Genomic DNA, 144,179 nt, shown 5'->3' on the forward strand with positions numbered 1-144,179 from the left:
AATCTCGACATACACTTTTTTTTTCTTCGATGTGTTCAATTTTTCATTTTTTTTATTTCGGGGACAGATTTGTAATTTGACATAATTTTTATTGTTGTTGTTACAATGTTTATGTGTTTTTGACCTTAAAGGCCACTTTAGCTTGTGACAGTAACCAAATTTGCCTTTTTAATTTAAGAGTTCAAAATGCTTTTGTGGCACATGAGCCTTCTTGGGACGTGTTTCCTCTAAATTAAGATCCTTTTTATTTAAAATAAATGAACACAATGGATATCTTACTGTTGTTTTTGTTAGGATATACTCGGTAAAAGGAGGTTATCCAGGTAAGCTTGTCCCAGGACGAATTATTGCATGCATTTAATGTATATATATATGTATATACTGTATATATATATATATATATATATATATATATATATATATATATATATATATATATATATGTGTGTGTGTGTGTGTTAAATGCATATTTACATAATAAAAATGAATACATTTGGCAAAAAATGCAAACTTTGACAAGTTTTGGGTGTCTGTGCCACTAATTATCACACATTTTTCTTTATGTATATGTTTATATAATAAAAATTAATAAGAACAGTATTTGTAAAAAAAAAATACAAAATGTGACACGTTTTTATGGATTTTAATCACATGGCAGCTGCAACCCAACCACATGGGATGCACAAACCAGTGTGTGTTTCATTGTGCTGGTCCCAAGCCCGGATAAATGGGGAGGGTTATGTCAGGAAGGGCATCCGGTGTAATATTTTGCCAAATCAATATGCAGACAACAATACAAATTTCCAATACGGATCGGTCGAGCCCCGGGTTAACAACGACCGCCACCAGTACTGTTAGCCAACAGGGTGCTGGCGGAAATTGCGCTACTGTTGGCCGAAGAAGAAGAAGGAGGAGAAGAGGGAGGAGACGTGTCTGGAGGCAGGAGGAGAGGAGGAAAGTAAAGAGAGTGGAACTGAGGGTAGGAACTTTGAATGTTGGTAGTATGACTGGTAAGGGGAGAGAGTTAGCAGATGTGATGGAGAGAAGGAAGGTTGATATATTGTGTGTGCAAGAGCCTAAATGGAAGGGGAGTAAGGCCAGGTGGATCTGAGGTGGATTCAAATTGTTCTATCATGGTGTGGATGGGAGGAGAAATGGAGTAGGAGTTATTCTGAAGGAACAGTATGTCAAGAGTGTTTTGGAGGTGAAAAGAGTGTCAGGCAGAGTAATGATTATAAGCTGGAAACTGGAGGTGTGATGTTGAATGTTGTTAGTGCATATGCACCGCAAGTTGGGTGTGCAATGGGTGAGAAAGAAGATTTTTGGAGTGAGTTGGATGAAGTGATGAACAGTGTACCCAAGGGACAGAAAGTGATGATTGGAGCGGATTTCAATGGACATGTTGGTGAAGGGAACAGAGGAGACGAGGAGGTGATGGGTAGGTATGGTGTCACAGGGAGGAATGAAGAAGGTCAGAGGATAGTGGATTTTACCAAAAGGATGGACATAGCTGTGGTGAATACGTATGTTAAGAAGAAGAGGGAGGAACATAGGGTTACGTACAAGAGTGGAGGAAGATGCACAAAGGTAGATTACATCCTATGCAGAAGAGTTGATCTGAAGGAGATTGAAGACTGCAAAGTGGTGGCAGGGGAAAGTGTAGTTAAGCAGCATAGCATGGTGGTCTGTAAGATGACGTTGGAGATCAAGAAGAGGAAGAGAGTGAGGGCAGAGCCAAGGATCAAATGGTGGAAGATGAAAAAGGAAGACTGCAAGGTTGAGTAAAGGGAGGAGGTGAGACAGGCACTGGGTGGCAGTGAAGAATTACCAGACTGCTGGGAAACTACAGCAGATGTAGTAAGGGTGACAGCATGAAGGGTGCTTGGCGTGACATCTGGAAAGAGGAAGGAGGTAAAAGGAAACCTGGTGGTGGAATGAGGAAATACAGAAGAGTATACAGAGGAAGAGGATGGCAAAGAAGAAGTGGGATAGTCGGAGAGATGCAGAAAGTAGACAAGAGTACAAAGAGATAAGGCGCAAAGTGAAGAGAGGGGTGGCGAATGCTAAAGAAAAGGCGTATGATGAGTTGAATGAGAGGTTAGACACTAAATAGGGAGAAAAGGACCTGTACCGATTGGCTAGACAGAGGGACCGAGCTGGGAAAAATGTGCAGCAGGTTAGGGTGATAAAGGATAAAGAAGGAAACGTACTCACAAGCGAGGAGAGTGTGTTGAGTAGATGGAAAGAGTACTTTGAGAGGCTTATGAATGAAGAGAACGAGAGAAAGAAGAGGTAGAATGATGTGGAGATAGTGAGTCAGGAAGTGCAATGGATTAGCAAGGAGGAAGTAAGGACAGCTATGAAGAGGATGAAAAATGGAAAGGCCGTTGGTCCAGATGATATACCTGTGGAATTATGGAGGTGTTTAGGAGAGATGGTAGTGGAGTTTTTAACCAGATTGTTTAATGGAATCTTGGAAAGTGAGAGGATGCCTGAGGAGTGGAGAAGAAGTGTACTGGTGCCAATATTTAAGAATAAGGGGGATGTGCTGGACTGCAGTAACTACAGGGGAATAAAATTGATGAGCCACAGCATGAAGTTATGGGAAAGAGTTGTGGAAGCTAGGTTAAGAAGTGAGGTGATGATTAGTGAGCAGCAGTATGGTTTCATGCCAAGAAAGAGAACCACAGATGCAATGTTTGCTCTGAGGATGTTGATAGAGGAGTTGCATTGCGTCTTTGTGGACCTGGAGAAAGCAAATGACAGGGTGCCACGAGAGAAGCTGTGGTATTGTATGAGGAAGTCGGGAGTGGCAGAGAAGTACGTAAGAGTTGTACAGGATATGTACGAAGGAAGTGTGACAGTGGTGAGGTCTGCGGTAGGAGTAAAGGATGCATTCAAGTTGGAGTGGGATTACATCAGGGATTGACTCTGAGCCTTCTCTTATTTGCAATGGAGATGGACAGGTTGACAGATGAGATTAGACAGAAGTCCCTGTGGACTATGATGTTTGCTGATGACATTGTGATCTGTAGCTAGAGTAGGGACCGGGTTGAGGAGACCCTGGAGAGGTGGAGATATGCTCTAGAGAGTAGAGGAATGAAGGTCAGTAGGAACAAGACAGAATACATGTGTGTAAATGAGAGGGAGGTCAGTGGAATGGTGAGGATGCAGGGAGTAGAGTTGGCGAAGGTGGATGAGTTTAAATACTTGGGATCAACAGTACAGAGTAATGGGGATTGTGGAAGAGAGGTGAAGAAGAGAGTGCAGACAAGGTGGAATGGGTGGAGAAGAGTGTCAGGAGTAATTTGTGACAGACGGGTATCAGCAAGAGTGAAAGGGAAGATCTACAGGACAGTAGTGAGACCAGCTATGTTATATGGGTTGGAGACGGTGGCACTGACCAGAAAGCAGGAGGCGGAGCTGGAGGTGGCAGAGTTAAAGATGCTAAGATTTGCATTGGGTGTGACAAGGATGGACAGGATTAGAAATTAGTATATTAGAGGGTCAGCTCAAGTTGGACAGTTGGGAGACAAAGTCAGAGAGACGAGATTGTGTTGGTTTGGACATGTGCAGAGGAGAGATGCTGGGTATATTGGGAGAAGGATGCTAAGGATAGAGCTGCCAGGGAAGAGGAAAAGAGGAAGGCCTAAGAGAAGGTTTATGGATGTGGTGAGAGAGGACATGCAGGTGATGGGTGTGACAGAACAAGATGCAAAGAAGAAGATGATCCGCTGTGGCAACCCCTAACGGGTGCAGCCGAAAGAAGAAGAAGAATCACATGGCGTCTGCAGAGATTCAGTCACGAAACTCATCAAAGTTAAGTTTTGTAATTCAGTGCTTTAGCGGCTCCCTTTTGTTAATATGTGTGTGTGTGTGTGTTTTAAACCCAGCACTGTTGGCACCTTTTTGTGATTCGACGAGACAAGAACTGTTCGTTTTCGGCTCGTGTGTGTGTGTGTGTATATGTGTGTGTGTGTGTGTGTGTGTGTGTGGATGAAGTTCTGTTTGCCCACATCTCAGAAGGACTTGCTGTGAATTTGATGGGTGGTGTGTTTTATTTGCTTTGAAGTCTTGTATTCCCAGATAACCCCCCTTGTATATTTGTTCTGATGGCCACCGTGCTGATCTAAAGACCACTTCCTTGTTGTTGACCCCGAGCACACGCCACTCAAGGGTTTATTGCTCCCATGTGGACAAGTTACATATGGGGTTGTGCAATAATTAAAATCCCAAGATGCGATATTATTATGTGTTTTATTGAATATGATATTGTTGTTTGTTTTAAATATTTGTTTTAAATATATAAAGGCAACCGAACATATATTTGATGTAGTAAAATGATGGCGAGGCTGCAATATTGTTATGTGGCTGGCTTCTTATTCGCATGCTGCCAGCTACTTATTCACCCAGCTTGAGCAAAACAGTTAGTTAAACAACGTTAGCAGCAAAACAAAGTATTAAGAAAAAGGTAAATATCAATGTGTGCCATTAAAACTGATGTATTATTTGAAAAAAGTCAATATTCCACATTTTAGACCTGCAGGGTTACACATGAACTACATAATGTTGGGTCCTCTTCATTTTCTTAGTCGTGTGGTGAGGCCGATGCCATTCTTAAATTGCAGCTGAATTTTCTCCTGGCCCAGTACTTGGTTCAAATTGACTGGTGAAGTTGGCACACGCCCATATTTAATGAATGGGATTTACACTGATGTTTAATGGGCTCTGTAAATGTTTGTATAGTATTACACTGAGCAAACTCAACTGCAGCTTTACAAAGTTATCTGCCTTTTCTCCAAAACAGTCAAAATTCATTAGATTGGGAATGTGCCAGCTTTGCCAGTCATCTGACCCTGGTGCATCTTAACAATGGCATCTGTCTTTTCTCAAAAGTGTGAAAATTAGGGTGGCCCAACACCATTTAACTCTTTACAGTGCCACTAAAGTGTTGCATCTAATTCATTAGATATGGGTGGGTGCCAGCTTTGCCAGTCCATTTGACCCAGTGTCTTCATCAGACCATGCAAAGCTCAACTGCACTTCAACAAATGCATCTGTGTCATCACCAAACTTAGAAAAAGAAGCTGGCCAAAAGTGACATAACTCAGTTCTATCTGTGCAGGTCCCAATGTGGAATACTGATTTATTTCAAATAATGGATACATTTCAAAGATGCAACTTAATAAATAAGTTGCAGGATATTTTCTATTGCCACTAACTTTGAATGAGTAACTAATTTTGCACAAACTGGCTGGAAGTGACTAAGTAGCCAGCCTGAATAAGTAGCTGTGAATAAGTGGCTGACGTCAGCCTCACAGTATTCTCGTCCAAAACTGAGTCCTGTCTTCAGCCCAGTGCTTTCATAACAGGCTCCCGTTCAAAGCATTCATAAAATCTGATTCACTAAATGCATGACTGTATTCAATATGCTTGGCAAATTCCTGTAAAATTACTCAAAAGAGACTAAATTACTGTATCTGAGACGGTCTGTGCATCTTCTTTAATCAGATGGCTCGCCTCTTTTCTCTGTCTGCAGCTTTGGAAATCAAGAAATAGTGCGGCTGGCGCAGTGGGTGGTGTGCTGGGTTTGAAACCAGTTGTCCGCGTGGAGCTCGCGTGTTCACCTTGTGCAAGTGTGGCCTTTTCTCCAGATACTCTGTTTTTTTAACTCCCACATCCTAAATATGTGCCTGTTGGATTAAATTGTCCCTGTGGGTGTGTACGCGATTGGGTTCTGAGCGATTTTAGCATCCCGCTCAGGTTTGGTTACCGCTGGGCATCTTATAATTCTCACAAATCCCACAAACCTGATTGAAATAAGCAGGCTAAAGAATGCCATGGCATGAAAGGACACAGACATGAAAGGCACTACACAGTACATATCTATCTATCTATCTATCTATCTATCTATCTATCTATCTATCTATCTATCTATCTATCTATCTATCTATCTATCTATCTATCTATCTATCTATCTATCTATCATACAGTGCTCACTCTTCAGTTCTATCTATCTATCTATCTATCTATCTATCTATCTATCTATCTATCATATAGTGCCTTTTGGTACTTGTGTACTAAATGGACGGCAGTTCCATCCCATTCTAGTGTTGGGCTCTGTGGGGGAGGCGCCCAGGTTGCTTAATTTTTGGAGTTTAAATTATTAGACTGACCTACCTCAACCACAAATACTAACCTTAAAGTTAGTAGGGGTGGAGCATAGTTGCCTATAGGTCCCTAATGTTAATGTTTGGGTGCCTAATGTTAAAAACGAAAATTCAATTTGCGTTAATAGAAATGGGTACTAGTCGTCCGTGCTATCCTTTTAGTAGAAAAGTACCTGCCTTTCTATCTATCTATCTATCTATCTATCTATCTATCTATCTATCTATCTATCTATCTATCTATCTATCTATCTATCTATCTCTCTCTCATATAGTGCCTTTAACTATCTATCTGTCTATCTCGATAATGACAATCTATAGATAGATAAATAGCTATGAAAGGCGCATATATATACAGTATATATATATATATATATATATATATATATATATATATATATATATATATATATATATATATATATATATATATATATATATATATATATATATATATATATATATATATATATATATATATATATATATATATATATATGCAATATATACAGTATGTGTGTGTTTTTGTTTACACCCACAATATGGTCTGAACACACACCAGAATTACTAAAAGGGAAGAAAATTAAGAAGAAAGAAAGGTTCTGACTTGGCTGTCACAGTCCCAGTGAGGCCTTATGCGGTCATATTGCTGTTGGTATAAAGGACCCCTGTATTATCTCCAGACACACTTGTGCTGAATAATTCATTGTGTGAAAGTCCTCAGTGTTTGTGTGTAGAGAAGGGATGGGTAGCATTGTTCATAATGGCACTCAGTTTCATCTTCATTCCCTCCTTCGCCACTACCTCCTGGGTGTCCTGAGTGCATCCCATAACTGATCCTGCCCTTTTAATTAGCTTGTTGATTCAGTGGGTCCCTCTTGAAGTGACGTTACCAGCCCAGCACACCACAGCATGGTCATTACAGTGTTATAGAAGATTTGAAGAATATCACTTCCGAAATTAAAGACATGTAACCTCCTAAGGTAGAATAGCCAGCTCTGCACTTTTATATATCGCTCCTCTGTGTTACAAGTCCAGTTCTGCCTGGGATTGATGTGGACCCCCAAGTACTTGAAACAGTACACCATTTCTACATCCACTCCCTGCATAGTGACAAACGTTTCCCCCTGACTCCTCTCCTCTGTCTCATCCCCCTCATCAGCTCACCCCTTAAGTGCAGAATAATAATAATAATACATTTTATTTATATAGTGCCTTTCCCATGCTCAAGGCACTTCAATCATCTGAGAATGTCTGCAAGTGACATGACCTGCTGTTATCCTAACAGGTGGCGCAGTGGTAGTGCTGCTGCTGCTTTGCAGTAAGGAGATTGTGGGTTCGCTTCCCTGGTCCTCCCTGTATGGAGAGTGCTTTGAGTAGTGAGAAAAGTGCTATATAAATGTAAAGTATTGTTATTAAAGAATTATTATTATACAAACAACAGTTCAGCATTTCAGACAGTAAACCCCGTTTGTCCCTAGTGCCTTGATGGACAGCCCCTGACGCACACTCCCTCTAAAATTGGATATGAAGAACAAATGAATGACTCCCAACTTGCTGGTCATTCCTGAGATGGCTGATAGGACAAAGTTGAATTGACTTATTAACTAAAAGGCTCCATTTACAGCAGACATTGGTTTACAATTAAGAACTTTCTTGAAAAGGAAACCCTCCACTACTTTAGGTGCCATCCACTGTTAAAAATAACATTTCTTTAATTGCAGTTTACTGGATTATGTGGCTCCACATAGCAATGCACTTGACAAGAACCATTTCATTCTGTGTATATTAAATTGGTTTTCTGGGCTCCGAAAAGGTTCCTAATAAGTGGACAAAGCTGAAATGTTTATTGTTTGGTAAGCTAACTAGCAGTAAACTAATAGGTCAAGAAAACCTGAACTTAGCCTGCAGCAAGAGTCCTTTTAAACCAGGAAGTCACTGGTACTTCACAAACCTTTTTATTATTTGTTCATGTTATTTATGGAGCCTGTTACGGTTCTAAATAAATAAAGTTTCCTTCTGAAAACTGCATCTGGGTAGTGTCCTTGGGAAGCAAAAACTGTTCCACTGCCATCGCCATGTGCAGCTCGATGTCCGCGCTGTGCCGTATTTTCTGCCTGCGGTTGCTGTTCACCGCCGTCCATTACCACACAGGCTGATGATTACAAAACAGAGTAGAACTTTGCTGGTTTTTTTAAAGTAGCCGTTTATGAACAGTTTGAGCGATGACATTTTTTCTTCGTCTGCTTGCATTTTCAGACCAGGGCTGTAGGGGGCGGCCCAGTGTCCCACAACTTTACTGTGGCGCCGCCATGATTATTGTCGCGCCCCCCATTGTCAGCTTTTGGCACGGTCCGCGTCCCGTTGCTATGGGAATGGCGCGCGCTCCGGGTTGCCACGACTGAGAGCTCGCAGACAAGCAGGCTGCAAGGCGGCGGGGTGGATGGCGGAGGCGGCAGGGAATCGACCCGGAGTGGGTGGGGTACTAATCAAGGTAAGTCGACACGGGGGCAGAAACCGAAGTGGGGAGGGGAAAGGTACGCACTGAAGTACAGATGTAACCCCCAGAGTAGTGGACTCTCGGGTGTCCACCCTGGTCATTAGTCGGACTGGGCGAATTCAACGCAATGTGACCCAGACAGTATGAAGCAAGGGCAACTGCTTGTAACTATTAGATCGACGTCTTTTTAAGAGGTCGTGTTGCTTGTTTGGAGAGAAGTGAGCATTAGGTCTTTCCAAAAATCTCAGCAGCCATTCTGCACGCTATCCTCGACCGTAACTGCTCCGATCACCGCCACTGAGGAAAGCCTCTCTCCGTATGCTGCTCACAACTTGAGAAGCCGTGTTCGCTTTCTTCAAGTCACTGATAGAAACACCACGTTCCGAAATGTGGATGCTTTCATGCAGAAATTATTCCCTTATTTGCCAAGTCATTGATGTTTTTATACCCCGTTCCCGATTCTAAAAATCATCCATCGGTTCCTGTTTAGAGATAGACGAAGGAGCAGCAGTGAGGTCCAAGAAACAAGAAATCCGGGACGGGTAAGGCAGTCCATCGCGAGGCACACTGACGCTCGATTTTAAACGGTCAGTTAACTCAGCACGCAGGTCGATGTGCACTGAAAATCCAGGTAGATGCAAAAGACGAAAAAAAAGTGCAAAGTTCACACTGGCAGTCGCTGCTGCAACGCTAACCACTGTGCCACCGTGTTCCCCTGAATGCGTTGTTAGCATTATTTATTTTGTTCTAAACAGTCACTTTAGTCAAATAAATTCTATCCACATTTAGAATGACAAATTGCAAACGGTTTCCATAAGATATAGTATGCAAGTATACTTTATAGATCTAATAAATACGGTATTAGTTTGCTGAACAGACATGTTCAGTGCCATTAAGTCGACTGATGATTCGAAATTGGAATGACATGAATGGATACGTCGCGCCGCAGTGGATATTAACGATGCTGGCACTTCGGTTAGTTTCTCCGGGTACACTGATTTCCTCTCCCATCCTCACCGCGAGTCCTACGTTACCCACTCCTTTATAATGGCATCTAGTGTGCTTGACCAGCACCCCCAGCTACTCGGGGTTTTGCCACATACTACCCTGTTATCAGCCTCCTTGCAGCCCAGTAACTGAATGAAGGGCAGCTTAAAGACGCGAGTGTGCCCCGACATGGCGCTTTATCCCGTCCAGGGTGTGTCCCGATCTGCTCACTGCTGTTATGTAGCAATTTGTTTAGGAAACAGATGGCTGGGTATTGATAACTGCACACATTTCCTGTATTCTTAGGTACTACATTTAATAATGCGTTTTTTATTCAATAATTTGTCAGCTATTCTACTCCTGCTTGTAGCCCCAGGGTTGCTGCAGAAAATCAGATCCACTGGGAAATATGTTAGGCTTCAGAATAATCCATATTCCAAACGCTTTTTTTGTGTTAACTTAAATAGGGTATCAAACCATATTGCATATATTCTTTCTTGCCTACTCTTCCTGTTTCTTAAATTCTTAAGTTAACAATCTTTAATTCCAATATGATATTTTCTGAAACCCCCAATCCATCTATTCATTTTCTAAGTCATTTTTTTCCAGTCCAGAATTTGGCACAAGGCAGAAACAAACCCCCTGACAGGATGGCAGTATATAGCAACACACCTCCATAATAACTAACACGGGAACACTGTAAAGTCACCAGTCCACTTCACCTGAAACGTGTCTGGGATGTGAGGTGAGCTTGAAGTATCCGACAAGACCCCCACAAACTCCAGGGTTTCATAGTTGAAAAGGCCCTGTGGCGGTCAGGGTCCGCTCCACAATCTCTTGTTGCTCCTGGGACCCTTTACAACCTGAAATTGTCGATTGTTGTAGACCGACATGAGCCGAGCAAATGAGGACGCACACTTACGGCAAGGGGTAGGTGCAAAAGTGACAGGTGCTTTTATTAAAATTCAAACAAAACATCAAAGTGCAACTAGTGCAGTGCATCATCCATAATAAATAAATAATCCATAAAATCAAAGTGATTGTGGAGGTTAAAATGCAATAAATAATTCCATAAAAATTGAGGTTGATATGTCACAGCAGGAAACCGTTCCTTTAAAAACACACAAACCCCGGTGCCTCCTTCTCAAAGTCGACGTCTTCTCGGTTTACCCTGTGCAGATCCAGCAACACGAGGAGACGTCCTACCGACAGGCACAGCCAACGTTCAGAATCGAGGCTCGGGTCCCTGCTGCTGTCTGATGCCCCCGGCAAGGCGCCGCACTGAGCCTCATGTCTCCAACTCCTGCTGCTACTCCTCAGCCTTATATGGGGGTCCCTCCAGCTACCTGAAGACGCTCAGCCAGAGTGACCCTGTTCAGCCCTTTTGAGCACCTGCCATGCGCTCCTCCTCGGGGCTCTCCTCTCAGGTGCCTTTGAAGAACCTGCCATGTTGTGTCTTTCCTTCCTTCCCCTTAAAACTCCATCTCTCATTCTGTCTTGTGTTTTTCTATATTTTTTCTCCTCCTCTCTACTGTGTAGGCTCCTTTATACCACCTCATCGGGACTTGATGATTTATTTAAAACCTGCACCACGCCACAGACCACTTATCACCAGGGGTGTAGCACAGAACTCTGGGCTCTATACATAAGCAGCATCTGTGGGCCCCTTCCTCTTGATCCATGTCTGTCACATGTACTTTTCATTGCAGGCTTCGAGCCCCCCCCCCCCTCAGTGGACCCTATTTCCCCACCACTATGACTCCCATGTTTGTTACAGGCCCCCCTCACCTCACATCCTTGTCTTCACCAAAGGCACCCCAAAAGACACACAAACATACAGTGGGTATAGAAGGGATTCACCCCCTTCGAAATATTCCCATTTGTTTTGCTTTACAGCCTTCAATGAAAACACACACAAAAATATTTCTTCCCAGCTTTACTTACTCAATGCAACGTACAACATCCAAGTGAAAGATATCACAGCTACAGTTCAGAAAAAATGATAAAAAAATCAAAAACAAGACCTACTGAGATTAATAAAGGATCGCCCCCCGATGTCAATATTTTGTTGAACCACCTTTTGCTTTAATGACAGCCTCGAGTCTGTTGGGATACTTCTCTATCAGCTTTGCACCTCTAGACTGAGCCCACTCAATATTTGCCCAATATTCTTTACAGAACTGTTCAAGTTCGGTCAAATTGGATGGTGAGCGTTTTTGGAATGCTATCTTCAAATCTTTCCACAGATTTTCAATGGGATTTGGGTCTGGGCTCTGACTGGGCCACACGTGGACATTCGCTTTTTTCTCCTTCAGCCACTGTGTGGTCAATTTTGCTGTGTGCTTCGGGTCGTTGTCGTGTTGAACGGTGAACATTCTGCCCATTTTCAACTTTCTGGCAGAGGGTAGCAGGTTTTCCTCAAGACAGGATTTTGCCCCATTAATTTTTCTTTCTACCCTAATGAGAGACCCAGGCCCTGTGGCAGAGAAACACCCCCACAAAAGGATGCTGTCACCTCCATGCTTTACAGTAGGTATGATGTGTTGTGGATGGTGAGCTGCATTGGATTTCCGCCAGGAGTACCGTTTGGAATTGAGGCCAAATAGTTCAATTTTGGTCTCATCTGACCATAAGACCTTTTTCCACTTGGCATCAGAATCTTCAAGGTGCATTTTGGGCAAAGCTCAAGTGAGCCTTAATGTGGCTTTTCTTGAGAAGTGGCTTTTTCCTTGCGACCCTCCCAAGCAAGCCACAATTGTGGAGCGCTTGTGAAATTGTTGTCACATGCACACTATGACCACTCTTTACCATAAAATCCTGTAACTCCTTCAAAGTGGCCATTGGCCTCTTGGTAGCCTCTCCTACCAGTTTCCTCCTTGCTCTTCCATCCAGTTTGGAGGGACGACCGGATCCAGGGAGGGTCCTAGTAGTACCAAACACTTGCCACTTCTTTATTATGGACTTTACTGTGTTCCTTGGGATTGTTAAAGCCTTTGAGATTTTTTTGTATCCATCTCCTGCCTTATGTCTGTCCACGACTCTATCCCTGAGATCTTTCGAAAGTGACTTGCTACCCATAGTCAGTGGTTTGCTGTCAGTTGCACTACCAAGCAAGGGAATGCTCCAGGAACAACTGTGTTTATGCTTCACTAATCACACGGATTACAATTGATCACAGGTGGAAGGATGCCAGTAACCATGGTCTGCAATGGAAATGGTGCTTACTTACACCTGATTGAGTTTAGGAGGGGGGTGATCCTTTATTAATCTCAGTATTTCTTGTTTTTGATTTTGTTTATAATTTTTCTGAACTGTAGCTGTGATATCTTTCACTTGGATGTTATAGATTGCATTGAGTAAGTAAAGCGAAAAAAATATTGGTTTGTGTGTTTTCATTTAAGGCTGTAAAGCGAAGAAATGGGAATATTTTGAAGGGGAGGATTCTTTTCTGTACCCACTGTATACTCACACATTATGAACATCATATGTCAAAAATGAATCAGGTATAAGGATTGAAGTAGAAAAAAGTCCCACATTTTTTTTGTCAGATCAATTTCATCCTTCTTTCTTTTGTTCATTTTTGCAATACACCAATGGCTTCGCCTCCAGTGACCCAACTGATAAACTGCTGAAGTTTGGCCTGATCACAAACAGGGATGAGGTACCATTTGGGTGGCCAATCGTTTCACCCACAGCAATCTTCACTTGAATTCCCTGGACACAGTGGAAATGATAATGGACTTTAGAGGAATCTCCTCCCCTCCTGCACTCTTAGTTATAAGTGGTGGTGTTAGTGTCACAAGGGTGGAATCATTTCAGTTTGCTGGCACCACTGTCACTCCTGTGATAGAAATCAACATTTTAATTAAAGAAAGAAACTTACCCTCAAACAAGACAAGTCTGATCAAACCTTTTTTGAGTCAGTAAGCAGGCAGGAGAAAAGCTGTTCATTGCATCTTTTATTACTCCTCAGCTAATGCCTCAGAGGGAGCGTCCTTCACAGCAGTCTGTTACAACATGATGAGAATGGTCCAAAAAACAAAGAGAATAGGTCAGGGGTCCCCAACTCCGGTGCTGGAGGGCCACACTGGCTGCAGGTTTTCATTCTCACCCTTTTTTTAATTAGTGACCTGTTTTTACTGCTAATTAACTCCTTTTCCTTTCATTTTAATTGACTTGTTTTTTAAGATTTGTTCCTCTGAATTTCTTCACTGTTCCTTTGAATTGCTTCATTTCTTAACTTAAACGGCACCCAAACAGAAATGAGATGTGAAAAGTGAGGGAGCCAACCGAAGACCAGCTAAGTCAGGGCCTCAAACTCCAACCAATTTTAATTAGATGCCAAGTCTTTTAATTAATTAAACTTGTTCTTTAATTCCATGACTTGTTGCTGCTCTCACTGTGCGATAGCATACATTTCTGAAATTGTTGATTTTCTCCTTTCTAAGAGCTCTGTTCAAATGTTTGGGGGACCTGAGCAGATCAACATTCCTGAGACCTTAATCTTTCTTTCAGAGATTGTATGATGGACACCAGTTGTTTTGGCTCATTCTGTATCTCATTATTGTTTGGCTGCTAATTAAGGAAAAAGAAACAATTAAGAGGTCTGAGTCTTCAAAATCAAGTCAATTAAAATTAGTTCAAAAGGAGTTAATTAGCAGCAAAAACGGGTCACTAATTAAGAAAAGGGTTAGAATGAAAACCTGCAGCCACTGCGACCCTCCGGGACCGGATCTGCGGACCCCTGGTGTAGGTCTATTTTATAAACAACTGAATTCACATAACAGTGTCAATCAACGCATACATTTACTCTGGTTGGTTTACACCCAAATTAACTATATAAAATAAAAGTCCATTTTAACATATTCTTATCATCCTAATACCGTTTGGGTTGAGCCACCACCATTGAAATTTCTATGTATGTGACAAGTGTCCAATCTTGTTGTTTACAGGATATCTGCTGATCTCTTAATCATACATTTGGTGTATTACATCAACCTTCTTCTGGTACATTCTTGTCTTTGTTGTTCACTTGACCTTTGTCGTGTTTCCTGATATGCCTGAACAGGTTTCTGACATTTTTTAACCCTTTAATACTTCTAAGATGGATATTATATTTTAATGTGGAAAGCATATCAAAACATTTTATCCTTAATGACTATGTGACTCCAAAGTCTAATGTTTCTTCCACACTCGCAGTCTGTACTGAGATCAAACAAGCTCAGCTGTCACCTTAGTAAGTTTAGCTTGTCCCAGTCAGAGCCGTCATTGAAAGCATCCTCGCTTTCTCCATAACAGTCCAGTATGGCAATGCAGCTACTCATGCCAAACATACGCTTGAGCGTGTTATTCAGACAGTACAAAAGATTGCAGGTGTGAAACTGGACTCCACTGAGGTCCTGAGTACACCATGGGTCAGGAAACAAGATGGAAGTATAAGCAAAGACTGCACTCACCCAGGCAACCATCTCTTTACTACCATTGAGGAAACATTAGCGGCCACTAAAGGCAAGAACTTCCGGCCACAGTTTCAGTCTTGCTGCAGTCATGCTGGCTCAACACGGACTGATTCATCTCAGTGTTTTCCTGGCTTCTAAACTCCTCCTTCCAATCTAAATTATGTTTATTTACTGTATTTATTATTCTGTTTTCTTATGCTTGTATTATGAGGACTGATTTATTAATGCATATACTGCATATATTACATGCATTTCTACTTTACTGTATTGATTCATATATTTGTGTTTTGTGCAGTATATTTTTCACTACAACTGTATGCAATATTGGGATGGTGTCATGCATTGTATTTTGTGTTGTTTAATTCTATGTAAATGTAAATGATGAGTGCAACCTCACATTAGAACATTAGAAAGATTTAGATGACAACAAACAACAAAGCTCGCCAGTCCTATCCACTTAAATCCTCCAAAATAACATCAAGTCAGGTTTTGAAGGTCCCTAAAGTCCTCCTGGCTACCACACTAATTGGTCACTAAGCCACAAAGTGTCTATGGTTCTCTGTGCGAAGACAACCTTCCTAATGCTTGTGTGAAATTTACCCTTAACAAGTTTCCAATTGTGTCCCCTTGTTCTTGATGAACTCATTTTAAAGTCACAGTCTCCATCCACTGGACTAATTCCTTTCATAAGTTTGAACACTTCAATTATGTCTCCTACTAATCTTTTGCATAATCTGTAAAGCCTCAGATCTTTTAATCGTTCCTTATAACTCATCTCCTGTAGCCCTGGAATCAGCCAAGTTGCTCATCTCTGGACATTTTCTAGTGCTGCTTTGTCCTTTTTGTAGCTTGGAGACTAAAACTGCACACAGTACTCCAGATGAGGCCTCACCAGTGTGTTATAAAGCTTGAGCATAATCTCCTTGGACTTGTACTCTACACATCAGGGCGCTATATAACCTGACATTCTGTTACGTTCCAAGCTTAGTATCACCTGCAGACTTAAACAGCTTGATACTTATATTATTATAAGTATTATTATATATTATTATTACTAGGAGGCTCTGCCCCTACACCCCTGGGTTTGGTTAACTGGATATACAATTTAAAGAGATGTTATTTTCATGGGAATTGTTACATATGCATTATTTTCACTTTTACTTTAAAACAATATTTGGAATTATCTTTTCTTCAAGATCACATTAAATTTTGATTCTGTGTTTGGACTTACATCGGGACAACACAATGTATAACTGCCTGTGAGTGACTATTGTTTCTTTCTCTCTAATAATTAAAACGACTTTTTCGAAAGTTTGTCCCCACTCTTTCTTCTTCGCTTTGTCGTTGACGTGTCATCTAGAACGTATAAGATTATTGTCCTGATAAAATTAATAAGAGCTGAGAGTGCAGGAAGTGTGTCTGACAAAAGCATTCACACGACTGAGGTTAGATGACTGTGGTCTTGTTTGAAAATAGTTGTAAGTAAGACTTGAAAGAATCTCATGTTAAAAGTCTCTTTCTCATATGACTTCATACCGCGCCAGCATTTTTGAAATCTTTTAATTCTCGCTGGCAACACGAATTAGATGATCTACAAGTCTCCGACTTAAAGTTTTATTCCGAACAATATATTCGATCTCTTTTCGCTGTTCCTTTATTTCACCAAGTAATAATTTCTGTTTGTTTGCGCTAATGCGATCTTTCCTATCGTTTTTTTGAGACTTTCGGATTTTCATACTTTCATTATCTCTAACCTGCTCTGCATGTATATCGCGCCAACATTTTTGAATTCTTTACGACGTTCTACTTTGTCATCTACTCTTTGTCTTTTATTTCCGGCCCCAGGCGTGGACTAGTCTCGCAGGACGTATAAGTGTCTCTCCTGAGAAAATCACGTTTCGCCTCCTTCCAAGATTGTTTTTTATAATAGAGAGATATTTATATTTATTAATGTTATTATATTATTATTATCCAAATCATTTATATACATTAAAAATAGTGGCAGCCCTAGCACTGCCCTCTGTGGCCCACCACTCTTAACATCACCCGATTATGATAATGTGCCTCACACCATCACTCTCTGCTTCCTGGATTTTTGCCATTTTTGCACCCATCAACACACCACAGCCTGAACTCCCACTCCTTTTAGTTTGATGCCCAACCACTTAGGTGGCACCTTATCAAATGCCTTCTGAAAGTCAAGACAAATAACTTCATATGCTCAGTTCTGGTTGTATTCTTTTGACGCTTCTTCATACAATTCCAGCATGTTAGCAAAACATGACCTCCCTTGTCTGAACCCATGCTGATAATTCACTGAAACTCCTGTGCTTTCCATGTGTTGCTTAGTCTTATCATTTAATAATTCCTTCCATTAATTTACCTGTGATGCACGTTTAGGCTTACTGGCCTGTAGTTGGTTGGAACTGTCCAATAACCCTTTTTATATAATGAGATATCTTCCATTTTCTAGTCCTCCAGAATTTCCCCAGTACGCAGTGACTTCTTAAAAATATGCGTCAAGTGTTTATATATGTAGTCACTAGCATCCTAAAGAACTAGAGAGTAAATATTATCTGGTCCTGGTGATTTGTTTGATTTCAGCTTGTTTAATCTTAGCAGCACGTCTCTCTCTACAATTTCCAAATCAGTCGGTACCTCCTTAATAGTCCCTGTTACCACTGGGAGGTTATCCACTTCCTCACATGTAAAGACCTCAGAAAAATGTGAGTTTAGAGCATCCGCTATTTTACTGTCTGTTCTTTTACTACTAAAAGAATCTCTTTGGGTCATCTTTGGCGATATTTGCTATATTCCTCTCTGCCTTTCATCTTCTCCAATTTAACTCTTGATTGTTGCCGTTGTGCTCCCATGTGCCTTATGGTTAGCATCAGAGTTATTAGTCTTATACACCACATTCAGCTGTTTTTTTTCCTTTGCAGCTTCTTTTTTACTAGGGGGCTCAGCCCCCTGCTCGCTTCGCTCACCAACCCCTGGCGTTGGGGCATGACAAAGAGTGAGATGTATGAATTAGATATAGAATAGTGTGCAGGTTTGGATGATGCCTATAGAAATAAAAATAGAGTGTTTGGCATAGAGTAATGTTTTATTGGAATATTTCTTTGTATACAACATTAGTAGTAAAGATGGTGTCTTGTCCTTGAATGAGTCTTCCTTGGCATGGATCATTTATAACTTTAACTTTAACGTCAGATGAACGTCGAACACGTGAGAAGGCAACATAAAGTTGTCCATGTCCAAAAACGGGTTCAGAGAGGTAGATGCCAACCTTGTCCATGGTTTGTCCTTGTGATTTGTTGATGGTCATGGCAAATGCAGGTTTAATGGGGAACTGTCGGCGTTTCAATGTAAAAGGTAATTCTAGGTCAGAACTTGTAAGGTCAATTCTAGGAATGAGAACAGTATTGTTAGCATGTGATCCTGTAAGAACTGTTGCTTGAATAACATTGTGTGTCATGGTGTTGACGACTAACCGTGTGCCATTGCATAAACCCTGTTTAGTGTTAAGGTTTCTTAATAGCATGATTATTGTTCCGTTTTTAAGGGTAAGGTTGTGTTGTGGTCATCCGGCCGGGTTAATAGTGTTCAAATATTGTAAGGGGAAATTCAGATGTTCATTGTCGTCATCAGAGTCAACTTTGTCAGAGCTTAGATCACATTAATATTTTTTGGACATAATATAGTGCGTTGTGTTAACCACATATGCAAAAGCAGTATGGGCCATTGCCTTTTGGTGGCCTGATATGTACTCCGGTAGATGCAAAAGCAAATGAACTATTGTAGGATGTAATGCAGTTCATAAAGTTTTTTACTTTCAGGCACATCGTTAGTTAGAAGCTTCTGTAGATATTCAGGATATGAATGTAAAGGAGGCAGTCTAATCTGACCCTTTTGACAACAACGTGTAAATTCATTACTTGTATTGCCAGTTGTTTCTTCTGGGAAGTTAAGTGAATGACAATGATTGCAAATGACATTCATTAATCCCAATGAATTTTCCTCAATAGTGGACTCATTATTGAAGGCGTTGTCAGCCAACTGGCGTAAGCGTTTAGCAGGTGTCTGGCGTTGATGTCCGCGACGGGCATGTTTTGCTTGTGGCATTTGAGTGCCGCGTTGTTGCATGTCCATTATTTGTGACGCGCTATTTTGGAGTTTTAATTGATTCGCCTCCGCTTTGTGAAAAGTCCGTTTCAGTCTACGTCGTGCATTGTTTGTATCGAGCCTTGTCCGTTTTTGTATGTCGGTCAGTTGAGCTTTCTGCTTTTGGAGTCTTGCTTGCTTGTTTTCTGGCAGTTCATATGCGCGTTGTTCACGTCTCCGTTCATTTATTCTGTCTCTTCGCTCCCTTTTTTGTATGTCTGAGACGCGAGCTCTTTCGGTTTGAAATCGTGCTTGTTTCGATGCAGCACTTTGAGACGCGCGCTGTATGCGTCTACGTTCATTGTCTGTCCATTTGGGCACGTCTCTGTAACGGGGTTACTTGAGCTTTGCGTTTTTTGATCCAAGACATTTTTTCTCCCGGAGTTTCCAAAGCGCGTTGTATGCGCCGCCGTGTATTTTGTTGTTTCATTCGTGTTCGTGTGTTTGGTCCCGTTATCCGATCCGAATCGTTTTGTACCCGTGACCGTGTATTCATGACTTGTTTGTTCTTCAGCATGCGAAATATGGATAAGTAATAAGGAGGATCACACTCACTGTTAATATGTAGCCTTTTCTGCAGTTGAACGGTTAATAGTGCTTTATTGTAAGGAGATCCACCTATGCTGACACCTATGCTGCCTAGTGTGAAGGTGTTGAGATGACGTATGTTTAATATGGACGTTTCCTTTAGAAATGTGGCTTTGGGTGTCACTTCTTATTGATGTGTGTGGGGGGGGGTGGGGGTGGGTGAGGATTGTTGTTGCGTTTGCGTCTTCTTTCTTTTTGTGTTCCAGGGGCTTGTTGAATCCCCCTCTTTGTGTGTGTCCCGTCCGTTGCTTGTAGGGTGTGTGGGGTGGTTTTGTGTTCTTTTTTTTTTGTGTTCCAGGGGCTTGTTGAATCCCCCTCTTGGTGTGTGTCCCGTCCGGTGCCTGTAGGGGGGGGGGGGGTGCCTTGCTGTTGTGCGCGAGCGTCTTCTTTTTTTTTTGTGTGCTAGTTTCGTGTGCAATGGGTTTCGTGCGGCGCCTGCGTTTGACTACTTTTTTCTGTGCCTTTTCCTTTTTTCTGTGCTCGCGGCGCCTCATTTCTTTGACTCCTTTTTTCTGTGCTCACTCCTTTTTTCTGTGGTCTTGTCCGCCTCTCGCGGCCCCTCATTTCTTGGGGCGCCTGCGCAGTACGTCTTTTTGCGGCTACGGCTCATGGCCGGATGTCCCTGCGTCCATCCGGTTTAGCATTCTCGGTTAGTAATATGGATCTTCGGAAAATCAAATTTCTTCCATTTTCACAGTTAAGAAACATCCATTAAACATTTTTAAAAGACCTATACCACTTTGTGACAAACAAAGTGATACTTAAATTTATTTGGGACCTAATAAAACAAAACACCAGAATGGAGATCATTTGTTCCGGTTTGCCATTGTTTGCTGTATCATATCGCATGCAGTGGCCATTTTGTCTGCCATCCTGTGACTTACATCTATGTTGGTAACTCCGCAGAATTGGGGTGCATGTTGATGTTAAGGGCAATGTCACATTACATGACTTTTTATCAGATTTGCAGATTGCAGTAGCTGATCTCATCGCTGCACCAATTCAAATTACATGACTGAAAATCGCACCCCTGGTCACAATTATCAACTGAGTACTCCTCTTCCAGCACAATCATGCATGATGCCTGACAGAGCAGTGCTTCACAAAGGGTTAACAGCTTCAGCAAGCTCAGCAGCAACTTTTTCCATTCTGTTATGGCATGTAAAATACAAGGCATCAGACAGACAAGCGTCTCTTTTGTTTATGAGGTTTACAACACAGGTGTTGCTTACGCCTCGTCACTGCATTCTATGCATTGTACTTCCGCATGAGCAGCCATTGGTTCATTTGCACACACAGTCCACCCCTCTGACTAACAAGAAAACTAAACTTGTTTGAGTTTATCTTAGCCACTTGCAGAATAGCAGGTCTCAGTTGTTAGTCATGTCATATTCCATCAGACGATTGACTTCTTGGGAGTGCACTGCCAATTGGCTCCGATGGGAAGATTACATAAATGAAGGCTACAGATGAAAATTGCTGGAAAAGTCGTCTAATGTGACAGGCTTAAAGCTGTATGTGGCTGCTGTCCTCACTATCTGTATGATCCCTCTCTTTAGTCTCACTTGCAATGTTTACGGCTTGTTTATAGTACTTATTCTTTTTTTTTTGAAAATGTCACACATACTGTAGTTTTCAGCAAAACGGCAGCTTTTGACTCTCACTCTTTTAAGGTGCATTCAGATATAATCCAGAAAGCACCTACTACGAGAGCCATGTCTGTCTGTCTGTCCACACGAAACAACTTGAGTCCCATTGGACCGACTTTGTTGAAATTTGCCACAATTATTTCTCAGTTCTTCAGTTTTTTGTTGAGATATCTCAACTAGAGCAAGCTGTACAGATTTTTGAAATTTCAAAATCTCCCTTTGAAGAGCATTTGCAAATTTGCAAAATTATCAATCTTAACACAGAGAAGCATTCTGTGCAACTTTAACTACAAGTTAGTTAACTGCTTCCATTTTACCCTGAGAGCGATTACTTCCAACTTGTGTATTTGTTTTATTATTTTTTCTTTTACTCATTCGACAGCCACTCCCAACAGCAAAGCAGTGACACTCCTACAGTCATGCAGGCTGAAGCAGGGCAGGTGATGGGGCGGGGCCAAATGTAGGCGGAGTTGAATGGCTGAGTGTGATCATAAAAGAAAAGTACAACTTAGATGTGCCTTACTTATTCAGTTAACTAATAATGAATGAGTGATGGTGTTTATTTATGTATCACTATACAAGGTGCGGCCTGTAGGGGGTTCCACTGGGTCCCAAACCCCAGAAATAATTGCACAACACCAAGTCCTGGATGCAAATAATGATTTATTTGTAAGGAAATACTTCTCAACAGGCTTCTTTACAAAAGTCGCACATCACCACAGTCCACTGTTTCTCTTTCCTCTGTTTTTTTTCTCCTCCTTCCACACTACTCAGCAAGCCTTGTCTGTCTCTTCCCTAAATCAACTCCTCAGCAGATATGGAGCAGCTCTTTTTATGTTGATCCCAGGGGTATTTCCAGTGCCCATACATCACACCTGGGAAGCATTTCCGGGTCTAATGTGATGTCCTTGACCTCCCTCTGTAGCTCCGCCTGGTCTTCCCCAAGTACACCAGCAGGGCTGCTTACCAGGACTTCAGCTCCCAAGTGCATCAGGGCAGTTTATCTGACCCACAGAGGACAGCCCTTTTTGTCTTTCCAACCCAGCTAGGCAACCCATTCACCCCTGACCTTCCATTATAAAGACATCTTGGCTGGTTAAGGAGCCACCGATATTTTGTCTTCTGGGACAAAGGCAAGTACTGTCCCTAACTGTACTAATAGAGTAATGGGTCTCATTATAAACGAACAGACCTCTTCTGCCTCTACCCCGTTCTTCACTCGTCTCTGTGGCTGAGCAGCATCTTGTGCAAACCTCAGTCACAGCACCTCACTTCTCCTTCTTCTTGAAATCAAAGCAGGGAGGTGACATGATGTCCATAAAAGTAAAAAATTAAAGCAGCCTAAATTGCGTAGAAATGTTTGAAAGATGGCTCAGTGACAATTTGTTACAGTGACTAAACCTGTACTCAGTATTTCCACTACACTAAAAACAATCTGACGACCGCCTAATCTAAAGATTATAAGGATTCAGTGAGTCTCTGATACTGAAATGCCACAATAATCTGCTCTCTATCATGTTTGGAGGTAGCCAGCAACTTTAATATGGGACTTCAGCAAAAGATTTAAATCTCCATTAGGCATTTCTTCAAAAAATTGTATGTTTAAGAAATTTGAACTACAATTAGCCACAGACTCTCCCCATTCAACAACTAACAAGAGCACAGGAATCTTTACATCACCTGAAGTGGGATATTCTGTCTATAAAAGCGATTTACAACATGTACACTATTAGCGCAGGTAGATGAATCAAAATATCAGGTAAAGTGATTTGCGAGGGTTTGGTCCAATCTTGGATACAAGTGACTGTTTAGGGGGAGTATTTATACTGTTTCACAGATAACATCACAACCGGTGTTTCCCCAAGTGCATCATGGAAGAATCTCAACAGAAATGGACAAAGCTAAAGTCACAAAATGGTGGCACCCATTGTCAAATTAAAATGGTGCCAAAAAAGATGGTAAAAAAAATAATCAAAATGGAGAGTCTGAATAACATTTTGACTGCAGAACGGGATTCACTGGCTATTAAAACCCCCAAAACCAGAATACGGAAAACCTAAGAAAATTTAAAAAGAAACTAAAATCATAACACTTTCAGATCAGTTAACCAAGTCTCCAAACACACCTGAATGTTACACCATGCGGACATATTATTACTTGTTTATTTGCAATGCACCACTGGCCTCTCGTTTTGAATCACCATTGATTTACACTTTTTCTGTTTTCCAACAGGGTAACACAACAAATGTTCAAAGTCATAAAAGTGACCTATTAGACACCTGCTGTGATTGTGTTTCACCCATACCAACCAACCAGGAGTCATATTTTTGTTATTTAAATCCGATTGGATAGCTAATAATTGTGAGGATCGAAGTGGGGTAGTGTGTGTGTGATGAATAGCAGATTACTGTAAGTGCCTGTACTGTCGGCGAAAACTTGGATTGTTCCTGTTATTAAGCATCTTTTCTCTTGCATTTATTGTCTTCTTTTTGTGGGCCGGAGGTTTTTGTAGTTTCCCCTCTCTGTACTTGTGGATATTTTTGACTGTAAAACCTTTGCCCCATTACTGAGGCTTTCCAGGCCACAAGACTGCAACTGGAGTTTGGGGATAGGCTGCTTTGAGGTTGGTGAGGCCTACACTTTCGGATCAGATCCATGTGGCAGTGTAGATCTGACTTTAGTTTTGAGCGCCTTTCACTTTATTTTTTTTATTTATAAGTAGGCAGATTCATAACATCAGGCAATTACTTGTAAACAGGGTGACCACAAAGGGGCACCACTGAGCCTCAAACCCAAGACACAGTAATACAACATACATTTTTAGAAAAAAATAAAAGACCACTGCCACCTGACATATGGGGGAATGGAACAGCTCCTGATTCTCAGCCTTTATCATCTGTCCATTAAACCATACTGCCTGAGCACAGATTTATTTGCCCCAATGACTAATTTGCTTGTGTCATCGGACTGGCCTCCCCGTCCAGGTAATGACTCATCCTTTGTCCTGGCCAGGATGCCCATTCTCCTCCTACAACATTTTTATGCCTAAAAGATCTTTAATGAAAGGAATACACACATCTTTAGGCTTCAGTGTGTTTCACCTTGGTTTTAATGCATGCCTTTTTCATTCTGGAAATGAAAATATACGAGACAATGCATAATGGGAGATGCTCTGTTACATTAACAGAATTCAGACTGCTTCCTACAGCCCATCAGGTGGCATAATGGGTGCCGACGTAAAACGCAGTGTATTGTCAATGGCAGACAGTGTAGGTGGCCCACTGAGTGCCAGCTTCCAGCTCTCTATGAAGGCTTAGCCGTCTGAAAACATGAGGGACTGCACAGGAAGGCTGTGGCCTGACACTACAAGACTTTATGTGGATGCCTTAAACATTGAATGGACATTTTTTGGAAAGTCTAAATGGCATTACTTTAAAAAATAAGCTACCTAGGAGCATCTGTTATTCAATTCCTGCAGTACAGTAAAACTAGACCTTGTCGACACTTCACAACAGGGGCTGGCATGTATTAGTCACATACCAATGTGTAACAAGACCTTAACAAAGGCTTTGTTTGGTCCTAGTAAGACAAAGCACAAATAACAACACTTTAAAACAGGGGCTACAAATAGTCCATCAGTGATGGAAAATTAGGAGGGGGGCTACTTTAAAATGTCATTTACTGCTACATTGTCATGGCTTTGTTTGTGTTTCACAGCAGTAAGTGACCATAGTGAGCCCCCGCTCTATAAATGTGTGCCCCCTGCCACTGAATAAATGGGAAGAGAAGAAAAAGATGAGTGGAGCAAAATTTGGGAGGAAAAGAAACTGGGGAATGTGAGGGTAAGCAGGACATCTGCTCATCTAAAGAAAGGGATCACCCCTTGGGATTAGGAGAGCGTTTGCAAAGTGTTTAACTACTTCTTTGCAGTCACTCCTCCGTTATCTATCTTTATTGTTACAATCATAAATAAAAATTGTACAGGGACTGGCATTCGTCAGGGACCAAACATGGATCCTTACCTGGCCTGAAGGTCATTATAATGGCAGGAGAGGGGAAGACCATTCATTTGGGCTTGTTTCTTCCCCAAAACACTGGCTGGCAGGCTATTCAGTGTAGGATTCCCACAAGGGGAGTGCTGTAGTCTGGTGGGGCAGCCCTGTTGGGTTTCGGGGGATCAGTAATCTCTACTTTGTGGGGCTTCAGTTTGACGACACCAGAAGCACTCCCAGGTATGGTATAAAAGAAGAAGCCCTGCTCCAGTCCAGCGAGCCAGAGTCGGGAGGAAGCAGACAAAGCTTGCCTGGAGGAGTAGAGGAGAGGAGAAAGAGTTTGAAGAAGTGTTTTTTGTGCTTACTTATACCATGTGAAATCGTTTCTGTCTGGAATTTGGGGTGCTGCAACACCCCCTGGTGGTCACAAAGTGTATTCAGTGCTTAGAGAACACTGGTATCTCTGTGCGAGTGTCATCTCAGGGGCAAACCCACAGCAAATTAAAATACTCTAGAAGAATGTGTTAAATTCTATATAACAAAATAATGAATATGAATAGTAGCAAAAACATACTGGAGTTACAGGCCTTTGCTAAAACCAAAATCCTTTTGTAAACTGTGCAAATTGCATTTTATAAAGAGAAATTTGAATGGTATTAAATGTTCATTTTTTAACACCAAGGATGAGAGAGATTTAAGGGTAATGTCCAAAGCCTGTGTCGAGTCCCACTGTGCAACATGACATGTTTGTATTCTTTTCAGCTTACCATGGGGGTGCTTTTCTTGTGGGAAAATCCCATCTCTTAGGTCTCAGGTCAGTTCTAATATGGCATTCCTTCAGTTTGTACTTTGCGTGCCGTTTGTATGTTGTGTGTGCAGTCCTTCCAGATGCTGCAAAACATGCAGTCCATGCAAGTGTCACCTCTTACTTTGCCCGGGTTGTGAGTCTGCACTTGATACTGACCCACAATAAATGGAATAAAACAGGCAATGATGCAGGTTAGGTGCATTGGCGATTCTAAATTGTCCCTAGTGTGTGCTTGGTGTGTGTGTGTGTGTGCCCTGCGGTGGGCTGGCGCCCTGCCTGGGGTTTGTTTCCTGCCTTGCGCCCTGTGTTGCCTGGGATTGGATCCAGCAGACCCCCCATGACCCTGTAGTTAGGATATAGCAGGTTGGATAATGGATGGGTGGATGAAAACAAAACAGATGGATATCTTAGTTTTGACAAATGCCTTTCAGGATGGGACACAATTGGTCAGATTTCCTTTTTTATGTTGTATGTCTAGAACAAATCTGATGCTTTCATTTTATATACTTGTCTTTCTAAGGCTCCATCCACACTACTGTGTTTTCATTTCTGTATAATGTACGCACTCTCCAATGAGCTTCTCTATTTAACATTTACCCTCTTTCTTAAGCTACATCCACACTACTACATTTTCGTTTAAAAACACAGCCAATTAGTTCCCATTTTGCCTTTCATCCACACTGCTTCAGCAATTTTAATCCCCAAAAATGGGAACTTTTGAAAACTCAAAAAAACACCAGCTCAGCATTGCAATGGGTGAAAACAGAGAGCTTTGAAAACATAGAATCTTAACTGCACTCTGATTGATTTGTGTTTATTATGTGGCTCTGCACATTGCATCGTCTCATTCCCTGATTGTGTCTACTCTGTTGGAATACGGTTTTCTTCCATGAAAGGTGACCAGAGGGGTTCCTATATGGATGGATGGGTATTTATTCTGATTCTAATTCAGAACACCTCGAGCATTTACAGAGTTAACTGTAGTGAATGATTTCAAGTTCTAAGGCTTTTGGGAATCACTTTAGAGTTGTGGCTACCTAGGTGTATCTATTAGTCAGTTGCTGCTATGGAGCATGACCTTAACAAACACATTCTTTGACGTTAATAAGATAACAAAGCACCGATGACGTCATGTTAGCATAAGGGTGTCTACGGTGCCTGTGTTAGTCACCTACTGCAATATAAGAAGACTTCAACAAAGGCCGCCTTTGTGTTGCATACTGCAGCACACTAAGTGACTAACAGATGCAGTCCAGTGAGCCTTTAAAGCCATTATTCTGAAGTGTTAGCAGCTTCTGTTTCATGTGCTTTAGTAGCGACACACCTACAAAATCCAGCAGCCACTTACATAAATGCCTGTAGTCGCCACTCCTGTTTCAAAGTAATTACCGATGTGTAATCTGACCTGTGCTGTACACCAGCCTAAAGCTGCCACGTCGAGCCTCTCTCTTACTCTTTCTTCAAGTCCAGTGTAACTTTGTATTCCTATTGATATTTTGTACACATAAGAAATCACACAAAAGTTAAAAAATGGCATGAATGATTGCACACACGTTATATTAAGAAGGGTCTTTGCCTGCCCACCCCAGACTCGGTACTCAGTTGGATGTTCCTTGTTCTTTGTGTATGCCAGCAGCGAGTTAACGTGGTGAGTGTATCTTGCACGATGAAGATTCAGTTTTTGTGTATGGGTTAAAGAGATCATAAAGAGTTGGGGCACCAATTGGCAAATCACATGTAATTATTGACAAAAACAACAAACACAAATTCACAATAATTGTGAGAAAGTCACGATTATGAGCTGGCATTACATCGCCAGTGGCAGGGGCGCCTATAAAAATAGCAAGCATGCAAAGTTGTGTGCTTTTTGAACTACAGCAGCAAAAGGTGAGCAGTCCTGTTAAGGACAGCAAGCCACCTCAAAGAGCCGTATAAAGAGCTGAGAAATCCATCCATTGAGGACGCTACAATACTGTGAAATGAATGTAGTTAGTAGCCAGTAATTTACTGTAAATTGACAGCCTTATTTTTGCAGAGTTTGGCTATTGTGACATCAGTGACATAACTGCATTGTTATATTTGAGTATTATGTGGATATTCGTATTAGCAAACCCCCTAGGTCTTATAGCCATGTTATTTGCTCTTAAATATTCATAACCACCACTAACTCAATAATTTAAGTTACTAAATAATTATTGTTTTTCTGCCCAATCAGGATGGAGTGGTGGCTCTGAGGCTAAGGGATCTGCAGCACCAATCGGAAGGTTGCTGCTTCAGACACCCCTAAATGCCAGAAGTGACTCCACTCCATTGGGCCCTCAGGGCCCTTAGACCGTAATTGGACCATCCTGGGTATGACGTTAACCTGCATCCAGCCCCGCAAGCAGGTCCTCTAACTTACAGGGAAAACTTGGGGGTCGGTGGAAGGATTGGCACTCCAGCTACTGTAAAACAAACTCACTGTTTCAGTCCATTCAACTTAGTGTGGTGCAGAGGTGTCACCCATGGCACGGCTGTGATTGGGTGGTTCTTCGTGTGGTGGGTGCAGCAATGCAGTGTATCAGTCTATGCTCTCAACCTCTGTCCGATCTGATTCTCCACGCAGATTATTAGCAGCTGGCATTATCACTTTATATTTATCACTGGCTCATCACCATCTGTTTATCTGTCACTCATTCTCATAACCACTGAATCCAATTTGAGGCCGCCTGTCCATGGGTACAACAAGCTGTTTTGAAGTGTGTATGCATGATTTTTTGTGATGTACTTCAGTCAGCGGTTATAAGAGGCAGGGTTGTCCCCCTTTAGTAAACAGCTTTGTATTTGAGTCCCCTGTGGACAGAGTGGAGGGTGGGGTATCAGGGGTTTGGGCGTACAGCCCCCCTTCAAGACAATTTAGTCCAGGGATACAGCCGGAGGAGTTTAGATTTCTGGCGGGACAGCTGCGGAGCCCATACGACACAACCCCCCTCAAGGCACCCCCTGATTTGTGCCCCTGTGCCTATCCCCGCAACTTTGCACAGGGCGGCAGGCTGAGCTTGGAGTGGATACAAATTACTGCCAGTGCTCTGTTTATGACGATACAGTGACATTCGATCAAATAGATTCTGGTAGAGGTGACGATACTCAGTGGTACACTAATGATCGTTGCGATACAATGACAGTCGATCAAAATGCGAATGGGGTCCCCCATCAAGATTCCTGAAGGAAAAGGAAAAGGTACTGGGACGGTGAAACTTATCGTTTCATCGTTGCAATACAATGGCACTTGATTGAATTGGGATGTTTGGTTGGGGGCACGGAGGAGGGGGTAGTCTGTGGTCCCTCATGAAAATTAACAATGAGATGGCACTAAAAAAAGATGGCAGTATTCTATGTTATTGCGTGCCCACGTCAAGCACTGGCACCAGGTTATTGCAGAGTCCCACACAACGTAACGGGTCTCCACTGCGCGTGCCATACTGCTGCGCCCAGGCCTTGAAGCTTCTGCGTTGTCATTTGTAACGTGCCATACAAACTGCCACGAAGGACTAATGCAACGCAATGGATTCCTTTAATTTTTATTTATTGACAGGCTTAAGTGAAATGTTAAAACAGAGAAAATAAAAATGACTGTTCAAGCTGTACTGATACAATTCCTCCTCCTCTCACAGTAACACAACGAACACTGGGATGCGATGCTCAATTACAACATGCATATATCCATGCACCACTCAGTATACAAATACAAAGTAATCACCTGAAAGGTTAAAACAGAGAAAATTAAAAATTACTATTCAAGCTATACTGATACAATGCCTTTTATTAACAAAAAAAAAAAATGGAAAGGCCGTTGAACCTCACATTAACACAAGACAAATATTAATAGAAAAGCATTCAAAACAACAAGTTTACACAACGAAGATCGTACTACCATTACTATCAAACACGAAAAATAAACTCAAGCAATTTAAAATAATGTTATTTACACAACGAAGATCATACTACCATTTCTATCACACACAAAAAAATAAACTCAAGCAATTTAAAATAATTAATTGTAGTATACAGAGAATATGAGCGTGCTTACCTCCTCTCGCAGTAACACAACGAACACTGGGAGGGGCTAACGCTGATGACGTAACATGACCACAATAAACGGAGTAGGGAACTATAACAGGGAAACACACAGCATAATGAATGTTATCAGGATTTGGTGAAGCTCCAGATAACTAAACGTAGCATTTTAGACACCACTTATAGCAGCAAACGCCATTTTACAGTCGTCACTTAATTTGACCTGCACGTCATTGGAAGGCTAGAGAGCAAAACTGCAAATAGACACTGGGAGAACACGCCCACTCCACAAAGTCGAACCCAGGACACTGGATCCTTGAAGCGGCTGCAGTAACCATCGCGCCACCATTTCGCACATGTTTTAAGTGTCATCTTGTTTGTTTTGTATGACCAGTTTGAAGAAACATAACAGTCTCAACCCGGCTTTATCAAATCGAGTCAAAAGGGAGGAGAATATCATGGCAGCATCCCATACGAGCATTACCCATCCATGAGGAGGACGGAAACTGACGCACACAGAAACGCACGCAATCTTACATTGGAGGAAAAGCGGAGCACCGAGAGACAGACCCAAAGGGACACGGCGGGCACGTGCACACCCACCAAAGTGACGTCAGTTATTTCAGCAATTCAGAATTAAGTGCGCCTTTCCAAAAGTCAGTTTGAACACGATGGAGTGCCGCTATATCGATGCGAGGCGTCAGCGCTAACCACTACGCCACTATACCCCCAATTTAAGTCATCGTCACTTAAAGGTTTCCCATTGTGAGTCTCACCTGAATATAATGAAAAAAATTCAATAGACAGTTAAACAATTACATTTATATTATACTTCTACCTCAAGGGCGCTGCTGCTTCTTAACGGGCTCGGCGGCTTGAGTTTGAATTCCGCGCTCGATCGTCATCTTTGAGCTTGCATGTTACCCCCGAGTGTGTGTGTGCTGGGGTTTCTTTAGGCTCCAACGATTTTCCACCCACACCCCCAATCACGTGCATAGTGCATATTATGGTTAATTGGTGACGCCAAACTGGCCGCAGTGTTATAAATAAAGACGCCAGAGGGGAAACAATTATTAGTTCCCAAAAGAACCGTCCACATGAAAGTTCCAGAGAGAACCTTTATCTATTTACATCAGTGACAGGTTGCATACAGTGATGATAAGATGGTAACAGATTTATGAAATACCAGTGGGTTCCTGATTTTAAAAGGACTCCTGCTGCATATAATAATACAGCAGGCTGTTTTTGTTTACTTGATCTCTTGTGTCCCGCTAGGTAGCCTACTATGCATGAAAGATGTCTGTTTTGTCCACACGTTAGGAACTTTTCCAAAAGCCCAAAGTGTCAATTTCATATGCAAAGAACTCTTCTTTGTCAAGCTGCGGTACGACGTGGAGCCACACAATCCAGTAACCCACGTTGCATATTTTAATCATATAATAAAATGTTATGAGTCGCCTATTAATGTCTACTTTTAATCGTGTATACGCATTTGTTTTGTTTAATGTATTCGTCCACTATGACTTAATTAACAGACACGATAATGATAATTCAATGCAGTTAGTGTGGAAGCGGTACAGTGGACAGTTTAATCCATTAATCATATACGAAGAGGTACATTTTGTACATTCGAAAATACTTTTGTTTCTTTGCTTTTGCTCATTTAAGGCAGCTCTAGTCTATACATGAACGTTTACATGCGTTAGAAAAGTGTGCAAATTGGGCCAACAGTAATAAAATACAACAAAATTAAATGAAAAGACTGAGACTGACATTGACGGTGAACACCAATATCGGCAGTGTAAAGCCGAGGGTCTTATGCCCCTCAATTCTCTCAGTAAAAGGTGTAAGGAGTGCACAGACCCTTCACTCGGAGTGCTACAACACTTTACTGCCACCTTCGCACCTTCATTGCGACGGACACAATCCTGCAAAGCCAAAAACGGCGATCCCGGGTCCGCTACTCCAATCAGGTGACGTTGAAAATGTCAGCAATAAAAGGTTCCATTCCAAGTCAGAAAAATGCGGATTTATTAAATCAACTAACACAACCACCGTGCTCTCTAACCAAGTGGAATGATAACATAATTGCCATCGTAGCTTTCTGCATTTGAGATCGTGTGGACATGCGGCTTTGTTTTTTTATTCTTTGACTCCCAATTGTTTTAAAGTCTCTGTTCATTTTCCGAGCATTCCTATTATAATATGGGGTCGCAGTCTGGGGTTAGATGCTTAGATGTTAGAATCGGCGTAGAATGATTAACAGACAAACCTGGTCGGCTGATGCTGCGCACACTCACGCGGAATCCGAAGAAAACGCATCCATGGATTTATGGTCATTGTGTTCACTCCCCTAAAAGTAAGGTGTCACCGTGGTCCTTCAGAGCGGCGCCATAGGGCAACCGTTTTTGGTTCCCAAAAGACCCATCCACATGAAGGCTCAAGAAAGAACGTTTATTTATTTAGATCTGTAATCGGCTGCACGCAGTACATAATCATGAATAGAAAGAGATTTGTGAAATACCAATGGGCCATGATTTAAAACGATTCTCGTATCATCACATGTTCCCAACCTCATCCTGCTTATAAATCTAATCAAAATTATAAACAATAACAACCGTAAACTAAAATTTTACTTACCGTAACCTGGAATTCATGTTTACTTTTGCACACTTCCACTATATTTAGGCCTATATTTGAAGAGTTTTCTGTAGCTTTTTCTAATTGAAAAGTCTTGGATCGGATCCTCAAAACTAATCTTACGTAACACATCTAGATCTATACTTAGTAGAAATAAGGCACCCCGCCTCTATTATTACTATTCTATTATTGTATATATTTTTCATTTAATGTGGTAGCCCCTTTTCGTTCATTCCGGTTCAGCTGCACTGTTTTCAGTTTTGCACCATTTAAGGTAAATAATGGAAAATTTCTGTGGTGCCCCCATTGATGCCCTTAGCACGTTATTCCAGCCCTGACTAAATTTTAAAGCAAATGAAAATCGCTGTTAATATTTCTGTAAATAATAATTTTTTATTTGTAATTTTTGTGGCCACATAGTGTAGCGCGCTGTATTACTAACACTTTGCTGGGTCGTTTGGTTCCTCGTAGCTCCATTGCTTGACAAAGAACCGTTTCATTCTGGGAAGGGTTCTTTGAGTTTTGAAACGGTTTCTAATACACGGACAAAACAGAAAACAATAACAGGATTAAAGATCAAGAAAACCTGAACCCAGCCTGTGTTATTGTATGCAGCTAGATTCTTTTTTTTTTTAAACATAACCCCTTTGCTGTTTCGATCATATGATATCCTTTATTTATGTTTGTTTATGGAACCTTTTACCGATCTAAACATTCAAAGGTTCTTTGGATGGTTCTTTTGGGAACCAAATGGTTCCCCAATGGCATCGCATCGAAGATCCGTACTGGCATCTTTATTTGTAAGAGCGTACAGCCGAGCAGGATACTAACAGATCAAGAAAGTCAAATCAGCCTGCATGTGTTCGAGTCCTTTTAGAGTCATGAAGCCATTGGCATTTCACAAATCTGTTGTCGTCTTTCCGCGGCTATTTTTGGGAGCAGTTCCGGATCTAAACAAAACCTTCATGTGGAGAGTTCGCTCTGAAGACCCACTTTGGCATCTTTATTTTTAATAGTGTAGCTGCGAAATCACATTTAAGCGATCGCTTAGGTCCCTGACATTATTTTGCAATCTCGACATTTTAACTTGAAGAATTTGGCTTTTTTAAGTGCAAACACTAATCACATTGAGAGCGTGTTAATTATTAACGCAGTTCGTATATTTATCGGCGTTATCGATCCCTCAATACATTAATCTTACCTAAAGTTTAGCCTCCTTGGTGGATTGAAGTCTTTTTTTTTTTTTTTTTTTTTTTTTAGAAAATGCACATTGTTTGCATTTAATGGACAGGAAATAAGTCGTCGACCTCCCGGCGTTCTTGCACAGTACAGTGACACAGAGTCAACCTTGGCAGGAATTGCCAAATTTAAAAAGATCCGCTGGTGGCATAGCGGCGCAGTGCTTAGCGCTACTGCCTCATAGGTCTGGCGGGATTGATACTATTGTGTGTGAGTTTTCCTCTTTTTACTGCCCATTATCTTCTAATGCTGCAAAGACGTGCTGGTTTTGTCGAGCGGTGTCCCCAGTGGGTGTGTGCATAAAAGGGCTCTGCGGTGGTCCAGTGGCTTGCTTGTTCTATAGGCAGTTTAATACTCTGCCAGTTAGTGCTCTTTGGATAGGCACCCCCCATCCACCAATGCGACTCTAAATTGTATTAAGCGGGTTTTTGAAGATAATTTTATGGTAAGAAGCATCCCTGCCGGGATGCCAGTTAAAACGCTGTCATACTTAATATAATCGTAGTAGGATTACATCTTGCCTCAAGAAGGGGCCTGGATTGACTCGAAAGCTTGCATATTGTAATCTTTCAAGTTAGCCAATAAAATGTGTCATTTTGCTTGACTTCTAACTACATTCATATAATCAGAAAGCTTTCGTGTTAGTTGCATTCTTATTATCTGAAGATTCTTTATGACACGTTGGGTGGCGCAGTGGTAACACAGCTGCCTTGCAGTGAGGAGACCGGGGTTGGTAGCCCAGGTCCGTCGTGCGTGGAGTTTTCATGTTCTCCCTGTGTCCTTGTGGGTTTCATTGAACAATCCAAAGGCGTGCAGATTAGAAGGATTTGTGATACTAAATTGGCCTGAGTGTTTGTGTGTTCGCCCTGCGATGGACTGGTGCCTTGACCAGGGTTTGTTTCTGCCTTCTGCCCTTTACGCTACAGCATGGTTAGTTAGAAAATGACACGGCATCTCTATGATACTTGTTAGAAAGGTTATTGGTGATTCCTCTTATAGGATAATGGGAGGCAGAGCGGAGAATGAGGACCTGGTCACAGTGAGTTTGTGTGTGTGACATTTCTAATCGGAGTCTAACGTCTGGGTACCCCCTGCAGGCTACACACGCCATCTTATTCAATGTTCGACGACCACTGATTTCTGTGCGCCTCCTCTGCCACTCAGTTGTGTCCGTCGTTATGGCGCCACCTGGTGGCCGCACTAACGTCTGCTTTTGCTGTTTATACTTCAGGTTCAAGAAGACCTTCAGCGTTTGAGAGACAGCGTCACCCACATCACGGTGTTGGACCTCCAGACTCTGCAGACAGCGATCGCTAATACAGAGCAGGCAGTCAAGGTGGGCTTCCAGTTGATGTGCATGCACACCTGTGTGGTATCTCTTCCTACGAGTCTTTTTGTTAGGGCGTTTTAGTTTTATTTTGTCCATCAGATCTTTTGCAAGTGTAGGAATGTGGAAGTGTCGTTTCTTGTGTGCTTGGCAGACAGTGCGGTGTGATGGTTAAGGCCTTGGATTTCAAACTTTGCGGTTGAGGGTTCAGATCCCACTGCAGACCCTGTGTGATAATGAGCAAATCACGTCATCTGCCTCCTGTGATCAATTGTTTCTCTGAAATGTTGAAAGCTTCTTTGGGCAAAGGCGTGAACCAAATGATAACAATGTGAGTCCTTCCTTGTATCTGTGTTTGGGGTCTGCACACCTCAGTCTTTTGCTAACGGTGCCATTTTGCTCTCATTGGCAGGAGCACGTGGACGAATATCTAAACTCCATAAACAATCACATTGCGACTCTGCCCCTCATCGCAGACACCGAGGAGCCGAGTGAACAACTAGCCACATGGTGAGTGACACACGTGAGTTAGGGACTTGATCCTTGTCTATCTACAGTGCTGTAAAAAGTATTTGCTCCATTCCTGATCCCCTATATTATTGCACGATTTGGACACTGCACTTTCTGGCTTTTAACCCAAAGATTACTGGCACCTGAAGGAACAAATCTGATTTTATTTTTTTTTACTTATTTCATTAATTGAATGAACAAAGTTATTCAACACAAAGCACGAAAGGGGCAAATACTTTCTCACAGCACTTTTGGTTAGTTTGTGGGTCTGATAGGACACAAATCCTTTCATGGGAAATAAATAGGAACTTTGAAGTGCTTTGAATTTTGTGTCCTCAGGAAGCCACAGTTGGACCTATTGCCCCTTCGGAGGCTGCCTGCTGCTCGGACATCAGTGGGTCCAACATACCCCCCTTCTGGACAACAGGTATATACCCCACCTTAATAGATTTCATTATGCCCCTGCTTGGCCAATAATAAGATTCAGCACACAATCCTCTTCCATTAACTAAAGCAAACTATTGTAGATTTGCCATGCCAATCTTCTGGGTTCTGATGGGTTCTTACATGTATGAACACTCATGGCACCCACCTTCTAAGACTTCTTTGCCTTTTGGCTGCTCCAGTTTTGGGGTCACCACAGCAGATCGTCTGTTTTCATATCTTCCTGTCACACCCATCACCTGCATGTCCTCTCTCACCACATCCATAAACCTTCGCTTAGGTCTTCCTCTTTTCGTCTTCCCTGGCAGCTCTATCCTTAGAATCCTTCTCCCAATATACCCAGCATCTCTCCTCTGCACATGTCCAAATCAACACAATCTCGGCTCTGACTTTGTCTACCCACTGTCCAACCTGAGCTGACCCTCTAATGTACTCATTTCTAATCCAATCCATCCTTGTCACACTCAGTGCAATCTTAACATCTTTAACTCTGCTACCTCCAGCTCTGTCTCCTGTCACGGTGACACCATCTCCAGCCCATATGTGGACAACTTTCTTACACATCCTTTCTAATCATGTTTATATTTTGCAGCACAAGCTAGCAGCTAATCTGAAAATAATGTGCAACCCTGCCAACCCTTCTGCCCGTGATGTCCTCAGTCAGAAGTATGGTGTGCAGCTGCCTGTGCTAAGTAAGCGAAGGCCAGCCCTGGTGAGTCCTCCAACATGTCTGCCAGCTTGTGTTCAGCACCAGCCTTGCCTCTTAACCAGAAATAGCTTTGTCACCTTCTTTGCTTTTCTAACTTTGTCCAATTAACCTCACTCCATCTTCTGGGTGCATATCCATATTCTTCTTCTAATTAGTCCTAAATTCTTTTACATTTTTCCATGGGTTATCTCATGCTCTCTTGTAGACATTATTAACCTTCCCCAGTGGTCTCACCTCTTCTCCTGGATAGCATTTAGCCTTCACTTTGTATCATTCCCTCTCCAGTGCCATCTCTGTAGCTCCCCCCACCCTCGTTCTTGGATAAAATGTAAATCTGCAGCAATCCTGTCCCAGGTATCTTTACTTTTGTCACTAATTTCTATCCACCCTCCTAACTAACATATGCCACCACTCTTGAACAACCCATTAACATTCTCTTAACTTCCTCAAAATTAAAACTCTCCATCATTTAGCTCTTCCTCTACCCTGGACTACTGGGTATAACTCCCCTTATCCTGGAAAACATTATTCTTCTCTACCAGGTCCATTCCTTCTTCAAGTCAACTTCTTCACTTGGCTCAGTCCACTGTGTTCCACCACTTGCTCAGGTAAATACTGTCCTATAAACACTGACCTTTAATCCTCTACTTGACACCACCTCCTTTCCTGGACAACATGTACCAGATCCACAGGCTTCCCCCTCGCCATCTCTGACAACCTTCATTGCTTGCCCCTGCCCTCTGCACTATATAACTTAAATCCCTCAACTGAGGTCCTCCTGCTTCTTATCTGGTCCCACCCTCTGGCTTAAGCAACTTGTCTCAGTTGGCCCACTTGCCATTTCCTCTATAACTCAAACACCAATCAGCCACAACGTTAAAACCACTGACAGGTAAAGTGACTGACACTGATGGTATCATTACAATGGCACCTGTCAAGGGGTGGGATATATTTAGGCAGCAAGTGAGCAGTCAGTTCTTGAAGGTGACATGTTGGAAGCAGGAAAAATGGACAAACTTCAGGAGATAAGTGACTTTGACAAGAGCCAAATTGTGATAGTTAGACCATCTCCAAAATGGCAGGTCTTGTTGGGTGTTCCTGGTATGCACTGGTTAGTACCTACCAAAAGTCATCCAAGGAAGGACAACCAGTGAACCAATGACAGGGTCATGGGTACCCAAGGCTCATTGATACACATGGCAAGCAAAGGATAGCCCTTCTAGTCCGATCATAGGGAAGATCTCCTGTAGCATGAATTGCTTTAAAACTTGTGGTATATGGGGATTTGTTGGCACAGACCAGCCAGAATAGCCATGCTGTCCCTGTCCACTGCTAAAACTGCTTACAATTTACTGGGGAAGAGATAGCACTATGGGAAAAAGGCAAGCCAGCGGTGGCAGTTTGTTGCTCTGTGCAATGTTGTTCTGACAAGTACCAACTACCAAAAGATTGTTGCTGACCACGTACATCCCCTTCATGGCAATGGCATTTTCTGGTGGCAAGTGGCCTCTTTCAGCAGGATAATGCGCCCTAACACCTTGCAAAAATTGTTCAGGAATGGTTTGAGGAACATGACAAAGACTTCAGGATGTTGACTTGTCCTCCAAATTCCAAAATGTGCTGGAAAACGAGTCCAAGCATCGAGGTACCTCAAGTTACAGGATTTAAAAGATCTGCTGCTAACATCTTGGTACCAGTTTCCACAGGACACCTTCTAAGGTCTGATGAAGGACAAGCCTTGATGGGTCACAGCTGTTTTGTCAGCACCAGAGGGACCTACACAATATTAGGCAGGTGGTTTTAATGTTGTGACTGATCGGTATACATCTTCCACTGAGCTCCATGTCCTTTCTTGGACATTTACCTTGTCTACTAACTCAGTCCTCTCTCTTTTAGACAATCTTTATATGTCCTGTGCTGTCTCCAGCATAACATTCACATCCTCCAGTGAGCTCCTCCTCTTCTCTCTGACAACATTTATCTTCTGTGCTCTTCATAAGACAACTTTATTCTTCCTGTTCACATGGCCCTGACCCCTCTCATATACGCTGTCTGCTGTGCTCCAGCATTTGATCTGAACAATATTAACCTTTGTCTCCTCTCTTAGACATCTGCTCTCCTACACACCTTGAGCTTTAATCCTCCACTCGGTGCTTCCTCCTGTCTGTCATGATATATATTCATAATACATTTATTCATGTATATGGGGGTTTTCTTAAAAGCAGAATTTGTCTCCATAGTTCTTATTTTTTTAATGATGTCTAAGTATGTTGATTTTGTTGTGTGTCTTTTCCATGGATATCATCATCTTGAGATTCCAGTCCCTGGAAACAAAGCATGAAACTTCAAATAGCAAAACTATTTGAGTTTGTGGATAAGTTATGAAAAAATCCTGAGAGTCAGTATGTGTTTTATGGGATTCTAGTTAAAGATCTTTGCTGTGCATTTTCAACTCTTGATTATTGACTTATCTTTTTTGGGTTTAAACGAGAGATAGGATGGATTCTCTGGCTTTCATTATTCATTAGATGTGACAGCACAACGCAATCCAGGGCAATATTTATCTTCTTCACTAGCGTAGTGATAAATATCACACAAAATTGCAAAAAGGAGTGAAGCAGGCCTCAAAATTAACAAAAACTTGACCAGGACCTGACTGGTATTCTGCTAGAGGCAGACAGCTAGAAGTTTAGAAAGGTATTGAACCAGGAGCTTAAACATAATTAATAAAACAACAAGTAATGACCAGGAAGATAAAGTTACTGTCATCATAACTAAAATGTGAATCGAAAATTGTAGTGAAAATTTTAGAGCCAATAGATCTGTAACCAGAGAAACTTTAAAAAAAAGTGATGCTTACAAAAGGTTGTTTCTATTCACAAAGCTCAGATGGGAAATGGATGCCAGAGCTGACCTTTTAACCTGTCGCATAAACAACGTCATAAGTCACAGCCTCTAATGCTATATCCCTGGCAACCAGGAGTCGTATCCTAATGATGGGACTCACAAAACGGCTGCATCCTAGAGAAAACAAAATTGCTTAGATAATTGGGCAAAATCATTTCCACCACTTTAAATACTTAATAAATTCAAAGTCTAGTACCAAATTCATCTTCCTTTTACTAAAAACCCTTAAGAGTACATAAGATGGCAAAACCTTGTAAAAAATGAGTAACAAAATCACTTTATCACAATTGGTCACCTTCAGAGGCAGGCCTCACCCTAAGAAGCCTGACCCCAAACATAAAAGGCAGGCACAAAATGGGATTAGGGTTTTAAAAGTGTGAAACGCTCCATGTGCTTAAAATGCACAAAATACACCCTCTAAGGAGAGAATAACTGTAAACCACTGGCTTGAGTTGACAATGGGCAATGAACAATCTTTACAAATAAATAAATTCTTGATTTGGTACTGAATCTTGATTTTGCTTTCTTTTCTTTGTAGTTCTCTTCATTTTTTGGTATCTCTGCTTTGATTTTGAAGTAACTGGTTGTATCTGTTATGTTATTATTTGTTTTTGGTTTATTACTATGACATTTAATGTTGTTCTTTTTGAAAACAAAATAAACCTCTATTATAATAAAAAAATGATTTTCTCGGAGACACTTTAACGTCCCGTGAGACAAGCAAGTGAGACAAAAGGACAGCTGCTGTACAGGCTTTAAAATGATCGATGCATAGCGCGACATGCAGATCATGCAGCACGGCATAAGCAGCAGCTGCAGCAAGCCAGCTGATCAAGCATAGAGGTGGTAAAAAAATGTATTTGTTTCCCATTGTATCACCATTTAAGAGGGGGTTTCTGAGGAGCGACCGCATCTCCTTAGCGTGCGTTCAGCCCCTCTCTTCACAATGTGCCCCAGGAGAGGGGGAATAACTCATTCACTACAGCCTTATTACTGACAAATATCAAGAAATAAAAAATGAATGAAAATGAATGAAATGAAAATAACAATCTCTTTAAATTGTATATCTGGTTAACCAAACCCAGGGGTGGGCGAGTGAAGCGAGCAGGGGGCAGAGCCCCCTAGTTTATATAAAAAATAATCTTAATAAATAATGGATTTATTTACAATAATGATGACAAAATGGCAAGGAAAGGTAAAAAATACAAAAAAAGGCAAAAAGTCTTACAAGTCAAAATCTGTGAACCAAACAGAAAATCCAATACAAATTTGCAAAACAAAGAAATTGCAATAAAATACATCTGAAATTAATGTTTTAAATAATTCTTCACTCCACAGACCACAGTGATTCTCTGAGAGACCTACGCCTCCACATGAAATAAACAGGGAGAAGGCGGGCTCTCGGCAGTGATGTAATGATGGGCCCACCCTTTGTGATTCCACCAACAGAACAGAAGAAACATAAGTAAACAGCATAAAAACATAATACATAAATACTACACAATAAATAAAGATAACAATATCAATTAAAAAAAACCTGAAAAATGCTAATTCAAAAACAACAGAAGTCACCACAAAGACAAAAACAAATACAAACCAAGGAAGAAATCCTGACTGAATGTAACAACAAGCCCCACCCCTTGTCTTTTTGCTTGGCCCCGCCCCTCTCCAGTATAACATGTACATCCTCCAATAAGTTCCTCCTCATCTTCTTTATCAACATTTAAACTCTGCACTGACCTCACCCTCTCCCTTAGACACCCTCTATCCTCCTTCATTTGGCTCTGTCTGTGTTTAAAGGTTGGCCGGGTGTGCTTACCTCACTCAATGGATGCCTTATGTTAAGTCTCAAATAATGGGTGGTTTTTCACTCCGTTTTTTTTAAAGCACAGTTGAAATGAATATGTTAATAGTAATGAATATGCTGCATGATGACATAGTGGTGGCACTGCTACCCCATAGTCAGGAGTCTGGGGAGTTTGCACCTCCAGGTGCTCCCTGCATTGAACTTGCATGTGGGTTGTTGGACAAAATCATTTTAATAGCATCTTGGACACTTAGGTTCACAAGGCTTTTTTAACATTGTTAAATAATCAAATATTGTTCTAAGTCATGCAGCTGTGTTAAACGTATTCTTGAAAGGATACCATAAGATTACAAATATAACAAAGACATTTTATACTGAATTGTGTCTGTCTGGAATTATGCAGATGCCTCTCCAGGAAACAGGCTCTGACCTTCAGTCTCAACACCATGAATATATTTCATTATTCAGTTTAGATCATTCAATAAATGTGTTCACCTCCAGACTTGCATTCTATCAGCTATATGCTAAAGATGCTCTTGTATATTTATAGCCATAAAAGTGTGGTTAAGAGAGGTACGACACAAATCCAAAGAATAAATGTTGGGGTGTCAGCCGGTTTGTCCCATTTAATAATGGTGCCAATAACAAAAGAACTAGCACTTGATGGTGCAAAAAAAACAAAATCTAGCAAGCTGCATTGCCTTCTCATAAAGCCTCTGCTGCCCAGTCAGTCTGAGGTAGAGCTCTGTCCTGTGCTGGGTCTGCACACAAAATAAGACGCCATCTTCCAACAAGAGGAGGAGTCAGTTGCCCACGTTGAGTATCTTCTCAGAGCTGTTGATAGAAAAAGAGACAACACCATTAACAACAGTGCCCCCTCTTGTCCCGGGGTGGTACTGCTTATGTCAGATGAGCCCAGACGGTGACCCTCTGACACGCATGTGTTACAAAAGCTTTGTTTCAACAAAGAACTGTTAGCATATCTGTGACTACAATGCAAGAATAACATCTTGCGTATTATGATCCTGAGATGTCTTCAGCACTTCTTATACACTTGCTGGAGTCCTGACCACCTTTGTATTCTATTTACAAAGTGAATCAGGGTTAAGGGATGTTTCCCGAACAGGGTCCATGTGAGTTTGCTCCAGTGTCCTTACACAGTTCAAAGACATGCAGGTTAGGGGAATTGATGAAGTTAAATAGGCCCGTGTGTGCATTTACCCTGCGATGGGCTGGGATAGACTTGTGTCTGTTGCTTGCTGGGATAGGCTCTAGTTGCTTCCACTTTGGATAAGCAGGTTTAGAGGGTGGATAGATCAACAAATACTAGACAGTCATGAGATGAGTTAAGGCATTTATACTTATGGCTAATGTTCCATCTATTTTTTTAACTGACAAGCAGGTATGATGTAACAGATGAGCTGGTACTTTCCTTTTACAGCCAGTGTCTTCAATCCAGTTACGCTAAAAAAGCTTTCATCCATGAAGAATTGATTGATTACTGTGAAGCGCCAATAAGTGTGTTGGGGTGGTGGGTGGTTCTCCATGAAGTATCAATTGATTGCCACATAACGCTAACACATGAAAGACAACAGTGCAGCACTTCCAAACTTATTTGCAGGAAAAAAGTGAGCAGAATAATAACAACTGACCTGGAAAAAGGCCGCCGAGACTCAAATATCGATTTGTGCTACTCCATACCGGCACTTAAAGTACGTGCATCAGTCACCGACATCAGACCAACAATGGCCCGTACACTTTGTGACCGACATACAGTCAAATGGCTGGTCCCAAATGGAGCCGTAAGCCAACGCGTAACTGTAGTCTGTCCTGTCCACAGTAACTCTTTCTAGCAAGTCACCTATCCTTTTAAAAGACAGAAATATTCCATTTCAATTACACATTTGTTTACTGTTTCAGATTTGGCTTGAGAGAAGTTATATAAACTTGTAGACTTTGTAGATGGTTTTTTTTTCCTCTTTTACACGTCTGATGGTGACTCCTGTCAGCAAATCAGATCCTCAAGTAGTCAGCATGAGCGATCAAAGTGACAGCAGAGCTTCTGCCTGCATGTGTCTCCTGTGCAAAGAGTGGCATGGCGTTCTGAGCCTGTCTCTGTCACACGTGTTACAGAATACTCAGTGAACAAAAATGAGATATCTGTCTCTTTGATAGAGCAAATAAATAACGGAAAACACTCCAACTTCCAAGGCAGTTAACGAAGTCCCCAAATGCACCCAATGTTACGCGATGCATATATTTTCTAACCTTCTAAATAAGAACGGCCTTTGCCACGATTAGATTAAATTAGATTAGGTTAGATTAGGTAAATTTTATTAAACACAAAGGGAAATTCACATGCATACTACAGCAGAAACATAAAAACAAGGACAAAGACTCACAGGACAAATAATACAACCAATCTATAAATCGATATGTTAATAAAAATAAATGCATAAGTATTGTTATATTGTGATATTTAAAAAAAACTTAGGAAGCATTGAAATGCCTGATAGCACTGGGCAGAAAAGACCCTCAGAGGCGCTTCTTAACACACCCTGGTGCAATGAGTCTGTGTCTACAAAGTGCTCCAAGAGAGTGCCACCTGGAGGGGAAGGAGGAGATTTTTCATGATGGCTTCCAATTTTGCCACCATCCTCTTTTCTTCAATAGCTTCCGGTGTGTCCAGAGTTGGCCCTGCGATGGAGTGGGCTTTCCTGATAAGTTTGTTCAGGTATTGCGCCTCTTTCAGGCTCAAGTTGCTTCCCCAGGTGATCACATGTAGAACACCACACTGGCTACTATGGACTGGTAGAACATTTCCAGTAGCTTGCTGCACACATCAAAAGACCTGAGTCTCCTTAGCAAGTCCAGTCTGCTCTGGCCCTTCTTTTACAGCACCACTGTGATATCAGACTAGTCCAGTTTATTGATTATTTGGACCCCCCAGCTACTGGTAGCTCTGCTTCACCTCCACGTCCTCCCCCTGATGGTTATGGATGGTTACAGCTCTCAGGAGCCTCTTTGGCATGCCTAAATTACAACATGTAGACAAAGAAACTTAAAAAAAGAAATGTTTTCTGTCATTTAAATATTGTTAATGGTATATGTGCACAATTTTGTAATTTTGTAGTTTTAAATATGTTAATGTAAGTGAGACTTCATATTGGAAACTTATATTATGAATACTTTACCATACTTGAAATGGGAGGTTATGTAAATAGCAGCAGTTCCGTCTTCACGGTTCGCCTACACTCCCCCGCCCACAGCCCTGCCCCATTTTATGGATAACACATACACCTTACACTGCATGCTGACTCCTCTCACTTGTAACACTTACCTTTTGCGCTTGCCCTGTCCCTTCTTCATTTGTCTTTGCTCTCTCCCTTCCATGTAACACGTATTTCTTGACATTGGCTCCTCCTCCTCATCTGCAGTGGCCCCGCCTCATCTCTTAAATAGCCTTTCTCACTTTACTGTATCTCACTTACATCCTTCACTGCAGGACATTAACCTTCTCCTCTGAGCCTCTCCTCCATCTTTGTCTGTCTATGTCTTTCTCTTTAACCACCTACTGTGTATCCTTCTTCACCAGCCCCATATTGTCTCTGGCAGCTCTGCCTTCTCTCCTATAAACGAAATAAATTAAAATAAGAAATACATTAGAAAAGTACCAATATGAAAATAACATACTAAATAACAGTAAGCATGGATTCATAAGAGGACGATCTTGATAACAAACTCATCTTTTAGATTTTTTTTGAACAGGCAATTGCAATAGTTGACAAATGCAATGTGTACAACATAATTTATTTAGACTTTCATAAAGCCTTTGGGATGGTCCCACACCAAATATTCTAAAACTAGAAGTTGTAGGCATCAGAGGTAAACTATAAAATAAAATCTCAAGTTGGTAAACTGGTAGAAAACAAGGAGCAAAGATAAAAGAATGGAGTGAGGTCATCTGTGAGTCCTCAGGTGTCTTGCAGTAAGGAGACTGTGGAATATTGCGGGTTCGCTTCCCGTTCCTCCCTGTGTGGATAGCACTTTGAGTACTGAGAATAGCACTATATAAATGTAATGAATTATTATTATTATTATTATTATTTCCTTGGACCTCTGCTTTTGCTGATTTTATATTAATGACATTGCTTCTGGTGTAGTTAGTAAACGTGTGAAATGTGCAAATGATACTGAAATTGTGAGAATGGCAGACACTAAGGAGGCAGCAGAAACAATTCAGAAAGGCTTGGAGAAGTTTCAGATCTGGGCGACCACTTGGAAAATGCAGTTTCATGGATACATGTGCAAAGTACCACACGTGGGCAAAAGGAACATCAACCATAAATACAAGATGGGAGACACTGAGCTACACGAAACAACCTCTGAAAAGGATTTTGGGCTTTATGTTAACACAACGTTTTCATTATCTATGCAATGTGCAGAAGCGATTAAAAAGGCAAATAAAACATTAGGTTAGATCATAAAAAGTGTTATGGATAAATCAAGGGGCATTACATTCAAATTTTATAACACACTCGTGACACTGCATCTCCTCTGGTCACCATGCTACAAGAAAGACACAGCAGCACCTGAACTCACTCAGAGAAGAGCAACTGAGTGCATGCCAAGACTTGAGGACATGGCCTACAGTGACAGACACTGAGAATTAAATCCATTTAGTCTCGAGCAGTGGAAACCACGTGTGTTATGTTTCAGCCAGACCCCCCTCCCCACCCCGTCTCCTTTATGTCTGCTTTGCTCATTTTTTATGTTAACATCGTTGATCATTTAGTTTCTTTGTCTTTTTCTACATCCCGTGTGTTTAGTGGGTGGTCACCCGCCCATCACCGTCAAGCCCTCAACCCAACTGAAATCCCACAGTACCTTGGGTTCATTGAATATGCTGGCATTGGTGACTTTCTACTGTGATTATTCTGTGCTTTAGTGAATTTACTGGATTCTTGGCCTTATGCTCTGTTTTTGACTTTGTATTCTGGATATGTGTATTGGGACATATTTTCCTTGGACTGCCTCTTCACTATTCAGGCATCCTGCTGTGCCACTTATGCTCTTCACTGTGTTATGATTAGAAGTCTCAAGGCACATAAACCCCAAAAAATTGCAAAAGCATTTCTAATAGTGTCCACTAGAGGGGGGATATACTGCCAGACCCCGGCTAGACAAACAGGCAAACACATAAACGTCATAAAAACAGAAAGGTTTTATTCTGCACAAAAATGCTTTTTCACACAGTGAAGCTCCATAGAGCGCAAAGGCAAAAACATGTTACCTAAAAACACAAGGCAATCCAAAGCAAATACAGTCTGAATACAGAAATCCCAAGGCAAAATCAAAAAACAGTGTAAAAAGATACAAAATCCAATGATATCAAAAGGCAAATCACAGAAAAAACAAAACAAACTCACCAAAACTCCCCAGCATATATCAAATGAACTGTCAGGAACTACGTAAGACCCTCTGGATTGACAGGGCAGAGGGCACTTCCTGGCAGTGATTGGCAGGTGGCAACACCCATAAAACACACAGAACGTAACTCAGGCAACTTACATAATCAACAAAAGTAACATTACTGTGAAAAAAAAGATTAAAAAATTAACAAAACAAATTTAAAACATGAAGTTGAACCCCAGCCCGGGGACAAACAAAACATACTGTTTTCAGAGCTTTTTTTGTTGATAATAAGTCTTATATTTATAAAGATTCTATGTTTGCCCTTTCATGACAAGCCAGGGTTTGGTGGTTTTCCCCCTCTAGTGGGCGTTTTTGAGATATTTTGGAACTTTTGTGCTCAGGAACCCCAAGCTCACAACAACATGAGGTCCTATTACAGTCTGGTCATCTGAGGGAATGACAGGCTCCTACATAGATAAATGTTGGGGCACCAACCCGGCCGTCCCAAATTACTCAAATGATTAAACAAAACTGACACTTGATGGTGTGAAAATGAAACAGAAATGACTGCAAACAAAATAACGTGGCTATCAGAATAAAGACTGCTTTGTCTGCCGTCCAGTAAGAGTGGAGCTCTTTTGTTCTGATCATTTGGGTAAGAAGTTAAGTCTCTTTCCTGGTGATCACCCTGTTATGGCCCAGGGTACCAGAAGGGGCGGAGTCAGTTGCCTTCATTAGGCGGTTTCTCTGCAGTTTGGAGGAAGAAGAAGAAAACAATACAGTTAGTGGCAGGGTGGTATCACATACCTGGGAGGAACTCAGAGGGTGACCCTTTGACAAACAGGTATGGCACCAGGTTTTGAAAATTCTCAAAGATCTTGACAAAGTAGATCCAGCACAATTCTTTCAACTAAACAGTTAATGGAATACTTGAGGCCAACAGTGGACATTAAGAGGAAGTGCATTTAGGATTGAAGCTAGGATGCACTTCTTTATGCGAAGAGTTGTGGGAATCTGGAACAAATTACCGTGTCACGTGGTTGAAGCAGAAACCTTGACAACCTTTAAGAAGTATCTGAATAAGATTTTGGGACATCTTAGTGTTAGCTAAGCAAATGAGCCTGATGAACTCAGTTGTCTCCTCTCGTTTGTCATACTCCTTATGTATTCATCCTATACTGAGCTCCTCCTCATTCTCTCTTTGACGATATTTACCCTCTTTCTTAGACATCCTTTATTCTTCTTCATTTGGCCCGGTCCCATCTTGTGCATAACGTATACATCCAACAGTGAATGGTGACTTCTTTCACTGATGTCAGTTATCTTTTGCACTCACCCTGTCCCTTCCTAGACAGTCTTCTTCATCTGCCCCTGTTCTTCTTTATTTTGGCTCCTCCTCCTCTCCTGCATTGACCCCGCCCCTGTCACTTAAACAGCCTTTCTCAGTTGGCCCGCCCCTTTTGTTGTATAGCACATTCATCTTTGACTGAGCTCCACCTCCTCTCCTGGCCATTTAGTGTCTCCACTGACCTCATCCTCCCTCTTAGACAACCTCATCTTTTTTCATTTTGCCCTGCACTGTTTCTCAGTAACACACCCACCCCCAAATGGGGCCTGCCTTTTGTCCTGTTTACCAGCCCTGACCAGCCTGATGGTCTTTCTGATGTATAGGGGTATTTCAGATTCTTATTTGGAAGAGCATCAATAACTGATATGTGGCTGGACTTTGTGGCTCTTTAGAGCCTGACTTTGAGCTCTGCTTGTAGCGTTTGCCCATCCCACTCTCTATCACGCAGGGCCCAGCATTGTGCCAGGCTGGAGCTGAAGTTAACAGATGAGTCCAGTCAGCATCCTCTCAACCTGGAAATGGGAAAGTGAAGGTCACCACGGTTTCCGATGACAGAGAGAACATTTGTTGGTAAACAAATTAATCTTTGCAAAGGTCACCATTTGTTTTAAGATTTTTCCCTCTATCCAGCGCTTGTCATGTGGAGGCGGGCGCGCCTGTCACTCTCTGAGGTGGGGTGCAGCGCCAGCCGGCTGTCTGACTGCGTATCAGCATTCTCCACAGAAAGCAGCACCTGATTGCGATGCTATGGGCTGCTGCTTTACAGCTGTCTCTGGACAAGAGGACGCCCAGCCCTGAATGACAATAAGATGGCTCCCCACTTTCCCAACTGGCGAGGCTGGCCCTATGCCTGCACACTCTGCGCCAGCACATGTCTCACCGCTTCCTCCGGTGCCATTTCTCAGGGGTTTTGCTTTTTCAAACAGATGTGCATTTCTGCTTCCCTTCTGCTGACAGAGGAATGTTAGCATCCAGAGCGGTGGTTTGAGAGCTCTTCTTCTGCCTACACTTGTGGCCGGCCACGAGACACAGAAGCGAGCGTTAGTTCATCTTGTCAGTTCCATCTATGTGCCCACTGCAGAAAACTGTGTAAACACAAAACAGGTTTGTTTCTATTGTAGTTTAAAATGTAGCCAATTGATGCATGAGGATGCAAAAGTTTTTCTGGTTGGCATGGCCCTCTGATTGTGGTTACTGGGGGCTGGGGAGGTTTATTTTTAACTTGGTTTCCATTATGAGCCTCTTGCTTTGTTACCTTTGCCCCTTACACTGGGCATGTGGGATGGCAGATATCTCTTTCACGTATTTTTGGCTTTTTGATACAAATTCTGAGAATAGGCACCAAGCTGGTTAACTGTCTCAAGCAGCAACATTGGTCAACTTGATGCTCTCCTCTTTTTTGATCGACCTGTTTTTGCAGACCACAGGTCATCTCTTCTGTATTTCTTCATTTTCACAGGCACAGCCTCTGAGAACCTCACCTGGATCCCCTGGGAGCTGCCCTCCAGTAGTGTTTGACAGAGACCGTTACCGAGGTTGGTACACAAGTCAAAGCAGAAAATGTTACTCTAGGGGTCAGTCAAGTCTTTCCCTGAGCTCCAGCTATGTCAACTGTCTCTTATTCCAATGTCTGTGCCTTATTTTTCTTTATATTGGGGTCATTGCCTATGTGAAGACTCCAAATCCACATGTAAATCTAGTCCTACACATTTGTCACTGTACTTCACTAGATAATCAATTGTAAAAAAAAAAACAAAAAAAAGCACAAGTACCAAGCCTGTCATTAGCCACCAGGGGGCACCACCAGACAAACATAGTGACTAACACCGCTCTACAGTAAACTAAACAGCAGAAGGCAGTTGGGCACATTCATTAAAATGTTACAAGTTGTCCCAGCCACTAGAGGGCAGTGTGGTTGGGCACCTCTGGGTTGCTGGAGAATATAACCTATCTTGTCTCCACATATGCTTATTTACGGCGCATCTGGGAGCCCAGACCTGAATCCCAATATGTTCCTGGAAGTATTTCCTGACTGGGGTTAAAAGCTCTTTCCAGCCAAATGGCCTTTGAGCTTGGGCTGAGCTGGTGAGTGTGTTAAGTGTTATGTTTCAGCCGGAGTTTTTCCCTGAACTATGCTTATTTGCCTTTAAGTTGCCTTTTTGTTTATGTTAAAGTATTTTTTTCATTTGTCTATTTTACGTATGTATTTATTATTAATATTACTTAGTATTCATATGTTGTGCTTCTGTTTCCTCTTATGCTGCTTGTGATTTGTGGGTGGAACCCAAAAAGATGGGACCATGTCAGTGTCACTGCTGAAGGACCATCCTCAGCATTTATATTCTAAAGCTGGGGGAAGATCCTTCAGTTAGTGATGGGTATTTCAATTCAGTTCATTGATTTGGGTCTTTTGAAGTGAATCGATTAATTTGTTTCATTTGATTCATCTGTAATAAGAAAAAAACAAACATTTTTGGAGGGGGTTCCCTCTTGAATGAATTGCAAAACAATTCTTTATTTAATTATAATATAGTACTATTATTTATTAAATTATATATTAAACATGCTTTTAGTTCATATTGTATAATATTAAACAATTTGAAAACATAAAGGATGACAATATAGAGAAAATGTATAATTAAAATAAGACACTAAGTTCGATAATCATAAGTGAACAAGAACTGTGCTACTTGTTCTCGGGTAATGATTCAGTGATTTACTTTGTGAATGAAGTGAATTAGATTTGAATGACTCACTTCATGAATCAAATGAACAAGAATCACAGGACTCGTTCTCAGGTATTGTAATGATTCAAATGAAATCAAATGAATCAGAATTGTGTGACATCTTTTCAGATAATGATTCAGTTCATGAATCAAATTAAACGGAATCATGTGACTTGTTCGCAAACCAAATGAATGATAATCATGTGACTTGCTCTCAGGTAATGATTCGGTTCACAAAACAAATAAACAAGAATCATGTGACTTGCTCTTAGGTAAGGATTCAATTCACAAATCAAATGAACGAGAATCATGTGACTTGTTCGCAAACCAAATGAATGATGATCATGTGACTTGCTCTCAGATAATGATTCAGTTCGCAAAACAAATGAACGAGAATCATGTGGCTCATTTTCAGGTAATGATTTAGTGCATGAATCAAATGAATGAGAATTGTGTGACTTGTCCTCGGGTAATGATTCAGTTCTCAGGTAATGATTTAGCTCATGGATCAAATGAATAAGACTTTGTCCGGCTTGTTTGTGACTCAAATAAGTGAGAATCATGTGACTCTTTCGCAAATTAAGTGAATGAGAATTGTGTGACTTGTTTTCAGGTAATAATTCAGTTGAAAGCAAATAATTGTCAGAAATTAGAAGAATATTTTTAAATGACTCAGTTTTGTGTGACTAATTTGTTGACATGACAGGAACATGAACGTATTAGTTTAATATTATATCTATATATTCTGTATAAAACAATTCCAATAACAAATTGTGCAAAATATACAATTAAAACATCTTAATATAATCTATTATTACTGTATTGTACTTATATAATGAATGAGAGAATGATCAATGACAGACTCCTCACTCTCCGATAATGATCTACTTTTAACTAGAAAGAATGATCGAACGAGAAGCATGAATCAGACAGATTCACTTAACTTCACTTGCACATGCACTTTAAACTCCTAAATGAAAGAGACTGACGGCATCACACATGTTTTTTCGCACTCCAGTTGAAATTTACTGAACTGGTTTGTTCAGGCTCATGATTCAATTCCCATGATTCTCTGGAAAGAGTCATTCAAAAAGAATAAATTGTTTGTGAATTGCCCATCATCACCTTCTGTGGTTCATCGAAGTTGGGAGAGTTCTGTTCTATTCTGAGTTCTGTGTTTTTTTGGATTCTGGATTTTTGCTTCTGTCTTGTGGATTTAGCTTAGGATTTTGTATTGGAGTTGTTTACCTTGGATTGCCTTTTTAGGCGAGTTCTTTTTGCCTTATTTTACCATTTTTTGTTCTTCTTTGGCATGCACATTTTGATACATTTTGGAACATTTAAAGTTATTTGAAGTATACTTCACACCATTTTTCTATTTTGTGTGTTGCTCCATCATAACAGGAATGAGAGGAGGAGTATTTGAGGAGTTATTAGGAGGGAGATGAGCAGGAAATACTGGTAGATAAATGGACCAGCAACCTTACGCACTAGTCAGGGACAACTACTTTTACAGACTCACAATCTGAACATTAAATCTTTTGTTGTTTTTCCATATTTGTACTTTGTGTTTTCACTATTGTGTTAACATTCCCTCATATTACAAGCCCTTCTCATTTTACATGTTTGCCTGACTTTGACTCAAGAGCACATCCTATAGGTCACATAATCAGTCAATCAATAAATAAATCAATGTTTATTATAGACTCTTTCCCAGGGAGAGCTACCCCTACATGAATTCATAATCTGCTACTTCTTGACCGGTGGCTAACACAGTAAGAGGCTTTCTGCTTTTCAGTATCATCTGCTGTTACTTAGAGTTTGCTGTCTTTTACGATTCAGTCAGTTTTATATTTTTCAATGCTCTTTGGTGACATTCCCTCAGTAGACATACAATGAGGTCCACTACTGTTTCATTTCTCATTAGGGTCTTCTACGTCCAGATCATGTTGCCTCTTCCGCCTCTTTCTAGAGTCTTCTACTTTTTTAACTTCTGTCTATGACCTTCTGGCTTTCAATGGGATTGTTCAGTTAAAGAAGACAGAGGTTTTGAGATATAGCAGTAGTACTCACTGGTCATGGTGTCAGAGAGTGGCAACAAGGTCCATGTTGATTAACACATGCAAAGAGCTCTGTACATGTGACAATAATGACCCTACAACAAGTCCTCCTCTTTCCAGATTTCCATACCCCTCACTAAGGTCAGCCTAGTGAGTCTCTCCCATTCCCCACTTCTCATCACCACTTTTCAGTTTCCGTTGATTCCCACAATGGTCCAGCTATTTTTGAAGTGCTGACTGTTGTCCAGATTCTCCTTCTTGTCACTAGTATCCCCCACTATCTAAGGTCTTCTTATCCAGTTTCTCATTTGTGGATTGCACATTTCCAGCCTATAAAGCCCATTGTTGATAGTGGTAGAACATCACTTGTGTTTTATGTCTTTGTGCAGGTGTACCAGGCTCTCTAGAACGAGAGCTCAACCCTCCTACAGTTCAGATAAGCGTCGATCAGCTGCCTGTCAGCTCCAGGCCAGCTCTTCTGTATGACAGAGACAAGAAGCTTCTGGCCACCCCCAAAAGTAAGTCTGGTCACTGCATGTTAAAATACAGCAACAGTTAGCATATACTGTGATACTAAAGAATACCTTGCATGGTCGTTTCAAGAGGACATGCAGTGTTAGCCCCTAACAGTTTGTGTTGCATCCTTAACAGCTGATGTTGTAATACGGGCAGACCCCATCAGTGGTGGAGAACCAGGATCTGTGGTGGCACACAAAGGGATTCCTGCCCCACCACCATCACTTGCTTCCATAAAATCGGCTCAGAGGCAGCGCCTAAGGCAGTCGGAGCAAAACCGTCCTGTGACAACGTGTGAACCAAAGGTACCTCAATGGTGGCTCTTGATTGTGGACATTCTAGGATGTTGAAGGAAGCATTAGTTATGTGACCCTGCCATTAACCAAGCTAGAAGAAATGGTGATGCTTTTTGACCTCAAGTGGAGACTCACTGACTCAATTTCTGTGTAGAGATTATTTAAAATAGTAATCACTCCTAAAAAATGTACTCAGATGAAAATGATGGCTTATGGACTTTGTCCACTTTTACACTTCAGAATTGTCCTCTTACCTGTTCATGCATGTGCTATTCTACATAATTATCAAAACAAAAATCTCCATAACTACATAGTGATTCCTTTCACCAGTTAATGTCCTCCATAAACTCCTCCACTGGATCGTGAGCTTCTCAAAAAGTCAGTAAGCTCTACTCCTGCTGTTCCCTGGAAAAGTAAGATGCACATCAGTGAGCTGTCATGGGTTAAGAGATCTTCCACTGGCAAGTAAGTGAAAGTGGGCCGTTGAGGAGCTCCACTGCCCAGTGAACTGCAAGGCTGATTAATGAGTGGCCTCACTACTCTTTGTGCTTCAACAATGGCCATTAACACCCTTCATTAGCCTTTGAGTTTTACGACTGCTCGGTGAACTCTTCCATTATGGTAAGAATATTGTCACTGTTCAGCAAGATCCACCATTCTTCTAAGAGTTCTAATGCCAGGCATTGGGCTCCATTATTATGCAATGAGTTCCATCACTGATCAATAAGATCCTCCACTCGATTATGAGTTCTAATGCCAGTCATTGGGCTCCTCTGTGATACCATGAGTGGAATCATTGGTCAGTAAGTTCCTGATGTGCTCTTTGAGATTAACTACTGGCCAAAAATATGCTATAAGGGTTATTACTGATCAGTAAGATCCATCATTGGTCTGGGAGTTCTGATGCTAGTCAGTTAGATCTTCCATTATCACATGAGTGTTCACATTGGTCGGTAAAATGCTCCAATGCCCTGTCATCTTTCTTGATGAACTTTATCACTGGTCAGTATTTTCTTCATCTGTGTTCTGAGCTCTATCTGTTTTGGTATATTCATTTTAACTCAGCACCAGTCCAAGAGATCTACCCACAGTTGCTCTATGAGCTGTGATGCTATTAAATGAGCTCCTCCATTTTCTGTGAGTATGAACATAGGTCAGTAAAATCCTCCATTGTCCTATCAGCTTTTTATCATCTTTTTGCATTTTCCCACCACAGGAACTTTTTTGAGGAATCAGAGACTTTTTAGAAACTCAAGAACTTTTGTATCTTTTCCACCGCAGCAACTCGGGGTATTTATAGATTCTATTTGTTAGTTCCTGGTCCTACTCCAGGTTGTCATGATCTACAGAAGTCTCAAAAGCACTTTTCAAAAATTGCCCACTAGAGGGGAGAAAACACCATCAAAAAACCTGACTAGAATCCCAAAGGCCCAAGAGAAATCTCTCTATTATATAAAAAAAATCCTGAGACGAGATGAGAATTTTTTGAAGAGATTTTTTCAAGTCCCGGAAGACGAGACTTTGGCCATGAGATTTTTTCAAGTCACGCCCTCCTCTCAACCACATTCAACCACGCACACGGCCCTCTCACCTCTCATTCGTGTGAATGCTTTTGCCAGGCACAGTTCCTGCACTCTCAGCTCTTATACATTTTAACATTTTCCTCACTTTAAGTTCCCAATTAAAGAAGACATATTATGTCCAAATCTTATTGAAGAATTTCATCACGAAGGGTTATCAACAGAAGAAATGAGTACACAGGCAATCCTAGCACTGAGAAACGATGAAGTTGAATGTATTATCACCAAAAATGTTGTGATCGTGCGGAAGATGAAGACATCAACTTACAATATCCAAAAAAATATCTACAACCGTTAACACCATCCGGTCTCCCACCGCATGAATTACTGTATAAAGGATGTATCAAAGAAAAGTAATGTAGTACATCTTCTGCGGATAACATTAGACAACAAAGGAGATCTTGCTATGCCATTCATATTAAAACGTTAGCAGTTTCCTGTTAGAATATCTTTTGCAAAGACAATTAACAAATCACAGGGACAAACATTCCATCCATCCATCCATTATCCAACCCACTATATCCTAACTACAGGGTCACGGGGGTCTGCTGGAGCCAATCCCAGCCAACACAGGACGCAAGGCAGGAAACAAACCCCAGGCAGGGCGCCAGCCCACCGCAGGGTACACACACACCAAGCACACACTAGGGACAATTTAGGATCGCCAATGCACCTAATCTGCATGTCTTTGGACTGTGGTTAACTGAGGACTGAGGAAACCGGAGCGCCCGGAGGAAACCCACGTAGACACGGGGAGAACATGCAAACTCCACACAGGGAGGACCCGGGAGGCGAACCCAGTTCCCCAGGTCTCTCAACTGCGAGGCAGCAGTGCTACCCACTGTGCCACCGTGCCGCCGACAAACATTCGAAAAAGTCATTTTATTTTATAGAGAGAAAGAAATGAAATTCAATCACAGGCAGTTATACCTTGCGTTGTCACAATGAAAGTCCAAACGCAGAATCCAAATTCAATGCGATATTGACAAAAATTTAATTAAAAAAATTGTTTTTACTGAAGTTTTACAGTAAAAATATGAGTTTAAAAAGTTTTTGCGTGTTAATTTTAAAGCCAAACAGAATGAAATCGTATTACGCAACAAACACCTGTAATGCAACATGAAACATAATTTACTTTCAAATTATTATGATTTACTATTTTTATTATGGTCAATTACTCGTTGTAATGATAGATAGATAGATAGATAGATAGATAGATAGATAGATAGATAGATAGATAGATACTTTATTAATCCCAAGGGGAAATTCACATACTCCAGCAGCAGCATACTAATACAAAAACAATATTAAATTAAAGACTAATAAAAATGCAGGTAAAAACAGACAATAACTTTGAATAATTTTAACATTTACCCCCCCAGATGGAATTGAAGAGTCGCATAGTTTGGGGGAGGAACGATCTCCTCAGTCTGTCAGTGGAGCAGGACAGTGACAGCAGTCTGTCGCTGAAGCTGCTCCTCTGTCTGGAGATGATACTGTTCAGTGGATGCAGTGGATTCTCCATGATTGACAGGAGCCTGCTCAGCGCCCGTCGCTCTGCCACAGATGTTAAACTGTCCATCTCCGTGCCTACAATAGAGCCTGCTTTCCTCACCAGTTTGTCCAGGCGTGAGGTGTCTTTTTTCTTAATGCTGCCTCCCCAGCACACCATGGCATAGAAGAGGGCGCTTGGCCACAACCGTCTGATAGAACATCTGCAGCATCTTATTGCAGATGTTGAAAGACGCCAGTCTTCTAAGGAAGTATAGCCGGCTCTGTCCTCTCTTACACAGAGCATCAGTATTGGCAGTCCAGTCCAATTTATCATCCAGCTGCACTCCCAGGTATTTATAGGTCTGCACCTTCTGCACACAGTCACCTCTGATGATCACGGGGTCTATGAGGGGTCTGGGCCTCCTAAAATCCACCACCAGCTCCTTGGTTTTGCTGGTGTTCAGGTGTAGGTGGTTTGAGTCGCACCATTTAACAAAGTCCTTGATTAGGTCCCTATACTCCTCCTCCTGCCCACTCCTGATGCAGCCCACGATAGCAGTGTCGTCAGCGAACCTTTGCACGTGGCAGGACTCCGAGTTGTATTGGAAGTCCGATGTATATAGGCTGAACAGGACCGGAGAAAGTACAGTCCCCTGCGGCGCTCCTGTGTTGCTGACCTCAATATCAGACCTGCAGTTCTCGAGACGCACATACTGAGGTCTGTCTGTAAGATAGTCCATGAGTTCTATTATGAGTTCTATTATGAGTTCTATTATTAGTTCTATTATGCATATGTAACAATTTCCATGAAAATAACAATCTGTTTAAATTGTACCTCCGCATCCCCATACGTGAGTGACAGAACAGCAAAGAGGCTAGAGCATAGCACACGCCCGCGGGTTGGCAAGCGAGCAGGGGGCAAAGCCCCCTAGTCTTTATAAACTAATAGGTTTATTTTCACAACAGGCTGTGCAAGCACAAAGCTCCAAAGAGCACCAAGAATTGTCTGAAAAGGCAACAAAATTCAAAGTGAACAAAGTCCCACTACAGACTCCACAATGCATGGTCAAACACAGAGCAGTGGTTCCAAAAAATCAATAAACACAGTCCCAATTCAAAATCTAAAGGCGAGGTCAAAAACAGAGCAGGGTCAGGTCAGGTGGGAAGCATGCACTGGTATGGCACGTTGCTGCACCCATCACATGAAAAAACAGCTCAGGATCCTGGTTGGTAACACCCCAGGAAAACATGCCGTCCAGTCCCACCCTCCAAAAACGACCATCTATCTGCCGCAGCCAAATGATATGTGGGTGTCCCATTCGCCTGGTCCAGCCTTTCAGGCCCTCTGCGAGCCAGATCACTCTTGGGCAGTTGTGCCACATGGCCGTAGTGCTGTAACTGACGCTCCATCACAATGCAGGTAATGTGCCTCATTTGGGACTCTATGAGCAACTGCTCATTTGACACAAAGTCAAACTAGCGGTACCCAAGCATTCTCCGAAGAGAATCATTTGTCTTTGAATGTTTGGAAAAACAGAGCAGTGGTTCAAAAATCCCGAAAAATCAAGAAGCCATGGCAAAGGCACAGATACTCACAAAGCTCTCCAGTCCCTAGTGTATTCGAATGAACCGCAAGGAATCATAGAAGGTCCTCCCATAAACAGGGTGGAGGACCATTCCCTACAGTGATTGTCAGGTGGCCCCCACCTCTTGGGGAGTCACCCAAAAAGCACATGGCACATAACAAAGGCCATTCCACCATTACCAACCCACACATAGAAAAGCATATACTGTATAATAAATAAATTAAACATTAATACAAATAAATGGTATAAAATTAAACAAAACAAACAAGAGACATAACCTGAACACCAGCCAGGGGAACAATGCTGGCTGAACCATGACGCGGGGTGTGTAGTTTTTGCTCAACCAGGAAGAATTGCGGGTGGGGCTCGGGTGATGAAATGTGCTGATTGGTTGACCAGAAACACTGGAGCCATCTTACATATCTGTTAGTAGTTTGGAGTTTGAAGAGTTAAAATTGAAGATGGAGTACCGCACTCTTCGTAGTTGCCTCCCTAGTGCGCCGCATCATTACATTGCAATGAAAGTTTGCTATTGTCCCCCATGAACTCTCAAACACACTTCACACCACATCAGTCTTCACATATTTTGCATGAAGGCTGCAGTTCCTATTCTGCAGTGGGAACTCAACACACAAAAGTGGCGAGGGACCACAAGGGGCCATTAACCTACGTCATAGAGGAGCTCATAGGTTCCTGAAAACAAAGTTGCTGCAGTGGGTACTGTAAGTGCCAATGGTCATTGGTCAGTGTTACCTTCATCTGGGCTCTGCGCTCTATCTGTTTATAAACACTACTTTGTGCTACAGGTTTGACAGGGTTAGTGGCCGTTCCTTAAAGGACAAAATAGGGCCTTGAAATACCGGCTGTGGTCTACTGCAGACTGGAACAAAGTCTCCTCTTCACAGTATGCACTGGGATTTTGCTTTTTTCGACCTGCGCTGTTAAGCTGTGCTTGAAGCTGTTGTGCTGTGAGGCGCCTGTGATCACACAAGCTGGTGACCCTCAGAAACTTGTCTTCTGATTGGGTTGTGACTTTCAGTCCCCCAGATCACTTCCTATCCGAGTTTCTTCCAGTTTCCAATTGCCTTTGGATTGTGTAGGACACCACTGGACTCACTGACACTTTGATTTGGTTTTTTTTTTCCCAATTTCTCTAGTCTAAATGAAAGGCCTACACTTGGTGTTTTTTTGCCATTGTCACTAGAATATTGTCCAAGTAAGCACTTCAGAGGGTGTAGTAACACAGTCTGATCAACTCTGCTTTAAGACACACAGAGGGCTTTTAAGTAATCAACAGAAGTCGGGACACCTGTGCAAATTGTTTGCTTCAACTTGCAAGGCTTCATTTACTTTAATTGCTGCAGAACATCCGTTGGTTATAACCTATTAGCTGTTCCCTGATGAAGGCCCATTTGTAATATTCTGAAATTTCCTTTTTTATCAGGTTTTGCTAACCTAAAGTTTAAACTTAAACCTCTGGCAGTTTACTGTTTGCCTTTTCACCATTTTAGGTCATTCATTGCATTTCAGCTGATTAAAATTTGAAGAAAAACTGGGGTGTTCTAAAACCTTTGACCGGTAGTGTAAATATATTTTCTTTTTTAACCTGAAACCATTCCATGAGATCTTCAGTTAATCTGTGAGGGTCAATGAGTTCCTCCATTATTCCGTGAGTGCTATCATTGGTCAGTAATATCCTCCATTCCCCTGCCAGCTTTTTGATTATGTTTGTCATTGGTCAGAGTTTCCTATGCCTGGGTTCTGACCTCTGACTGTTTATATATATAAAAGTTTTACTGTCAAATAATGCAAAGAGTACGCGACACGTGTTTCGCCCTAATTCTGGGCTCATCAGGCGTACACACTCACTGCACTCCCTCTCAGGGAATCGAACCTTGGACGTCAGCGTTACCTGGTAGGTAACCACCCATACAATCAGACTGTGATTCAGACTACGAATGTCATGAATGTAATTACCCCGATCTACATGCTGTCATATAAACGAACCACACGCCGTGGCGCAAAGTAAGAGGCTTTGCCGCTGACATCCGAGGTTCGATTCCCCGAGAGGGGGTGCAGTGAGTGTGTACGCCTGATGAGCCCAGAATTAGAGTGAAACATGTGTCGCGTACTCTTTGCATTATTTGACAGTAAAACTTTGCAACATTCTATGATCTGCTTCTCGCAACTGAAAGAGGGCACCGTGGCAGATGTTTGCCGGCTTGCAGACCAACCACAAGCGTTACCTGGTAGGTAACCACCCATACAATCAGATTGTGATTCAGACTACGAATGCCATGAATATAATTATATATATATTGTGACAGATAGAGGCACTGTCGTTCCCTTGAACCCTCAGATTTGACTCCAGACACCTGGTAAAAGTCCAATAATAATATTTATTTGGACAAACACATGCACAAAGCACCCCCCTCTCCACAATACTCATACAATAATAATAAACTACGATAATTCACAATCCTCCACACTCCCAGACACTTAGCCACCCTACCACCCAGCTCAGCTTGCCGTCTGGGATTTCCCACAATCCTTTTATAGTCCTTGACCCGGAAGTGTTTCGCCCTCTCTGTCCATGTGACCTGGAACACTTCCGTGTCAGATAAAAATCTTTCTTTCTTCACCCCGGAAGCACATCGTTCCCCTTGTCCATGTGACTCAGACGTACTTCCGGGGCGTAAGGCAAATAGTCTTTATTCCTCCCTGCAGCGCCTTCTAGCGGGCCCCAAGGTATCCAACAGGGCTGGGGATAAAAACTACATTGTCCAGGATTCCCTGCTGGCATTTGGGGCACCTCCATGCTGCAGGGAGGGCTCCACCTGGTGGCCTGGGGGTATTGGCCGGGATGAAAAGCCGGCCACATATCACAATATATATAATATTTTAATCAGGCGCCAGTCCATGAAATGTTCGGCTAGTCTGGGAGCTGGCTTCTTCAGTAAGTAATGAGATGTTGCATCCGATGCTCTGTTTTTCCAAACTATTCTCTCCCATTCCATTTTTCTAACATGTACTTCTTCATGTCTCTTACAGTCCCCCTATGTGACACCAGTGCAAATGAGCATTGCACGCTCCTCAGATTTTTGCTTTATGATTTGCAACGGCATTCTGGATGACACAGCCTCAGACTTCCTGGCCTTCAAGCAACGCTTCTTCCTGTCCTGGGGAAGCATCTTGTCCTTTTTAGAGCACCTTTTAAAGCTCCTAAAGGATTATGCTGTTCCCATGGCAGTAGTTAACAGCCAAAAAGCTGCAGAACTGGCAGTTGCCTTGGAATTGGAGGGTCTGCCAACACTGGAGAGCCTGCTGTCTGTTTTGGAGAATGAGGAGTCTGTCCGGGATCTTGTACAACGGCCTGGTCAGCGCTACAAAGGTCAAAATGGCACCGAGATGGCAGCCATAAAGATTCAGTCTTGCTGGAGAAGGTTCAGAACTCGGGGCGACTATGTCAAGTATCGTCGGCAGAGGTGGGCAGCAGGTGTGATTGCCATCTCGTGGCTCCTCCATGCTCAGATGACGCGGATGAAGAAGGCCCTGAAGGAATCACGGAAGAGACACTTGGAGATGTTCCACACCAGGGCCAAGGTATGCAGAACTGGCAGCTGTTTCAAACAGGCCTGCCTACCTACACCACCGCCACCCAAACATCCAACATCACTGCCCCCGTCTTACCTGCAAGAGATTTAGCTCTTCATCAGCCTGTTCTCATCACCCCACCTCCTAAAAAGAAAACCACAAACCTGTCAGTAGAGGCGATAAAGAATAGCCTGAGCATTGTGTGTTTTCTGGAGCTGTCAGAAAATCAATTCTCCCATTGATACCAGGAGCTGCATAACCCCCCCAGTCCCTCCCGGCATTTTCAATTTGTTCCAACGTTGCCTCCTTCTCTTGTCATCCTGCCTATATGCAGGCGGCCTTTTAATTAGTGCTCACAACTTCATTTCTGTTTGCTTTCACTCCTCTTTTTTTTGTGCTTTAAACATTCATATTCCGTTAATTAAGCGAGCCTCCTCTAATCTCCCCCTGCCAGTGGCGTCATGTAGCCGCCTAATTGAATTAATTGGGGAAGATGTTCTAAGTATGTAATTAAATTAATTCATATAATTTATGCCTGGCTTGTTTCTCTTAGAGCAAGTAAAGGCAAGCTGATTTCTTTTTGCCGTTGACTTGATGAATCTTCCCGCGCTCCTGTCACTGATCAATGTTTGTCTTGATTTCTAGCATCTGGCGGCCAACTGGAATCACATCAGGACTTCCAGGAGGACTATCATCCACATCCCATCATTAGGTACCTCTGCTCTCCGCTCACAGATCCATCAGGCACCTCTATTAGCCGCCACATTAGGACTCCGTTATTGAGTTCAGGAAGGGCCCCTTGTCTTATTCAAATTGGTCTCGGCAGGAAAATCTTCTTGAGATGATGAGAGTAATAATACGGAGGGGCCTTCGCCTGAAACACCATTTCATTTAGAGATTAAGCAAATAAAAGTCATTACACGGGGCTGCTAGTGATTTGGTGTAATTCACTTTCATTTCTAGGAAATGGGCCAAAGAGATATATGCGTGTGCGTGTGTGTGTGTGTGTCGCAGAGAGAGTGTGTGAGCGGCTGGCTCGCTTTGCATGTCTGTGTGTGTGCGTGTGTGCACCTTCACTGCGCAGCTCAGTGTAGGTCATGGCCTGTTTCATTGCAAGCCCACCTCCATATCTGGACTTGTGTGTGTGGGTGCGTGGCTGTCCCAGAATCCATCTGCTCATCCCTTATTCTGTATTCCTTGGTGTGCTCGAGTTTCTGGTGTCCCTGTCTGTGCATGGGCATCTGTGGGGCTGCATGACAGTGTCACCCTGTGTATGCGTGGCTCTGTGTCTGTGACACACATACATGTTGTATTTTTGTGCATCTCTGTCTCTGCTCTGTGTGTGTGCGTGTGTGTGTGTGTGTGTGTACATGTGGGAGTGAGCACCTCTGTGTGTATGCCTGTTTGTGTGTCCTCTTTTGCTTTGTACGAGTCCATGATGCTTTGTGTGCAAGTGTGTGTGTTCGTGTGGACAAAAGGCACCTTTTCTTCCTTTTCCACCGTGGTGTGAGCACCGCTTTTAATCAGACGCACTCGCAGAACGATGAGCTACATTGTCTGAAATGATTTCCTTCTAATTACGAGCAGATGGGCGCTTTATTTGCACTTAGGGTGCCTTAGTGAGAGGGAACGCTGTGTGAGCAAGAATAATTAAGAAGTCGGGTAGAGCTGCTCTTTGTGCTTAAATAACCCGCACTTTCATGCTAATTAGCCCTAATGTAATTAAATCATCACTTTTATGAATTCCAAAGAGCCAAGCAAGGTGGTGACAGCACACAGCCGGACCACGACATGGCCAGAAAGGATTCTGCAGCCAGCTCTTCTCGGAGGAGGCCCTGGCCAGCTGTTCTGCAGCGCAGGCCCATCCAGAACGGAGCCGCTGGAGAGTCTTGAGGCCCGAGTCGGTTGTTCTAAGTCAGCTGAATGTTGCCAGTCCATATCCCCATGAAATTGGAATCCCAGCCAGCAGGTGGCACTGTGACACAAGCTGGCCTCTTGTCCAGCCTGCGCTGCCTCCTCTGATCAAAGGGTTGAAGTAATCGCTGTCTGACAGATGACCACCTGAGGACCACCCCCCCAACTTGCTTTCGACTGCATTGGTACCCGTAATTGTCTTTAAAAGGTTCCAAGCCTGGACACCCCATGCTAGCTTATTTTCCTTCTGCTCATTCCATCAGGGTTCTCTTTGCCGCAGCGGCTCTGCGTGACAGACCTTGACATCGAACAGAATCTCCAGATGGGACGCCTGTGTGATATCCAAGGTATGGACCCCGTGCTGAGCTCACATCTCCTGTGTGTTTCTTTGTCAATCTCTGCCTGTAAGAAAGATTGCTTTCTATACATTTCAGAATAATAAAGTTAATACAATTAAGGAAGGAGGCAGTGGCTTCCAACATTTACTCTAGCAAAATGGATAATAGAGATACTATTTCGAAAATTTGTCTTATTGAATTGAGGTGGGACTGTGACAGAATGACAAGTTGGCTTCTTTATGCCTTTTGGACACTGACATCTCTATTCTGGATGTGTTATGGGGCCATGAAGCGGAGGCCAGTCTGTAAATCCAGTGAAGGTTCAAGCACAGACTGGCCAGAGTAAATCTCACAAGCACAGAATGCCAATGAGTCCTTCTGCCCCCTGTGTGTTGCCGTGCCGGTTAAGTTAAAGAAACAAAAGAGCTGCTGTCCCAGCTGTCCAGTCTCTTATCCGTGTCCTTCTCCTTGAGTGTGTTAACAGATCCCGATGTTGATGTAATCTACGTGAGCCCAGTGCAACTGGGGGACGACTTGCTGCAGTATTACCACAGACTCCTGAGACTCACGTCAGATGTCTCGGATGAGAGGGTTAAGATCATCACTCCAGAAGCCATTGATCACTTCCGGGTGAGTTTTTGATTTAAGTTTGGATTTCTAGGTCAGTAACTCTTTGATGTGGTCACTGTCAGAGGTTTATACTAGCGTGACACGCCAACTCTTTCTGGGGCTATACTAAAGTGACCCATTGTCACACTTTGGGGGCTAAAGGGGATAGAAGCGCTGTCTCCATCTAAGGTTTAACTAGTGTGACACACTGTGGCTGCCTGAGGGACATACTAATGTGACACACTGATACACTCTGGGGCCTATATAAACATAACACACTGTCACTGTCTACAGTTTAACCTCATGTGACAACCTATGGTTTGTATGATGTCACTCCCAGAGGTCTATACTGGTGTAAACACTCTGTCACTCTCTGGGATGTCACACTTTGGGGTCTAAAGGGGTGTGACACACTATCTCAGTCTAAAGTTTAACTAGTGTAACACACTGCAGGGGTCTGTACCTGTGATACACACTGTCACACTCTGGAGCTGACAGCATGACACTCTGTCACATCTTGGAGGCTAAATGAGCATGAAACACAATCAATTTATGGGGTTTATAATAGTGTGGCACACAGTACCAACAATACAATAATTAATTTGTCAATTACGTTAATAAAGCGAAAGCGCTTTAAACAGAACGTGAGGCTACGTCGGCCATTCTTGTGCCAGTCTGATCACCACATGTTAGTTATTAGGTGGTGATGTAGTGACAGAGATGGCCTATTAAGAGAATGGAGGTGAGTAGGGGACCAGAATGAAGGAGGCCATGATGGACAATTTAGCCAGGACATCAGGGTATACTCTACTCTTTTCAAAACATACCCAAGGATCCTTTGTAAACTCAAAGTGTCAAGACTTTGGTTTTATGTCTCATCGGAAGGATGGTGCCAGTTTTTACAGTACAGTGTCCCCACCACTGCCCTGGGATCCACATTCAGACTACTTGGCAGGCGCCCCCTGCTGGCCTCACCAACACATCTTCCAGCAGCAACCCAAGCTTTTCCCAAATGGTCTCCCATCCAAGTAATGGCTGGGCCTGAACATGCGTAGCTTCAGGTGGATGACCCTTTCTGAAGTTCATATGGTATGGCTGCTGTCTGTGTCACAATGCCACTAACTTGGATCTAATTCAGAATAACACAATGTCACAGTAACACTCTTGAATGTTATGGATCTCTACCAGGTGTCATATATTGTAACAACCTTCAATCTAAAGCAGCATGTTACGCTGTCATGGTCTGAAGCTTATATGTGATGATTATCTATCTTGTGTGCCCCACTGTGCCTATCACCGTCTTAGGTCTGTGCTGTTGTGATAGTGTGAGGAATTTATACCATGTGACAAGACGTCAGAGTGAGGAATTTATACCATGTGACATGATGTCAGAGGATGGGGTCTAAACTGCATGGTGCAGCATCAGTTTCTGGGGTTGTGTCAAAATGTCGCTTTTCTGGCCTTTATATGAGTGTGATTGTCTGCATTAGTGTGATGCAGTGTCACTGCTGTCACCTCTGTCTGATGTTCCCTTCCAGTCAAACTTGTCAGTATCACATTAGTGTCCAGTAGGGAGCGCTAGCTCTTCGGATAGACCTGATTCAAAGCTGAAAACTGCACTGTGGAAAGGTTATTCCACTTACAGTGCAACCTCAGTGCCACCATAACCACATCAACAACACAAATCGATCACAACACAAATATTACATTTATACTTAGCTTGTATAAAGAATCTTTCAGCATTCAAATCCACAGTCAGGGAGATCCAAGATAAAAGTCAACAGAGATGAATGTGGCACTCAGCTGAGTTGCCCTTGGAGCTCCTGATGTAGTCCTCCCCAGATGTTTTAGGAGTGTGCAGAGTTTTGAAGTGTGAACAGTTACAGAGGGCAGCAATTCTAAAGTCCCAGGGATGTCTGGGATCCAGTGGTCGTGGGGTCTCACCTGCTGGGGAATGGTAACACTTTTTGTCATTTTAGCATAATGTTGTTTCGATACAATAAACCAATCAGCATCTTACTAGGAATTTTGCCCCTCCTCTTCTAGAAGTCTGTGTAAAACTTAAGAAACTTTCTCTGCCTTTCTCCTAGCAGAGCCCAAGAAATGCTTTCTCATGCAGCTTAAGAATGAAAACAAAGGCATAACTAAATGAAAAAGTGAGCACTGTAACATAGTCATGATGATATTCATAATTAATAATAATAATATATATATATATATATACATACATATATATATATATATATATTAATGGCATTCATAGTCTGAATCACAATCTGATTGTATGGGTGGTTACCTACCTTGTAATGCTTGTGGTTGGTCAGCAATTCGGCTACCATCCGCCACGGTGCTCTCTTTCAGTTGCAAGAAGCAGATCATAGAATGGTTGAAATAGTTTTACTGTCAAATAATACAAAGAGTACGCGACACGTGTTTCGCCCTAATTCTGGGCTCATCAGGTGTACACACTCACTGCACTCCCTCTCGGGAATCGAACCTTGGATGTCAGCGCTAGAGGCGATACCCCTAACGTTGTGCCACGGCGTGTGGTTCGTTCATTTGACAGCATGTAGATCGGGGTAATTGCATTCATGGCATTCGTAGTCTGAATCACATGATTGTATGGGTGGGTAAAACTATTTCAACCATACTCTATGACATTACTCTATATATATATATAAAATCCTAAGCCTAAAAGTGTAACGTTTTTATGTGTCATTTTTTGTCACGCTTTAAATCGGGCTTATTTTAAAACCTACATATATTTGTTTGGTATCATTCTTTTCAGAATTTATCGAACTTTAATGTGATGTTGTTAGATTTTCAGATTCTTATTCTGTTAGTAAATTATAAACTAAAATATCAAGAAAGTCGTGGTTTTAATGAGATCGTCTGATGTTGAACACGCAAACTGACTATTAGACGTCAGCAACAGCATTATCAAGACTTTAGAAATTTCAGATAGTTGGAAAGCTTCAAACATAGATATTTACAATGAATCTATTTCATCCAAGGTGCAACCGAAGCGGCCTACCAGGGCCTACCAGGCTGCAACTAGGGGTTGGTCACCGAAGGCGCCAGGGGGGCTTGTCCCCCCTAGTATATACATATATATACTGTGACAGATGGCTGGGGCCCATGCCTGGCCGGGACGCCCCTGCAGCATATGTACCAGGGGAGCAAGCATGGGAAATACAACATCTTCCCCTGGACGCTAGATGGCAGCTTCCCTGGGTTGCAGCGGTGCCTCAGACTCCCCCAGGGCTTCATGGGGGTTGGAGTTTTGTGCAGCCCTGTTGGGTTCCGCAGGCGCCGCCAGGGGGTGCTGCAGCAGGAGCTGCTGGACCCTTCTGGGCACTAGTTTCGCCACACCCGGAATTACCACCCGGTTATCAGCAATCAAGCTCTTGGAGCACTTCTGGGTACCCAATAAAAGGGGCCACCAACCACCACTCAGCGGCCAGAGTTGGGTGGAGGAGGACGAGGTTTCCTGGGAGGAGTGGTGGTGCCAGAGAGAAGAGTGATTTGCTTGTGGTGTGTTGGTCTTTTGGGACTGTGTTGTGGCTGGGGGACACGGGGAAGACGTGCCCTCCAGCTGAAGAAAATAAGTGGTTTTTTTTTATACGTGCCTCCGTGTCCATCTGTGTCGGGTCAGGCGCCTTTTGTTACAATATATGTATATACATATATATATTGTGCAAAGCAGCCACAGACACAGACAGGCGGACAGAGATGGTTCACCCAACACACGTTTATTATACTGTACATTGCTCCTATTTACAACAGTGCACACACAACTCCAATCACTCCCAAAGTTCAGGCCTTTACAAACTGCCTCTTCCTCTTCAGGCCGTCTCCTTGCCTCTCCTCCCGACCTCCGTCCTTCTCCACTCCCGACTCAAGCCAGCGAACAGAGGGAGGCGGCCCCTTGTATGATCACCCGGATGTGCTCCAGGTGTCTTCCGATAAGCTTCCGCCGGCACTCCCCAGTGTGGCGGAAGTACCGGCTCTGCACCTGGAAGCATTCCGGGTGTCCCTGGTCCTCTTCCCCCCAGCACTTCCGGGTGTGGCAGAAGTGCTGAGGGCCAGGGCTCTACAGGCATCGGGGCACCCCCTGGCAGTGACCACAGGCCCCTACAGGGCTGAGCTTCAAAGCTCTGTACCCATGGTCCCCAAAGCCACCAAGGTGGTCGCCCCCTCGTGGTCTGGAGGAGACGTAAGCCCTCCTCCAGTCCTCTTGGGCATCCCGGCTGGGTATATATATATATTGTGAGACTTGCCCAGACACCACCAGTCGGAAGCCACTTCTTTATAAAATCCACACGTTTATTAATCATAATAAATACAGTCCCAAACACACCACACAATGCACCACACAATGCACACACAGCAATAATCACCACTATATCTCTCTGTCTCAGTCCTTGGCCGCCTTTCCTCTCCTCCTGGGAGCTTTGTCCTACTCCCACTCCCGACTCTGGCTCCCAGACTGTAGGAAGGCGGCACCTTTTATCCCTGCCCGGATGTGCTCCAGGTGTCTGATGACATCCATCCGGCAGCACTTCCTGGTGTGGCGGAAGTGTTGCCCTTTGCACCGGAAGCACTCCGGGCGTCCCTGGCAGGTTCCTCCACCATCTTGCCAAGTGTGGTGGAAGTAACTATTTTCGAGTCCTACGAGGCTTGAGGCGCCCCCTGGCGGTGGCCACGGGTCCCAACAGGCCAGAAGCTTTTTGTTGTTCTCCCGTGGTCCTCTCCTGCTCCAGGGCAGTTGCCCCTTCGTGGCCCGGAAGCTATTCCTGCCACCTTCTGGTCCTTTTAGGCATCCTGACCCTGGCAATCTGCCACAATATATATATATATATATATATATATATATATATATATATATATATATATATATATATATATATATATATATATATATATATATATATATATATGTATGTATGTATATTTATATATATATATATATTTATATATATATATATATATATATATATATATATATATATATATATATATATATATATATATATATACTGTATATATATATATATATAAAAGCAGGCTATTTACAGTATATGAGAGCAAATCGTATTAAATACACAAACCACCATGACGCACTGAAAATCATTAATCTTCACCACTGCCTATGACATTCTAACTGGACCGATCATTTTAAACTCAGATAATATATTTGTTGGAAGTTGTAATTTATTTAGATGTTTTGGTATCATGTTGGTTTGTCACTTGCATTGGTGGTGACAAATTTGTTCTGAGGTTTCACAAGTAAGGGTGGCAGAGGTTTTGAGGTAAGCTAGTTCTATTCACTGAGCGTGACGCTGGAGAGTGGTGACATGTTGCAAGTAAAAATTTTTCTGTATGTTTAACAATAGTGCTTCTATAAACCTATATCATTGGGACCTAATGTCAGAGACAGGGTGGTTTCACACTTTAACTATGGTGGCGTATGGGGTGAATACCAGTTAGACGCACAGACACTGTCTAAAGTCCACTTCTGTGTGACAACCTGTGCTGAAAACTAATATGACACACCCTGTCTGGCATCTAACCATTGTGACAAGTACTAAGTGTCAGGGTTCTGTCTACTTCAGGGTGACACACTGCCACTGTCATTCATTTATACCTTTCTGATAGAGTGTGCACTGCCAAAATGAGAAAGGCAGCAACGGTTTTAGAAAATAATCCAGAGATAAATCTCGAGCCAAGTGACTAATGTGACCGTTAAAACCAAATCAAAACCTGAAATCGAACTCATAACACAAAATTTGTTAACTCCTACAAACTAAACAAATGGTAGATTGTTTTTTTCCTTTTCTCTCCTCAAACTCAGATAAAAAGAAAGTGCTTGTCGTGACCTTTATATCTATAATTATGATGTCGCTGCCATGACGTTTGGGTCATTTTGCTAACAACGCAGCAACAAACCACTCCTTCAGTAAACAAAACAGTGTTGTGGAAAAGAATCAACTTTTAAATAACACTTTCGGGGTGCAAACTTTGGTCACATCTAAGACTCTTTGGGTTAAGAAACCTATAACTATGTGTAGATTTTTTGTAAACACCTCAGTAAAGTCACAAAAAATAAATAAAGAATGCAAATCATGACAGTGTGCCACTATGTGGGTTCTATGCCAGTGTAGCACACCATCTTGTTCTGTGGTCTACACCATTATGGCACATTGTAACACACTGTCCCAGTCTGGGGTCTTCGTCAGTGTGATACACTGTCACAATCAGTATGTGATACCAGTGTGGCACATTCTGTCTGGTCATTGTGACCCCCAGCTCCTGTCAGGATCAGTGTCTCTGTCTGGGTCGCAGTCAGATGTTGCAGTCTGTGGCCCATCTCTGTGACACATTCTTGCTCTTTAGCGACCTTTCCTTTAGAGGAGTTAACCAAAGCTACATCCATAGTGTTATTATTATTATTATTATTAAGCAAAAAACGATCTCCTTCCACACTAACACTTTCATGTAGTTTCCGAAAGTATCTCCATCTACACCAAAATGACTGAAAACAAGTAATGTACTAAACGTTCGCCTACATTTATGGTAGGCAGCGCCAGCCACAGGATTTATCGCAAAACTGTGGAATTATTTGCCTTTTCCACAAGTATGCAGAATTCAAACTATGCAAAACGCAATTTAGATGAATATGGGTAAGCAACACAGCATGTGCCATGGAGAGAGCAGCTCCTCTTTTTCCTCTACATTGGGATATGATTTGTCTTCTGTGAAGGGTGACACGTTGTAATGCGCAGAATCCAATTAGGGAAGAATGATGCAGTAAACGTGAACAAAAAACAGCGCAATTAAAGTCTGTGTTTTCAAAAATCGACCTCTCCGCCGAAGAGGATACAATTTCTGAAGTTTACAACTCTGGAGAGCATTTTCAAAAATGTGCTTTTCAGGGTCTGAAAACACCAGAGTAGAGTGGACGAAACTTGAGAAAGGAAAGTAATATCTGCATTTTTAAATGAAAACCTAGTAGTGTGTTGACAAGGCCTAAAATTCATTTTTTATAGACCTTCCCCAGAGTCACAGCAACAGGGAAATCCCGATGTGAATCATTTATTGTTATGTGTCTTTAAGTTCACTTCTGTTCCTTTAGACGGTGTGCAGTATCCTTTAACTTTGTATAATTATAGAAGGGCCGTAGAGAGTTCACAATTATGAAACACAGAATAAAGGAGAGGGAGGGAAATGGAAATAAAAGAAACAACAGAAATTTAACAAAAACACACATACACACACAAATAATTCAAAACCAGAAACGTTAAACAAAAACGCTTGGACTCAGAAGCCAAGGCAGCCTTTTCTACTTCTGGGTTGTCTGGTCTCATGTAATGGAAGACACAAAGCTGCTGGTCCAAGCCACCAAGTTCAAAAGGCTTCTACGTTCACTCCATAAAGGACAGGCTGTGTCAGCCAACTAAAGTTAGACTGCAAAGGGGAAGCTCCATACATCCGGCCTGGATCCCAGAACAAAGGCTTCAAGACATCTTAGACCAGGGTTTCTCATCCACTGAGTTGGTTGCAGGCAGCCGCTGGTGGGTCATGAGTTGCTATTGTTTATAATGCTGGTGAGTTGCAATGGGCTGTGAAGTGGTTAACACTGGGTCACACTGGGGGCCTCACTTGGTGGGTTGTGAAAACACTTCACGTGCGCAAAATTGGGTCACAGCACCAAAAAGGTTGAGAAATACAGTCCTAGACCATAAACCCAGAGAATGCCCTGAGAACCCTGTATGAGGTGAAACCAACATATCCCTGATACGCTGCAGCATCCTTGATGCTCCCAGAGCATTGCTGAGAAGAAGGCCTACACCATGGAGCACATCCAGAACAGACACCCTGAAGAAAACTAGACTTATAGATAGCTCGGTTGAGCAGACAGTGAAGGATGATGATGCCAGAACCTTCATTAGGTATCTAGGAGGCAGAGAAGAAAGGCTCTCACTCACTACCAGTCTGTACTCCACCCATCTACAAGGCTGGAGTGGTGGCAATCCTGACTGGTGCAACTAATGTCAAGAACATGCCCTGATTTCTCCAGTATTGTCGCCATCATTTTAGATGCCCTGTCTGTCTTACACTCGCTGAAATCTGTCAAAAATAAAGAACTGAAGCCCCCTGTCCGCCCATTTCACCTCCCTATGCAGAGTTCACACAGTCGACATGTGGTGGATTCCTTCCCACAGCAATGCACAAGGCAACAAAGCTGCTGAGACTCTAACAAAGAAAGGTCAGGACAGGTCAGGTTGGGGAGCATGCACTGATACAGCACGTTGCCGCACCCACCACAGGAAGAAACAGCTTGGGATCTCGGTTGGTAACCCCCCAAACAGACGTGCCATCCAGTCGCTCCCACTCCAGTCCAGCCACTCGGGTCCTCAGCAATGAGTATTCTGAAAGATAGATCACCCTCTGGGAATTGCGCCAGATGACCGAAGTGCCATAACTGATGTTCCCTCGCAATGCAGGTAATGTGTCTCATTCAGGACTCTGTGACACAAAGTCAAACCAATGGTACCCAAGGATTCTTCGAAGAGACACAGTACCAAAGAAGTGCAGTCTTCGTTTCAGGTCACTGGATAGCGTCCATGTCCCGCAACCATAGAGCAAGACAGGAAGAATCATGACTCTAAAAACTTGGACCTTTGTCCTTTTGCAGAGGTATCAGGAGCACCACACACCCCTTTCCAGCGACCTCATGACCCCCCATGCTCTCCCAATCTTTCTACTGACTTCATAGGAAGAGTCACCAGAGATATGAATGTCCCTGCTGAGGTAAGCAAACCTCTCGATGATGTTGACACTCTCTCCACACACAGACACACTGCTGATGGCTGTGCCTAAGAGGTCATTAAGGTCCTGGGTCTTGGTTTTTATCAGGACACTTGCAAGCCCAGACATTCAGACTCCTCGCTCAGTCTCTCGAGAGCCCTGATCAGAGCCTCCATTGACTCTGTGAGCATCACAGCATCGTCCTCAAAGTCAAGATCAGTGAATCTTTCTTCACCAACAGATGCCCCACAGCCGGTAGACCCCAAGACCTTGCCCAGCACCCAGTCCATGCAAGCATTGAACAGAGTAGGAGCAAAAACACACCCCTGATGAACCCCAGAATCAACTGGGAAAAACACAAAGGTCCTGCCTCCACTCTGCACAGCACTCAAGGATCTACAAAAAAAGAAGGAAGACCAACCTATCACCCTCAAAGAAACCAAGACCATCATCAAGGTGAAATAACAGAGCAAGTGGTTGCATGAGCACCCATATTTCAAGAGAAACATCTCATACCAACTGCTGACAAGGTCAGGGGAGGTAGCCATCTTCAGGTGGCAGACAGGCCATAACTGCCTGAATATCCATTTGCACATCACATATCGGATTGGTCATTTAGGCCAGTAACCATTCCAGACAACAGTACTTCTTCTTTAAGACTGTCCATTGGACAATGCCCTGAGGTGCAAGATCTAGACGCAGGGGATTCCAGTGACACCAAAGATGAATGGCAGCTTGGAGGATCTGCAGCGCAAAGAAGTACTCATCAGAGAGACCTGTGCATCCATCCGAGTGAACGACAAGATCTAAAGAAGGAAGGCCCCATCATTCCACACTGAGGGAGGCCAGCTATCTTTATCACTAACTGTCTACCAGGGTCTCTCGCCTATACTGGTGCTTCTGGTTGCACACCTTCCGTACTGTGCCTTCCTTTGCCCAATGTTCATTTTTGTGGCTGCCTTTGTGAGCCCTGTGCCATCTGTGTTCCCTTTCTCTCCCTGGCAACCCCCTGTAGCAAGTAAGTGTTTTGGCAACGATTTCCCATATTCTGGTAATGTCCAGTATTTAAAACTTTATTGAAAAGTCAGCATTACGGCACTGCAGCAAATGGATGTCTGAATAATCTGGTAACCTGTTCAAATATTTTGTTATTGACAGCAATCATAATCCATCAATATCAGAAGACAAAGGCTCGCATTTATAAATGTACTGTAGAACATTGGGTTTCCAGAATGGTTGGTGAGACAACAGAAAGTATTTTGGGTTGGAAGTACATAGTGGATGGCCTACAAGTGGTGTAGGAGATACACACTTAAGACTGAGATACCATTTACAATGGCTAATGTAAGGTGGACTTGATTGAATTGGGACTTTTATTTACTTGTCCCTGTCCCCGATGGTGCATCTGATCATTCATTATGTCAGCAAAACTGCCTTGGAGTAAAATTTGAATTGCCTCAGATGGGTGTGTATAAAGGCGTGAGTGCCTCCGTCTGCTCCTCGGTGGTCTTCACTTGTTTGCTGTCTGTGTTATTTATTTCCAGGGGAGTTAGCTCTGGCATTTCCTCACAAGCGTTGCTTGCTGCGGCCATTTTTATTCCTCATTTTTTTCTATTGATTTTCGAGACGCTTTAGCGGTAAACTATGCCAGAAATGTCACTTAGATGAATCACTGTTATCCAAGGCTGCCAGCATCTTTTGCCAGTGACAGAAGGATAATTCCACGTGGATCAAATAAATACAGATGTGAAGTAATTAGTCGTATTCCCAAGGAGCCCATTGCCGACATGCTAAAGATGTGAAAGATTGTGTGGCATCACAGCAGCAGCTTTTATCAATTTAAACTGCTAAAGTAAAGCATAGGTCACAACCTGGCGGGCTATTAATAATGGATCTGGTGTGTACAACATGGTGCAGGGGCCCCTCCAGCCAGTGAGGACATGTCCTCAGCAGTGTGACGGCTTCTTTTTTTCTTCTCTTTTCCCCAGACTCACAGCATGTGTCTGTCCACATTGCTCAAGTACAGCCCTCGGACCCTGAAGCGCATCAGGAACCTCATCAGGGGCAGGAGTGCATACATAGTGGGTGGTGTCCTGCACAGTGATGACCTGGACGTTGCAGATGCCTTGGGTGTGCCCATCTTGGGTTCAGCTCCCCAAGTTGCCCAGCTATATGGCAGCAAGTCTGGCAGTAAGAGGCTCTTCAGTGGTGCTGGGGTCCCAGTGCCCCCTGGGGCATATTGCATTTATAATCAGCAGCAGGTGAGTACTTCTGGAGATATTATGTGTTCCAGGGTCACTTCTATGGATCTCTGTGGCCAGAGTGCCCTGTGGTGACAAAGCATTGCATTAAAGGAAGGTGTTGTGCCAGTGCAATCTGGCCAATTGTCTTACTTGAGTCAGTGGTCGTTAAGTAGCTAGCACCAACCCTCTTATGTTTCAGCCAGGGTTTGCTCCCTGGCTTATGTTTATTTTCATGTCTTTTGTAATTTGTGCTATACTTTTTATGTATTTTCCTTAACTACATAAATGATGTCAGTATTGTTCTGTTTATTTATTATTTAGTTTCTATGTATTTTGGGTTGTTCTCCTATGTTGCTTGTGATTCACACCCTGGGACCACCCAGATGTTAACCATGAAGGACCTCCCTCAGCCTATATATTTGAGGCTGGAGAGCAGGTCCTTCGGTGGATCATTAACATTTGGTGTGTGTCATTCTTATGAGTATTGACTTTCTGGCTTCTGTTTTCGGATTTGGATTACTGGATTGCAGATTTACATTTGTTACTGTGGTTTACCATGTTGGGCAAACCCTTTTTGCCTTTGCATTTTTGAATTTATATTATTTGTTTTAATAAACATAATTATTCACAATGATTTTGAATTGAACTTGTCTCTCAAGCCAGGGGTTTTAACAGTTCCTCTCCCTTCTGGGGCATTTATGTGTATTATGTGAATTTTTGAACTTTTAAAGAAAATTTTTGAACCTTTGAATCCAGATTCTCTTTTTGGGCCTGTGTAGGCGGAAGCCTGTCTATACAGGTTTAGGTCAGGCTGCCTTGGGCGAGGCCTTTTCTGGTCAAGCTAGAGAGGACCCCAGCCTGTTTTATGTGTCTTCTAGAGGCCTTGAATTATTTTGTCATTTTGTTTGCTGTTCATTATAACAAGTGCAACCTGCCCAAACACATGGCACTGATTTCTTCTTGAAACTGCAACCTTCCAAGTATTATAAGTGGAACCTGTTCTCTTGAAGATAGATTACCTTGTCATTAGCCACTTTAAATAACCAGGTAGAATAAGTGCTGCCTACCTTCTTGGTACTGGATTAGTCTGACATTAAATAATAGCATCTCTCCTTCTCTCACCTGACCCAACCGAATAACACCAGTCACTGTAGTCAATGTAGATAGCCAGCTAGATCAAGTGGTACTTTGAATGTACAGCCATTGAATGTACCCAGATGGCACAAGTGGTGCCTATTTTCTTGGTGTTGCATTAATCTACATTAGCCACTGCAGATATCTGGATTGTACAGGGAGAGCTTGTTTTGTCAGTCCTGGATTACAGTGGCATTCGCCTCTATAGATACCCAGGTAAAACAAGTGGTACCTACCTAAGGTGACATTAGATCAGTCTGACATGTAGATACCATGTGAGTCAAGTGGTACCCAGCTTCTTTGTGCTGTATTAGTCTACATTAGCCACTGCAGATATCCATGTGGTAAAAGTTGTGCCCATTTCATTTATGCTGGATTAGAATGGAATTGACCATTATAGATATCCAGGTGAATCAAGTGGTATCTATATTTTTATAGCCGTGTTAGCCTGGCATTAGTCACAACAGGTACCCAGATGACGCAAGTGGTACCCATTTTCCTAGTGTTTGATTAGCCTGCCTTAACCATCGTACATAATCAGGTGGGAGTAGTGGTACCTATTTGGTTGGTGCTGGATTAGTCTGACAATACCCACTATAGATACCCATATGAGTCAAGTGGTACCTACTTTCTTGGTTCTGGATTTGTTCGGCATTAGCCACTATAGACATCCAAGTGGCAAAAGTGATGCCAATTTTATTGCTGACATTGACCACTATACAGATACACATGTTAATCAAGCATTGCCTATCTTTATGGTGCTGGACTAGCCTGGTATTAGCCGATGCAGATACCCCGAAGGGACAAATGGTATACTTCTTCATAGAGGTGGTACCTTACTTGTTCTATATTTATACTATCTATTATTCATTCAGTCTTGCCTGGTAGTGGAGCTACATGTTCAAGAAATTTGTAGATGGAGCCAGTCATCTGATATACCAGCTTTATTAGAACTAAAACTATGAGACAATTGGTGTCTGTTTCCTTGTACATAAAGCTATCTGTGGGAGGCATGTGCCAGTTCTCCTCCTACCCACTCATAATATGTAAGGGTCTGCATATGGAAATCCATTAGGTCTGGTGACAGTAGCATTTGGTAGCTCCCTTGGCATGATGTCGATCACATCACAGCAGTTCAGTGAGGCAGTCCAGTGAAGGAGTCTGATTGAAAATACTGAGTCACTGATATCTGTCCTGTTTCTTTTTGCAGATGTATGAAGTGCTGGCACAATTAGTTACTAGTAACCTGGAGGTCAAATGCTGGCTCTTTAAAATGGACAATGAATGTGGAGGATGGGGCACCGCATACTGCGATGTGACCCTCATGAAGAGCTACAAGTGGGCGCTAAAAGAATTCAGAAGATATGGATTTGAGAAGTGGAGCAACTTGTGGGCTCAGGTGAGTCTGGAGAACCATGGGTCTGTTTTGGGTGTACTCCTTAGAGGGTGGGAGCGTGATAGTGGTAGGACAAAAGACTGTGGTGTGGTTAGAGTATCACTTACAGGGGGAGAGCTACGGGGATCTGACCAAAGATAAGGATTTTTGCAGAATCTGTGCTGTGTCCAGGGTGTTTTGTGAGTCTGAAGACCTTGCATGTTTTTCTTTGGATCTGTGTGGAGAGGTCAGACTAGTGGTTTAGGGTCTCTTACAGAATCAGAGGTGGTGTCTTGGGGTTCAGGTGAAAGTAGATATCATTAGGAGTCTTCTGAGGACTCTGATCAGATATAAGGCTATCAGACAAAGTCCTGCAGTATAGTCAGGAGTCTTTAAGTTAGAATGGAGAGCCATGGTATTATGATTAGTATTTGTCATCAATTTGTATGTGTTGTCCTAAATTTATTCTGACTGTCTATGTATCTTTTCTAGTGGTATGAAACTCAAGGATTCTGGTTTTGAAGTTATACTTGATGTATAACTCATTTTTAAAGACCGTATTTTGCTGTAATGCTGTTTTGTTTTTTCAATTCCCATTTCGTCCCTTCATCATGACTCTGGTCCCAGTTTCTGGAGAGTATGTCCATTAGGTGAAGGCTTAAAAGATCATCTTGGCAGCCATTTTGAATCAGAGTTTGTGGGTATCAAACATGTTTGCTGTTATATAAAACCTTAATTTTAGATTTCCGGACACACATACATCATTTGTCTGTTTTTAGCTTTCAATTTATTCTGTAATTTTGGCTTTGAAGAAGAGTGGTTTGATTTTTTAGTTTGGTCAGAATGTATTCTGACACCCTTCAACCCATTTTGTTGTGCTGCAGCCTTAAGCTATAATAGTTTACATTTGTTTTTTCCCTCATCAAGCAACAAAAATCCATCCATCCATCCATCCATCCATCCATCCATCCATCCATCCATCCATCCATGCATCCATCCATCCATCCATCCATCCATCCATCCATCCATCCATTCTCTTCCGCTTATCCGAGGTCGGGTCGTGGGGGCAGCAGCTTGAGCAGAGATACCCAGACTTCCCTCTCCCCGGCCACTTCTTCTAGCTCTCCCGGGGGAATTCAGAGGCGTTCCCAGGCCATCCGAGAGACATAGTCCCTCCAGCGTGTCCTGGGTCTTCCCCAGGGCCTCCTCCCGGTTAGACGTGCCTGGAACACCTCACCAGGGAGGCGTCCAGGAGGCATCCTGACCAGATGCCCGAGCCACCTCATCTGACTCCTCTCGATGCGGAGGAGCAGCGGCTGTACTCTGAGCCCCTCCCGGATGACCGAGCTTCTTACCCTATCTTTAAGGGAAAGCCCAGACACCCTGCGGAGGAAACTCATTTCGGCCGCTTGTATTCGCGATCTCGTTCTTTCGGTCACTACCCATAGCTCATGACCATAGGTGAGGGTAGGAACATAGATCGACTGGTAAATTGAGAGCTTCGCCTTGTGGCTCAGCTCCTTTTTCACCACGACAGACCGATGCAGAGCCCACATTACTGCAGATGCTGCACCGATCCACCTGTCAATCTCACGCTCCATTCTTCCCTCACTCGTGAACAAGGTCCCGAGATACTTGAACTCCTCCACTTGGGGCAGGATCTCGCTCCCAACCCTGAGAGGGCACTCCACCCTTTTCCGGCTGAGGACCATGGTCTCGGATTTGGAGGTGCTGGTTCCCATCCCAGCCGCTTCACACTCAGCTGCGAACCGATCCGGAGAGAGCTGAAGATCACGGCCTGATGAAGCAAACAGGACAACATCATCTGCAAAAAGCAGTGACCCAATCCTGAGTCCACCAAACCGGACCCCCTCAATGCCCTGGCTGCGCCTAGAAATTCTGTCCATAAATGTTATGAACAGAATTGGTGACAAAGGGCAGCCCTGGCAGAGTCCAACTCTCACTGGAAACGGGTTCGACTTACTGCCGGCAATGCGGACCAAGCTCTGGCGCTGATCGTACAGGGACTGAACAGCCCTTATCAGGGGGTCCGGTACCCCATACTCTCAAAGTACCCCCCACAGGATTCCCCTAGGGACATGGTCGAATGCCTTTTCCAAGTCCACAAAACACATGTAGATTGGTTGGGCGAACTCCCATGCACCCTCCAGGACTCTGCTAAGGGTGTAGAGCTGGTGCACTGTTCCGCGACCAGGACGAAAACCACACTGTTCCTCCTGAATCCGAGGCTCAACTATCCGACGGACCCTCCTCTCCAGGACCCCCGAATAGACTTTTCCAGGGAGGCTGAGGAGTGTGATCTCTCTGTAGTTGGAACACACCCTCCGGTCCCCTTTCTTAAAGAGGGGAACCACCACCCCAGTCTGCCAATCCAGAGGCACCATCCCTGATGTCTATGCGATGTGAATTTCCCATTGGGATTAATAAAGTATCTATCTATCTATCTATGTTGCAGAGACGTGTCGACCAAGACAGCCCTACAACATGCAGAGCCTTGAGGAACTCCGGGAGTATCTCATCCACCCCTGGGGCCCTGCCACCAAGGAGTTTTTTGACCACCTCGGTGACCTCAGTCCCAGAGATGGGGGAGCCCACCTCCGAGTTCCCAGGCTCTGCTTCCTCATTGGAAGGCATGTTAGTGGGATTGAGGAGGTCTTCGAAGTACTCCCCTCACTGACCCACAACGTCCCGAGTCGAGGTCAGCAGTGCACCATCCCCACCATATACAGTGTTGACACTTCACTGTTTCCCCCTCCTGAGACGCCAGACGGCGGACCAGAATTTCCTCGAAGCCGTCCGAAAGTTGTTCTCCATGGCTTCCCCAAACTCCTCCCACGCCCGAGTTTTTGCCTCAGCAACCACCAAAGCCGCATTCTGCTTGGCCTGCCGGTACCTATCAGCTGCCTCCAGAGTCCCACAGGACAAAAAGGTCCTGTAGGACTCCTTCTTCAGCTTGATGGCATCCCTCACCGCCGGTGTCCACCAACGGGTTCGGGGATTGCCGCCACGACAGGCACCGACCACCTTACGGCCACAGCTCCGGTCAGCCTCCTCAACAATAGAGGCACGGAACATGGTCCATTCAGACTCAATGTCCCCCACCTCCCTCGGGATGTGGTCGAAGTTCTGCCGGAGGTGGGAGCAACAAAAATAAATAACTGAAATATTCCATTGACATAAGTATTCAGATCCTTTAATTCAGTACTTAGTTGAAGCCCCTTTGGTGGCAATTCCAGCCAGGAGTCTTCTTGTATCTGATGCGTCAAGCATTGCATGCCATGATTTGGGGATTTTCTGCCATTCTTCTGTGCAGATCCTCTCAAGCTCTGTCAGGTTGGACTGAGACCATTGGTGGACAGCTATTTTCAGGTTTTTCCAGAGTTGTTCAGTTGGGTTCAAGTCTGGCTTTTGGCTGGGATACTCAAAGTAATTCACAGAGTTGTCCCTAAGCCACTCCTGTGCTGTCCTTGCTTTGTTCTTAGGGTCATTGTCCTGTTGAAAGTTGAATCTTCAGCCCAGTCAGAGGTCCAGAGCACACAGGAGCAGGTTTTCATTAGGGATATCTCTGTACTTTGTTCTGTTCAACTTCAACCCTGTCTAGTCTTCCTTTCCGAACCCCACAGCTTGATGCTGCCATCACCATTTTTCACTGTTGGAATGGTATTGCACGGCTGATGAGTGGTGCCTGGTTTCCTCCAGTCATGATGCTTAGAATTGAGGCCACAAAGTTCAATTATGGTTTCATCAGACCAGAGAATCTTGTTTCTCCCAGTCTGAGAGTCCTTTAGGTGTTTTTTGGCAAGCACCCAGTGGTCTTTCTACTATAAAACCCCGATTAGTTAAGTGTTGCAGTGGTGGTTGTCTTTCTGCAAGTTTTTCCCATCTCCAAACAGTTTATTCAGAGCTCAGCCAGAGTGACCATTGAGGTCTTGGCCACCTCTCTTACCAATAAGATCTGAGAATATGAGGTCTGGGGAATTTGGAGGCCAGGGCAACACCAACTCTTCATCATGTTCGTCATATTATTCCCAAACTTTTCATGTAGTAAGGGAGGATGCATTATCCTGCTGAAAGATGACACTTCCATTGGGAACTACTATTGCACAAAGGGGTTTAAAGTTTACCTGGTCTGCAGCAATAGATAGATAGATAGAACTTTATTTGTCCCACGCAGAAATTTGGCTTTTTACAGAAGCTCTTTAAATAAATAAATCATTTAGAACACATCAAATTACTATCTGTATGAAGTTTGGACCCAGGGTTTACCAGCAGAACATTAACATCTTGGACCCATCAGGAATGGTGCCCACTGTACAAGCTTCTGGAGGCACTGTTATGATCTGGGATTGCCTCAATTCGTCTGCTCTAGGCTCCTCAATGTTATGAAGAAATAAAATGAAGCCTGCTGAAAACCTGAATCTACTGAATGACCAGGATATGATGGATTTTTTCTTTCCTGTAGGCACAGAATATCAATGCCAAGATTCATTAGGCTCAGACTGTGAAAGAGTGGTTCAAGGAGCATGAAGAATCATTTTTGCTCATGAATTGGCCACCACAGATTCCTGACCTTAAAGTGGTGGAAAAGACTTTACCGAGTGATTAGACCCTCTATTGTCAATAGAAGATCTCAACAAATAATGAATGCAAATCTGGACGAAAACAAATATTAAGACGTTCCATAAGCTTGTTGAGGCAATGCTATGACAAATGTGTGTCGTAATCAATGCTATAGGTGGTCCAATGAAATATTAAAGTGTCCAGCTTTTTTTTTTTTGGCCAGGCAGTGTGAATGAGGCACATTACCTGCATTGTGAAGGGGAGCATCAGTTACGCCACTATGGCCATGTGGCTCGATTCCCCGAGGGAGATCCAGCTCACAGGATCCTTATTGTTGAGGACCCAAGTGGCTGGACCAGGTCAAAGGGACACCCATGTAACACCTGGCTGTAGCAGGTAGAGGGTCATTTCCTGAGGGTAGGACTGGACTGCATGTCTGTCTAGGGGGTTGTCAACCAGGATCCAGAGCTATTTCGTCATGTGGTGAGTGTGGCGACACCCCGAACTGACCTGACCTGACCTAACACTGTATATCCCTGACCTTGACATGTGTCATTGTCATGAGATAGCTGATGTTGTTTGTTTTATATGGGACTGCTCAGAATGTTTTGTCACATCAGTGTACAGTATAGAAATCTGCATGTGTTTGAACCTGGTTCATTTTGTCTGTGAGGGCTTCTGTGTATATTTGCAAGCATGTTAAGGGCTTGAGTATTTTTATCATTATTATTATTATTATTATTATTATTATTATTATTATTAATTATATTTTATTGGTCCCCAAGGGAAATTTAGCACATCTGTTTTTTGAAGCTTTCCATTTGTGCTTGCCTTGAGTATTTGACAGCTTATAAATATTGTGAAAAAGTACAGGGCCGTTTCCTGATTTCCCGTACTACGCACATTTCTGACAATGAATATTGTTAGATTTTCAAACCAAAAAGTCACACCTTTTCCTTTTTTTATTGTTGTCATTTATTGAATGGACAAGCTATTCCAGCACCAACTGGCAGTGTGTGAAAAAGCAATTTTGGTCGAAGGCCTGCAAACTTCCCGTGTCAGAAATTTGCATAAATTAAGGAAATCAAAATCATGCAAATCCATTTTCACGTCATGTATGTGCTGTATGCAGATTTACATTGCTTTCTCCACTTGGGAGTATAAATTAGTTTACATCATTCTGGTGCTTGTTTGGAGCTTTGCGTCTCCATATCTGCTTGTTTGTACACATTTTTGGCTAGTATTTGTGTATACATACGAGAGTTTATACGTGTGCAGCGTACATTTATGTTTGTTTGCTTGCCTGTCTGACTCTTGCGAGTGTTTGTCTGGTCACCACAATGGTGTGTGGTTGTTTTGTTGGCTGACAATTGTCTTTGGATGGTTCTGAGTGAGGATGCCACAATGCCTCCTCACAGGTGATAATTACTGGATTGCACGTCTGCTCTCACCATCTGAGGACAGAGATGGAGACAAACTTGAAATGCAAGCTGTAGCATAGCGTGGAGTGGAGCCTGAGGGTCATGGGAGACACGGTGTGGGAGACAGCGGGCAGCCTTGACCCACCACTATCATTGCGAGCTGCTCTTTTCAAACCATCACTTAATTATTCGAGAAAATCCCATCTGGACTTCCTTTCTGAGTGTGGAGACTGTGAATAAAGCCAATTGCTCAACAACCCGAGGCTGGTGCTCTGTACAAATGCTGCCCCATTATTCAGCCGTCTGCATGCCTCGCTCCATTATCTGCAGCAGTCAGAATGAGAGGCCGGGCTGTCAGCAGCACCACCTAAGGGGTGAGGATCTACGCAGTCGTATTGTCCTGAATCAAAACATCAGTGGACTATTTGGGTCACATTTGCACTGTCAGTGGCACTCTGCCAGGCTCATCAGGGTTTAGACATAGCCCAAAATGTTGTGTCCCAAGTATCATAGCATTTATAGAGCGAATGGTGCCATTACAGCATCTACATTCAATATTACAGCTGAACAACAGACGATCCAAAAGGAGATCCAAGTTTATTTTATCACTGATGAAGAGAACTACCAAGATAACTAATAGACACACAACTGTGTACAACAACCTCTGAGGACCATGTTGTAACTCATACATACACACACACAACACATTAAAATAAAAACTGTCTTCTGTAATGCTCTACTCTTTATAAGGACGTGAAACAGTTAATTACATTTATATAACGCTTTTCCTCACTACTCAAAGTGCTTCACATTGATAATGGAGAGCCACTTCAACTAACTCCAATGTGTAGCATCTTCTTGGATGATGCGATGGCAGCCATTTTAGCACCAGTGCACTCACCACACATTAGCTATTAGGTGGTGAAGGAGTGAGAGAGATAATTAGCCAATTAGACAATGAGGATGATTAGGGGGCCAGAATGGACAAGCTGTAGGTGACAACTTAGCCAGGACATTAGGAAACATCTTACTCTTTTTAAAAAATGCCCAGCAATCTCTTGTGACCACAGAGTGTCAGGGATCTCATCTGAAAGATGGGACCATTTTTTACAACACAGCAACCCCAGTCACTGCAACATCTCTTTCAACAGTAACCCAATTATATTTATAAAAACATCTGTACGCACAAATAAACATTCCTGAATCCTTCCTGTGCCTTGTTTGTTTATTACAGGAACCTTGAACCACTAGGGGGCCTCTGATCTCGTACACACAAGAAATTATTTTGTACATATGAGAAATTATGTTGTATGTATGAGATTGGAAGCCTACATGTTTTTTCACCATACATTCAGGAATTCCATAGGTTTATTAATAACAAATATTTTATAATTGTGCACTCGTCGCTGCCCAAAGAACGCTCTTCAATGTCCTTATATTGTAGGGTATAAAAGCACATAAATGGCACAAAATCACATTATAACAGGGACAGCACGTGATGTAAATGTCTATTGAACATTATAATACTATATATGTATATATATATATATATGGTTGAAATAGTTTTACTGTCAAATAATGCAAAAAGTATGCGACACGTGTTTCGCCCTAATTCTAGGCTCATCAGGCGTACATACTCACTGCACCCCTCTCTTGGGGAACCGAACCTCGGACATCAGCACCAGATATATATATAAAACAGTGTTTCCTATTCCTGCTTATTCTTTGAAGGTGCTCATATGGCTAATATGATTTGTTACGTACAAGGAGAAATGTTACGTATAATTTAGAATTTATCTATCTTTTATTTTCTATTGTTGTTTTTGTTCATTTTGAGTTGTTTATTTTTTTTAAAGGTGGAATTATTTTGTTATAAATTGTACTTTTCACAAAGGTAGAATGGGTGTGAGGCCCCCAAAAAGCTCAACAAAAGGCTGCTGAGCAGGGTTTTCACCAGCCAGCCCATCAAAGGTCCACCCAAACTCAGCCTGGCCCCTAATACTACCTGCTGGCTTCAGTCAGGGGCCAGTCCAAAAAATGGCTAGCTGGCAAAACAACAGGAAATATGCAAATACGGATGTATTTTTTTGAGACAGAGTGAGATTAATCAGAAAAAATAGAAAATCCAATAACAATATCAATACTCATGAACTCCACAGTAAATGAATGATGGGTTCCCGTAGCCTTCTTAGCTCACTTTTATAGGTATGGCGAGAGCTCAGAAGCAATGACATCAAGGTGGCCCCACCTCCTGAGGCTCCATCCACAAAGAACAAGGAAGAGCAGAACATAATTATAGATTTACAAATGAAACCAATAGAAATAATATAAAGACATGAAACATAACTTCAAATTAACAAAAATTACAGGTCAGGTAAGGTCGGGGAGCATGCACTGATACAGTGTGTTGCTTGCACCCAAAACGTGACGAAACAGCTTGGGATCCTGGTTTGGCAACCCCGCAGGCAGACATGTGGTCCAGTCCCACCCTCCAGAAATGACCTTCTATCTGCCACAGCCAGGTGTTACGTGGGCGACCCCTTGGTCTAGTCCAGCCACTCGGGTCCCCAACAATGAGGATCTTACGAGCTGGATCACCCTCTGGAGAATCGTGCCACATGGCCGTAGTGCCGTAACTGACACTTCCTCACAATGCAGGTAATGTGCCTCATTTGGGACTCCATGAACAACCGCTCATTCGACACAAAGTCAAACTAACGGTACCCAAAGATTCTCCGAAGAGACACAGTACCAAAGGAGTCCAGGTCTTCATCTCAGGTCACTGGATGGTGTCCTTGTCTCGCAACCATAGAGCAAGACAGGAAACACCAGGACTCTATAGACTTGGACCTTCATCCTTTTGCAAAGATATCAGGAGCGCCACACACCCCTTTCCAGCGACCTCATGACCCCCCATGCTCTCCCAATCCATCTACTGACTTCATAGGAAGAGTCACCAGAGACATGAATGTAAATGCCAAGGTAAGTAAAACCCTCAATGAGGTTGACACTATATCTGCAGACAGACACACTGCTGATGGCTGAGCCATCTTGGTTTTCATCCAGCACAGTCGCCAAGCCCAGACACTCAGACACACCTCACTCTGTCTCTCGAGAGCCCCAATCAGAGCCTCCATTTGACGCTTGTGGAGTTAAAAATAACAGTGAAATATAAAATGCACAAAGGGGTATTAAAATCCAGAAACCTCCCCAAGTAGGCCCAGACCTTCAAATACCTGCCCAGGAAATGGCCAGAGCACAACTAGCACCTGCAGGCCAAATTTGGTCTGCCCATGCCCATAATGGGAGGCTGGCTTTAAAGTTAACAAAAAAGAAAAGAAAAGATCAGAAAAATACAAAAATTGCTTACAAGGGAGAGGGTAACTGTAAACCTCTGGTTTGTTGACACAACCCAAAACAAAATATTTTTATAAAATGAGAATTTATTTTTAAAAAAAGAACAAAAATACTGAAATATGATTCACCTTAAAAGTAATTCAAAGCAAATATGTCCCAAAATGCAATCCAAATAGCAGAATTCTAGAACACAAGTAATAATCCAAATAAAACCATAATTATCAGAAGAGAAAAATGCTCACAATAATTTTCAATCCACTATTAATACTTAAATGCTGGGACCCCCTCTGTGACATGAATATAAAGTGCACACTTTGTGACTGACATACGGCCCAATGGCAAATGGAGTCGTAAGTCAGCACATGACAGTAACTGTACTCTGTAATGGTGATTCACGTCTCAAAAAGTCATTGAAACAAATGGATGCTGGTGCCTCATGTTTATTGATTGGCATCAGGTTGTTGTGATACTCTTTGACACAATCATCTGACAAAATACAGCCATAAAGATTTAAACACTAAGAGCCTCACAACCACCCAATGCTCAGGAAAGTCTATTGAACTATTCAACTAGAATCTGCAGTGCCGTCACTGACCACACAACACATCACTTTTTTCTTGATGTGTTTTCCATTCTGACATATTCAGCTTTCTTGCTGTCACTAATGCTGTCCAGCCGCCACCCTCCATCACTGCAAGCAGTTTACTACAAACAAGTAAACTCAGAGATGATGGTGTGTGTATGACTAGTGGTGGACAAGTTATCTCAGAGATAGGAGTACTAGATTAGAGATTAGATAAGAGATTATATAAGAGTATATTAGATTAAATAACAATAATAATAATAATAATAATAATAATAAACTCATACACACCCAAGGGCATGGAGAACACTGCAGGGCCAATTGTTCCAGACCCTCAGCTGGAAACAGATTGGCAGCCCCCAACACAAAGACAATTTCACATTCTACAAGAAGCATTATTTTTCTATATATAAGTAATTACATTAAATATGTAGTAGATAATTGAAATAAAAATGCTTAAGAAGACAAAGTTAAGGGTTTTTATTAACATTTCAATAATATGTTCAATTTCTGAGGAAGATTATTAACTTGTTTTACAAAATATCTGGCATTTAAAATGCAGGAACATTCACAGGTTTTCCCCACCAGGTATCTGGGAAATGAATTCCAGTCCACACACATCATACATAACGTGTATAGCAACCATCCTAGCCAGTTGAGCCCAAACCTGGATTAAGACCCCCGCAGGCCCTTGGTTGACGTAATGAATAGATCTCCTTAATGAAAGTCAATCATACGTTTAATAATGCAGTGTGTGGATACCCAGACATTAATTACAACCTGTGCTCCTGGCGTGTGGACACTCATTTCATTTCCCCTGGTTGAGCTAAAGGAGAACTCAAGTGACTAATTGGGCTTTTTGGCTGTGAGGAAGTCTCTTCTTCACCCCAGGGTCATTCCATTTAGGCTCTGCTGCTCACTCCTTATTCCTTGTTCGGGTCCCATTGACACTCAGATACTCCAACTAGCTCCTCATGATTTAAGATGTTATTTGCTACCCAAAAACACTGGTGATATTCATTGAATTTGGGCTCAAAAAAACATCTGTGCACACTAAAAGGCTTGTCAGCAGTCAGGGTCAATGTAATGTGAACCCCAGAAACACTGTAGTCTATACAGAAGATATACAGTACGTATCTTCCTTTGGCACTAGACACACCATTAGACTTTTCTGCTCTCCTGTACCCACCTGAACCCAGGCAGTCCCATATAAGGAGAGATGTCCCCTCAGGGTTTGTCACTGCCATAGTACCTGGGCCCATCAATGCAGTCCAGTGAGTGTGTGGTCACAAGGATACACAGAAACACCAATGGGTCTAGGGGCTAGTATGGGGACTTGGCTGTACCACAGGCCCATTTAGAGTACTGAGCCATGTTGACACCCTGTAACACCAGCAGGCCTATGACATGGCAGAAGTGCCTTCAGGGATGCACTCATATGGGCCATCTGGGAGGCTCATATCTATTTTTTTTCTTTTCCAGGAGCCAGCATTACTACATATCTTAGAGGAGCTGCCTGGATTTCTAGAGCAGCATGTCCAGCTGGTCACTAAAGTAAGATTCTCATCTTGGGATGTGTTCCTGGAAGCCTTTCTGAGCCAAGGTTTGAATCTTGCTTATATCCATATACTGTAGTTTTGATTTTTATAGTATTTTTCATGGGTGGGTGTGGACCAGTGAAAGCCATCATATTGGCATCAGTCCTAACCAAGTCTAGTGGCGGTTGTACCCCCCTCCTCAAACCGTCCCTTTTGCTCTTATCTGCTTCTATTAGGGGGTGTAGTCGAAGCCGTGCCACCATCTGACAGCATCACCAATCTAACTGTGGACATGCTAGTGGAGCCCAACGGTGAGGTGTCCATGATGTCTTGTGGAGACCAGATCCATGCTGGCAGCCCATTTCAGTTCAGCGGTTCTACTGTTCCCCAGTCCTCCATGGAGCCGACTGACCTCCACACACTCTGCATGAGAATCGGTGAGACCTGCAAAGCTAGAGGTGTGCTTGGCTATTTCTCCATTGATTTTGTGACCTTCCTACACCCTAGGACCATGCAGCAGCAGGTGAGTGGACAGGGGGCAATCTGTCTGGATATTGGTAATGTCACAGTGGTTTGGGGCCTGGTTGTGGGGTGGTGGAAAATTGGGATTCCTGGAGGCTGTTATAGTACACTTAGTACTGGAGTCCTACAGTTTCCAAGAGCAGCAGTCACCAGACAGTAAAAGGATGAAGCCAGAGCTTCATCCACCTGGATTGTGCATAAAACGTCCACTAGGGGGGCAGCAAAATAAGTGAGATGTGATCATATGGCAGCATCCTTAAAAAGAAAGCAAGTAAATTCGGGTAAAGGCCTTTCAGGACATCCTGCCCTGCGGAATTTTTGTCATCTGCACTCTAGTAAGTATTCTCCTTTCCTCAATTTGTCAACATTTGCATGGATTCTAGGCATGATGACTTACTGTAGACGCCTACCCATGTTTTTTTTTCTAAACTTTACTGGCCCCTAAAGATGCTATTCATTTCTGAAGAGGGGAATTTCAAGCTTAACGTAACTGTGAGATCTAATTTAGCTCCACTTACAGCAAATGTCCTTGTCATCAGGCCTGCATCCCCTTAATTCAAACACACACCCAAACATCCCTCTTCTTTATTCCCCAGCGTGGGTGGAAAGTCATGCATTCTATAATAATGAGCTCCGCTAATCTCTACCATAAAAAAAATAAATAAAAGGCACGCTTGTTTACTGACTTAACACTGACTTGACCCACAGTTGTGCCCTCAAGTGTGGCACTGGGTGCTCTCAGCTTGCATTAGAGACCATTAAGAGGTACGCAACGGGTGTGAAGTACAAATGCGTCTGCGTCTCAGCATCCATTTGCATTGAAACCTGTTGCTGGAAGGCGCCGTGCGGGTCACATGTTTGCCCCCCCAAGCCCTGAAGCTCTTTGTGGAGTAATGGAGCCTCAGCTGCAGGGCTGCCGGCGCTAATGAAAAGCACACAATGCCCGCAGGTCCAGTCCGGGCTCGTATTTCCGTGTGCTTTGTTATGCCTGACAATGAGGCGGAGAGGAGTATTAACTGCAAGACATGTGAAAACACAGCTGCTATTTCCCACAGTAAAAAGGTGCCCTTCGTTCCTGTTGCTATACTGAAAGTGTCTGGGACACACTTACAGCCTGGCATCACTGGCAAAGTGGCAGGAGAGATAATTAACAAGAGTAACTGAATACCAGTTTGTAAGCAGTATTCAAGCAGTGGTTAGTGAGGGTACAGATCTACCCCTGAAAAGAATGAGGTAGGAGAACACGTGTCAGCCAGGCTCAGTTGACCGCCAGTCAGTAAAGGGCAGGCGGGTCAGTCAGTAAGTGTTGGCAGGTATTAGGAAGGGAGGAAAAAGTGAAATATGGTGGAGTGAAAATGAAGGTAAGCAGTGCTCAAAACAGGGCAAGGTGAAATGGGGTCAGTGTGGGGCAGATTGTCTCATTTGGCCTAGCAAATTGTCACTGGCTCCTCCCACTTCTATCTGTTGCCAAGCAGCGGACACTGATAGGAGGGGCAAAAATCAATTTCTAGGGAAAACAAGTGGCGCAGTTAAATCCTGACACGTGTGAGCACCAAGGTGGTGGAAGTGATGGCAGGATGGCACTGGCCAGTGAATGCAGGGCAGCAACCTTTGAGTTGAATGGTCAGTAATAGCCAAGTACTGGTCATTTAGCAAGTGTCAATCAAAGAGGAGCATATGGCTATGGAAAGGAAGACCAGGCATAAAGCTTTGGTTGGCACTGGTGTGTGCAGGAACCCTTCAGTAAGAGGCAGGTGTTCCCAACCAAGACATGGAAAAGATATGTTTGCTATCTTTGTTTTCTTGTAATCAAATATTTATTGACAATGAACAATAGGAATAGAAAGAACAGAACAGTGTTAGGATTAGTAGTCCTAATAAGTAAGTGGAAAACAGAAAAATTACAACAGACCTGTTTCAAATGTCATTAACAACAACTAAAAACAACACAGAAAATGTATTTGTGGTGACTAAGTTAACTGTGCTCCCAGAAACCCCTTGTAATATCAAAACATCATGAAAACAAGTTACTCAAGGTAAGAAAAAGAATCCATTTATAACAGTGTTGACCATTGTGGCCTTTACGGGGTGGCACTGAGCCCCAAACCCTTGACACAATTACTCCACAACAGTCCTGGGTTAAAAGAACTTCTTTTTTATAAAACAAAAGTACCCTTTCCACAGGCTCTTCATACTCCATAAATCTTCTTTTCTTTCCTCCACTCCTATCCAGGCAAGCTTTGTCCTCCTCCTGTCTCAGCTTCGACTCACTACTGTGGAAAGATAATGCAGACACGGGTTTGAGTGTGCCTTCTATTCTATAACAGAAAGTCAAATTAAAGATAACAAAACAAAGGCATATGGATATTGGTGTCACTCGCTGGGTCTTAGCGCTTAATATAAAGCGTGGAGTTCCTTCTCCTGTGGTCATCTGGGTTCAAGTGAATGGCACTTCCTCTGTGAGGTCAGAATATATGGGTGACTGCCCAGAAGGGGAAGGGTGGAAGTCGGGTCAGGGTTCGTCAGCTCTGAATGACGGGGATAAAGAAGAGACAGGTAGTGACAGAGCCCCCCTCTATCCCTGGGGTAGTAGTAATCACCATGGCAGAGTCCTCTGTCAGTGTGCATGCATGACACCCTATAATTCTCAACTCTTAGCTCCTAAGAATTGAGGGCTGTTAAAAGTAGTCCTGGTGTCATTTCTGGATCAAAACCCCTTCTGAGCTAAGGGGTGTCTGTTCTTCCAGAGTGGAACACAGAAATGATGGTGAGAGGCAACACCCTGGGACTGGCACCCCAGCCAAAGTCGTACCAGGATTCTTACCCAGCTGGATTGCCAGTATAAATGAAGTACAAGGAAGACAGTTTGTTCTGGGCATTGTCTTACCCAGCACACCAGATGTCAGTCCCCCTGGGTTCCAGCACCGCTACAGATTCCCACAGGGCATATTGGGAACTGTACTTCTTTGCACGGCCCTGTTGGGTTCCATGGTTGCCGCCAGGGAGTGCTGAAGGGACTAGCGAGCCCTACATTGTTCAGCTCCAACCTCACTCGGAAGTGCTTCCGAGCCACAGTTTCTGGACATTGGAAGTACTCCTGGGTGTTACATAAAAGAAGCAGCCTGCTACAGTTCAGGGAGCCAGAGTCGAGAAAAGGAAGACGAAGCTTGCTGGAGGAGTAGAGGAGAGAAGGAAAGCGAGACAACAAAGTTGCAGAATGCTGAATTAAAGTATGGTTGTGGTGTGGTAAACGATTCATTGTGGAAGAGTCTCACACAATAAAAACCCTTTATTCATCGGCAATCTGTGTCCAAGCCTTTTGTGTGGGAAGTTTGGGGAGCTACCATGCCCCCTGATGACCACAAATCTTGTAGAAGCCCAACAGTATAACATAGGAGGCTGTGCACAATTTAAAAAGCCTGTCTGCTGCTGTACGCCATCACTTTAACAGATATTTCTGGGGGCCATTTCTGTTAACTAACAAAGTGGCATCCTTGGCAGAACATACAGATGTTGGTGTCCCTTCTGGGTAATTTCCCAAAAGTTGTAATCATATGGTTCTGAGTCTATCTACCATTACACATTGTAGTAATGGTCTGTAGTGATACTGTGTAAAGAACAGATGAATATTTTTGAGAAGGTGGGTGAACGCCTGTCAGATGTAAAGGGTTATCATTAATAACCGAGGGGAAAATAAGCCATGAAAATCAAGTGATTAGTAAGGGACAGACAAATACTAGTAACACCAATCAATGAAGGTCCAGAAAGGACCTTTCAGTAAAAACAGGCTGGCTTTGGCTAATAAATGTTGCGGGGTAAAAAGAGAAGAACACGTGAGCTTCAGTCAGTTAGGGCCAAACAAACTGTGAATAGAGAGCTGCAACTAACTGAGGGGCAGATAAGCCAAGTTGGTCCTGATCAATGATGGAACATGAAATTCATAATTATATAAGGATGGGAGTAAACAAAAAGTGGAAGGGAAGTGGCTGCCTAGCACAGGCTAATGAGAGATAATCAGCCTTGGTTAGAGAGGGGCTTGTCTGCTCTGGTTCCAAAGGGTCAACCATGCATGGATCAGAGAAGGTCAAGCGGTTATTGGTGTGTGTGGATTAGTTAAGCAAACTTTATCCCTCCACACTTATTACCCACATATTCAGTTCAGGAGCCCATACTGCCTTCGACAAGGTCAACCATCAGATCCTCATTGCCAACTTCTCTGATCTTGGGATCACTGGGACTGTCTACAGTTGGTTTGAATCTTAGTAGATCCTACCGTTTGTGCTAGCAAGTAGAGATGTCAAGGGTCCACCTGGCAGGTGCGGGGGTGCCCCATGGATCAGTGCTGGGACCTCTCCTCTTCTCTCTGTACACCTCCTCAAGATTACCCATCATCCTGTCTCTCAATTTCTCTTATCAGTACTATATCGATGATATGCACGTGAACCCGTCATTCCATCCAGAGGGCCACACTCTATCAGCTAGTGTCTCGGCTTGTCTCAGTGATATTTCAACTTAGATGAAGGAGCACCATTTCCAGGTCAACCTGGCAAAGATGGACTTTCTTGTTATTCCAGCCATTCCATCTATTCAGCACCCCATTGCTGTTCAGCTTGGCTCATTCTTGCTAATGCCTGCCAGCGTTAGTGATCAATGACCAGCTCTCCTTCACTGACCTTGATGCTACAGTCTCTCATTCTTACTGATTTGCTCTGTACAACATCTCTTCAAGATCAGACCTTATCTGACAAATTATGCACCACGACTGCTGGTCCAAGCTTTAGCCTTGTCACATCTGGACTACTGCAACTCTCTGCTGACAGAAGTACCAGCATGTGTTACCAACCCACTGCAGATGATTCAAAATGCAACAGCACATCTGGAGTTCAACCAGCTGTGGCAGGCAAATTTCACTCCTCTTTTGGCGCCCAGTATCAGCACACCTCAAGTTCAAGTCATTAGTCATCAAGTTACTAGTTATTAGGTCAACACCTATGTAAATCAGGAGACTCATGACCTACTATGCTCTTCTCACCTATTCACGTATGCTGATGGATGATTTCTGGCCATACCATTTCTGCGTGGCGTTAAATCTCAATCCAGACTCTTTTCATGTGTATCTCCTAGCTGGTGGAACGAGCTGCCCACCTCCATCTGAACTGCTGACTCCCTCAATGTGTTTAAGAAACATTTGAAGTCTCTCGGTTTCTGTGAATATCTGTCTGGTATTAGCTGTTAGATTTTTGTATCCAAGAAATTGCATTTTCTTCTGAGGTCTTCACTTGTGATGATCAATTTTGTATCCTTGACCTGTAACAATTGTTCCCGAACAGATCCCCCGGACTGGTGTTTATTCTATTATGTTAACCTCTTTTGTAAGTTACTTTGGATAAAAGCACCTGCTAAGCATATACATTTATCTTAATAAATTGTTAAGAAGACACCCCTTTTAGTTCTCAGTACTACTTGTTGAGGATTTGTTCAGTAACATAAAGTTATACCTTTGGTCCCATTGTCAAGGACCAATGGTTAAGTCTTCACTTATTGGTTAGTAATAATTTTGCCAACGATTGCACGCCATCTCTGAAATGATGCTTGATTGCTAAAAGAAGGGCCTTCTGCAATTGAAGAGCTCAGTTCCAAAATCAGCTAAGTACAAAAGATACATTTTGGAGATCAATAGGAAAATCTGGGTCCATAAGCAGATTTTGAAACTAAATCCCTAAAACTATAGCGCTACACTGTTGCAATTGGCAGGTTTTGAAGCTCAAACATATTTTTCGGCGCGCATGACCAACTGCATGAAAAGTCACAATCACATGTTCACTAAATTTTACCAAAAGTGTAATTAGCAGATTTTGGAACTCACATCTTCAATTGGATTAATATCTTCATTACACCATCCATACCAGAATATTCATGACTATACTGACAACCTGACTTATTTCTAGAGAGTGGGAGATGTCAGCTTGTTCATTTACTCATGTAGGTTTGGGCTACAGACCTGGATCTGCGGTACAGTGACCAGCTGTCCATGACCCAACTGATGCTAATGATGTCTGGTGGAACCTTGGACTGTAGGAGCAGCAGCCTGGAGGTACCACTGCCAATGAGTGAAGTCGAAGGGCAAGACACTCAGGAGGTAGGTGCATATTGAGGTTTACTAGTACTGCAGTGTCACTATTCACCCCACTCTAATCCCAGTCATGCATACTGGGTGCCAACTGTAACTGGTGTGATGACTCAGCATCTCAACTCAATGCCCCCAAGAGAAGCTAAAAAAAAATTTGAAAGGGCTGTCAGGCAGGTGGATCACCCAGACTCTTTGGAAGGTGTCAGTCAAGACGCCTTATGATGACCGTTCAAGGTGCTCCAATTCTCTTCTCAAATGCCGGGACACATACTAATGAATGAACCTTTTCAAGCCCACCCACTGTCTCTGGTGCATACTGCAGAAATCGTCTCATTTACTTGCCTCATGCTGTCTAGCTCTTGAAAAATACCCCACAATAAAGGTTGGTTGTGGTTAAATAGTATTAGTGCTGCAATTATGTGCAGAAGCAATTGTGTGAGAATGCCAAATACATTATTGTTCTGATAAATGAGTCTAAATAATCAGCACATTAATAATTCATATGGCAATTCATTACCAAAGGGTTCCTGTTTGTGTGTGTGCTTGTGCACGTGATGCTATAGCACAGTTTGTCCTTGTGCTCGTCTGCGGATTTGTTGCATCTGTCCGCGTCTGTGCTTGAATATTTGTGTGCGCTGTTGGTGTTCTGCTCCTTTAGGTACTGAACTTGCATCTGTGTCTTTATGTGTGCAATATCCTTACATGTTGATAATTGTCTGTGTATGAAGACATGCATGAATTTATTCTGCTTTTATTAGTGTGGATATACATGCAGATCTGCGTCTCAGTGTACATAAGATTTTTATGTACATTGTGTATTGTATGCATATAAACATATGGAACACCACCCCAGCTAGGAGGCCCTTATAATACACAATCCTAATGGATGAATGGATGGGCCTCTTGCCCGGGATTGATCATTCTTTACCCAGTTGGTGTGCTTTTATAATGCATGGTCCTAATAGAAGAGTGGACATCCTGCACAGGATAAATTCCTTTCCTGGCCGCTAGGAAAAATGAATGGATTGAAGGAGACTGCCTCCAGGGGCCATGTACACCCCCAACACGATGGCAGTATCTGTCTGGTGGATTGCCCATAAATTTACTTTCTTGCAAGATGTGGCCTGTAGGGGGGTGCAGCTGAGTCCCAAACCCTCAGACACAATTGTACCACAACAGTCCCAGTTCAACTAAAGTGCTTTTAATTTAAACAGTGCCTATATACTGACTTCTTTTATTCAAAATACAGCACAACACTTTCTTTTCATTTTTTCTTCCTTTGCTTTTTCTTCACCTCCCCTTCTCCCAGATGAATTTTGTCCTTCCTCCTCACTTAACGCTAACTCCTCTGAGTTAAGTGGAGGGCTATCCACTCCAGTGCTTACTCGATTGCCCCCGGAAAGCACTTCCGAGTCAGGAAGGACCACCACAGTCCTTGTATAGTTACTGTCCAAGAACTGCTCCTGGCAGCTCTCACAGAACCCAACACGGTAGGCTTCTTGAGACCACAACCCCATTGCTGCCCTGCAGGTGTTCATACTGGGGCTTGCCAGATGGGATGCCACCATCCAGTGTATGGGGCGGGGGGGCAGGTGCTCTGTCCATAGCAGGCAGTCAGCCCCTGTGCTGACCTTCCCAGTTCCCAAGTCCATCCCGGGTGTCACTCAGTGGTTGTTTGGACGCCACTCCCCCTTTAGCAGCTGTAACCTCCATCTACCTCCAGGTCCTGTAATAGAAAGGAGATATAATTGGTCCCTCCCTGACCTTCCGTTATCAAGACCTCCTGGCCCTGTAAGGAAGCAGTGTCTACACCAGCTGGGACGCCGGTTTGTCTTTCACAAGAGTAACATGGGAGTTGTTGTCCCACTGGACAGCCCTACTTGTTTTCATGGGAGCCGTCAGTGGGAGCTGCAGGCAGGATGATCCCTTACATTACATTACGGTTGTGCCTCACCCTGAAGTGCTTCCTGGCAGTGAAGCCTTTGGCACCAGACATACTCCCAGGTCCAGAATAAAGGAGACCACTCCACTTTATATTGGAGGAAGGACAAAACTCACCCGGAGTGGAGGAGAAGAAAACACGTGATTTTAGTTGGTATTCGATCAAGAAACCTGTTACTGAAGCAACAAATACATAAGTTTAATTGAATGCAGGACTTTGGGGCCCTGAGATGCCCCCTAGTGGCCAAAAGTTATATTTACATACAGTATATCTGAATGCCTCATCACGTTCATGTTGAGTTTGTAAATATTTATAAGTACGTACACACATATGCATCAGCGTACAAATGCCTGTTAGTCTGTGTGTACTTGTACTGGGATGTATCAAACCAATGTCTGAGCGTGTGGAATTTGATGTGCACGTGTGCATCAGCTTGTATTTATCATTGTCACTGAGTGTGGGAAACAGCCCGGACACAGACAGATGGACATCGTTGGATTACCCAACACATGTTTATTTTATACAAATATTTACAGTAAGCATAACCCAGTGCCGCAGCACCAATCACCCCACAAGTCCAGGCCTCTTTCCACTATGCCTTTCCTTTCCCAGACCTCATCCTCTTCCACCCAACTCCAGCCCTGAATGAAGGGAGGCGGCCCCTTTTATTGTCCCCCGGATGTGCTCCAGGTGTGCTCCGGCAATCTTCCACCGACAGGCCCCAGTGTGGCAGAAGCGCCGGCTGCATCCCCGGAAGCACTCCAGGTGTCCCTGCTCCTCTTCCCCCCAGCACTTCCTGGTGTGGCGGAAGTGCTGAGGTCCAGGGCTCTCCAGGGAATGGTGGAGCCCCCTGGCGGTGACCACAGGTCCCTACAGGGTTGAGCTTCAAAGCTCTGTACCCATGGCCCCCACAGCAACCAGGGCGGTCGCCCCCTCGTGGTCTGGAGGAGGCGTGAGCCCTCCTCCGGTCCTCTTGGGCGTCCCGGCTGGGTACTACCCCCAGCCGCGTGCCACATGAGTAATGAGCAAAACAAGCAAGTTTCGATTTGAACACAATTTCTTATTGGCAGCCTCCGACTGGCTAACTGCCTCTCTCACAGCTTCACCGGCTAATAGCTAAAGTGTGGTGCACAACTGGTGGAGGCTGAAGTAGCTTCCCTCAGATTACGTTAGGTGCATTGATTAGTGAGGAGAGTGCTACATGAATTAATTATTAATAATTTTGAGAAACTGACCTTAAAACTTGTTTCAAGATGTGATTTAGCAATTGTAAAATGCAAAACTAATTGAAAAAAGAGTTTTTTTATTGGAGGTTTGAAAGTTTTTTTGTAGCAGAAAACGAGTGTGGTGGACTGATTTATAGCATGAAAGTTGATGAATATTTTGTGTTTATTTGTAAACTAGACAAAGCAAATGAAATATTAGATGGTGTTCAGGAGACATGTTTTACTTCATTGATAAGGACAGCGGTGCTTTGCTTTGATGTCTATCTATCCAACCTCCCGTGTCTTTAGGACTGACTCAGGATGTGACATCGGACCAGGATCGCAATATTTGGACTTAGAGCCTATAAGCCATTGCCTGAAGGACGGCCATAAACTGACTAAACAAAGCAACTGGGGGATTAGCTGTGTCAGATTTCTGTTGGTCTACAGTATGGCTGTTTATGATTGGTTATGAATCAGAGGCCATTCTGTGCCACAGTGCCCCTTTGGTTTGTGTTTTATGGTTTAGGAATGGTATGAAGTTGGTCACCTTGCCTTTACCTGTCTCTCTCATCATCTGGCCATGATGAAGACAAGTCAGTCTCGGCAGCCATAATGAGACAGGCTTGTGGCCATGTGGTAGCAAAGCAAACTAGACTGAAGATAAGCCGAGAGCCGCCTATGGACGCAAGATGCACAGCTATTTAGACTGTAAGCGTATGTTGCCAATATTCACATAGAATTCTGCTTCCTTAATACATTTGTATCAATAATACACAATTAAATATGTAACTTAACTCTTGTCTGTTTCTTTACCTCTTTTATGGGTTAAATATTTTTTCCAAAAAACACACTTTTCTGAGAAGCACACAAAGCAATGGTTTCACACAGAAATTAACACAAAATCTCTGTTGCTGCGTGCTTTGGGTACGCTGGCTCCCAGGCTGTATTCACGTGGCGGGGAATGGGGGCAGCAGTGGTGGTCGTAGTGCACTGTTATCTGGTTTGTACCCTGTGTCACTGTAACTGGCGGTCCTCCCAGGCGAATGTTGCCATAGGCACGTCAGCTACACAAACCTGCTCAGCACCACGATCAGCTGATGTCGTTACCTCATTTTCAATCACTTGAATCAAAATCAGAGTCTGAAAAGTCAGAGTCCAATTCAGCGATAATGTGCAAAACATTGTCCACGGAGTATTTTGCTTTACACATTTGCTTCAATCTCCCGTCAGATGTCAATGCCATTTTTGCCATTGGTCGCCCCTTTCTACTCGCGTGAGCGCAGGGAATCTCGGTCAAACCAATGAATTTAACATTCCTTCTAGCAAAGAGAGTCCAACTAAGACATAACGGTGGGTTTTGCCACCATTTACAGTTGATTATCCCTCCTTTTGACAAAAGTCAACATCCACCCCAAAAGAGTTACTTTATCTAATTGTCTGCGGTTACAGATGTAGAGAGGAAGAAGTGCTAAAGTACCTGACCACTGAATGATAAGTGACATTTTATTAAGGTGTACACAATAAAAAGTATAAAAGGCGAAAATAAGGAAACACCATGATAAAACAATGAGGAATCCTGCTTCCACTTCTGTGTTTACCTGTATGCTTTTCTGAAGCTGCGTAATGCAGGTGATCTGTCACACACTAATAGAAATCTATTATGTTTATGCCTCTCGTTCAGAGCAGAGGAGCATAGCGCACTTTTTAAAACGTGACATGCTGATATCAAGTTTATGCTTTAAAAAGCAGATGGGCTTTGCCTATAGCCTGACCCAGCTGAACTGCTAACGCTTCTCTCTGGTATTTATTCATTTTTTCTTCCTTTTTTTTTCCTTTGTGGCGGTACACCAACCCTTTCGTGCTTCTTGATTCTTGCAGAAGACGTTGAGGATATGCACTCTCTAAGCGCCATGGAGCTTTTCTGTCTGTTACTGTGTTTTCTCCTCAAGAAAATCTCACTACATGAGAAGCCGCCCCTTCTTGCCAGCTGTTATGATTCAAACAGAAATCATTTTTGGTGCATTTTATAAACTTTGTTTCAAGGTCATTTTGACATGTTGGAATGATTTGGACATCAGAGAGTCTCCTTGTGTGGTTGTTTGTATAAGTTACTAGCCAAAGTATCTGGCACTGCTCGGGTATATTTGTAGAATGGGTTGCAGAGAAAAGAATGCAAAGGGTGCGTTTTTTCAAAGGGTGACGCTGTTGTTATTGCTAGCTGTCCCATCCATCATCCACACTGCCTCTCTGTCCATGTATCTGCTGTTGTGAGTTGAGAATGTGTTCGTTTTGGGTCTTGAATTGTGGTAACTCTTTGCCTGGTTGTAAGCATAAATGCTGTCATGTCTGACTCATCCTCTTATTTCACGCTGGGCAGTTCATAGTTTGAGGTTTCAGTTGCTCTGAACCAGCAGGTGGCACTGGTGTGCAAACTGTAACACATAGAAAAAAAGAAAACACTGGGATGCCCAGGGTCAACATCTGGGGTTTTATCCGTGTGGTCCTAGAAAGCAATTATGCAAAATTTGCTCCATATTGGTCAAAGGGTGTCGGATGGTACAGGGAACAGACAGACAGACATTCTGTTTTATTATGTTGTCACACGTGTTGCCACAGGGTCACCTTTCAGTCTAACTTAAGGTAAGGGCGGAGTGGTGGCTCTGAGGCTAAGGATCTGCGCTGGTATCCCGAAGGTTGCCGGTTCAAATCCCCGTCACTGCCAAAGGAGATCCTACTCTGCTGGGCCCTTGAGCAAGGCCCTTAACCTTCAATTGCTCCAGGGGCGCTGTACAATGGCTGACCCTGCGCTCTGACCCCATGGGGTATGTGAAAACTAACAAATTCCTAATACAAGAAATTGTATAAGGCGAAATAAAGAACAAAGGTATATGGTACCACCCCGGGATTAGAGGTCTTGTCTCCTTTTTCAGCCTTGAGAAACTGCCCCTATGAGGGCAATGAAGCCCTGACCTTTATTATAAAAGGGAAACGCTTCCAGAAAGGTGGCATCTCATTTTCGACCTGACCGCCATAAAGAGTAAGAGAGAGATAGAGAAAGTGCATCCGTTAAAAGAGCACTGTTTCCAGGGCTATGGTCCCAGTCAGAGGGCGCTATTGAGGGCACCGTGTTTTATTTACAATTTTTGGTTTTTTTTTGTTGGAATTAAATGGGGTTTTGCCCAGTTGGCATCCCAAGAATTTGGCTTTTACCTTATCTCATCTTTTGCCCCTGCTACAGAACAATGTATAGGATTCTAATCAGCTGATGTTTGACTTACTGCAACCCCATTTTGTTTATGCATTGGGATTGCTACTTGGAGTAGCTGTTGCTAGGAAAAGGGTCCCAGTTGCTAGGTCACTCCCCCCCAGCCCCCAGAAGTCACATAACATGACATGATCATGCTTTAAAAGTCGACACCACATGCTCAGTGACGTCTGAGATTGTTGTTAATCATTTCCAGTGGATTTGCCTCTTCTAGTGGTCTTCAGTTTATGAATCACAGCAAGGCTTTTGACTACAAGTGTTTGGTATTGGTGTCCGGTTCTCTTAATCTTCTGGTTTTGACTTCTACTATGTTTAAGGTAACAATCCTTCTCCGGATCCTTTTTTGTCAGCTTATTTTTGTAGCAGTGGAGTTTTTAGGTTTTAAAAAGCAGGTGGGCTTTGCCTATGCCCTGACGCAGCTGAACTGCTAGCTCCTCTCTCTCTGCTATTTGTTCATTTTTTCTTCCTTTTTTTCCTTCGTGGCGGTGCACCCATTACTTGGCAACTACACTTATCTGTTTTTTGATTCTTGCAGAACAGGTTAAGGATATGCAGTCTCTAAGCGCCTTGGAGCTTCAGGTTTCTTTTCTGTCTCCGATGCGTCTTTAGGATTGCGATCACCAAGACTGTCATCATAATTGGTCAAGTGGGGATCGTATCAACTAGAATGCTTCAGGCACCTCATCAAAATATTTGCACGTGACAGGACATTGATCTATTAGAGACCTTCATTAAAATGCTGAATTAATGAATGAAAATGTTTCCAGAAGGGACTAAACATCTTTCTTCTTCATCAATGGCACACATTTTGCTGAAAACAGAATGCCAATTTGTTTCATTAATTTTTTTGTGAAGTGAAACACCGGGTTTCACTGCAAAGTCAAATTCACACATCACCACTATAACTATCCTCGAGTATGTGCAGTATATTTAAAGTGATGTCTGATTACATATGCGTTTATGTGTTCATATTTATAGATGTACTACTTTGTGCATAGGCATTTTTTTCCAAGTCTATATATATGGTTGCACATTAGTAGATGTTCATACATATGAAAGTTTATGAATGTGTGTTAGTGTGGATTTATCTGTGTGTGCAGCTTTGCATACATGGCCAATCGTGCAAACCCAGTAGAAGGATGTAAGTGAGCACTGGCTATCTGTGCACTGTACTGGAAAGGCTGCCTTTCATTAATACGTGGAATATTACAGATTATAATTTTGCTTTGTAAATAATTCCACTTAATTAAAATGTTAAAATTAATGGGCATGCACCCACATACAGTATGTGCCCTTGTGCCACTTGTATTGGTGAAGGTGCCCTCACACTACTGGTCATTCAGCCTCTACAGATCAAGATGTGTGTGACAAACATTTGATGATCTTCCTCAGGGTCTTGGAAGCTCCTGCCGCTATGCTGTGATGTGCCCCCACCTCAGGCACACTAACCTGTCCATGGTGCAGTACAAAGTATTCCTTCATATGTGCCAGGCACTTGGAGTTGGATTTGACATCAAGGTAAGACAGACTATTAATGCGGTAAGAATATCTTTGTTCAGTAATTTAAGGCTATGGCAATGGCCACAGTAGGTGTCCTTCATTATAGGCCAATTGGTGTGTCAGCCTCAAGCACTCATCTCTAGGGAAATTTCAAAGGATTATTTAATCAACTAAAGTTGGTTGGTTTTAGATGTTCCACTAGTTAATCTAACATATTGCCCACACTAAAAGTTTAAGTGTGTTACAGTGAATTCAGAAAGTACTCGCCATCCTTCACTTTTTTGACATTTTGTTGTTACAGCATTGTGCTAAAATCATTTCAATTATTTTTTGCCCAAAAAAGCAACACTTTATACCCCAGAATAAAAAAGCAAAAACAACATTTTAGAATTTTTTGTAAATTTGTCACAAATAAAAAAGAGAAATATCACATTGACACAAGTATTCAGACCTTTTGCTATGACGCTCTTCATATCTGGCTCAGGTGCCTGCCAGTCTGTTGATCATCATTAAGATGTTTCTACACCTTGTTTGCAGTGCAGCCGTGGTCGGTTCAGTTGATTGCACATGATTACGAAAGGCACACCCCTGTCTATAGAAGGTCCCAACAGCTGACAAGTTTAATCAGAGCAAAAACCAAGTTAGGGGGTTGAAAGAATTCCCTGCATAGCTTACAGACAGGATTGTGTAAAAGCATAGATCTGGGGAAGGCCACAAAAGCTATCTGTAGCATTGAAGGTGCACAAGAGCAAAGTGGCCTCCATAATTCTTAAATGGAATACATTTGAAATGACCATGACACTTCCTGGAGCTGGCCAACAGGACAAACTGAGAAACAATGTGAAAGGTGACCAAGAACCTAATGGTCACTCAGGTTGAGCTCCAGAGGAGCTTTGTGGAGATGAGAGAAACATCCAGAAGAACTACCATCATTAAGACACTCCACCAATAAGGACTTTGTGACAGAGTGGCCAGACAGAAGCCTCTCCTAAGACACAAGGTAGTCCACAGCATCATGTCTGGAGAAAACCAGACCCTGCTCATCACCTGTGCAAGACCATTCCAATGGTGAAGCATAATGTTGGCTGGTTGTTTTTCAGTGGCAGGAACTGGGAAACCAGACAGATATCCTTAATGAAAACCTGTTCCAGAGTATTCTGGACCTCAGACTGGACAGTGACCCTAACCACAAAGCAAAGACAACACAGGAGTGGCTTAGGGACAACTGTGGGAATGTCCTTTAATGGTCCAGAATCTGGATTTGATCCCAATCGAACATCTCAGTAGAAATCTGAGAATAGTCGTCCGTTGATATTCTCCATCTGACCTAACAAGAGATTAAGAGGATCTGCAGAGATGAAGGGCACAAGATACTCAAATGCAGGTGTGTGAAGCTTGTTGTGTCAAACCCAAGAAGTCAAAGTCAAACGTCAAAGGTGATTCATTCACGTACTGAGTAAAGGGTCTGAATACTTGTGTTAACAGGATACTTTAGTCTTTTAATTTTTATTAAATTGATTAAAAATTCTAAAATCCTTTTTACTTTCTTGTATACAAAGTATAGGGAAAGTATTGGAATCCTCCAAAAATTCCATTTCGAGATTTTGATGAATCTCGATGTTTTAGACCTCCCTGAGTCTGAAAATACCATTTTTGGAATTATGTCTGTGTGTTTGTGTGTGTGTGTGCATGTGTGTGTGTGTGTGTGTGTGTGTGTGTGTAAACACAATAACATGAGTACTCTTTCACTTATGTCAACCAAATTTTGCATACAAGCATTAGGTGCAAAACGTAGATTTCTATCAACTTTTTGGCTATTTCCGCTTACCGGAAGTGGTACTTTACCTTTTATTTATGCAGCTGCAGAGTTTATTCAACTTTACTTTTGTAATAATTGTTCAATATATTATTGATTTGATTTGCTGTTGATGGTTCTTTAATGTACATAATATAAAAATATAATCATTGTCTTGCGGTTTACTCCTCAAATATCCATCCCCATATCTGAGTATACGAGAAAGTCGAGGGGAGACCACTCCCAATTTTTGGCTTTGTCATCCTGGAGTATTGACTGTTGTTTGATGAGGGGAAAAATAAATTTAATAGAATTTAGCACAAAGTTGCAACATAGCAAAATGTGAAAAAGTGAAGGGGTCTGAATACCTAGTTAGCTGTCCCTATACTTGTTACATTGGCACATAACTCCTCACACCTCATGGTTTGTACAGCTCATACCCACATCATCATACAAGGAGATTCTAACGGACAGGGCCCCGAGTTATGTTGTGTTACTCACATAATAATGAAGCAATAGAAATAAAATAAATACAGTGCATACCTTGACAGATATGTAAATGTCTAATCACATTCGGTGATGGAAATGGTCGCCTTCTTCTTGCAAACACAGATCAACATGGCACTCCATATTGGCAAAGGTATCTGCAAGCGTTGTAGTGGTGATGGCAGCAATTTCCCATTCAATGTTTCTCTGTAATTGCTCCAGTGTACGAGGCTTGTTCTTTTCCTTTCAGCACTCTCCAAAGGAAGAAATCCGGAGGTGACAGGTCCGAAGAACGAGGTGGTCTTAGTCCCTTTGAAATGACCCGATTGCCAAAAAAACAATTCAATTAGTGCCATGTTGTGAGCTGCCGTGTGACAGGTTGCCCCATCTTGCTGGAAATAACTTACACTGATCTCACTGTCATCCAGTTCATACACAAATAAGTCAACAAGAGCTTCCTGCCTCAATCATTCGTACATTTATCCAGGAATACTGTGATCTTAATTTTGTTAGGATTGCTTCATTATTAAGACAGTAATGCATTATATCTTGGGGCTTCGCCCATGGGAATCACCCTGTACTTGACCCCCTTTGTGCTTATTTGTTTCGTTGAAGTCACAGGTGTCCCTATAACTTAATCACTCAGTGAATCAGCAGTTTCAGTGCAGCATAGCTACACCTTAGATCTCCATGATGGGTGTGTGTCTCTGTACTGATTGGTCCACAGTCCTTATGAGAAGGATTTAAGAATCGTAATGTACTCTATGCTATCAACTGCCAGACAGTGCTCAGAAGCTGTTAAGAAGGCCAACAGCATGTTAGGTTATATAGCGCCTTGATGTGTGGAGTACAAGTCCAAGCAAGTTCTGCTCAAGCTTTATAACGTACTTTTGGAGCCTCATCTGGAGTACTGAGTACAGTTTTGGTCTCCAGGCTACAAAAAGGACATAGCAGCACTAGTAAAGAGCGACTAGGCTGATTACAGGGCTACAGGGGATGAATTATGAGGAAAGATTAAAAGAGCTGAGTCTTTACAGTTTAAGCGAAAGAAGATTAAGAGGTGACATAATTGAAGTGTTTAAAAGGGAATTAGTCCAATGGGTCGAGATTTTGAGTTTAAAATGAGTTCATTAAGAACACAGGGATACAGTTGGAATCTTGTTACGAGTAAATTTCACACAAACATTAGGAAGTTTTTCTTCACACAGAGTACCACAAGCATATGGAATAAGCTACCAACAAGTGTGGTAGACAGTAAGACTTCAAAACTTGACTTGATGTTATTTTGGAAGAAACAATTTGATTAGGACTGGCAAGTTTTGTTGGGCTGAATGGTCTCTTCTCGTCTAGATTGTTCTATATGACAGTCTTGCTCATTTGTCCATCTGTCTAGCCCCTGTGAACCTAACCTGACATTTTAAAGAGTGTCGGTCATCTCTACCTTCATCTTGTCCCCTGTGTCCCTTGTTTCATAACTGGCCGAGAATGAAATTCCCTAGTTCCAGCTCAACTTGCTGTCTAACATCTCCTACATGAATTGTATGTTTCAGCTATCAAAATGGCCAGACTGTAGCCTGGCACGATTGTCCCTATGACTTGTCCAACATGTAATTCACACTGCTTCCATGGAATCATTTGGCGTATGGTTCAACTAACTCATTGAGTTGTCCTCTTCCATTTAGCACCCTTGTCTCCCTGATGAAGTTAAGTTCACCTTTCACCGATTTTTCCAGTTTGTAGTCCACTTACTGCTAAACTGACACTTTAGTCCCATGGAATTCCATAGTGCTGGGCATCGGAGTCTCTGACTTGCCCTCGATTTTGTTAATTTGTTCCTTTTACTAATGAAGCGAGTTCCTTGGCTGTAATATTGTGGCACTGCTGGCTCTCTTTCATGCCTAGTGTTTTACTTTCTTGCTCCTTCTGATTTTCTTTCTTAGTATATCTTAACGATTTTGTTTTCAAACTATTTGCAGTGGGCCTTCACTGGAACTCCGATTTGTTCACCCTGCTTGCCCATGCTTGGCTTACTTGAACCTCTGCCTTGCTCAGCATGTGGCTTAGCTGTTTCTTAGATTTGTTCCCTTTTATGTTTTTTTACATCTCCTGAACGTTCAGCTCGAAGTCAATATTTTTATCTTTATGTTTGCAGGAATGCCAGGGGACACTACTGATTCTGCATGACAACCACAGGAGACAGACTCTGGGGATGCTGTGAGTATGAATTTACAAACCCCACCCCACTTAGTTTAGCATGCATACGTATGCTTACACACCCAGCATGCTGTGAGGCAGTGCTGGGTTGATTAATAAAAGATATTTATTACACAAATCGTTTCGTTGACAAGTTAAACCAGCACCTCATCTTTCATTTGTCCCAGTAGAGCGCTGCCTGGGAAGGTTGCAAATACTCATTAAATGAGGGGGGATTGTTTTTAAGGAGTCATTAGTAAAGCCATTTGTTTGGATATCATTACCAGAACAATCGCCGACCATCTCCAGGGGGCCCTCATGACCTTTGCTCGCAATCTCTCTGCCATCCATCAGGAAATCTCGGCACCCAGCATGCAGGGCGAAAGCAACTTCCAGGTACTTCAAATTAATAAGAACCAAGCACGCAAGTGGACCGTGTGAGGTGGGCCTTCTCTATCTGGTTATGCCAGTGTCTGTCCTGCTGTACCAACTCTTCACCACTGTGCAGTTTATTTGTGCCCAATCAATTGTTTCCTGAATGATTTGGTGATGTTTTTGAAATGCCAATCATAGGTGAAGTACAACAGGAAAAGATACTGACTTAGCCTACTCAAATAGGATTAATGTGATTGTGATCTGCTTTATAGGGCCTGATCAAGGACATTGAAGGGATCTTGGGAATTGCAGTGAAAAACCAGGCTTCTGCTGAGATGCCCACAGAGAATCTGGGAACAGAGACAACTTCTGCACATTCATAATTCAGCTAAAGTGGAAATAGATGTTCATAGGAAAGAACATATGTGTGTCATCTGTTTGCTAGAGATGGTATCTTATCTTGGCACAGACTGGGCATTCTGCCCATAAACAGCCAAAAATATGTTTTGGGAATCTGAAATAGGAGGTCATTTAATAATGCCATCATGATGAAGACATGGTGAGAGGGTCAGCCTATGAGGTTAACGACTGTAAGTGGCCCGTATTAAGGGAAATGCATACCAACACAGTCTATTTTATGAAATTATCACCTCTGTTTATGTACAGTATCCATAATAATTATAGCATTAGAAGAAGCTGAAGGAGTTAGACTCAAAGTAAAATGTTTCGAAATGTTTCTGAGCCGGTCACTTATCTTGCCAGGAATCTGTTAACAATTCTGCTATACCTGTGTAAAACGCCTTTATATGGATGGTTCTATATAAAATTAAACTTGTGTATTTTTGTATATCATCTCAGTGTCCATTCATTTTATGTGTGTATCACCCAAGCACTTATAATGTGTGTGGACATCATGTTAGTATACGTTATATGTTGTGCAACCCTGTCACCAAATACCAAAATCTAGGCCCAGGCTTTAGGTCTACTGTTCAAAATGACTTCCCCCTAAAAAAGTTGGTTTTGTCCTACACAGGCATAACAGGATAATGGCAACAAACAATCAATCCTTAGCAATCCTCGAAACCAAAAAATGAACAAAGAGGGAACAAAAATACATAAAACTCTGGTCCTTTGAAAATAAGATTTATTACTGAAAAGAAAATCAAGACTGAAAAAAGAAGGCAACACACAGGGTTTGCTAAAGAGGCAACTCAAGCAATAAAATCCAGTCTAAAAAAATAATGTCAAAAAACAAAAAGTTCATAAAGATATGCAAAAAAAGATGCTTTTACTACAATTCTTAATGCTAGCCAGGGAGACCTGTATACATTCCTATATAATTTCTGTATATATAGAAATTAAATATAAAAAGTTAATAAAAAACACAGAATAAAGCAAATAAAAACATATTTAGTAATATTAACATAAACATGCAGACATAAAAAATAAATTTGAACACAAGCCAGTAGTGAAATCCTGGCTGAACCATAACACCTAAGGTGACCCTGTTTCCCTGTATAATGTTTATTATGTGGACCAGGGGCAGATCTACCATTAGGGGTCCTTTGGCAGGGTCCCTGGTCAGCTAGGGGCCTTTTCTTATCACACATTATGATCCTAACCACCACCCCCCTCCCCCCCCATTTGATGGAATATACGGTTAGCACAGAGGCAGAATCACCTAGCGGAACACCCCCACTTTAATGTACGCAAGCAGAAATCACCAAAGTGGGGGGGGGGGGGTGAGTTGATATTCCACTCAAATCTTCATGCGTGGGATCTCATTTCATTGAGTCACCCTGGAGTATGTGGGAGGTCTTAATTCTGCCATGATGTAGACCATACCCTTTCAACACTGCCAGGATTGACTGCTATTATATTATAGTTCAATATTTTCCTCCTTTCCTTTACATCTTTAACCCCAGGCAATTAGACAAAGTAATAAAACAGGAGAAAAAGTTACATATTTATTCCTGTATTATCTTTATATATATATATATATATATATATATATATATATATATATATATATATATATATATATATATATATATATATATATACACAGTGGAGCCTCGGTTTGCGAGCATAATTCGTTCTGGAAACGTGCTCGTAGTCCAAAGCACTCGTATATCAAAGTGAATTTCCCCATAAGAAATAATGGAAACTCAGATGATTTGTTCCACAACCCAAAACTATTCATATAAAAATGATTAATACAAAATATAAAGTAAAAATACATAAAACAAATTAACTTGCACTTTACCTTTGAAAAGAATCATGGTTGGTGTGAGTGAGTTTCTAAACTCTTGTGGGATTGCACCCAACGGGACGACACACGGAAGAGCGTCCCAAAGCAATCGCAGTCTCCCAGCGCTGTAGCAGTTCGCTGTAAAAGCGAATCCGAAAAGATCGCGGACATGCTATAAGCGCCTGCCATCAATGGGTGATACAAGGAACAAGGAACATTATAAATGTGCAGGGCCCTGCCTGACTGCTGTGTCTGTGTATAAATAACCGCGCTGTTGCTGTTTCAAGCTGATTAAAGCTTGTGTTGCTAAAGTACTGAGACTCAGCTTCGTGTTTTAGGGTGCAAGACGGGGACTCGCACGTCACAGCACACACACGCACGCGAGCACACACACACACACACACACGAGCGCGCGCACACAGTCACAATGCTAATGCTGTAGTAAACACTATACGCTCGTACGGATGTTGACTATATGAGTGAGGCACGCTGACTCAGATGGAGAATAGGAGACGATTGCCCACAATCCCGCAGTGAGAGTGAGAGAGAGAGAAGAACCATCAGCTCAGTTGTGATCACATGACGCTCAGCAGACAAACTATTCGTACTGCAAGACCTTGCTCTTTTATCAAGTGAAAATTTTTAAAACATTTTTGCTCGTCTTGCAAAACACTCTTAAACCAAGTTACTCGCAAACCGAGGTTCCACTGTATATATATAATATATATATATATATATATATATATATATATATATATATATATGGTTGAAATAGTTTACTGTCAAATAAATGCAAAGAGTATGCGACACGTGTTTCGCCCTCATTCTGGGCTCATCAGGCGTACACACTCCACTGCACTCCCTCTCGGGAATCGAACCTCGGACGTCAGCGCCAGAGGCGATGCCTCTAACGTTACACCAACCACACGCCGTGGCGAATCATAGTTCGCTTGCAAGAGCGAAAAATTCGCACTAATCTGAGACAGAGGCTGCGGGCCGAGGGGAGGGGGAAGCGTGACATCAGGAGTTTATTCCCCCAGGAAGCTAGATGGCAACAGCCCTGGATATCAATGTCCATTTGGACACCAATAGGGAATGCCAAGAATTGTAGTCCAGTCGTACAGCCCTGCTGAGTTCCACGGGTGCCACAAGAGGGTGCTGCAGGGAGTTACACTCCCTTCTATTTGGGACCTTCATACGACTTGGAAGTGCTTTCAACGGGCAAAGCCCTGGCACCGGAGGTACTCCCTGATCCTCAATAAAAGGGACCACACTGTCTTGTTCAGGTGCGTCGGAGCTGGAAGGCAACACTTGAATGGAGGAGAGCAGTGTGGTGGTGAGAGGAGAGAAAAAGGAGACGAGACAATTTGTTTTTGTGCTTGCATACTCTTTATTTCAACCTGCAACTGTCTTGTGTTTTCATGTTTGGGGTTCACTGGCACCCCCTAGTCTTCACTACATCATCTCTGTTATCTAGTAAGCATATATACATTAAGTACATACACTTTACACGTGTTGTCACCTTAATTCATATTCAGTGTACTTTGAGTATAATGAACAGTTCTAAATATTATAGTCCATTTACAATCCAAGACACACTTTAAGGTTTGGTCAATTTATTGTGAGCTGTAGCATTAATGTATAGTAATTATTCAAATCTGACTTGCCAATATACCAGGAGTATCAAATTCAAATCCTTTAGGGCCACAGTGACTCTACTGTAGGCTTTCATTTCAGCCACTTTCTTATTTGGTAATTAATTATTGCTGCTAGCGGAACATCCTTCTTTAGCCTTAATTTTATGGGACTATCATTTAAGATTTAGAACTCTTAATTTATGAAGGTTAGGTTGCAAAGCACTGCCTTAATTGTTTCTTTTTCTTTAACTAGCAGCCAAACAATAATGAGATGCAAAGCAAACCAGTATATTGTAACAGATGTCATGTGTATTGTGTAGGCCATTTTTACCTTTCATTGTTTCTATAAATAATGAAGAGAGTCTGAATAGGTAAAAGAAGCCTGTGGACTGTCTGGTAAGGAGCACCTTCCCAGAGGCCCAATGTGACCTAAAAGGTGATGGGGCTTACCATACCTCAATGGGCTAAAGAAAAAAAAAAAGTACCAGAGTGAGGGCTGATGGGAAAAACTACACCACCTGCAGGAAGCCATCAGGTGAACAAACCCGGGTCATTTCTACAGAAGGAAAGAGAAATTGAAGAAACAGAGGATTCTTTTTATTTCTGAGGGTGAATTTGGAAGAGTGCCTGATGGGCCTGTATGAGGAGATGGTGGAAATTTCCTTGAGTTTTGGCTGGGTGAAACCCTCTTCTTATTAAGGAACAGTAATGTATAAAAACATTCATACTTCAGATGGACATTTAGATAGATAGATAGATAGATAGATAGATAGATAGATAGATAGATAGATAGATAGATAGATAGATAGATAGATAGATAGATAGATAGATAGATAGATAGATAGATAGATAGATAGATAGATAGACACACAAGCACATGTGCCAGGGTTGGGGTACAAAGTGTTACCCGCATTTACTCCAATTTTTCAATCAAAAAAGTAGAACGTTTAACAAAAGCAATGGGAATAACCACAAACAATAAACCAAAGTAAAAGGCAGACATATGACACTTTAAATCAGACAGTGTTTCCCTCTTGGGTCTCAAAGACAACCTTTTCCGGTGTGGGGATCATTCATATAGCACCTTTCCCAGAAAGGGCAGTGCTTGTGAAAAGTAATGTGACTTCCTCAGGTAACTTCCTGGTCGAGCTACAGGGGAAACGAGAAGGTTGTTTTTACCCCTATGCAAATGTGTGTGATAGTGAGCCATTATAAAGTCACATTGCTGTCGGTATGAAGGAGCCCTCATAGTGTTTCCTGACACACTTGTGTTGAATGATTTGTTGACTGAAAGTCCTCAGTGTTAGTGTGTAAGAGAGACGATGTGCAGCATTGTTCACAATGGCACTCGGTTTTGGTTTCATCCTCTCCTCCACTACAACCTCCAGGGAGTCCAGAGAGTGTCCTATAACTGAGCTTGTCATTTTAACTAACCTGTTGATTCGGGGGCCTCTCTTGAAGTGATGTCACCAGCCCAGCACACTACAGCATAGTAACATCGCAGAGTTGTAGAACATGTCAAGGATGGTACTAGCCACATTAAAAGAGTGCAGTCCCCTAAGAAATAGAGTCTGCTCTGCCCTTTCTTCTATTGTTCCAAGACCAGTCCTGCCTGTGATTGATAAGGACCCCAAAGTACCCCACCTCCAATAGTGTCCAGGCATGGAGGATCTTGATAGAATGTCCATCATCCAGGACACCACAGGCGGAAAATCTTTGTATATCTCTTAGATTTTCTTACTGAAAATGTATTTTGTATAATTGCTGTTAATGTAAAGTGGCTTATTTGTTGAGTGTTTTGTGTTGTAATTAATTTTTTGTGTGTTGCGGTGCAGGATTTTGTGACTATTTGAATATATTGTTGTTTTATTTTCTATATAATAATTTTCAATTCATTCTTATATTTACTTCTGTTGCTGTGCCCTGCATTTGTTATTGCGGCTGATAGAAAAGTTGATCACTTGTGTTTCAGGATTATTTATTTATTTTTGCTGCCACTCTGGGGATTGGTAGCATATAATACAAATGTGCCAGCTCGGGGGCAGGAAAAGGACTCAAGAAGTGGTACAAGATGACCAGCTAACTTGATCCCTAACTTGAGTTTAACATGTTATGATACAGGTATGACAAACTCAAAAAGGTCTGTACACTTCTAAAAAGTGGTGAGGCCTACACTTTCTAAAAGATCTATAAAAAAGGGAGAGGGGAACTGCCAAAACTGTAGCCTCAATAAACAAGGCTTAATTTATGAAAGAAATTTCAAAAACAAACTAAGAGCTCACAAAATCTAAAATACCAAGAAAACAAAAAGGAAATAACCAAAACAGGTCCACAAAAAAGAGAAAACCTAGAACAAATGCCAAAAGCCAAAAAAATGGCCATCCTCTCATTGAAAAGCATTGATGAATTTACAAACTCATCTAACTTAAAACAGAGAAACTTTCTCTGCGACATCACATACAAATTAGTTTACCGTTCCAGATTTACCTTGAGACCACCTGCTTCAACTTGGATATTTTTACTTTCAGTCAACAGCCGCTCCTGACAGCACCTCAGGATGTGGTAGGGTCAAATGAAGCCAGGTTTGGATCACCACATATTATCATAGAGGAAAGGTACAATGTTAGATGTGTAATAATTTATTCAATCTACTAATAATGATATTCTTTATTCATTTTACAATTAATGATATTATTTATTAATCACCTTAAAAGCTAAATACTGTCCCTTCGGGTATCAGCAAGGTGTGAAAGGGAAGATCTACAGGACGGTAGTGAGACCAGCTATGTTATATGGGTTGGAGACGGTGGCACTGACCAGAAAGCAGGAGACAGAGCTGGAGGTGGCAGAGTTAAAGATGCTAAGATTTGCACTGGGTGTGATGAGAATGGATAGGATTAGAAATGAGAGGGTCAGCTCAAGGTGGACGGTTGGGAGACAAAGTCAGAGAGGCGCGATTGCATTGGTTTGGACATGTGCAGAGGAGAGATGCTGAGTATATTGGGAATGGATGTTAAGGATAGAGCTGCCAGGGAAGAGAAAAAGATGAAGGCTTAAAAGAAGGTTTATGGATGTGATGAATGAGGACATGAAATGTGATGGGTGTGACAGAGCAAGATGCAGAGGACAGGAAGATATGGAAGAAGATGATCCGCTGTGGCAACCCCTAATGGGCGCAGCCAAAAGAAGAAGAAATACTGTCCCTTACTATACAAATGCAGCAGTTGGTCTTGGTATAAGGTAATGGTGTGGCTTTGTGTCTGCCCCATCCCATTTTGTCTCTGTGGCTGCGTGGCATCTGTGCAACCCTCTGTCACAGCAGTTCGGTCCTCCTGCTCCTTGAAATCGAAGCGGGTAAAAGACATGATGTTCATGTTCATAAAAGTAGAGTGCTACAACGTAACTTAAGTAGAGTATGAAAGACGACCCGGTGACTCCAACTGTACTCAGTATTTCTGTTACACTAAAAACAATCCCACATCTAAACATTCTAACGACTCAGTATTTCTATGACATTCTCATTTATCGGCAAAGTGCCACAATGATCCACACTATCTATCACAATCAGATGCAGCCAAAAATTTTAGCTTAAGACATCAGCACAGATTTTACATTTCCATTAGGTACTTTGAAAAATGTAATGTTTAAGAAATTTGAACTACAGTTAGCCACAGACTCTCCACATTCAACAACTATCAAGAGCACAGGAAACATTTCCTCAGTCACCTGATATTGTAAGATTGCTTTAAAAACATTGTATACACTCTACTAGTACATGTAGTTATATTCTACTGTCACTGTTATTTTTGAATATGACTCACTGTTACAAAAATATTTTAATAAGCAAAATTGTGAAGTGAAGTGACTAGAAAGTTTAAACATGCTTCAGCTTTCAAAGCAGCGTACCAGGTCTGCGAATGCATCTGAATGTTACACCAGGCATACATTTTCTTACTTGTTCTTTTCCTTATTGTTGCTTGTCTGACTAAAGCTTAAAGATCCACTGGCCAGCACTGCCAGCATTTTGTTTCCTCCCCTACTGATGTGGAAAGAGACCTGTTGTAAATTACAAAAACAACGCTGGCAGCTACAGATTTCTTACAGAGACTGTGGAATAGCAGGAAAAAAAATTTGTTCTTATGAGATGTGCAGTGCATCTTCACACATTTTATCTCTATTTTATTTCTTTGCCCTGGCACCTAGTTCAAGCATTTTTCCTGCCTTGTGCCCAGTGATACCTGGGAGAGGCACCTGCTGCCCCTGGATAAATGGGTTAGGAAAATGGATGGATGTAGTTTGTATGCGGTAGACCTTTTATTACTAAAAATCAATAAATAATGTGCACAACAATTATTAAAATATAATTTTTATTAGTCTTCAATGTACTGTAGGACATAAATTGCGACAAACATTGAATTTTTCCCTGAAATGGGTTGGCACCTCATCCTAGGTTATGTCCTGGCATATGCATGATATTGCAACACTGTAGTGAAATTAAGACATTCGGAAAATGTGTGAATTGGTAATGAGCTTTGTTTGGTGGGGGTGACTGAGAGTGAAGGAGAACCAGCAGTTGTCAAATTAAAAGTGGCAAGTTGTTTATCTTAACTAATTACGGCATACACAGACTTTGGTGGGAAATAGCATCAGTGAACATGGGAATCCTCTTTCTGTTGAGAAATAATTAGATCCCACACAGAATAATCCATTAGTGGGCAAAGATGTTGGATTTTTGGCTCTTGTTTGGTCCAATGCAAAGCAACTAAGGAATGCGTTTAGATGACTCCAGCACACCAAAAAAAAAGAAGTTAAGTAAAAAAAGGTAAAACTCCACACAAGGAAGAATGCAGTTTTCACTAATGGAGGAAAACAAGTTACTGTTGGGTTAATTTGTGGTCCCTACCCAAGATTTTGCCCCAGCAAGAAGTTATAATGCAAATCATAAAGATGTATATTGTGGCCACCAGAGGGCACTCCAGCCACCCGTCCCTTTCACAGACATATGCAGACACAAGTCTTATCACGCAGCACACCTTTATTTACACGGGGAAGCTCTTTTTGCTCACTACCCACAATACAGCACAGTACAAGCACCAACTTCTTTCTTTCTTTCTTTCTTTCTTTCTTTCTTTCTTTCTTTCTTTCTTTCTTTCTTTCTCTACCTCATTCCACTTCCACTACTCCTCTGGCAAGCTTCCTCCCGACTCTGGCTCCCCATAGGTGAAGTGAGGCATCTCCTTTTATGTTGCTCCTGGGAGTGCTCCAAGTGGCATGTTAGCCAGATCTGGAATCACTCCCATGTGGGCTCTGCAGCTCACTGTGGCAGCCCCCATGGAACCCAACAGGGCTGTCCCAAACTCCAACGCCCATGAAGCCACAGCAACCCAGAGGGGCTGCCCTCTAGTGCTCCGGGGGAGGCGGTGTCCTATGCATATCTGCTCCCCCTGTCTTTCCAATATATTGGCCTCACGGCTGGGCAAGAGACACAGCTGTCTGTCACAATGTGTTATGGTAATGTGCTTATTTAACAAAATCTTGGCCATATGTAAAAACAAATTCTCATACTCGTGATCACTCATATCCAGTAAGCCTGTTCATTATGCTTCTGTCAGCAATAGCACTCTCTCAAGTACTTCTCAGCAACATACTATACAAATAGTTAGGTCAGGTCAGGTTGGGCAGCATGCACTGGTGTAGCACGTTGCTGCACCCACCACACAAACGAAACAGCTCAGGATCCTGGTTGGCAACCCTCCAGGCAGACACACAGTCCAGTCCCACCATCTGGAAATGACCATCTATCTGCCACAGCCAGGTGTTACATGGGCATACTGTTGGCCTGGTCCAACTGCTCAGGTCCCCAACAATGAGCATCCTGTGAGCAGACCACCCTCGGGGAATCGCGCCACATGGCCATAGTGCTGCATCTGATGCTCCCTCACAATGCAGGTAATGTGCCTCATTCGGGACTCCGTGAGCAACCGTTCATTCGACACAAAGTCAAACCAGTGGTACCCAAGGATTCTCCGAAGAGACACAGTACCAAAGGTCTTCGTCTCAGGTCACTGGATAGCATCCATGTCTCGCAACCAAATAGTATAAACAAAAAAAGATCTGGCTTAACATTGACTTGAAGTATTTTTTCCTGGCAATATGGCTCACTTGAAGATGACTTAACTGTTTTTAGATTAGCTGGAGAAATAAAAGTCCATTAGTATCTGTAATGCTTTACTGTCACTTAAGTGCTTATTTATTTATTTGTTCATTTATTTATTTATTGGGGGGGGGGGCAGATGTCTTGTTACAAACATATTGATTTACTTAGAAATAACACTTACACTAATATGTCACTCCATATGTAAAACTGCATTTCATAAGATCCTTGCAGCATAATAGGTTAATCATTGTTCTTTTAAACTGTAATTACTGCTACATCTACTTTCAACAAAGAGCAGGAAAAATTGTTACTGTGGTAACTGACTAGGGGGCTTCGCTCGCCAAAACCACCAGCCTGTGCTATGCGCCAGCCACGTCACGTTTCTGCCACTCACATATGTGGATTTCACTTTCACCAAACAACAAATCTTTTAATTCTCACAGATAGGCCTCTTCATTGGGAAGAAACACTACTTTTCCCTGATGACAACACAAATTAGATGATCTACAAGTCTCCAAGTTAAAGTTTAAATCTGAACAATATATTCGATCTCTTTTCGCTGTTCCGTTTTTTCACCAAGTAATAATTTCCGTTTATTTGCACTAATGCGATCTTTACTATCATTTTTTTTAGAGACTTTTGAATTTTAGTACTTTCATTATCTCTAACCTGCTCTGCATGTGTATCGCACCAACGTTTTTGAATTCTTTACGACGTTCTGCTTTGTCATCTACTCTTTGTCTTTTATTTCCAGTGGTTAAATCTTTTGACACAAAGTCTCGTCTCCCAGCACATGAAAGTATCTCTCTGAAAAAGTTACGTCTCGTTGCAGGATTTATTTTATTATAATAATAATAAGAAGAAGAAGAATTCATTAATAGAGAGATAACTTCATGGCTAAGAAGGAAGGTCTACAAACAGGAAAATGTTATCTGAATACACCGAATTCTCTGCACCCTAAAACCCATATGGCAGCTGAACGGCTCCAAACAGATTCCTAAACACCTCATCAGTTTTAAGCACTCCCTGCAACACAAACTTTTAGACTGTGATTTGTTCACCAGCTCCCCACAAGCTACATCTGCACACCGCTTGTCAGTTTTTAATTTCAAAGGTATTGTCTGTCTGGCAGCAAACAGAAAGGTGGGAGTTTCAAAGGACCTTCCTGTGCAATAAATCTTTCATTTAGTGTTCAGAATTTGAAGCAGACACCAATGATGGATTTATTGATAATTCACATTATTATTTAATTTAAAAAAAATATAAATTCATGCAGTTTGTTAACTTATTTTATACTCGTATTTAGCATATGAAATGAACGTTTTAGCAAAGTAAAAAATCATGTTAACTTTAAACAGTTTATTTAAATACATGAATATTTTCATTGTCTCATGAACAAGTAGTTGGTGTTAAAATAATTTCTCAGTTTAATACATTAAGGGAAAAAGAGCTCATCAAAAGAAGGCAGAGGTAAGCTGAACAGCACTCAGTTAACAGCTATGAAGATTAAATTCAAATCAATTTTGGTCAAACTGACACAAGCATTTTTAATTACACTTGATGGCTGATGTTGGTACATAAGATAATTTGTTCCCAAATTACAAACTGGATAAATCATTAAGTAAAAAAATACAATTTGAAATAAAATAAATCAATAGTTAAATCAATAATAAAATACAATGGGGAAAAATATAAATTAATCAGTAATTAAACAAAACTGAGAAAAATAATTGAAGGAAAAAATTGAAAGTGAAATAATAACTGAGCAATTAGAAATGATTCGTATAATTTTTATGTTTTCTATTCAATTCATTCTTGTTCTTTTCACTTAAAAGCCAAGTGTGATGCATACTAATTATGGAGACAGTATTGTTAAAAAATAACAATTACTGACATGCAACTATAATATTGAAGCACCAAGAGGAAAACACAACGCTCTACATACGTACATTTTATAAATAACGTATAACATTGCCAAACAGATTTAATCCAATTCAGATCCATTGGAAACTACAGCCTATCCTGTCAGCACTGGGCACAAATACAGGAACCAACCCAGGACAGGGTTCAAGCCCACCCATGCACATCCACTCATAGGGGACCATTTTAACCCTTAACTACTCACGCTGGTGTTTTTGGAGCACCAATCTCTGTTATTTTTGTCCAGCGTCCTTTTACTTGAACATACCGGCAGCGTCCACCATTTCTCCTCAGCTTGATTCACTACAAGTACAGTGTCACAATGGTTTCACTCCAGTATGCCCCCAGCTAGTTTGAGGAGTGGATGAACAGTTCCATATGGTGCATTTGGCACACTGCTCAGGTACTTATGTATGTATGACAACGATGAGATGTTCTTCATGCAATGACTTTGTCTGCAATGAACATTAAACTGCCGAAGTGAAATGTGATACGTGTGCAAATCCTGCAGTGTAGGAAAGTGTGATGAATGAGCACTGGAGAAGTGGATCAGGTTTATTTTCACATAGTTCTAGACTGTGTCATACTATTAAGTAATATGGTATTTAAATTACTGTACATTAAAAATATGTACAATTTAAAATTATTGTAATATTTTATATTACAACCTCACAGCATGCATATAAATAGCCATTTTAACATTGGTGCATAAAATACACCACGCGAGTACTTATGAGATGAAAAATAGTGCGAGTAGTTACCAGTTAAACTAACACCCACAAATTTGTGGATGAGGTAGGAAAAACTCAGAGAACATTCTCATACCACATAGAAAATGACCATATACTGTATGTATTGCGATGGATCATGGATGGCATGACATCGTGATGGACAGCATGAATGGATGGATGTTCATCCCAGCTGGGGATGGCTCCTATTCACTTTCCTGATCAGGAGGTGGACATAACAGATGGATGGGGGATGATTATTTCCCAGGGCCATTTGTTCCCCCAGCCCACTGGGTGTCAGCGTCCCTCTGCTATAGTTCCCACTTGGACAGGGCCACATGAGAGTTGTAGTTCTGGAGGGCTCCTTGGGTTGTAATATCATTACACCAGAAGTACTGCCAGGTCCAGCCTAAAAGAAGCTCCTTCACCTCTGCCAGGTGAAAGGGATGAAGAAAAGAAAAGGACTGTATATTAGATTGTGCAAATGGATACCTTAGTGAGGGTACCCTGTCAAAAAGCAACATTTATTTGAACCACAATTGTGCTTTAAGATGCCCTCTACAGGTCACTATATATATATATATACCTGTATATAGTGAAATAAGGCACTATTTAGGTGCCCGACCTGGCACAGCTTCATACTGAGCCACATGTAAAAGCAGAAAGACTTTTTATTTTTCTTCACCTGTGGGGCACGTCTTCCCCGTGAACCCCACAGGCAATCCACAGTCCCAAAGCAGTTCAAATAATGCACAACTAATCACCACAAATACGCCCTTCTGGCACCACCACTCCTCCCAGGCAACCTCGTCCTCTTCCTCCCGATTCTGGCCCTGAGTAGTGGCTGCAGGCTCTTTTTGTAGCCCTCCCGGAAGTGCTCCAGGTGGTAATTGGCCTAATTAGGCTGCACTTCCAGGTGTGGCTGCCTTCCAGACCACAGAGGTTCATTAAGCCATGCAGCTCCTCTGGGTGGTGGCCACGGAGCCCAACAGGTCTGAGTCCTGAAGTCCCACCTCTATGGACCCGATGTAACCCAGGAGGGCTGCCACCAAGTGTTCTGGGGGACGTAGAGTGCATCCCATGGCTGCTCCCCCGGATCCATTGTTGAAGGGGCGTCCCGGCCGGGCATGGGACCCGGCCACCCGTCACAATATATATATATATATGCTGTGTAAGCCTGTACTGTAAAAAGCCTGGGCTCCAAGAAACCATGGATTCTGGCACTCAATCAATCAATCGCATCGGTTGTGCATTAGCAACTAAGCAAAGTTCTCTTTCCTCTGCAGTTTCGTTTTGCCGACGTGTTCAACTCCATTGCGTGTCAGCGGCTAAGCGAGTTTCTCTCTCCTCAGAGGTTTCATTTTGCCGATGTGATCACCTTGCTTGTGTATTAGCAGCTAAGTGAGTTTCTCTTTTTTCATCGGTTTCACTTTGGCGACAGAGTCGCTTTCTTTGAGCATCATGCTGTAGCCTCGTACATTCGGGCCGCCTTGCACTTCTGGGCCGGGCCGACAGACACACACAATGTGTAGATGTTTATATATAAGATATATATATTTTAAGGGTGGACATCATTTTCCTGCAGGTACTCCACCCTTCTTCTCTCATGTCAAGAGTGAATGCTAGGTTAAATGTAAATTCTTAATTGGGTCTGTGGTCATGTGGGTGAGGTGGCCCTGTGGTGGACTGGTGTTCTGTTCAGGATTTTTCTTGTTTTGTTCCAAATGCTGTCAAGGTAGGCTTCAGTATCTCTGAAAGCTGAATTGGATTAAGCACATTTGAGAATGTCAAAAAAAGATCAAAATATCTCTTTTCATTGCAACCAGCAAGACAAAATGTCAGGGGAAAAATCCTATGTGCAGCCATTCAATTTTTTTAAAACCTGCTTATTACATTACTCCATGGTTATGAGGAGTTAGAATCTATAGGTAGCAGCACTGTAAATATAATAAAAAATCAAAACATCACTATGCTTTATGCTTTAAATAGTTATGAATATATTTATGTTCTATTTTGCTATATCTAGTTATTTATATATTAATCTTGCATTTATACACATAAAATGTTTTAGCTTGTACACCGAATATTTTGGCACTATTTTAGAATTAGTTTTAAGCTGTAAGACAAATTAGAAAACAAGAATGGTGTTTAGAAAATGGTATGGTATGGCATTACACAACCCCAAATCAAGAAAAGTTGGGACGGTATAGAAAATGCAAATAAAAAGAAAACACAGTAATTGTTACATTTATTTAGACTTATTTCATTGCAGACAGTATGATCCCAAGATATTTTACATTTTATCTGGTCCTCTTCATTTCATTTGTTAATATATATTCATTCCTCAACTTCAGTCCTTCAACACATTCCAAAAAAGGATGGGACGGAGACAATTAAGGGTCAGTAATGAGGTAAAATAATTAAATAATGATATGATTGTAAAGAGGTGATTATAATTGTAATTTGGTACAAAAGCAGTATGAAGGAAGGGCGAGTCTTTGAGAAGCAAAAATGGGCAGAGGATCTCCTCTTTGTCAACAAACGGGAAAATGACCGAAGTGTTTAAAAACAATGTTCCTCAAAGAAAGATTGGGGTTTGCATATTTCTCTCTGTACAGTGCACACCATCATTAAACAATTCAAGGAATCTGGAGGAATTTCAGTGTGTAAAGGGCAATGGCGCAAGCCTAAGCTGAACATCCGTTATCTCCAATCCCTCAGACAGCACTGCATCAAGAACTGTCACTCTTCAATAGCTGATATGACAGCATGGGCAAGTGATTACTATGGCAAACCTTTGTCAAGCACCACAATATGGAGTTATATTCACAAATGGCACTTAAAACTTTACCGTGCAAAAAAGAAGCCTTATGTTAACCATGTCCAGAAGATGCTTCAACTTCTCTGGGCTTGGAGACATCTCGGATGGATCTTCACACAGTAGAAATGTGTATACTGGCCAGACTAATCAGTAATGGACACTATGTGCTCCAGACCAGAGACAAAGAGGACAATCCAGACTGTTATCAGTAACAAATCCAAAAGCCAGGGTCTGTAATAGTATGGGGTTGTGTCAGTGCCCTTGGTAGAAGTAATTTATTTCTGTGATGGCAGCAATAATGCAGAAAAAGTCCATTGAGATTTTAGTGCAAACTATGCTGCCTTGAAGACGACGTCTTTTCCAAGGACATCCATGCATGTTTCAACAAGACAATGCAAAACCACATTCTACACACATTCCAAAGGCATGGCTGAAGAAGAAGAGGAGGGTATGGGTACTGGACTGGCCCGACTACAGTCCTGACCTGTCCCCAGAAGAGAATGTGTGGAGAATTTTGAAAGGAAAAATGTGGCAATAACCCCATACTATTGAATACCTTAAGAAGTGTTTGCAGGAAGAATGAGACAAAACACTTGAAACTCTTCATCGCTTGGTATCCGTGGTGCCAAAGCGTCTTAAGTGTTGTGAGAAAGAATGGCGACATTACAAAGTGGTGAATGCTTTACCATCCCAGCTTTTTTTGGACTGTGTTACAGGCCTGAAATGAGGAATCAATGTACAGTATATTAACAAACTAGCAAAATACCCGCGCTTCGCAGCGGAGAAGTAGTGTGTTAAAGAGGTTATGAAAAAAAAAGGAAACATTTTAAAAATAACATAACATGATTGTCAATGTAATTGTGTTGTCATTGTTATGAGTGTTGCTGTGTTTTATATATATAAAATACACACACACACATATAAACATATATATACATATACACATATATATACATATCTACATATATATATATATATATATATATCTACATATATATATATATATATATATATATATATATATATATATATATACATATACACATCCACATATCAACATATATATATACACATATATACACACACACACGGTTTATGGGTGATGATTGTTTTACTCTTTTTATGTTTATTTTATTTTATTGTAGAATCAACTCCTATCTGCGCACAGCAGGGCAGCCGTGGGCGGATGCGTATGGTGTATTCACTCCATGTTATCGTGCATTGCGCTGTCAGTGGTATTTTGATAAAAGAATTTGAACAACATATAAGAAGCGTATAAATTATTAAACAGTAAAACATTAACATTTAAGAAGTAAAGTTACATTAAGTACTACTGCAGTGCCTTCGGGTATACCTCATTTTTTGTTTGCCCATTACATGCTTAAATGTATACATTTTTTGGTGCACCTACCTGAGAACACGCGACATATAACCGAGCGTGGGAGAAGCATGGATTTTAAACACGCGTTGAGTTCATCTGCTGGTCTCCCTCGTGGAATAACTGGTAATGTTTGACTAAAATCTACAGCGAGTAGAACGACATTACCTCCTATTTTTTTTTTTACGATCTCTGAGATGTTGCTTTTTTCGGTTCAAGGCTTCATAAGCTGTTTTATGTTGTATGGTGTACTTATCCCAAACCATCATCTTTGAATGTTGCAAGACTTTCGCCTTGTATGTAGATCGGGGTAATTACATTCATTGCATTCCTAGTCTGAATCACAATCTGATTGTATGGGTGGTTACCTGGCACTGTAGGGTTGCCACCCGTCCTTTAAAATACGGAATCGTGCCGCGTTTGAGAATGAAATTGCGCGTCCCGTTTTGAATCAATACGGGACGGGATTTATCCCGTATTTTTTTATCTTTTTTTTTTTTAAAGCAGCGTCTCATGCAAATCATCCCACACGCATTTTATGAAGATGCCTCCTTTCCTACTTTTGATTGGGTAATACTTGATGTCATCGTTAGTTTGATTGGTGTTTTTAACTGTCCACTGAGGAGGGCGTGTCTTTTAAGTAGAGTCTGCAAAGTGTTGGCACTGAGATGTGGCGTCAGCGCCATAGTTGAAGCCCCTAACGTTGCGGTCAGCAAGTCGGCTAACATCCGCCATGTGCCGTCTTTCAGTTGCGAGAAGCAGATCATAGAATGGTTGAAACTGTTGCCCCTAACGTTGCGCCACGGCGTGTGCTTCGTTTATACCTCGTGTCTTCTCATTAAACTTTTATCTCGCGAATATGTTATTGCAATCCGCAGCGGGAGCGTTTCTATAAACTTAATTTAAACTTACGTTTTACACCGTGCTTTGTTTCCCTTATGAACATGCTTGTATGCTTAACTCGCTCCGTTCTCAATTGTTTAATGAATTTTTTGCTCTTCGCTGTTTGCGGGTCTTCCTCCATTTCCCCCTACTTCGTTCTTTTATCTCGCGAATATGTTATTGCAATCCTTAACGGGAGCGTTTCAATAAACTGATTGAAAATAGTTTTGCATTTACCTTTTTAGTAAAAGGCAAGCTTTTAAGCCTGAGAAATCACCCCGTAAATGCACACGTTTAATTGGACATGTGTTAATATGTATGGTTACACAGTATTAAAAGACAGTGAACAACGTCAGTTACCTTTGTTCCCGCGTTTGATAAAAGGTGAGCTTTTAAGCCTGAGAAATCACCCCGTAAATGCACACGTTTAATTGCACATGTGTTAATATGTATGCTTACACAGTATTAAAAGACAGTCAAAAATTAACGTCATTTACCTTCGTTCCCGCGTGTGACTCGTGCTGTAAATGTCTTCCTTGTTTTTAGTTCACGTGATTACGTAGGAGGCGTGATGACGCGATACGTGACTCCGCCTCCTCCATTACAGTGTATGGACAAAAAATATGTTCCAGTTATGACCATTACGCTTTGAATTTCGAAATGAAACCTGCCTAACTTTTGTAAGTAAGCTGTAAGGAATGAGCCTGCCAAATTTCAGCCTTCCACCTACACGGGAAGTTGGAGAATTAGTGATGAGTCAGTCAGTCAGTGAGTGAGTGAGTCAGTCAGTCAGTCAGTGAGGGCTTTGCCTTTTATTATTATAGATGAAATGACGCTGCCCAGACAAAACATGAAATATCTTGGTTTCATACTGTGTGCAATGAAATAAAAGCCAAAGTAAATTTAAATATCACTGTGTATTCTTTTTATTTGCATTTTCCACACCATCCCAACTTTTTCTGATTTGGAATTGTAGATCTTAAGGTCAAGCACAAGGTCCTTTCTACATATGAGAACTTGCTGGAATTTTCTGATCACAGAGAGTAGCAGTGATAAGAAATGTGCGTATGTGGCAGCTAACCTTAACCCGAATCAGAGTCAACACATCCATTCATCCATTTTACTATCCTTTTTATCCAGGGCAGAGTCATGGGGAAGATAAAACCTGTTCCAATAAGTACAGAGTACAAAGCAGAAACAATCCATAGACAGGGTGCCAATCCGTCGCATGGTGAACACATGAACCCATCCAACTAGAGACAATTTAGAAAAATGCTTCACAAACAGTTTTCTTCCAAGGCCCCCCTAAGCCAAAATAAATATTCTCCCAGCCCCCCTCCCTCCCAACACATTAAACTTAAAGGGAAAACAAAATTAGAAAAAAATTATTTTCATGTGGCAGTCAACCATTGGTACTTCCTGCAGTAAAACTAATCCTGGACGATTATGGCTTTAACTCTTTTAGGGAAGATGTCAACTTCTGTCGACAATGGGGTTGAGGGCGGATGTTGACTAAAGTAAACATCAATGGGTAGAGAGTGATAATCAAATGTAAAAGTAGACAAAACTTACCATTACTTTATAGGTAGACCCTCTTTGCTAGGAGGAATGATAGACTCGATGACTTGACGTCAAATCCCTGAATGAGTGTGAGTAGTGTAGAGTAAACATTGTCTAGAATGGAATCGACATCTAGCGAGAGAGCAAAGCAAATGTGCAAAGCAAAATACTCAGTGGACGATGTTTTACATATATGTTATTATTTTGAATTGGACTCTGACTTGTTGGATTCCAAATTTGGTGTAAGTGATCTGGAGATCGAGATCTAAAACAAAAGGGTGGTACCAGCATCAGCTGACCTGTCCCCAGCTGATCCTCCACCAATGCTGCCGCAGCAGCCAAAGATGGCTAACTTGTCACTACAGCGCACTGCACACAGCTACAGAAGTTTTATGTTGATCTACTGTATGTGAGAAACTATTGCTTTACAGTATGTGCTTTTCAGAAAACTGAGTTTTTTGGAAAAATTTTCAGCCCTCTGAGAAAAGGAAAAAAATCAGCCCTAAAAGAGTTAAACACATTGATTCACTTTTGTACTGAGACTAAGCTCTGCTTTTAGTGAACTAAAAAACTAAAAAGAGTATTTTCCTCCATGAAAAAGCAAGTGAACCACTGAGAGGAAAGGTTGGGATGCTACTAGGTAAGACAATTAAAGGGTAATTTGTTCTAGCCTTCTAGGAACTTGAGGTCCTCCTATCCCTCAAAACTATCACTTTCAGCTCCTAGAATTTTCAAATCGAACTTATTTCAAGACTCCGAGCCCACAGTTTGAAAAGCACAAATTCACCTAAGCAGCTTGTCTTTGGATTGGTTGGAGAGGGAAAATAGAGGACCCAGAGGAAACCCATGCAGAAATAAAGAGAACATGCAAACTCATGCAGACAGCACCCAGGACGTGAACCTCAGTCTCCTTGTCGTAAGGCAGGAGCGATACCGCAGCACCACCATGAGCCAACACAAAAACCAAAAATGTCTTCTTATTTCAAGACTTCTGAGCAGCTTTTGCAATCAATGTTTTACACGGAGGTGGTGTGCACTGCCAAACTGGCAATTTGTATTTTTAGGTAATAACTTTGACCTTTACAGTACATTAAAGGTCTAGTTTTAAAAATTCCATTCACTATCAGGAACGTGGGAAAAAAACGTATAGAAAGGTGTACAGCATACAAGCTGGATGTTCACATAAGTTATGAAAGAAAGAAGAATACTGAATACAGGTCAAGGAACGGCTTTCCAAAATTGCATGCCTCAAAATTCTTCTGCATTGCCAGCAGTTCTATTCAGTTAAAAAATGTACTTAATTGACGATTAAATACATTGAAGGAGTACCAGCGCACTTTGCTCTGTCAATTGCCGGAGAACACGCCGCATCGTGTCCCTTTCACTCCAATGCACTAGCCAGAAAGCGCGCCACCGTCCTACTCAATGACTCAATGTGCGCGCACTCGCCCATAATGCTGTTCGCACCGCAGAGGTCGTCCTATCACACAGAACGCGGCGCGATTGTTTCTATAAAGGTAACTACGAAATACGCGTCAAGAGGTAACAGGTGTACTGTAGTATGTTTGGAGGATGAATATACAACGTGTCGTAAATTGCCTACTGGAGCACTGGGTTTATGCTCCAAAGAAATTAGGTAAATCCCGACAAAGGCCATTTGTCGGCGCGGCGCCGAAAATAATAAATACAAGACGTAATGCGTGCGCGCACACATTTACGCCGCTGCGAACGAATGTTAGCGCGGACACACAAACAGGACAGGGACTGTTTATATCCGTAAAATGCGTTTAGTCGGGGTCCAAAAGATTACAAAGGTGGGTTAGTTCACTCAAATTGAAGAAAATGGACAGTGATGCGGCGCGGTACTTCCCGTTTAGTCCGCCGAATAGTTGAAACTTCAGTTTACTTTTTTTTTGTTTAATAGAGAAAGGGACAGTACATTTATTGCCATTTTGTAAACAGCAAATTACTAACACGACACGACCAGGCAGCCACAATCGCTCTTGTCGGTTAAGTTTAGCTTGTAGATAATTAAATATAGCGCTATTTACTAAAGCGCCATAGTGCACCACTGCCTCTTGCGCAGGATTGTCAGGAAATACTGATACAAAACGATCCCCTCCCCAACCGTGCCTTCATTTTAATCACGTTTAGGAAGAGTGGTTCGTTTCTCCAGCTGTGCTATGGCTGATACATTTCCTTAAATCAGTGGTTTCCAAACTTGGTCCTTGGGACCCACTGGTTGTTCCAACCAGATTCACAATCAGTGATAATAATCGAAAACAACTGATCTAATTTAATTAACTGGTCTTTTTCATTCTTCTCTTATTCTGCATTCATAAAACAGTATTGTTTATGAGTACAGTTATAAAACATTTAGAAATATTTCTATTTTTTTCTAAAGCTATAAATGCTTAATTCTCTTTTGTTGTTTTCCCATTTTCCCCTTTTCCTGTGTAGTTTGCGCCCTTCATTAAACCCTAATCGTGACTATTAACAACCAGCATAGCAGGCACCCAGGATGATGAAAGCTGCAACAACGCCAGTGTCAGACCCGTTAATTAGTAAATAATCAATTAAATAACCAGAACACCTGGAAAAGCTAAATACAAATTAGGTTGAAAATACTGTTAATGGCTTAAAAAAGACATATTCCCCATGTAACTGCTTATTACATTTTAATAAAAATCTACCAAACTTCGTTTGTAATTTCTGCATTGACTCCAAAACACAGAAATTGGGAAGTAATGACTCACTTAATTAGGCTAAGAGTCCAATGAAAAACGGAAGTTGGTTGGAAGAAAAACCTGCAGCCAAAATGGATCTCCAGGACCAAGTTTCAGAACCACTGCCCTAAATAAAAAACTAAATATCCAGCGCACAACTTTAAAACTTATTTTGTGTCACAATATTTTCCCAAGATGTTTACCTTTGGAATGTGTGATTATCTCTAGAGCAAAATCTATTGGAGCAGTTTTTCTCAGAATCAGTAGACATTTGGCATTTTACAGTGCTTTGTCAAGTTCAATTAAGATTTAGTGATTTTATTTTTGAGTTATCATGTCAGGGTATTCACATCCTGAGATGCAGACATTACTACAAATTTGTTTAAATAATGTTTAGGAGTGTCTGAAAGATGTAAATGTGTTGTTGTTTTGACCCCATCGCAATACTTACCTTAAATAGTCATGTTGTGTGTACAGGGAAAGTTAAAACTGGCTTCTGAGGGTTGTAATTTTGGGCCATGCAGTGTTTAGTAATGCTACCTCACGTCTCCAGAAGACTAGATTTGAGTCTTTGTTCTGAAAATGAGTGTGTTTACATGTACCCACAAAGTCGGGATAAGATGAGTAACCTGGGGGGTATTTTTCGTACGTGGATTACTCGCTTAGCCGGATGTAATTGTTGACGATTTGGCCTGATCCTGGATCTGTCGGTTTTTCGAAACTCTTGCTGGAAGTGTTGTCATAGCAACACATCCTAATCCGCAAACCTGCTCGGAGCAGGTTTGTTCTGCGCAAACAAGGATTAGTTTACACACGTGATCAGTGACGGTGCGTGGAAGTCATCCAGTCAGGGCTTCGCCGTTCATAAATGAGCGACCAATTGATATTGGTGCGCAAATTATACGAAGAGAATTTCATATAAAGAGGGTTTTGCGCGATCGGCAAGATCCTTTATTGCCCCCGGAGGAAATTCTGTACGAAAGATACCGCTTTAGCCGAGGGGGAATATTGTACCTCAAAGATTTATTAGCTCCGTATATTCGAAGTCAAACTCGGCGAAGTCGGGCTCTCACAACCACACAGACAGTAGGCATTGCTTTGAGGTTTCTTGCAAGCGGCACTTTGTTATATACTGTAGGCGATGCGGAACATCTATCGAAAAGTACAGTTTGTCAGGCAATTCGTAAAGTCTGTTTGGCTCTGAAACATTTCCTTCAGGTTTTCATTGTGTTTCCTGGACACCTGCATGTGCAGACAATAAAAGAGGCGTTTCATGCCATTGCAGGTAGGTAATACACAGGCTAAAACACCCACAGTTCCATAAAGAATCTCTCAATCAGCCTAACATTCTCATTACCAAGATTTCCAAATGTGATTGGGGCACATGGAACTGATCAGAGTGGAGTTTGATCAAACATTATTTGGAAAATGTACCTCTCCTCCTGATGAATAATCAGACACAGTGTCTTCATCAAATATTTGACCTTCGTTAATATCTCGTTGGTCAGACACAGGTTCAAGGGATATGACATTCCCTGCAACTGACCCAACAAAAAAGAGCGCTATATGGAACATACCTATAGCACACATGGATGACAAATATACAATGACCATCCTTTACCTGAAATGAAGTGACCACTGCTTCCTGCCACTGGTTCTGAGGAGGAGCTTCCCCCTGGAATGCCCTCAGAAACAGGGCGATGGGCATTTTGCTGGAGAGCCAACTCTTCTGCAGGGGTTAGGTCTGGACCGCGTGGACCTCCACCTGTTTTTTGCTTGTCTGCCTCCTTATTAGCTTTAACATTAATGTTTTTATATTATATATGATTCTTTATGTCAACAATACTTTAAATAGTTATATACCAATATTTACCAGTTTGAAGTATATTCTTGTACTTCACTTTAACCTGTTCCCATGTTCTCCTTGTGCTCACGTTTGATCTGGAATTATGACATATTAAATAATAATTAATCTGACACATAGGAAATGAAACGCTGCATTAAGTAAGTACAATGTACACTACTTAGCGTTTAATTTTTTCGGCCACTTTTTGCCAGCCGTCTTTTCTGGTCTGGGCTGCTTTTGCAGTGTTACCCCTTATGTATATTAAATCTTGAAATTCTTTGTGTCCTTCGAGTAAAAGGTCTTGCGCCGCGTGTGTGAAAAAAAATGCGCTCGTTCTTTCGTCATTTTGTTGCAGCCTATCAAAGACTTGCTGATCATGTTTTCTAGACTCAATATATATGGGCTTTTCACTCAGCGCGGGCACGCGCATTCATCTCGTATGATTAGATCCAGCTACACTAATCTAATACACAGCTGCGTTTGAAAAACCAACTTATCTGGATGAGTTTCACTGGCATTAATTCATCCAAGATGAGGCACCTGATCTAGGATGGTTTAAGCGACGTACGAAAAATACCCCCCTGGTTAAGGCAAAAACCTGATTTCTTAAAGAAAAAAAACTATTTACATGGCAAAAGTCCACTTACCAACTGATGGACTTATTGGCAAACCCCTCCAGTGTAATAGAAATGCACTTTTGGTGAATATCCCCTTGGAATTAATAAAGTATCTATCTATCTACCTATATAGTACCTTTCATTATCTATCTATCTATCTATCTATCTATCTATCTATCTATCTATCTATCTATCTATCTATCTATCTATCTATCTATCTATCTATCTATCTATCTATCTATCTATCTATCTATCTATCTAAAAAACAAAACATTAAACATGAATGGCTGCCATGAATCCTAAATCAAGCATGGAGCCTGTGTCTCCCAAGACTTTTGCTGAGATTTGCATTGTATGTTCAGCTCATCAGCATAAATTTTGTGATTTCTGAAATTCTAGTCACCCTACCTGTCAAAGACAGGTAATAGAATAATTAAAAAATATTTGCTATCTCTTGCCGTACATATACCTTCAGTGCCTTTGCTCTGTATTCATGTGTGTCTCTTGAGTGCATTCCCATAAAGCCTGCTTCTCACATGCTATCATTATTTTTGAGGCACCTTTCTCGCCTCCTTTATCACTTTTATACTTCTTGTCTTTGAAGGTGACTCTCTCAGCATGCCTTCTATGCTGTTTCTCCTCCTTGTGTGTCTCACACTCGCATTTCCTCTTTTGATTGCATCAAGCCAAAGCCAAACTAACCAATCATAGTGCTCTAAGGGATAGGACACACACACACTCACACACGGACATGTGTGTTTTATTATATAATAGATTGAGACAGATTATTTGAATCGGGAGAAAAACTAATGAGATCACCTGCAAATTTCAGGAAATTTATCTTTGAAGACACTTCTACCCTGCGGTGGGTTGGCACCCTGCCCCGGGTTTGTTTCCTGCCTTGTGCCCTGTGTTTGCTGGGATTGGCTCCAGCATCCCCCCGTGACCCTGTGTTCGGATTCAGCGGGTTGGAAAATGGATGGATGGATGGACACTTCTACCCTTGTCTGCCTGTGGCTGCTAAATGCCTGTGTGAAGCCAAGATTTGCACAGACTACAGAATCCTTAACTCTAACCCAGTTAAAGCTTTACATGGCCAAATAATCAGATTACTTGTGGAGAAATCTATGTGTGTTAACCCAGTGTGTCTAACTGGGTTATGGGTAGAATGCCCAGAGGGGACTGGGCGGTCTCGTGGCCTGGAACCCCTACAGATTTTATTATTTTTTTTTTTTTCTGTCCACTCTGGCCATCGGACCTTACTCCTTTTCTATGTTAACTAATGTTGTCTTATTTTAATTTCTTATTTTGTCTTTTATTTTTCTGTTCTTCATTATGTAAAGCACTTTGAGCTACTTTTTGTATGAAAATGTGCTATATAAATAAATGTTGTTGTTGTAACAGGAGTAAGGGTATACATGGCATTTCTGGAACTGGGTTTCTTTAAATAACTGGTCTAAAAAGGATGAGGCAGCAGACGTAAAAAGATTTGGGGATGGCCACTCCGTATACTGAAAAACTGCAGAGCGAAAAATGTTCTTCCCTGTCTGCATAGCCTGTTCTCTGAGTGTACAATTTTGCATCACTAGAGTCAAAGATGCATGTGTTTGATTGTATGATCAATTCAGATTGACTCAATGTGAGTGAGAATACTATACGGGGACCGGTGCTGTGTTCATTGTTGGTTTCTGATTGTACCTAAAACTCTTAAAGAAAACTCTGGCCAATGAAGGTCTTGAGATTAGATTTAGATGTTTTTTACCATTAATAGAGACATGGCACTGCCCACTACTTGCAATATAACATTTGATCTTGAAGCAATGATATGCAGAGACTAGACTCAATTCATGGCATGGACTACCATGTCTGTCATTGACCACTCACCATCACTGCCTGCATATTGACCACTGTTGGGCTCAAGCAGCTTGGATTTCATTGGGCTGGTGTGAGGTCATCTTCAGAGTCCCTATTCTTTATTAGTGCTCTTGCCCTTGATACTTGCAGGACATTCTGGGGCACTGCGTACCCACTCCACTACTTTTGTACACAGTTGTCTGTCTAGAATAACACATACAATGCTTGGCTCAATGTGCCGCAAAACATTATTCTGTGTTTCTATGAGTCAAACCTGTGCTGATTAGCCATTTACTGTATATCTGTGGCCATCAGGGTTTTACATGCTTATATAAATTTATGATATGATAAAATGAAAGCTACATATAATGTTTTGAGGCCAATGAATTTCAAATCATTTGTTATTTTTGTCGTTTCTGTAGTTTGACTGTTTTCAAACAGAACCACAGAATCTGAATGCAAAAATTTTTTTATCACAGTGTATACAATTACCATTACTGGTGGTTTGGTTCTCCACAAGTGACCTTCTCACTAACTAGCATTCCAAATGTGCAGCACTCTCGTTTTCCTGAAGTGGATTAAAACAAATCAATGACCAGGTTCGCAGAGTAGTTGTATTTTGAAGATTATAATATGCACGTTGCATCTAGTAAACGGTATATTTGACTCCCTTTCACAAAGTTGTCACACCACTTACATCAAATCCTACTTTTCATTGTCATTGTAAAAACATGTAAAAACATGTATTTATATTTATTTGTACATTTTATTTCTACATCACGAGGCACAGAAATTTCACTGTGCTGTTGCAGTGTATGTGACAATACAAATCTCTAACCTCTAAACTCTAAATCCACCAGTGTGCATGCCCTGTCCCCTGGGGCTAAAAGATAAAAAATTGCTAAGAGTAGGCACTACATGCTAATGGAATTGTAAAATCATTTTTGGGCAGAAGGAACATTTTGCACGTTGATGAAAGCTTTTTTAGAGTATTAAAAGCCACCCCCACCATGTTTGCATGTACTAGCATTTTCTAGTTTGTCAAAGTGTGTAATGTTGCTTTTTGCTTTAAATATATATATATATTGTAAGAAAAGTCCCTACATTTACTAAAAATTGTTCACTTTATTACTGCTGTTTCAGTTTTCACTTTGCTTCAAGATTTAAAAAGCAGTTAGCTGTAGTTAGGTAGAATTATTCAGACTTAAGTTCATATATTATTAATTTTGTTTCCTTAAAACTGTGAGGATGTGTGTGGTATAGACCCAAGTCCATAGACTTAGTTAATTTCCAATAAAGGGTATTTTTTTCTCAAACCTTTTCTATGGCCACAGCAAATTTAAATATGTTAACAATCAACAAATATGATAAATCTCTTGCACATCTTTTGTGTGACTAGCAGAGAATGGACATTTAGGAATCAAATCTCCAGCTAATGATTGTGGCTACTGCCATGCTTCTAGCGAGTGTGCTTCATGCTGTGGAAGGCAAATAAGGAAGCAGAGAATCAAAGAAAAGCTGGGGTACCAACCGGGTCACACCATTTACTGCCAGTGGTAGCAAAAAAGAAAACAGGAGTTAAAGCTGCCTCTTAATCCTCAAAAGCTTCTCTGAATACTCGGCTCTGTCGAGGAGGTCTGGGTCTGGGAGCTTGCTCATGCAGGATTGTAGTTCCTCCAACTGAAATGCCATCTTCCAGGAGCCCTCGGGTTTTACCATCCCGACCAGAAGGGACATGGCTTAATTGAGAGGAGGTGTGACTGGGGGGGTGCCTTTATTGGGTAGCTGTATTGGGGCTAAGGATGAGAAAAAGTATGATATGGTTGGCGCTGACACCCCCTCTTGTCCCAGTAGGTTATTGCATACCTTATCATAGCCTGGAAGGTGATCCTCAGATGCCCATGTGTGACCATACCCAGATTGGTTAGTCAGTGCTGGTAATAACTCAGCATTCGAGATGGAAACTTGAGCATATGTCTAAAGTCATCAAGATACATCATAGATAATTACAAAGCAGTATCATTGTTAAAAAATTGCATTATGTATATTAGAAAATCGCAGTGGGTAGCGCTGCTGCCTCGCAGTTGGGACACCTGGGGACCTGGGTTCGCTTCCCGGGTCCTCCCTGCGTGGAGTTTGCATGTTCTCCCCGTGTCTGCGTGGGTTTCCTCCGGGCGCTCCGGTTTCCTCCCACAGTCCAAAGACATACAGATTAGGTGGATTGGCGATTCTAAATTGGCCCTAGTGTGTGCTTGGTGTGTGGGTGTGTTTGTGTGTGTCCCGCGGTGGGTTGGCACCCTGCCCGGGATTGGTTCCTGCCTTGTGCCCTGTGTTGGCTGGGATTGGCTCCAGCAGACCCCCGTGACCCTGTGTTCAGATTCAGCGGGTTGGAAAGTGGATGGATAGATATTAAAAAATGGCTGAAACTATCACTTTAATTATCAACAAGACTGGAAAAGACTCTTACACTCAATCTAATATTGTAGTGGAAGAAAGCCACGTAAATGGTGGTGAGATGGTATGGATGGATATTTTAATGAAAATGTTCAACTAAAAAAATGACACTTTATTTAGCTTTACTGAGGGAGCCCCATACAGAGTGAGCTATTATTTTATTTCCTTCTGGTTTGCTGTATTTGTGCATGTCCTGCAACTGCCATGGTGTTTCAATTGCATATACTGTGCATACATGTGCTGTCTGGTCATGTGCAATTCTGGTGTTGAGTGTGTGATTAATATAGTCTGTAGCATCATATTTGTTTATTATGGTCTGATAAACCTGCACCATCCATGGTCGTGTTCTAAGCCTTTAATGCTTTTATTTTGGTTTGTTAAATTTTACTTTTGGTGTGCTAGACTTAATGCTGTTTCTCAGTACTGTAAATTGTACTTTGGATTCTAAGCAGAAGGACTATTCTGCTCATATTAGTTCATCTGCTGAAGTGTAGGATGCCTGCCTGCCTGTAGTGGCACTGATCTCATGTTACAAAATGTCTCTTCAATCTAAGTGTCAGCATAATTGAAGTTTGTTTAAGTTCTTTTGACATAAATGCTTTATTACAATTGTCATCAGAACTAAGAAGGGGATTAATGTGTTTCCATATTGGAAATTCATATTGACTAATGCTTGCTCACAGAAATTCAAATGCCTGGTTTAAGAGTTGATTTGGGTGATGGGTATGGGCTTTTTTTGCCACAATTACAATAAGTAGACCAGCAAGATAAAAATGTAACATTTACAGTAGTTTAAATATTGTTAATGGTATTGAGTACTTTTGAGTAACTTCAATGTTTTAAAATGTGTTAATGTAGGTAAGACTTTATATCCTGGAAGGCCACAGTGACTACAGGTTTTCATTTTAACCCTTTTCTTAATTAGTAACCCGTTTTTGCTGCTAATTGACTACTTTTGAATTAATTTTAATTGACTTGCTCTTGGAGAATCAGACCCATTAATTGCTTCTTTTTCCTTAATTAACAGCCAAAAAATAATAAGATACAAAATGATTCAAAACAGTACCAGCAAACTGTGTCTGAATAATACAATATCTGAAAATAAAGAAAGATGAAGGTCTCAGGAATATCGATCTGCTCAGATCTGCCAAACATTTTAATAGTACTCTTAGAAACGAGAAAATCAGCAATTTCAGAAATGTATGCTGTTACACAGTGAGTGCAGCAACAAGCCATGGAATTAAAAAACGGGTTTAATTAACAACAAGACTTGGCGTCTCATTAAGAAACTGGTTGGAGTGAAATTGTTTGGAGTTTGAGGCCCTGACTTAGTTGGTCTTCTGTTGGCTCACTAACTTCACATTTCATTTTTATTTGGGTACCGTTTAAGGGAAAAAAATGAAGCAATTCAGAGGAAAGATGACGAAATTCACGGGAACAAATCTAAAAAAAAATGAGTCAATTAAAATGAAAGGAAAAGGAGTTAATTAGCAGCATAAACAGGTCATTAATTAAGAAAAGGGTGAGAATGAAAACCTGCAGCCATTGTGGCCCTTCAGGACCGGAGTTGGAGACCACTGCTTTATATTGTAGCTTTATAGAGTATTACAAATGATTTATGATATTTGATTCAGGATGTGATTTAAGTCTTTAGCAGAATAGTTATGACCCTAAGAGTGAAATGATTTTTTATGGTTTATCTACTCCCTCTCTACCCTTCCTCAACTGAAATGTTAAACTCTGGCCATGATCTTGTCTAATCTTTTGGAACCAGGGTGCAGGTCTTTTGAGTTCACATCCTAATATTTTTCTCTATCCCCCTTAGGGAATGTCAGGTTTACTGAGGAAGATTCATGAATCCCTTCTAAAGATCCTCCTTTTCCAGCCCAGAACAGGAGCAGGGCATCAAAAACCAAAGGCTTCTGAGGTACTCACACAACATTTGCTACAAAGGCAACTTCCCTATTGGACTTCTTTTTCAGTTAAGTACAGCTCAGTGGAAAACGACCAGTTTGGTTTATCTCATTTCAACTGGCAGGTTGAGGGTGCTAATTACCACATCTTAAGGACTGGCTGCTTTCCTTTTGTGAAATACCATTGTTCCAGAGCACCCTGGCAAGACCTTGGGCTTGAGAATTCTTTCTTCACAGCTCTCAAAGTCATCAATTTAGGTGAGATTTCATAAATAAAGAAGATTGATATGTTATATACTGTAGGTAGAATGCTGCTGGCATAGACAGGTATAGGAAAAAGAAACCCTGAGAGTCAGTGGGCTGGGGGGAAGTTTTCCATTTTCTCCACTTCTGGCCTGGCATTTATTTCATTAGTGTTACATATTTGACAGAGAGACCCCACCCAACTATGGAAAGAGTTAAAGGGCTATAGACTGGCTTTCAGAAGAGTCTCTCAATGTAAGGATCTGCAAGTTAAATATAATTTTGCTGCTGTTTTGGGAATTAAAAAAATGTTCTGTTTCCATTCTCTTCTTTGTCACTGCCTTGGTGACATCATGCAGTCTTTTACACTGCATTTTGCATTTAACAACTGTTCCTTGTTACAGTGTGTCACTGTGCATGCCTCAATTGGTGATGTGTCTTGTCATTGGTGGTCTACTACTTAAAAAAAGTAAAAACTGTCTTCAGAAAGAATTCAAAAGAAAAGTACTTTGTTTAAAAATAAGGACAGGTCTCTGACTAAGCATTCAAGACTACAATTTCTGTTTCTCCCCTGCTCACAAAAATTTGCTTCATCATTTGAGCCTCGCTTTTCCCAAAACTGCAATTTCCATTTAGTATTTTAAAAGTCTCTGCTCCTGGAAAAAAGTGAGTCACTCATTTTTGCATACAAAGGTGCTCAGTCTAGACAAATTTAAATTTTGATTGAGCTCACACTAATTGTATTAAAAGCTGCATAGCTAAAGTTTGAGAATCAAATAGAGTGTTTTAGGTTCAAGGCTTAGCAAGGTCTAAAGTGTAGAAAGTAGTAGGGTAGGGGAATTACATTTATATTTCAAACAATGTCTTTGTGGCCTGTATTTTTATTTTTTTTTTGCTTTTCTAGGTCTCAAAAGACATGGGAATATTAATAAGTATTTTATAGTATTTGATTCACCATGGGCTTGCAAAAAAGAAAGCATCACATGAGTGGTGAATGCAGCAGGGCTGAAATGGTGAGAGTTGATTGTGAAATGCAGATGCCATCACAGTCAGAAGTCCAATTGGCCATGACAGACAGTGGAGTTTTCCTTTAGTATTGTGGGCTAAAGTGTGAATTCAACTGCTGAAGTTCAGATCTGCAAATAAGAGGGACATTATGTCCTAGATTACAAACCAAATAGACGCGTTCTACACAGCAGATAGTAAGATGTCCTAGTACAGTCACAATAGCATGTATGCTCACTGAGCAAATTCTTAGGTACATTATACTAATACTTGGAAGGGCCTCCTTTTGTTCACAAAACAGCTTTAATTCTTTATGGCATGGATTCCACAAGATGAGATTCTGGTCCATGTTGAAATGATTGTATCACACAGTTTCTTTAGATCTGACATTCACGTTATAAATCACCCGTTTTAACATATCCCAAAGGTGTTTTATTGGATGCAGATCTGGTGACTCAGAAGAACGCTGCACAGCACATTGTCGTTACCGTTGGATCAGTTTGAAAAGATTTTTGCTTTGTGACAGGGTGCATTGTTGTGCTGGAAGTAGCCATTAGAAGATAAGTAAATTGTGGCCATGAAGGGATGTACATGGTCAGCAACAATACTCAGACAGGCCATGGTATTCAAGTGATGATTGATTGGTATTTATGTGTGCAACGTGTGCCAAGAAAACATTCCTTACACCATTACACTACTGCCAACTGCCTGAACAATTGACATGAGGGTTGGGTGCATGAATTTGTGCTGTTGATGCCAACAGTTCTGACCCTGTCATCTTTTTGCCTGACAAGAAATGAAGATTTATCAGACCAGGCTACATTTTTCCGGTCTTCAGATGTCCAGTTTTGGTGAGCTTGTTCCCATTGCAACCTCAGCTTTCTGTTCTTGGCTGACAGGAGTGGAACCTGACGTTGTCTTCTGTTGTTGTAGCCCATCTGCCTCAAGGTTTGACATGTTGCACATTCTGAGATGATTTTCTGCTCACCACAGTTTTACAGAGTCAGTGTAGCCTTTCTGGCAGCTTGAACTTATCTGGTCATTGTCCTCTGACCTTTTTGATCCACAGGGGTTTCCCTCTGCAGAACTGCTACTCATTGAATTTTTTCTGTTTTTCACTCCATTCAGAGTAAACTTTAGAGACTTTTCTGTGTGAAAATCCCAGGAGATCAGCAGTTATAGAAATACTCAGACCAGCTTGTCTGGCACCAACACGGTTCAAATCACTGAGATCACATTTTTTCCCCATTCTTGTGTTTGTTGTGGATATTAACTGAAGCTCCTGACCTCTAGTTACATGCTTTTATGCATTGCACTTCTGCCACATGATTGGCTGATTAGATAATGGCATCAATATGCAGGTTTACAGGTGTTCGTAATATTTTACTTGGTGAGTGTATGCTCACCATTCTGTTTGTGTTCGAGACCATGACTCTCTGCACTGCTGCTGACTGAAGATGGAGTGTCATAATTGTCTTTTGGCCTCGCATGTCTTGCCAGATGTTATGTATACTACAGTCTGACTGTTTTATTTTCTACCCACTTATTCTTCTTAAAGCTGCAGGGTTTAAAGGGAATGTCTTCTAAGTTCTAGACACATAATACCATGTTCTGTACTTGGCAGAGTACTAAGCATCACATATTGTAAATGCTCCATGATTGGGATTCTGTATCTGCTAGAGCCTGATTTTTCTAATAACTGAAAAGGTAGTGTCAAAGGTATAGTCCAGAGTCTGACACACTTGATTTCTAGCTATGGACTAGTGTGCTTTAAATTCTGAGAAGGCTGGGAAGTCTGTTTCCTGTTGTGTTTGAGCTGTAAGTACTTTTGTTGCGTCAACCTTACTAGATGGTGGCCTTAAGCCTGTTTTGTCCCTGCTCAGAAGATAATGTGTTCAGTGCTCCATGTTACAGTCCAGGCAGACAGCAAGGTTTATAGAGTGTTCTGTTGAATGACTGTAGGCCTGCCACTTATCTCATACTCTTCAGTCTGAAAGTATAGCTAAATGTTCCAGTGCCTGTGTCATAGATGCTGAGATCTTTGAGTAAGAATCTTTGTTTTTTTCTTACAGGTTTACCATGTTTAGCCTATGGGATTGGCTCTTGGCTCTTTGTCTCTGTCACAGAAACAGTTTGCACCAGTTTGGGGCCTGTGACCATCTACTTCTTGTACAAGGAAGAAGACGGTGCCAGATTCTAGGAGTGTCTGGTCAAGCTGTGCTAAAGGAAGGTGTTCTTTCATCTTACGCATTGGCACGCTATCTTAGACAAAAAGTAATGTTCAAAACTCTGGAAATAA

At 42.0% G+C, this 144,179-nt stretch overlaps 2 protein-coding genes across 3 annotated transcripts in view; both read left to right on the forward strand.

The window, feature by feature from the left end:
- Nucleotides 1–8,571: 8,571 nt before the first annotated feature.
- On the forward strand, nucleotides 8,572–110,679 carry iqch (IQ motif containing H). 2 transcript variants are annotated; one of them, XM_028823450.2, is made up of 21 exons: nucleotides 8,572–8,661; nucleotides 35,481–35,585; nucleotides 35,989–36,086; nucleotides 36,426–36,513; nucleotides 37,123–37,242; nucleotides 50,176–50,251; nucleotides 53,892–54,020; nucleotides 54,154–54,323; nucleotides 62,026–62,577; nucleotides 63,214–63,280; nucleotides 64,746–64,829; nucleotides 65,305–65,450; nucleotides 76,229–76,501; nucleotides 78,828–79,016; nucleotides 90,417–90,537; nucleotides 90,709–90,995; nucleotides 96,981–97,133; nucleotides 104,932–105,057; nucleotides 109,473–109,534; nucleotides 109,801–109,909; nucleotides 110,161–110,679. In XM_028823450.2, exons 1-21 carry the CDS (start codon nucleotides 8,611–8,613, stop codon nucleotides 110,269–110,271), a joined length of 3,117 nt encoding a protein of 1,038 aa, XP_028679283.2. In that variant the 5' UTR covers nucleotides 8,572–8,610; the 3' UTR covers nucleotides 110,272–110,679. The 2 variants fall into 2 exon arrangements, with proteins under 2 accessions (XP_028679283.2, XP_051776274.1); XM_051920314.1 differs by lacking the exon at nucleotides 8,572–8,661 and adding an exon at nucleotides 27,868–27,962.
- A 19,987-nt stretch (nucleotides 110,680–130,666) lies between these two features.
- The window catches only part of c17h15orf61 (chromosome 17 C15orf61 homolog), a 13,833-nt gene continuing 320 nt past the window's right edge, over nucleotides 130,667–144,179 (forward strand). Inside the window, exons 1-3 of the mRNA XM_028823466.2 lie at nucleotides 130,667–130,739; nucleotides 140,545–140,890; nucleotides 143,953–144,179. The exon at nucleotides 143,953–144,179 is cut by the window's right edge and continues 320 nt beyond it. Coding sequence (XP_028679299.1) covers nucleotides 130,677–130,739; nucleotides 140,545–140,890; nucleotides 143,953–144,080 — 537 coding nt within the window. The 5' untranslated portion in view covers nucleotides 130,667–130,676 and the 3' untranslated portion in view covers nucleotides 144,081–144,179. The remainder of the gene's footprint in view (nucleotides 130,740–140,544; nucleotides 140,891–143,952) is intronic.

This window comes from Erpetoichthys calabaricus, chromosome 17 (genome assembly GCF_900747795.2).
Source record: "Erpetoichthys calabaricus chromosome 17, fErpCal1.3, whole genome shotgun sequence".
Classification (NCBI taxonomy): Eukaryota; Metazoa; Chordata; class Cladistia; order Polypteriformes; family Polypteridae; genus Erpetoichthys; species Erpetoichthys calabaricus.

Coding starts and splice junctions, on each gene's coding strand:
- iqch (XM_028823450.2), top strand. CDS start 8,611: ATGGCGGAGGCGGCAGGGAATCGACCCGGAGTGGGTGGGGTACTAATC. Junction 36,087..36,425: donor AGTGAACAACTAGCCACATG/GTGAGTGACACA, acceptor TTGTGTCCTCAG/GAAGCCACAGTTGGACCTAT. Junction 109,910..110,160: donor AGGGCGAAAGCAACTTCCAG/GTACTTCAAATT, acceptor TCTGCTTTATAG/GGCCTGATCAAGGACATTGA.